This window comes from Cricetulus griseus, assembly GCF_003668045.3.
Source record: "Cricetulus griseus strain 17A/GY chromosome 1 unlocalized genomic scaffold, alternate assembly CriGri-PICRH-1.0 chr1_0, whole genome shotgun sequence".
NCBI lineage: Eukaryota > Metazoa > Chordata > Mammalia > Rodentia > Cricetidae > Cricetulus > Cricetulus griseus.
In genome coordinates, this window is record NW_023276806.1 from 234,907,185 (window position 1) to 235,051,363 (window position 144,179).

Below are 144,179 nucleotides of genomic sequence, written 5' to 3' on the forward strand. Positions count from 1 at the left end.
TCTGCAGTACGTAAACAGAGCCAGCTTGAAACACAAAGACCAGGTGACATCTCTTAGCCCTTTCTATTATTAACTGTCTCTGAAAAACTACTAATTCTTCACTGCCTCATTTTTAGACTAAATTATTTTGTCAGATATTTAATATTTTAAGGCAACTCTTAGAGTAACAGGTTTGTGTTGCCGTCTTTTTCAAAATCCTGATAAGATAACCAGAACCTTAATGGCTCCCCAAAGCTAGATCATTTTCTTACAGGGAAGCAGGAAAAAGAATTCACTTCTTGGGGCAATAGCACTCCTCCTTAAAAGATGAAATTCCCAAGGATTGACTGAACCAACACTCCCCACCTCCTGCCCACCACCTCCTGATACTCTGTGCTTCCTCTGCCAAGTCTCCAGCCTTTTTACCCCTTCCTTCAACCCTACATAGCTAATCACAGAGAACTGTGATCACAATAACTGACCGAAAGGGAGAAAGAATGTAAGTAGCTCAAGAACCTGTGCTGCCTTATGCTAATGAAGTAGTAGTTAGGGCATCTTGAAAACAGCTAATAAGCAAGGCTATTTGAACAATAATTTATAGTGAAAGTGTACCAATTATTTAACTGCCACAACATAAATATGAATAGCAAAACTACACATTTGCTAGTGCAATAAAAATATAAAAAGTCCACAATTAGCACAAGGTACACACTGGAATCCTTTCCCAGTATAAGTATAGAAATATACAGACAGGTGGAGGGAGGGGGAGGGATGAGGGGGACAGGGAAAGATTTTGAGATTTTCGGTTTGGTTCTGTGCAAAGTTCTGAAAAAAACATTTGAACAAAATTATCATCCTCTCAAGCTAAACAAAAGGTGATTTTACAGGGTATAAACTCCTGGGAAGTGTCATGGAACACTAAATTTGTGTAGTATTTTATTGTAATGACACCACATTACTATCCACAGTTAAAAATCGGCTGCATTGCCTAGACTAACACCGTTTCAGTTTACTCTGCCTGATTAGTCCTGACAGGGAGCCTGCCTTGCCTCCGATGTCAACCACACAAACTGAGAAGGACTCAGAGACTGTCCGGTTACTGTGATAAAATACCATGACCAAAAGCAGTCTATGAAAGAGTTTATTCCAGCTTATGGTACCAGAGGTATAAGAGTCCCTCGTGGCATGAGGGAAGGGCATAGCAGCAAGCACTGGGCATTGGGGCAAGGGTAGAAAGCTGGGAGGTCACATCTTTAATTGCAAACATGAAGCAAAGAGAGAACTGGGAAAAGCTACCGTCACTCAAAGCCTGCCTCTCAGGACATACTTCCAACAGCCAAGTCTGCAGCACTTCCCTAAATGTCATCAATGACTGGAGGCCAGGTGTTTAAACACTTGAGCCTGCAGAATGTGGAAGGGTCCCTTCTCATTCAAACCAGTCCAGAGCTGCTGCATGTCACAATAGGGGTTTCAAGTGAAGAAGGGAAAAAGTGACCAACATTAAAGGCAAAGAGTAAGTAGATGCAAGAAGAATTTTTTTCTGAATAGAATTTTAGAAATTAAAATGCAACCTTGCAGCTCAAGTTCCAAAGAACTGTAAGATATAACTTCAAAATTATATGCATACAATAGTAATAAAATAACTTAAATTTATACAAAGATTACTGTAAGGCACTACACAGGCTTTGAAGGGAGAAAAGCAATCAGTAATCCCACCCAGCTGTGATGTCTGCAAAACACAATGAAGACCAAGATTGACACAAGATATCCTCAAAGGTGCAAAGTGCCACCTTGTGTCAGGGAAGTAACCAGCAGCTGTCTAATTGGACTTAAGACCCAATCACTGGGAGGGAGTTCATGCCTGGCACTGTAAACCTAGCCAACTGCCTGAGGCTAGTGAGACCATGGAATCCAGAGGTAAAACTACTACTGCACTTTCCTAAACCAGTAAAGTTTTTTAACTGCATTCTAACCACTAATCCTTACACTCATTATATAAATGTAGCTGTCACTTCTTATCAACAAAAGCTTCTTTTTGCAGCATATAGAGACCATGATAGCAAGGCACATTTGGTCATTAATACAGAGGACGACTGACTAGGGGGTGCCCATCCCCAGTTGATACATCTACAATGTAACTCCTATACATAAGGCTCATGGAGCATCTCTAATAAGGGGATGGGGAGATGCTAAGAACCAGAAGACCAGGATGCCTGCTGTGAGGTTGTGTCTTCTATATAGAACAGTGAAGCTGCAATCATGACCTCTCAAGAACACAGAAGCCTAAACAAGATCTGAACAATGACAACATCAGTTCACATGCCAGCATGGATGGGGAAATCACACTAGACCCTCACCCCTATATGAGAGCTGATACCAAGGTATCAACCCCCAAAGCACACACACACACACACACACACACACACACACACACACACACACAACCAACACAAAATAGAGCCAATAGGTTGTGTGTGTGTGTGTGTGTGTGTGTGTGTGTGTGTGTGTGTGCAGTTAAAGAAGAAAAAAAGTAGGGAAAATATATGAAAGTAGAAGGAAGGCTGGAAGATAGAGGAAAGAGAACAGTGGGTGGGAGGGGAATAAAATATGATAATAAGGGGTTGAAGATGATCAAATATTATATACATGCATGAGATGTCATAATAAACCCATTAGACTGTATCATTAATAAATACTAGTAAAATTTTAAAAACATTAGCCATCACATTTAAAAAAGTAAACTATTGCTGTGATGGTAATACTGAACATCTATTGGAGAAACTATTCAGATGGTTCAGAGAACTTGTCTCTTCAAAGCAACAATAAATGAGTCCAAGTTTTCCTCAAGCTTTAGACAGTGAAGGAAAAAAATGCATTCACTTGGGCAGAGACTGCAGCAACCTGTGCCAGATCTGAGTGAACATTCCCAAGGGTAAAGTCACAATGAGGTGTATCTCTAATGGCAATCTGAAAGCAATTATAGTCACAGAAGGTATCCAAGCAACCCCTGTCCCCACCCCAGATATCAATACTAGAGATAAAAAATGTGGATACCCCATGATAAGTTCCTCGTTATCACTAGCAAATCCTGCCACTTCATCCAATCTTTCTTCTTACAACTGTTTATTCTTGATCACACCTAAGCACAAGAATCCACAGTTTTTTCTGGGTCCTTGGTTATGTCTCTATGTCACAGACAACTTTGGTTACACAACTTTTTAATTTTTTTTTTTTAATCTGACTCTTTAAATGAACATGTCAGCCATGAACCTAGTGGTGAGTGAAGGAAAAAAATTCCTTTATCATCTGCACATTTATTACAATATTTTGGTTTAATTTCTCAAGCTCTCAAGCTTAGTAATTGAGTTAGCATCCTAATTCTCTCCTGGTCTGAACTGACTCTGTCTTGACTTTCTCTAAATCTCTCTCTGTGTGTGTCTCTCTGTCTCTCTGTCTGTCTCTGTCTGTCTCTGTCTCTGTCTCTCTCTCTCTCTGTCTCTCTCTCTCTCTCTCTCTCTCTCTCACACACACACACACACACACAGAGAGAGAGAGAGAGAGAGAGAGAGAGAGAGAGAGATCTTTTATTCTCACTTGCACAGTTTTCTAAAGTAGAGTTCTTTAGTAGAGAGCATGATGACACAACATTCTGTAAGTGGGTGTGTCATATAGCACTTTTGTTCCACTCTTTTCTGGCATTATTTTATGCCATGGCCCACACTTTGAAGTCAGAGGACAACTTTGAGGAGTCAGTGGTCAAGCACTGGTTTTGTTTGGGAGAGCAAACTCAGGGTTTCAGGCACAGTAAGGCTTCTCCCATTGAGCCACCCTCATGGCCCCTCGTAATGATGAATCTTGATTGTCAGAAGTAACTATGAGATTAGTGAATCCCACGCATCTACGAGGACATTTCCAGAAATGATTGGCATGTGGGACAACAATGAGGGGATATGAAGGATTAAGAATCCACCCTGAATGTGAGCAACACCAACAGACTGAGTTCCTGAAGAGACCAAAATTAGGAAAGGGAAAAGCCAGCAGGGCAAGCAAGTTCCACCCTTTCTAAACAAGTGTGTTTGTTCTTGCCATCATCACCTGTGCACTTCTGAAGTCTTAGGCTCTGGTTTCTTCAGCCTTTTGTTACCGACTTAACCAACCATTACCAAGCCTTCAGCTTCACAATGGGTTGCATTACCCGTTTTTCTTGGTCTTCAACTTCCGGCTTCTTGAACTGAGCAGCTACTAGGTCCTATAGGTTTCCAGTGTACAGACAACTATGCGGGACTATTTGTTTCTTTTTTTAATATTTATTTATTTGTTTGTTTATTTATTTTACATCCCTCTTCTCCTCCCAGCCCCTTCCCTCAACCTCACCTCTACCCCCTCCCATCCATTCCTTCTCCTTTTCTATTCAGAAAAGGGCAGCCTCCCATGGATATCAACAAAGCATGCCATATCAAATTGCAGTAGGACTAAACACCTCACCTTGTATTAAGGCTGGGCAAGGCAACCCAATGTGAGGAATAAGGTCCCAAAAGCCAGAGAAAGAGTCAGAGTGTACAACCCCTGCTCCCATTGTTAGGAGTCCCATAAGAAGACCAAGTTATACAACTGTCACATATGTGCAGAGGGCCTAGGTCAATCCCATGCAGGCTCTGTGAGCTCCAATGAGTCCAGGTTAGTTGATTCTGTGGTTTTCTTGTAGTGTCCTTGACCCCTCTAGCTCCTACAATCCTTTCTCCCTCTCTTCAGCAGGATTTCCCAAGTTCTGCCTAATGTTTGACTGTGAATCTCTGCATCTGCTTCCACCAGTTGCTAGATGAAGACTCTGATGACTATTGGGCTAAGGATCAATCTATTGGGCTATTCCCCACTTTCTCTTCTATCAGGTTCAGTGTGTCTGGTTTTATGTTGAGGTCTTAGATCCACTTACTCGTTGAGTTTTGTGCAGGGTGAAGATAAGGATCTATTTGCATTCTTCTACATGCAGGCATCCAGTTATACCAGCACCATTTGTTGAAGAGACTTTCTTTTTCCATTGTGTAGTTTTCACTTCTTTTTCAAAAATCAGGTGTCCATGGATATGTAGATTTACTTCATGGTCTTTGATTTGATTCCATTGACCCACCTGTCTGTTTTTATGCCAATACTATGTGTTTTTTTTTTTTTTTATTACTATAGCCCTGTAGTACAGCTTGAAGTCAGGGGTGGAGATATCTCCAGCAGTTCTTTTGTTGTACAGGATTGTTTTAGCTATCCTTGGTTTTTCATTTTTCCATATGAAGTTGAGTATTGCTTTTTCAAGGTCAGTAAAGAATTGTGTTGGGGCCAGGAGGTGATGGTACACACCTTTAATCCCAGCACTCTGGAAGCAGATGCAGGCAGATCTCTGTGAGTTTGAGACCAGCCTGGTCTACAAGAGCTAGTTCCAGGACAGCCTCCAAAGCCACAGAGAAACCCTGCCTCAACACTCCCTCACAAAAGAGAATTGTGTTGGGATTTTAATAGGGATTGCATTAAATCTGTAGATTGATTTTGGTAAGATAATCATTTTTACTATGTTAATCCTTCTGATCCATGAGCATGGGAGAACTTTCCATCTTTGGATATCTTCTTCAATTTCTTTCTTCAAAGACTTGAAGTTCTTATCATACAGGTCTTTCACTTGCTTGATTAGAGTTATACCAAAGTACTTTATCTTATTTGTAGATATTTTGAAGGGTGTTGTTTCCCTGATTTCTCTCAGCCCATTTATCTTTTGCATACAAGAGGGCTACTGATTTTTTTAGGTTAAGATTGTATTCAGTAACTTCACTAAAGGTGTTTATCAATGTAGGAGTTACCTGGTAGAATTTTGGGTCTTGCTTATATATACTATCATATCATCTGCAAATAATGATACTTTGACTTCTTCCTTTCCAATTTGTATCCTATTGATCTCTTTTAGTTGTCTTATTGATCTATCTAGAATTTCAAGTACTATATTGAATATATATGAAGAGAATGGACAACCTTGTCTTGTTCCTGACGTTAGTGGAATTGCTTTGTTTCTCTCCCCTTAATTTGATGTTGGTCTATCAGCTTGGTTGTATTACTTTTATTATATTTAGGAATGCCCCTCATGTCCATGGTCTCTCTAAGACTATTATCATAAAGGGGTGTTAAATTTTGCTAAGGACTTTTTCAGCATCTAATGAGATGAACATGTGGGGTTTTTTTCTTTCAGTTTATTTATATGGTAGATTTTATTTAAAGATTTTCATATGGTGAACTATCACTGTGTCTCTGGAATGAAGCTAACTTGATCATGGTGGATGATCTTTTTGATGTTTTCTTGGATTTGTTTTTTGAGTGCTTTATTGAGTAATTTTGCATTTACATTCATGAGAGAAATTAGTCTGTAATTCTCTTTTTTTGTTGAGTCTTGCTATGGTTTGGGTATCAGGGTGACTGTGACCTCATAAAATGAATTTGGCAATGTCCCCTCTGTTTCTATTTTGTGGAATAATTTGAGGAGTATTGGTATTAGCTCTTCTCTGAAGGTCGGGTAAAATTCTGCACTGAAACCATCTGCCCCTCCCTTTTTATTTTGATTAGGAGACTTCTAATGAGAGTTTCTGTTTCTGTAGCAGTCAGCCATGTTTTGCTGTAGCCATCTTGACCCACGGCAGATATCCATATCAGCACCATGCTATCTAAACACAAATTGATTCACACAATCTTGGGTTCCTTACACCTCACAAATATGCCTATTTTTCAGATATTAGTTTTGCTCAATCTGCTTGTGTATACCTTTCAATAAATAACCAATTAGAAATTGTTCTTGTTTGTTCAATTGATCTGCCATTTTATTGCAGAGTCTGGCCCTCTTAGAATAGGTATGCTTGTAAAGAAAAAATATATTAGCAGGAGTTAGGGCGTAACTCAATAACATAATGCATATCTAGCATGTTTAAGTACTAGGTTGAATTCCCAGCACTATACAAAAATGTCACCAGGACCTGGTGTGGTGGGGCATGCCTTTAATTCCAGCACTCAGGCGGTAGAGGCAGGCAGATCTCAGTGAGTTCAAGGCCAGCCTGGTCTACAAAGCAAGTTCCAGGAAAGCCAGAGCTATTACACAGAGAAACAGTCTCTCAAAAACCACCACCATAAAAAAAAAAGTCACCGGGGATTAGAGAATTCAACCACCATTGTCTGGTCAACACACAACTGTACATAACGCTGACCAAACAGTAAATAAAGGACCAGTACCTATGATGAACATCTATCTTTCTTTTCCTAAGGCTAATGGATAGCTGTCATATTTTTTAAAAAATGCATTTGAGCTTTAGAGTTCCATTTGTGCTAACTTTGTAATTCTGGAGATGATAAATCTTACAATGGAAATAGCTACTGGTGATGTAAAAATAAACTCATGTGCTAGGGAAGTAGCTCAACTGGGAGAGTATTTGCCTGGCATGCAGAAAGTCCTGGGATTGATAACTGGCACTACATAAACTGGTGGTGATGCATACTTATCTTCCTATCTCTTGGGAAGTAAAACAAAAAGGATCAGGAACTCATGGTCATCCTTAGCTGCATAGCTAGTTCAAAACTAGCCTGAGCTACTTAAGACCTTATCTCCAAAATAATATATATATATATATATATATATATATATATATATATATATATATATTATGCTGCTTAGTTCTTTTGTCAACTTGAAACAAATTAGTTCCACCTGTTAAAATGGAACCTCAATTGAGACAATTCATTCATCAAATTGGACAATAATAAAACATCTTACAAATGAATGGGTTAATGTAGTTATCAGATAAATTAGTTGGCTATCAGTAGGCTGGGACCCATAAAGGGATTTGTATTCTTGGCAAAGGGGTGAGCTTGTTTCCCTTCCCTTCTCTCTCCACACACATCTTTTTCTATTTTCTGCCATGGAATAACAGCAAGAAAGATATAACAGACTCCAGTGACATCCTGGTGGAAGCAATGTGACCATCCCTGGGAACTGCACATAACTATTTTGCTAATGAAGCTCCTTATTGCAAGGCCCTTTGAAGAATCCCATCCACCTGGAAGGACCTAGGGTAGTAATGCTGCAGACCCCTGCGCTGATTCTAGGGAGTTCATGGGCTTCGGGCCTCTCTAACTTTCTCTATACTTATGCTTATGGTAATTCTTACTGTTGTCTTGTCGTTGTGATTGCAGCTGAGCTTACTGGGAACAAACATTGATAACTTTATAAACGTTTCAACAAAGAAATTAAGCCTCTGTGCAGTCCATCACAGAAACCGTTTTCTCCAGTTGCTCCTGGCTGCCTTTGCAAGTCATCCTGAGTAAGCAGAAGGAACTCACTAAGGTTAATGATTCTTTCTTATTTAACTATCTGAGAGAGAGAGAGAGAGAGAGAGAGAGAGAGAGAGAGAGAGAGAGAGAGAACTATATTCCAAAGAACTTAAGAACTTAGGAGACTGTTTCCTGAAAGATGACATTAAGAACTCACAGGGACACATAAGGGAAAGATAAAGGGCATGAAAGGTCAGACATCTCTCTGGTGTCAGGACATGAATGGTTAGATATTTATTTCAGTTAAAACTCCAAGTTCCCTTGGAAGTAAAAACACACATAGAAACTTCCAGGAAGAATAGAAACTTGGTCCTCACTCCAAAAAAAAAAAAAAGAGTTAGTTACTATTTTGAGAATTTATAAAGAATAGGATTACAACTGTTGTCAACATAAAAATGATATACAGATTATTTAGAAATTGACTTAGAACTAAAAATAATATCCTAGGTATGGCACCATACACTCAGCTGATTACAGAAACAGGAAAGTATCACATTTTTAAGGACTAATCTTAGGGCTTGAATCTCTCTCTCTCTCTCTCTCTCTCTCTCTCTCTCTCTCTCTCTCTCTCTCTCTCTCTGTAACCGAATGTTTGCCACTGGCTAGGGCACAGTATGAATAAAATGTGCCTGGCTAGATACAATCATTTCACTTGCAATATAAAAATTAATGATATGGGGCAAAGGTCAATGACATCAAGGGAGTGGGGAAGAGGAAAAGAAACTAAAATGGGTAAATATTAATGATTCCTGGAAAGTGATTAAAGAAAAATATATTGAAACTGCTCATGCTTGAATGCAATGAAATTTGTATAAATAAAAACAGTTTAAGTTATTCGACACCATCTGTTTGAAAGACAACCAGTGGTCAGACTCTTCTTTTTTCACTGACTTCACACCTCTGTCCTGAGGCTCAGAACCCTACTGGAGCTGGACTCCAGCAATATCTCAAGCAGAACCCAAAGCTAAATATATTCTGTTGTTTCAGAATATATATTTAGTGTCTATGGTAGTCTGCGATACCAACACAAAATGGAGTAAGATATATACTAAATTGGTCACTTACAATTTATTAAATAATTTACGAGTAATTACCAATTTTATTATAATGAAATTATTTTTTTCTATGAGGCAATCAAATAATTAGTTGAACAAACCAGAATGGTCAATTTTGAACCATGGCCATTAACATCTCACTTAAAATGTAGGATTCTGACAATTTATGCTCACGCTTCATTAAGTGTTAGCAATTTATTTTCATACTCCACAAGCCCTTATTATTTAGTAGTAACTTTCCTCTGATATTTAATGTATGTTTAGCCCTATTGCCACAAAGCCAGTCTACTTATATTGATTATATTTAAGTAATTATATTTATATTACACGTGCGTGCGTGCGTGTGTGTGTGTGTGTGTGTGTGTGTGTGTGTGTGTGTGTGTGTGTGTGTGTGTGTGTTTTGTAAAGTCACTTATATGCCCTGAAGAGGACAATTCTCCTGTCACCTTGTAGGACCTGGGGTTTGTGCTCAAGTCATCAAGCCTACACACTGACACTTCTACCTAATGAGGCGCCTTCAAGCCCAGATTCAAGTAACTCATCTTAAAAATTGGTTCCTTGACATTGTACCCAAAACTAAAATGGGCTGCTTGTATCTTCATGTAGTGATTATCAAAATTGCTCACATTTCCTTAAAAGATGATCCCCTGTGTTATCCATAGTATCCTCAGTTAACGAATAGGCTGGAGCCACAAGTGGCTGAAGTTGGGAAACAAACAGACACCATTCATTCAAGTCATCAGCTTTATGAGCTTGAAATAGTGGTACCCTACTGGAAGTCCATTAGGATCCAAATAATTTCAAGTCTGATTTATTGCTAACTAAATCATTGACTGTTACTTAACTTCCTAATTTCATTTCTTGTATAAATATAAAATTACCAGCTGCATCTGCACCTCGATTGCCAAGCTAATGAATTAGATTGGGTGCTTCACATCAAACTGTGGGAACAAGAAGACACATGAAACAAGTTTATTGTGACAGTAAAGTTGCCCCCAAATGGTTTGCAAATACTAATGTTCATTTTTTAAAATCTATTTTCATACATGGAGTAAAGTTTTCTATTTTTCAAGTATCCATCTTAATAAGTTAAACACCTGAAGGGGAGTGTAAGAGGTCATCAGAGTCCCATCCCAAGCTGATGACTGTAAATAGATTCCCTGGCTCAGTTCCATCTCTGACCATACAAGCTCCCCTCACTAAAGAATGGCAATGAGACTTTAAAAAAAGAAAGAAAGAAAGAAAGAAAGAAAGAAAGAAAGAAAGAAAGAAATCACTGCTCTAGAAGCAATAAAACATAGGATTTGAATGATAGAGAGAAATCACCTGGGAGGTATTATTTTCCTTTGGTCAGAATCTTGGGACCACATGGGGAGTTGTAAAAGGAGTCTATCAGAACACATGGATAGAGAATAGAAGAAACATATGGTGAATACATGAGAAGCAGTCTGTCTCTTGCTATGGAATAATCCTTTTGTACACTATGCAGACATGTTGCTCTCATTGTTAATAAAAGCTGATTGGCCAGTAGCTAGGCAGGATTTGGGGGCCAGAGAGAATGTCGGAAAGAAGAAGGGAAGGGTCAGAGGAGTCACCAGTGAGACATGGGGAAGAAACAGGAGGTGCAAGATGAAAGAGAGGTAACACCATGTGGTAGAATGTAGATTAATATAAATGGGTTAATTTAAGTTGTAGGTGCTAGTTAGTAATAAGCCTGAGCTATCAGCTGAGACTTATAATTAATATTGAGTCTTCTTGTTTGTTATTTGAGAACTGGCAGGCAGGAAAAAGGCCACCTACAGTCTATCAGATAATTACTGTCATTTTATGCATGCAGATAAATAGAAGATCAATTAGAAACTTATTATTCTGATAGGAAAAAAGGTTTTCAACAGTTGATAATAGTCATCTGTCTTATATCAGTACTATGGAGAGAGAGGGAGATCAACAAGCTAGGCCACTAGTGGTACCAAGGTAAATGATGCCAGACTGTACACTTGAGAGCTTTCAAAATTCTCACATCATTAGAGATGAATACTGAAGAAATAATACCTATTGACCAAGAAAGATGTAAGCCCCTGACTCAGCAGGATGTGATGAGCACCCCCACCCCACCTTGCCTGACCTTGCCCTAATTACTGAGAAGAAACTTCCAGATACCTTCCATGTGGTAAGGAACCAATCAGAAGTTAGCTAGCAGGCTTTGGACGTGCTTTACTGATAATAGGGGAATGCAGTAGGTAGCAACAGCTTTTAGATGTTCTCCAGGCACTGCAACCTTTCTGCAGTTGCAGCTGACCAGTCAATTCAGTACAGGTTCCCCCATCCCAGAGTTGTGCCAATCCTGAGACTGTTACTATGCAACTAGCAGAACCCCCAGGCACGCCCTTTGCTCTACCCCTAATATATGTCCTGACCCACTGCTGCTTAGGGTCCCTCCTACTCCACACACTGTGTTGGACAGACAGAGGATCCTAGTTAACTCGTAATTAAAAAGACTCTTTGCTTTTGCATAATATCTGGTCTCTTGGTGGTTTGGGGGGTTCAGAATTTTGGTACAACAGAATCACTCAGGACAAGGCCCTGTCTGTAGGCTATACAATAAGAAGAATACTAGAGCCATGACTACAGGTCTCAAAGTGGGTAATATACCATCAATTTCCAGCGTCATCTCCTTATATGGCATTTAAAAAATATTCTTGCACTATACTGACTTTAAAACTCAAAACTTCTTTACCAAGCAGTAACATCCAGTGCCCAGTAATACTCAGAGTAAATAGATGAAGGATTTCTTAAAAAAAAAAAAAAAAAAAAAGAATTTGACCTATAATAGGATGTCGTTTTTTAAAGGGGACTCCCACACAGCAGGGGCTCCCTTCCAGACCCCAGATTAGCCACAAACCACACACAAACCCCTCTTTTCCCAGAGAGACCCTTTATTTAGCAGGGATGAAAAAGTTAAAGTATCTGCTTTCTGACTCAGGCAGAATAACAACAGCAAATGACCTTGCAGGTGTCATTCTTAAGAAGAGAAAAAAGGGAGGTCTGTCTGGGTTAGAATGGGCTAGGGTGTGGTTGTAACAGAGATAGAGGACCAGGGAGAAAGGGAAGGGGACAAAGGAAAGAGGGAGGGATATTTGACCCAGGGGGACAAAGGACTACCCCTGGATAGAGAGGAGACAGACATGACACATAGGCAAATGTTGGTTTATAAAGGTAAAGGGGGAAACCATGTGTTAAGATTAGGTGTTTAATTTTAATTGGGCATGTTAATTAGGCAAACCAAAGGGGACCTTGGTAGTTTGGGGCCCAAATTCTGAAACCCCAAAATCACCAAGAGACCCACTCTGATGCAAAAGCAGAGAGTCTTTTATTGTTGTTTAACAAGCTAACCCCATTAGGTTAGGACCTTTGTCTGTACATCATGGCAGATGGACCCCAAGAAACCATGAGGGGGACTATATTGGGTAGAGCAAGGGGAGTGTCTAGGAGTATGAAACAGTCTCAGAACTGGTGTGATTCCGTGCTTGGGAGACCCATCCTGTGTTGATTGGTCAACTGATTGTTATGGCCTAAAGGCCCTCCCAGGGTGGTTGCTATGCTCTGCACGTCACTGTTGTGCACTTGTACCGTAACGCACACCCACCGTAAAGCACAGCCCTGCCAGTTAACTTCTGATTGGTTCCTTGCCACAAGAAGGGTATCTGACCTCTAGATTTAGGAATGCAATCTTTTTTTTTTTTTTTTTTTTTTTTTAAGCAAGGCAGAAGGAATGGGCAAGACTTGCCAGAGCCACATGCTCAAATGGCTAGTTTCCCTTCAGTCTTCATGGTACAAAAGTCTCTTTCAATCTCAAGAAAACAAATCAAAACATAAACAGCTGGAGAGGGCAGCAGGGGAGTCAAGGAGTTAGACACAGGTATGTCTCACTTTAAGAATGTGATGAGGAAAGGAAGTGAATAAAGATTGTTGGAATGAGTAGATCAAGAGAAACATATAGATATTTGAGTGTAAGAGGTAATTATAGCATGTTTGGAGTGAAATGCTGGTATGAAGGAGTCAAAAGTCTTAAATTAAGTATAACCAGTGAAGGAAGACCTGTAAGTTGGAGGGAGCTTAAAGGTCTTCTTCCTTTTATTAACTTCTTCCACTTGGTAAGAGCCAATAGCTGCCACTACCACTTGAATGGTGGGTGGATGTGGGTTCAATTATCAAATTCAGTTGCTACTAGTTCTTTTTATTTTTTTATTTATTTTGACACAGTCTTGTCTCGTTATTTAGCCCAGACTAGCCTGGAGTTCACTATGTAGCCTAGCCTAACCTTGAACTCACAATTCTCAGGCCACTACCTCCAAAGTGTTAGATTTTGGGTGAGTACCCAGCTAGCTGTTGATTCTCTTGCAAAACAACTTAATTTCAACTCCCAGCCTCCCTCCCACTGGGCTATGGTGAAAACCTTCCCAGAGCCTTTCCCTGCTCAGTCCAGACTTGTGCACTGGTTCTAGGGTCTCGTGACATGACATGACATCAGGCCTTCTGGTCATCTGTCACTATCTGATTTACCCATTATCTGTAATCTTGGCACTACCACACCTTCAGCTGTGGCAGTCTTTGCTGCCTTCACATCTTCTTTGGATGGGGAAATCTACTGTGAGCCTGCCTGATGTCCCCTTGCCAGAGGCTCTCAGTGCCATCCTGCTGTGAGGCTTGGTAGAGTTTCTGAAACTACTGCTAACCAGCCTTTGCTCTCAGCAGCCTGAGTCACTCCCTCTCCTCTCCTTCATCCTGGGGAAGTTTCCTTGTACTCTCAAAGACCATTTGTCCCTACATGTTATTTCAAGGCACTTCTTTAGATTCCAACCCATTCTTTCCCTGCTTCTTCCATGTCCTCTAAATTCTCCAAAGGCTTGAGGATTTGGAGACAGAAAAGAACAGTTCCTTTCTGTCTCCAAATTGTTTGAATGATTCCAGGACAGGTAGCATGGAGATAAACATAGAAATAAAACAGAAGATATTCAGGAGGGAACATACACACACACACACACACACACACACACACACACACACACACACACACACACACACACAGCATGTATACTACCTTTTACTTTCATAATCTTCATAGAATTCCACATTAGAGATAGTATTATCTGTGCTGTGAGACCACTGATGGTGACTGGGTGTTGAAGTTATTGCCCAAGTTTGTACAAAGAGTGTGTAATAATGCTAAAAGTTCACAGTTTGAAATATTCTCAGTTTAAAAAAGCTTTTCAAGGATTGTGGAGATGGTTCAGCAGGTAAAGCTATTGCTGTATGAGCATGAGGACATGAGTTCAGATCCCCAATACTAAATTAAAACCAAGTATGGCTGCACATATCTTCAGCCACAGTGCTCGGTGGAGAATGGTGGTAGGTAGATCCCCAGTGCTCACTATCCAGCCAGACTAGAGACTTTCTCCCACAGAAACAGCAGAGAAAGACACCCAGTGTTGATCTCTGGTTTCTCTGCATGTGTGCATGAGCAAGTACTTCAAATGCATGTGTCTGCACATGCATATATACAGATGATACACAAACTGATGAACCAGTCTGCCTCCATCTTAGGCTTGAAAGCCATCTTATAGAAAAGACAAATTAGGTTCATTTCTGTTTGTGATTAAATCTGTTTCTCAAAGACAGCAATCATGCCTTTGTTTCAGGAGGTCATTAAGATGAACTTGTGCTTATGTCCTGCTCCTGTAACCCTTACTGTTTTGCCCACTAAATCCCCCATTTGGAAATCCCTACCCCTGAGCTATACAAACCTTTATAGTCAGACTTTCTTTAGAACACCAACTCCCATACAATGACATGGAGACTAAAAGCTTGACTTTTGTTTAGGCTTGTTCCCAACTAGTTTTTAAAACTTAAATTAACCCATTTGTATTAATCCACATTCTGCCATGTGGTTCATTACTTCTCCTCAGTACAGTCCTCCTTTCTCTGTGTCTGGCTGATGAATCCCCCACCTCTAAGATCCCCCCCCCAGTTCCTCTCTCTGTCCGTGGAAGTCCCGCCTATTCTCTGCTGCATAGATATTGGCCATTCAAGTCTTTATTAAACCAATCAGAAGGTGCCTTGGCAGAGACACCTTATCACAGTATATAAAAAGATTATCACACAACAAACCTTGTCTTCCTCATGCCTAAGGCTGATATATTGAACCCTACTTTTAGGGAGAAACAGCCCATATACATGAATAAAAAAATCTTGCTTTAATTATAATTGCTTAATTAATTTATTTGGCCATGATTATTTGGGTCAGTGGTCTTTCTTCTCAAATCTTTGGGATTAATCTTCACATTCAAGGGCTCACACACGCACAGGAGTGCATCTTCACATGCCTAGGCTCATACATACACCATACATACACAAACTCTGGTACACAAATCCACTCAAATAATCATTGTACTAATTTCTGCCTAACAGTGGCGTTTCTGATAGTGTAATAATATAGGTCTTTACAAAGACTGAATGAGATAAGAAGATAATTTAATAAGATGTCATCTTTCACTTTGCTAATGAAGACCTTAAAGGCACAAATTAGCTTTGCTTTCTGGAGAAATATATTTAAAAGGATTTCTTTTTCTTTTTTTGACAGTGTTTTACTACATAATCCATTGAATTTACAATCATTCTCCCTGCCTCCTCTTGAGTGCTTGGATTATAGTTCTGTCATACCAGGCCAGGCCTGAAATGAACTTTGGTATAGATATACTATTGTGCAACTTCTTAAATCACTGCCTTAATTTTAGACTTTGGTGACAGATTTAATAGTTAAATCTCTCTTCATATGCCTCTTGTAAGATAACTGATAGTAAATATTAATTCATATTTTCACTTATAAGCAGAGTTGGACAGTGGCTTAGGTCTACAGGGAGCTCAGGACAGCAGATCCTGACCAGAAGAAAACAAAAATCTGACATAGAAGAAAAGGGTCACTGAACACTACTGCCCGCTAATGTGGTGTTTATCTGAAGACACCAGCACACACTCCCTTTTGTCCCTAATTTTAGAGTCTCTCTCAACTTGACTATTGATTGATAGTGTACTATTATAGAATCAGATACTTAACCCAGGTAAAGGCAAGAAAAGAGTAACAAGACATTATCGTAATGACCTTCAAGGAAAGAAATTTATAGTATGTTTTATTCTTTTTAGCCAGTGATTCCAGCTAGACATCCTCATGTAAGCAATAGAAACAACAAGAAACCTACATACAAACCATACTACTTTTACAAAAGTTTACTCAATGTGGATCATAGGCATTGTGGTGGTTTAAATGAGAATGTCCCCCATAAGCTCATATATTTTCATACTTAGTCCTCAGTTCATGAACTGTTTAGGAAGAATTAATAGGTGTAGCCTTGTCGGAGGAAATGTGTCACTGGGGGTGGGCTTTGAGGTTTGAAAAGCCCATGCCAGGCCCGTCTCTCTCTCTCTCTCTCTCTCTCTCTCTCTCTCTCTCTCTCTCTCTCTCTCTCTCTCCTGCCTATGGATCAGGCTGTAGGTCTCAGCTATTGCTTGAGAAGTATGCCATGACAATGGGAATCCTCTGAAAACTGCAAGCAATCTCCCAATTAAACAGTTACCTCAGTCACAGTGTCTCCTCACATCAGTAGGGCACTACCTAAGACAGGCATAAATGTAAAACACAAAGCTGTAGAACTCCTAGAAGACAATGTAAAAGAAACAGTGACAGCATTAGGATTGGCAATGGCTTTAGGCATGGAAAGAATCCACGAGAGAAGGACTCATTAAACTTAATTGAGCAACTAGAGAGATAGTTCAGCATTTAAGAGCATAGCTACAAGCCAGGCGGTGGTGGTGCACGCCTTTAGTCCCAGCACTAGGGAGGCAGAGGCAGGCAGATCTCTCTGAGTTTGAGACCAGCCTGTTCTACAAAAGCTAGTTCCAGGACAGGCGCCAAAGCCACAGAGAAACCCTGGCTCAAAGGAAAAAAAAAGACCAGAAAAAAAAAGAGCATTATATCATAATCTCAGAAAATTAAAAATAATATTCTTTTAAAAAGTATACTGACTACTCCAGAGGACAGTTCCTATTCCCAGCATCCACATGGTGACTTACAACTATCTTTAACTCCAGTTCCAGGGGACATGACACCTTCTTTTGGCTTCCATGGGCATAGCAGACAAAACACCAATACAGATCAGATAAAAATAAATACATCTTTTAAAAAATTAAATTAATGGAGTTAATTTTTAACAAATTAATTACCTTGTACAGATACCATGACAAGTATGAAAAGACAAACCACTGGGGAAAATGTTCACAAAAGACAAGTTTATTGCAGGATTCTTACTCAAATGATCCAAAGACTTTGCAAAATTCAATAATATGAAGGCAAACAACCCAATTGAAAAACAAGATAATGATCTTTATAGGATATAAAACAATGCATATCATATGTAATTTTTCTTAAGAGAAATGCAATTAACCAACAATGAGATATTCTTTTTATAAATTTCTTTTCCATGAATTTATTTTGTCTGTATGTATAAGCATGGGCACATACTCAGTGGACTATGTGTGGAAGTCACGGTATAACCTGGGAGGCTTGACAGCAAGTACCTTTCCCCACTGTGTTAATCACTGTCCTATGGCAGTGCAGAGATACCATGTCCCAGGCAACTACTATAAGAGAAAGCATTTAATTTGAGTACTTGCTTACAGTAAAATGGATTTAGTCCATTATCACGTTGACTTCCACTGACCTATGCAGATCTGTCTTCGAGACCTGGGATTTAAGGACTTTAAAAAATGGTCTGCCTACAGTCTAGTGCTGTAGACAACTTTATTTTAGTTTCAGTGTACTTTTATATACGAATGAAACAGAAAACAATGATCCAAGGAAGGTTGTTTGAGTTCAGAGAAACACGATCAGAAAAACATGTAAATAAACACCAATAAGCACGTACTAAATATTATACTTCCTCAGAATTTTCTCAGGACAGACCAATTTAAATACAATTGTCTGACACATACTATGGATTTTATGCGGAAAGCTTGACAGCAGGCAGAAGGCTATATCCCAATCCAGGGTACACTGAGGACAGCACTCAGCATCTCCTTTCACTAGATTAGGTTCTATATCTATGCTGTGACATCCAACAGAACAAATATATCTTAGAAATTGAATGCAAATATTTGTCATGGAAGGCACAAAATCACATCCATCCAAGAACAATCCAGGAAACAATGCACCTGAGGTAAAAAGGTCCTCTGCCTTTTTCCCTGAAGCCTCTCCCACAATGCCTAAGGCATTGTTCATAATGCATCATTTTTTTTGACATATCCCAGCAATCTTCATGGTGGGGAACATGGCAGTACTCGAGGAAGGTGCCAGAGCAGAAGCTGAGAGTTATATATTGATCCATAGACGGGGGGGGGGGGGGGGGGGCAGAGGAAGAGAGGGAGGGTTTGGCATAGGCTTTTGAAACCTCAAAGCCCACCCCCAGTGACAAACTTACTTTAATAAGGCCACACCTCTAAATCCTTCTAAACCCTTCACATAGTGTCACTCCCTGGCAACTAAACATTCAAATTTATGAGCCTATAGGGGCCATTGTTATTCAAACCACCACATCCCACTTCCTGGCTCCCATAAGTTTGTTGCCAGATCATAATGCAAAAAGGCATTCAGTTCAACTTCAAAAGTCTCAACACTGTTTAAAAAGCTCAAAGTCTCCACAGCAGTGGTGCACTCCTTTCATCCCAGCACTGGCAGGTCACAGAGCGAGTTCCAGGATAATCAGGACTATACAAAGAAACCTTGTCTCAAAAAAAAAAAAAAAAAAAAAAAAAGGAAAAGAAAAAGTTCAAAGTCTCTTCTGAGACTCAAGACACTCTTTTAACTGTAACCCTCTGTAAATTAAAAATCAATAAGCAGATCACATATTTCCAACATAAGTTGACATGGAATAAGAGCAATTTTTCTTGCCCACAGCAATGAGATATGTTGACACATGCACTAGAGTAGCTAAAATAAGGGACAATGACAATATACAGTGCTGGATGAAATATGGATCAGCAGAAACTCTCACTCATTATTAGTGGGAATGCAGAATGGCACAGCTACTTTAGGAAGTCACTTGGCAGTAGCTCCATAGACAAAGCATACTCTTTTGAAACAATCTAACAACCATGCTCTTTGGCTTTGACCTAAGAGAGCTGAAAACTTGTTATCTACAGAACAACATCCATGTGGTCATTTTTTAAAAAGATTTTATTTATTTATTATGTATACAACATTCTGCTTCCATGTATATCTGCACACCAGAAGAGGGCACCATATCTCATAACGGATGGTTGTGAGCCACCAAGTGGTTGCTGGGAATTGAACTCAGGACCTCTGGAAGAGCAGTCAGTGCTCTTAACCTCTGAGCCATCTCTCCAGCCCCCCATTGTGGCCATTTTTAAAAGTTTTATTCAAATCATCAAAATGGGAAAGCCATCAATATGTTCTTTAGTAGGTTAATGGTTAAATAAATCATAATGCATCCAGACAATGAAATGCTGTTCAGTGCTAAACAGAAATGAACACTAACACTTTTGTCAGAACCACAGTAAAAATGAGTGTGTGTGTGAATATGTGAGTGTATAACTAGACATATAAACTCTGTCTTAAGAAACCAAAAAACCAAAAGACAGTTTGTCTTGAATAAGATACTATATTGCAAACTGTCTTGTTTAACAGGTTTACAAAGTAATTACAGTTTCCATAGAAACAAAATGAAATTCTTCATTTAATGCAATCCCAGAGGTCTCCGTAGACCTGCAAAATATGCCATGAACTGTCAAAACACTGCTTCAGCTGACACACAGAAGGTTGCATTTGTTGCTCTGTGGAGCTGTCGTCATGTGACACAAATCTCTGGAAATTTACATTAAGATTCTGCCTTCTACATAGAAAATGCATCTTCGTTAATTTTAATTCACATCTTCACCATGCGGCTCTGTAGATCAGCAACCCAAAGAGTAAAAAACATGTCTCTTATTTTTGCACTCCATGGACCCCTTTGAGTGCGGGAGATTTTCACTTGTAGAGTTCACTTCCATGATCTCTTCACAGCTGACTTAACATTTTGTTAGACCCCCCAGAAAGCTCAGGCCTCCAGGATCTCAGCCCAGGACCTCGGCCACCACAATCACCATATGGTGTCAAAAGCTTGATGCAAACTGCACCTGCACGAGGCTTTATTGTTGAACGAGCTAACCCCATGTTAGCTCAGGTCTTTCATCCACCCACCATGGCGGATGGCTAGGAACGACAGCTCGAAGCAGCTGCATAGAGATCTTGTAGGGCAGTGTAAGGGGAAGGTCTAGCGGTACGCACAGGCTCAGGATTGGTGTGGCTCCAGGCTTGGAAGGCTTGTCCTGTGTTGATTGGTCAACTGGTTGTTATGGCCCATAGGCCCTCCCAGGGTGGTTGCTATGCTCTGCACACCATTGCTGTGCACTGTCAGTAAACACACCCAGAACCGTAAAGCAAAGCGCCACCAGCTAACTTCTGATTGGTTCCTTGACATGAGGCAGGCATCTGACCTCTTAGTGACCAAGGCAAGGTCATGGCAAGCACGTGTTCAGCTGTTATGGCTGCCGACAGGGGCAGGCATTTGACCTTAGTGACTAAGACAAGGTCAGACAAGCAAGAGTTCGGCTGTTATGGCTGCCAAAATTGGGAGCTGGTCCATTCAATTTCATAGAGATAATATGTTACCTCATGCTGTACTCGTTTTATACAGTCTTCTTTTGTTGAAAAGAGGCAAGCTACCTCTTGAAATTTTAAGTGTACCACTGCCAGAAAGCTCTTGGATTCATCATTGTAAATCATGATAAAGATAATGATTGACACTTGTTACTGAGACGATGCGGAAAAAGAAAGAAACACAGAGGGGTAACTTTCAGTTCTAGACCCACTCTGGTGCGGGGCCATGTTGCCCATTTGCATATGTGTCTCCATTCTCCATTTGGGGGTGGTCTTGTGTTCATGGTGTCCTCCATGCCCTCTGCCTCTTAAACTCTTTCCACCTCCTCTACAGAAGTTTCCTCAGCCCTGAGGGTAGGTATTTAATGTAGGCATCCATTTTAGGGGACTGAGTGTTCCAAGATCTCTCTCTCTCTCACTTTCTGTATAAGGTCCAGAGAAGAGGAGGGAGATGTGATGATCTACAGTTAGCCTACATGCTTTCCTTTCCGTAGTAGCCAGTGGGTCCCCAGGGAATACCTGCAGAGGATTTGTGGGCTGGGATAAGGTTATGAATTGGGGGATTAAAAGTGGGAGGGGAGGTCTTTGTGAACTAATGGAGATGGGGGCTGGGAGGGAGCCCAGGCAGCAGCAGGTGGTCAGCTATAGAGGTGGGGGTTTAAGTAGGGGATTGCATTTGTGGGGCTAGGGGTGGGGTGAGGGGTCAGGGTTGAAGATTTTCAGTTATCCTGCCTCCTCCCTGGCTGGAGTCATGGAGAAAGATTTATGCTAGTGGTGTCCTAGAACGCATCTGTGTGCCGTGCAAGGAGTTTCCATAGCACTATTATGGGCACCAACTTCTTTGGAAGAAGAACCTATGTAAGAGGTCTTTTTAGTCATCAATCTTGGACCCTGTGAGATCACAATTATAATTTCATAGAGCATATTTGGAAGAAGTCAATGTATTCTGGCAATGTGCTTTGGGCCCATGAGCTTGTTAGAGAAAATATGTAGTGACTGTGTAGGGTTGATGACAGTTGTGAATCTTTTTCCTTCAGGCCATCTGCTTTCATTTATGTTCATTTTTTTCAGCTGTTATTCATTCATGAAGGTTTATTGGTAGCATATATATATATATATATATATATATATATATGTATATATATGTGTGTGTGTGTGTGTGTGTGTTCAAGCAGTTGAATTGGTAAATATTCATACAATTAATAATATGTTTGATTGTCAGAAAACAATAAAACAGAATCCATTGTATACATGTACACATGCATGTATTTGTGTATACATAAAACTGTTACAGCAATCCTTTTTTCTTTTAAATATGGTCTTTCTGCTTTTTGTTTGCACTGAACTCATTTTGACTAAAAATGCTATGATTTCTGAAGTAATTAGCTGCTTTTTTTCTACTATCATTTATGTTCTGATGGTTTGTAATAAAGATGCTCTTTATCCTGGATCATTAGATACATTCACTCATATGTAAATCATTATTGTTATGTTAAAGCAAATAATGTTATTATATTAAGTAGAATTCAAAATTCACGAGATTTTTAAAACAAAGCCCTTGGCTCACTTCAGATTTCATCTTTAGAATTCTGGGAACACGTTTTAACTTCTTAAATGTTTTCCTCCATTGGTTCATTCTAAAACAGAACAAAAGAGGAGGAAGACAAAAAGGAAGCAATGAAAATTGAACTTCATTAAGATGAAAAGCTTTTGATCTTTAAAAAAATGTCATTAAACAAAATGAAAAGGGACTAGAGATGTAGCTGTACAGTAGAATACTTGACTTACCATATGCAAGGGCTGAATTTGATCCAAGAAAAGAGAGAAAGAAGACAGAGAAACAGGAAGAGAGAGAGAGGGAGAGAGAGGAAGGAAGGAAGGAAGAGAAAGAAAGGAAGGGGGAGGGAGGAAGGTAGGAGGAGAAAGGGAAACCAGAAAGCAGAGAAATATTCATAGTAAAAATGTCAGACCATAGATTTCTCTTAAGAACACACAAGAATTGGGAGGATAACTCAATCTGCAAACCATTCAGTGTGAAGCACAAAGGCCTGAATTTAACCCACAGAACCCACATTCAAAAAAAAAAAAAGTCTTGTGTAGTCGTAAAATCTTGCAATCCTAGTTATCGCTGGGCATTAACTGGGAGACAATTGCATTCGAGCCTAACCTAGCTTAATAGTGCATTCCAAGCTAGTCCTGAGAAACCACATTAATGACCTCTACATTATTGTTCACACGTGTCCTCACATATATGCAAATATACAAACTAGCACACACACACACACACACACTAATCTAATAGCATGACAAATGAACTTTAAATTGTATCCTTAGTTATTCATTTGGGTGGGGGGAGGGCCTCAATGCCCATGTAGAGGTTTGAGGAGTTGGTTCTTTCCTTCCACTCTTCTGATCCCAAGGACTGAACTCAGGTCATCAGGCTTGGTGACAGACACCTTTACCCACTGACTTCTCTAGCCAGCACAAACAAATCAGCTTTAAAATGAGCCAAAGATCTGACACACACTTCACAAAAGAATATAAATTCACTGATAACAATTGAGAATAGATACTCAGACAAAAATAGGCTCAGAATCGGTAGTCACCAGATAAATATAAATTAGGATTTCATGAAATATCACTGCCATACCAGTAATTACCTAAAACTAAAAACATAATCCTGTGTCAAATGTTGGTGAATGTTATGGACTGAATGTATCTCTCCAATAGTCATGTGCTGACACTTGACACTTCATTACCAATGTAATAGCACTGAAAGGCTAGGCCTTTAGGAAGCAATTAGGTGAGTGGGATTAATGACTTCTTATTAAGTCATTAATAAATGAGGCTGAAGGGAGCATCCCCATCCCTTTAGCCATTCTGCCAAATGACAAATACTGTAGGAAAGGCCATCTGGCAAACAGTGCATGAAACTTGACACTTCAGTGACTAGACACTAAAATGGTTGGAGGCTCCACGTTGGGTTTTGCAGCCTCGAGAACTAAAAGAAATGAACTATTACTTATTAGTTAATATGCTATCATGTGCTAGCATTCCAGATACACTAAAGAGAATGCACTACCTAGAAGAAGGATGACTGGATCCAAAAATCCTGAAGTGTAGATGAGGCTTTAGAATCAGGTGATGTGTAAAGACTGAATTTGGAGGTACCTGTTTCTGGAAAAGCTAGAGTGATGTGAACAGTTTATCAATGGTGACTCTGGTGAGGGCTCAAAACAGAGCTAGAATTACAGGTATGAGCCTAGCATCCAACATTTAGCAACTATAATGAAACATTACAGATATGAACTAAAAGTATCAGAAACAGGAAAGAAAGCCATCCTTGTTCAAAGTGTCAAAGAATTTGGCCAAGGGAGGGCAAGATGGCTCAGTAAACGCAAAAGCACTTGCTGAAGTTGAACAGCTGAGTTAGTCCTTGGACCTTGGGGGATGGAGAGATGGCTCAATGCTTAAGAGCAATGGCTGGTCTTCCAGAGGCTTTGAGTTCAATTCCCAACCAACCACATGGTAGCTCACAACCATCTGTAATGAGATTTGGCACCCTCTTCTGGCATGCAGGTAGAACAGTGTATACATAATAAATAAAATCCTTGGACCTCAAAGTTGAGAACTGACTCCTAAAGGTTGTCCTCTGAATGCCACACAAGTGCCACGGCAAGCATATTCCCCACCCTCACCCCACCCCACTAACCAACTAAATAATCTAAAGAGACAAAGTACTTGGCAGACTTGAATCTTTGAGCCAAAGTTGACTGCAGAATTTAAGAATGATAAACTCAGTTGCTTGCTCAAGGAATCTTTAGGCAGTGTGGAGCTTATAGAATAAGCTTTCCACATTATTTTCTGTGATGTTTTATAAAGAAAGACAGTAATTAAAAACTTCACTTATAATCAAAAGAGATGAAGAACTTAAAGTTTTGAATGAGGCCTGAACTGAATCTTCATGGGTAAATGACCCAGGGGAAACAGTCATCTGGAATGCAAAATTAAATCAGTGACCAGAAAGGAAATTTTGATGGTTGAAGAGCTGTAGATACTAACCAGTGAATCAAATTGCTCTTGTATCAAATAGACCCAGGCTTTCGCAAAATGCTAGGTGTGGAACAGAAGGCAGGACATTGTATTTTGTATCTGATCCTGCTCATTTGGTTTGCATTAGTTTGTTCAGAGGTATAGTCTCAAGTACCCAAAGCTTTTCTCACCATCACACCTTTGGTGTTGGATTCAGACATTTCTAAAAAGTGAAAAATCTGTTAATTATAGGACTATTAACTCCTGCCTCAGATGTGACACTCTTCCTATGGGCTTCTTGTTCAAGATACCTGAACTCCAAAGACTCACCGAAGTATGTGCTGCATTCTGTTTCTACATCCATTAGATCTTGCAAGGATTATTTAACAACTTCCAGTTTGCACATTCAAAACTACTGTGTCATTTTTTTTAAATAAGGGAATTATAATTAGAGATTGCTATGGGCTCTTTGCATTAAAGGCAGTATGAATGTGTCTAAGAGTTAACATTGGCATTGAAGACACGATGCCCAAGTGTACAGTATAAAGGATTCAAATGGTTAGATTAAACCCAATTCCTTCACTGATTAGCTGTATCATAGTTAGCAAATTATGACACCTCTTTTAGACTTAGAACAATGCAGATATATTCATAGTGACACACCTTCTAAGAAGTTGAATATACTTTCCTACCTTCTAGACCTGAAAGGTCTTGTGCTTGTTTTTCCATCAGAAAGCTCTAAAGAATAGACAAGGCTAGCTCCAAATCTTTTCCCCAAACAGTCTGACGTTTTCATTCCAGAGAATCTGGAACTCAGAGACTGCATATGATTGAGCCTGGAAGTTTATTTACTGAAAGTATTTAAAAAAAAAAGGTAGGGGGGACCAGGTGGGTGCCATTCAGTGGACCTGCCAACATATGCCACTAAGCCAACAGACAACTTACAACAGTTAGTGAAGAAGTTTGTGGGAGGATGGGGAGGGGGATGGTAAATGAACAAAAGGCCATGGAATGATGGACCTGAGAGGCAGACTGATAGACAGAGAGAGAATAGGCAAGAAAAGAGGATAAAGACAAGAGACAAAATGGGCAAGAGGCAGAGCTGTGTGTGTTCGACACTGTTAAGGGGTGTGCATGGCCACAGGTAATTACTTAACTACTTCAGCAGCAGAGGCAGGCTGCTGCCACGGACAGGACTAACATTTCCCATTCTATTGCTGTGAAGAGACACCATGACCAAGGCAACTTCTATGAAATAAAGCACTTAATTGGGGGCTTGTTTAGAGTTTCAAAGGTTTAGGTTATTATATCAAGGTGAGGAGCATGGGCAGATGGCATGGCAGGAACTGCACTAAAGGAATAGTAGGGGGGGGGACCGGGCCTGGCATGGGCTTTTGAAACCTCAAAACCCACACCCCTGTAACACACTTCCTTGTACAAGGCCATATACACCCACTCCTAATTCTATCAAGGAGTTCTACTCCCTAGCAACTAAGCATTCAAGCATATGACCTTTGGGGGATCATTCACATTCAATCCACCACACCTGGCTTGCTAGGCTGAAGAATGAAAAGCTCTATGAAGACAGGAATACTGGAGAGTGAGGTTTATAGACCAGTCACCTCACTGAATAACCAGATGATCCCAAGTGCATCCAGGGAGATCACCTAAACCTCTGCTAGATCAAGAACCAGGCAACTAAGCCCCATCCAAATCCACACTGATGAGACAGATGGATGGATACTTCTAGCAACTAATTTTGGAATTAGCCTATCAACTGAAAGGATAATTGATGCTTTTCAATGACCTCATACCTCCTTAGGAAAATGAGGTAACAAGAGTGTCTGACTGACAGGATGGTGAGATTTACTGTGAATCACTGGGCCTGGTCAGAGTAATTGCCAAACATGGTAGTGGTGACTATTGTCATCATGCATAAAATTGATCTTACACAAGGACTTTTCAGAAGTGTGCAATGTCACAGGACCAGTGAACTATTTGAAAGATTTCCCATTCTGAGAACTGTCTGCACCGTAACTGCTTTGCTGACTCCCACTACACAGTCTGCAATCCACCTGCTTTCAGAGGATCACTGCTAGATTGCTAGTGAACAGAGGAGGACACCATGGCTCTTCTGCCTACTCAACTACCAGTTGAGTGTTTACAGTGTTCAATCAGATTAAGTGAGAATTTTATCTGGTATGCTAACAATTTGTATGAAACAGCTATAAGAGGGGGAGGGAGGAGAACATGTAAATGAAATCATTAAGAAAACAGATATACCAAGAGGAACACATAACACAACTGTGGAAAAATTCTTGTTGGTTAGTTTTCTTTTGTTTTTAAATATTTTTTTCAATTGAAAATATTTTTTCATATAGTATGTCCTGATTATGATTTCCACATCCCCACCTATCTTTAGTTCTTCCCTACTTCCCTCCCATACAAATCCACACCCTTTCTCTCTCTGTTGCTCATTAAAATATAAATAAGCTTTTAAAAAGTAATAACAAGAATAAGATAAAATAAAAACAAACCAGAATAGGACAAAACAGGAAAATAATAGTCAAAGAAAAAGCACAAGAGGGGCTGGAGAGATGGCTCAGCAGTTAAGGGCAACTGATTGCTCTTCCAGAATACCACCTGGGTTCAAATCCCAGCACCCACATGCAGCTCAACACTGTAAATTCAAGATCTGACACTTTCACACAGATGTACTTGCAGGCAAAACACAAATGCATATAAAATAAAAGTAAATAAATATTTTTACAAAAGCGCAAGAAAGACTTAGATACAGACACAGAGACACATTTGCACACATAGAAAACCTATAAAAACAAATTAGAAACCATAGTACATGAGCAAAAACTCTGTAAAGAAAAAAATGCCCAGACAAAACACTGTGAGACAAATAAAACAACAATAACAAACCCTCCAAAAGCACCATTGAGTTTGGTCTGTGTTGGCCACCTAATGCTGGGCCTATCCATTAGTGTGGTTTGTATATCCACTCGCAGTCTGATGGAGAAAACAATTTTTTCCTTTGAAAGCAGTTATAACTTGGAGCTAGCGTCTGAGTTAGGGATGGAGCATCCCTATCAGAACCAGGAGCCCAAATGGCTTAGACCTGTGCAGGCTCTGTACTTGCTGCTACAGTCTCTGTGAATTCCTATGTGGATAAGTACTGTTGGGTCTAGAAGGCACATATTGGTGTCTTTAATCCCCATTGGCTCTTAGAATCTTTTTGCCTTTTCTGCCTTGAGCTTTGAGGGGAGGGCTATGATGGAGACATCCCATTTAGGGTTGAGTGTTCCAAGATCTCTCACTCTTTGTACACTGTCCTGTTGTGGATCTCCGTATTTGTTCCCATTTACTGCAAGAAGAAGGTGCTCTGATGGAGGCTGTGTGAGATATTGATTTATGAATATAGCAGAGTGCCATTAGGAGTCATTTTATCACTGTATCCCTTTAACAGAACATTAGATTTGGGTTTTCCCCTAGTTTGATGGCCTAGTTATTCTCAGGTTCTTGTTCACCTGACAGTGTTGGTGGACATGGGCTCCATCTCATAGATCAGGCCTTGATTCAAATCAGATAGTAGTTGTTTAGTCCTACAGCTTTTGTTAGTTTCTACACTAACTCGAACTTTCAGCTATGTTCTACCACACATTACTGCAAAAGCATATGCAAGCCAACCTGGGAGGTTGCAGCAAGAGGACTTCAAAGTTATTCCTCACTATGTGGGGAGTTCAAAGCCATCCTGGGCTACCTGAGAGCCTGGCACAAAACAGTGATGCTCACTTAAATGGAAGATTTAAAATGTATTCTAGTGAATGTTTGCTTTATGTTCCCAAACGTTAAAATGTAAAGTATATTTCTAAAAATAAACTCTAAAGGATACACTTCTAAACTTATAAATCCTGATGAGATGCTGACCCTTTTAATGCTCTTTTCATTTCTTTTGTATAATTTTCAGAATTTTTACAAGTCTGTCTAAGCCCTGCAGTATCTGCTGTGCTGACAAGTGTTAATGTAGTTCCCATCTTTCCCCAAAAGGACTATAAAAAGCAAGGCTTTTGGATTTAAGGCATAGATATAAATACTAAGCCCAGGTGTTTTTAAATTACCTCCACAATCCCAAATGATGCTGTCTATGGTGCACAGTTCTGGCCAAATGTCATAAACTGTAGTATATGCTTGTACCAAGTAAAGTTACATCTAGGATAAATACATAAAATAAAACCAAGCTTGCTGACATATTTATTTTCAGGATAGTACTGTCATGTGAACTTTATAATCATATGTGAAAATCCAGCTGTGGAAAGGTATGCACACTAGATAAATAACCACTGGGCATCTGCCAGGCCACAGAGTCAGATTGCATATAGTAATGAAAAAATATCAAAAACGGTGTTTGAGTAATTCTTTCTTTTAAGTTAAAATTTCCAATTAACTACACATACTGTTTGCCACCATCAACAAATATAAAAATTCTTTTTATACCTAAGGGAATAAAAAATTATAATTTTTTTCCTGAAAATACTCCCTAAAAGTGATTTCTGGCTTCTATAAGTCTTGTCTTATCTAAAATGGTTCTGTAAATATAAATGTCTGCTCTTCCAGTGTAGTCAGTTTTCCGATTTTGGTTAATCCTAAAGAAGAGTTCTGTCCTGTGCAAGAAATTTTGGCTGAACACCCTGGTGGATTGTTCTGTCTTAGGGTTTCTATTGCTGTGAAGAGACACCATGACTATGGGAACTCTTATAATGGCAATCATTTAACTGGGGCTGGCTTACAGTTTCAGAGATTTAGTCCATTATTGTCATGGTGGGGCATGGCAATGTGCAAGCAGACATGGTACGGAAAAGGACCTAAGAGTTCTACATTTTGATCCAGAGGCAAGAGAAGGAAGACTGTGTGCCACACTGGGAGTAGTTTGTACATATGAGACTTCAAAGCCTGCCCCCACAGTGACACATTTCCTCTGACACAGGCCACACATATTCTAATAAGGCCACACCTCCTAAGAATGCCACTCCATATGGGCCAAGCATTCAAACCCACACCTATTGAAACCACCACAGTTTCTATTAATAAACAGACAAGAATGTCTTCATGTGTTCTAGACTACTATTCCAGAAAGGTAACAGGTTCAGTTCTAGGAGCAAAATACATTGTCTAAGTCATGATTAAATGGATATGTTCAAATTTGAAGATATTTTCCCTTTACCCAAAGGCATGCTGTGACTCTAGGCCTATGTATAGAACAAACACGTGGAACAAAACTACTCTGCACATGCTTTGCTGGAGACTTTGCCAAACCAAATGTGAATCTTTGAGGTACAACCAATTCAGAAAGATATTTTCATCATAAATATTTTAGTAAAATTAAATTTTATTTGAGGAAAATATGTTAGCTTTTTGAGGAGTCAATAAATACAATGAAAGAAACCAAGGCCTATTACATAAAGCCTACGGAAATATATCAGTTATAGTTGATTCCATTATAGAATGTCCATAGACATTGCTTACACAATGAGCATATATTGTCATTTGTTTTCCTTTTTTCCACTAGCACTATCTCTCGTACTCCATTTAAAAGATAGCCCAACTTAGAATATGGAATCAACCAAAATTTAAACTCTTAAGTACAAAGAACTTAATTTATATTCTTTGTATTGCCCTAGCCTATGTGAACACTATGCCTTCAGCATACCAAACCAACAAAAGACTCCTGTTTTCCCTGCTCACCTCTGTCACTATTGAATTGTTCTTAATTCTTACCTCCTTGGGTAGTTTGTATTCACAACAGCACTAGTGTTTGAACTCAACTAGAGGTAAGAAAGTAGGGAAGGACTAACTATTTTAGAACTTTTAGATTTGTATTCTTATTTTTCTATCAAACTGTTTGATTTTTAGTTATTAAAATAATGAATTGAATGGAGTAGAGCCTCTAGTCTAAGAAAGCATGTATCTCTCCATTCGTCATAACCATCACAATGATAATAAAGAAATATGAAATCTCTCTTAATCACATTGGCACTTTGGCTGTATATGAACATAAGAATAACAGTAACTGCGCTCAGTAAGCTGGGAGTACATATGTGCAACAATAAGAATTACAGAAGAAGTCATGAATTTGAATGGGAGTGAAGGAAGACACAGGAGGAGTTGGAGGGAGTAGAAGGAGGAATGAAAATGATATACAGTATTCATGTATGAAACTACCAAAACTAAAAGATTTAAAAAATAAAGGTCTTTTGCATGACTCTTCAAGGAAATGTGAAAGCTATAAACTCACAAGGAGAATAGAAGGGATTATCAGTAGACATTTTTTTTTTGATGCAAAAGCAATGAGTCTTTTATTACAGTTGTTTAATGAGCTAACCCCATTAGCTCGAGCCTTTCATCCATCTACCAAGGTGGATGGCTGGGAAAAGACCCCTAGAAACCACAGGACAGAGATCTTATAGGGCAGCTTAAGGGGAGTGTCTAGGGGTATGCACAGGCTCAGGATTGGTGTGCCTCCAGTCTTGGAGGACCTGCCTTGTGTTGATTGGTCAACTGGTTGTTGTGGCCTATAGGACCACCCAGGGTGGTTGCTATTACTTCTCTGCTGTGCACTTGTCCATAAAGCACACCCAGAGCCATAAAGCATAGCCCTGCTAGCTAACTTCTGATTGGTTCCTTGCCATGAGGCAGGCATCTGACCTCCTAGTGACCAAGGCAAGGTCAGGCAAGCAGGTGTTAGGCTGTTATAGCTGCCAAAATGGGGAGGTAGTCCCTTCATTCCTCCCCTTCTCGAAGTACCCATGAGAGGACTCAATCTTGAGTCCTGCTTGTTAGGGGCTCAAAGGGGTGTTAACAGGCACTGCCATTAGCTGACCGATTTTTCTGAGGTAGTAGTGACTCTTGAGGCTTTTTTTTTTTTTCCCCCGAGACAGGGTTTCTCTGTGGCTTGGGAGGCTGTCCTGGAACTGGCTCTTGTAGACCAGGCTGGTCTCGAAATCACAGAGATCCAACTCCCTCTGCCTCCCAAGTGCTGGGATTAAAGGCATGTGCTACCATCGCCCGGCATCAGTAGACATTTTAATACATTTCTGGAGAAGGAAATTAGGCTAGAATTTCCTATGTTGCAGGAAAGGGGAGCCACTAGGTTAACAGGCACACATGGAAAGAGTTGGGTTCCAGAGGGAGTTGGTGTTCCAGTCAGAATTCTGGAGTAACTAAGACATCAGAGTACAAGAGGGGAAAAGCATAAAGTCTGATGAATGAAGAGTAAACAGAGAAGAAGCAAAACCAAGGCCATAATGAGATGGATAACTTCCCTTGGAAAAGAAGAAAGCACACAAAGAGACATGAAACTGTGTTAGGTGCTGAATGTAAAATGTTTCTTACAGGCTCATGTGTGAACACTTGTTCCCAGCTGGTGGCACTGTTTTGGGATTTTATCTATTGGGATAGTATGTATTTTATGTATATGTAAATTATCCCATATATTAACATATATGTATATACATGCATTGGGATAATATGTATTTTAATCATAAATACATATTATCAAATACTCACTGGCAAAATGTTTATTTTGGTAGTTTTTATATTAATGAACTTTATGAGCCTTTGAATACACAAAAAGGAAATGAATTAAAACATTATGGTTTTATCCCAAGCACAAAAATAATATTATATCTATAATGGAACTTTCAGTTTTAATAAGCACACAATCCACACAAATACAATAGAAAAACGTGTAAAATTTAAGACACCCTAAAAGATTAATGAGTTCATTTCTGGATAAAATGGTCCACCTGTATAGCAAGAAGTATTCTTATCTAAAATATTTAGATTTATTAGAGGCTGTAGTAATTCATCCAAAATGAATGCTGAAAATTTAACAGGGCAGTTCAGGAGTCTAATTTTACCATAAATCTATTTTGAACAAGCCTGGTGGTAACCTAGAGTGTTGACATATATTCATTAGCATTTTTTCCCTAAACAGTTTTTATCCTTTTTCTAAAGAAGAAAGCAGGAGGAGACATGGATGTCCTCCTGAACTTTTCTCCTTTGGTTTGTGAAAAACATAATACCTGAAGTTCCCATGAGTCAAGTACAATCTATAAAGTGTAAAGATATTAGGCTACAAGCAAATGTCACTGCTGAACCACCAAATGCACTTTAACACAGACCATTACTTTTGTTCCTGTGAAGACATTCCAGCCAGTTTAAAAGCATGCGTCTCCTCTAGCTTTTACAACTTAAAATCTGCAAAACTGCATTAAAAGCAGAAGTGCTAACAATTTTCTCACTATTCTTTTTTGTTTGTTTTTTCAAGACGAGGTTTCTCTGTGTAACAAACAGCTCTGGCTATTTTGGAACTCACTGTAGACCCGGTTGGCCTCAAACTCACTGAGATTCAACTGCCTCAGCCTCCCCAGTGCTGGGATAACAGGTGTGTGCCAACACCGCCCACCTTCTGGCAATTCTTATGAGTAACTCTTGTTGCATGAGGTATGGTCTCAGATTTTTGCAATCTCTTAACTGTGACTTTTCTGTACTTAGCCTGATTCACCATCATAATAAAATGGAAAATTAAAATTGCCATGACTGTGAATTTTCTAAATATAAATGCTAATGCCCTGACATGCAGCTTTCTATGTAACTGTATACTAAGCTGTTTAAATCCATATTGTTAAGTGTCATAGAACCTTAAACATTACGAGCAATTGATACAATTCTATTTTTTTAAAATATGTTTTCATTATATAACCCATGCTGGCCTCTTACATCAACATCTTTCCATCTTAGCCTCTAGTGCACTGGGATTACAGGTGTAATCCACAGCCTGCTAGAAGTCGATTAATTTTTATAGAGAAGGTAATTAGTTTGAGTTGTACAATCTCTCTTATATATGTCAAGTATTTTGCTTACAAGATCATACTCATCCAATAGTATTACCTTGCTATTGGAAAATAAATGTGTTTGTTTCCTAGAAATCACACAGAAATTTCTATGTATGTCACACCCATTGACAGTCCTCACAAATGTATTTAGTTACACACTTCAGAAGTTCACAGTAAAGCCTAGCTTTGGTCAGGCTTCACCCGGCACTTCAAATACATGTTCTATTATTACTTCCATGTGGCAGATTTTCCCTCAAGTACAAATTATTATCAAATCCAGACTTGCATCCTTACATTACACTGTACAGAGAGTCTCTTCTGGCAGCTGCTATGAAAAGGGAAAGGAAAAAACAAAAAACAAACAAACAAAAAAAACAAAAAAACCTCTCTCCTAGAAGGCCAGCAAACATTCCTTTCCTACAGCTATTTTTTTCCTCTTTCAATCAGTACCGAAGAAGAAGAAAAGGAGGAGAAGGAGGAGGAGGAGGAGGAGGAGGAGGAGGAGGAGGAGGAGGAGGAGGAGGAGCTGTAAGGGGAATAAGTATATACCTGAGTTAGTTATTGACTACTAGAAAACTGAGCAAAATGTCCCAAAGGTAGGAAGTATGAGCTGGTTAGCAAATGATTTTCTACATTTTCCATCACAGTCATATAAATTTGTCTATATTAACTATCATTTTAGTTCCCCACTTGTCAGAGAGAACAACCAAAATTTAAAAATCTATTTTACACCTTTATTTCCATGGCCAGGATGAACAGTGTGGGGGGAGGGGATGTCTGGATTTGAAGATCAGTCCCAGACTAGACAATGGGGAAAATAGGGTTGAGTCTATGAGAGACCTGAAATGGATAGTTCAAGTGCTAAGAAGATAGCTATATTTGATTCCTTTGGGGGAACCCTGAAATACTCCCAGAAGATTATGATTTAACCCATGCAGAAATGAAGATGAAAGTGTTGTATTACATTCCTATCAATCACATAAAAACAAGTCTATCCAAATAAATGTATTTAATTTCCTAGAGTTAGAATGTGGAGATACCTTGTCTTGGTGGACCCACTAGAAGACTGGTCTCTTCAAAGATGGCTTTCCACCAGACATTGTCAACACTCCGTGGTGACTGTCATTCAGGCAGGATGGCCAAAGCCTGTTTCAGCCAGCCAATAGTCCTTTGATTCCAGCCCCTTAGGAGTTCTCTTTTCTTACTCCTGTCTCCAATTGTAATTGCTTTTTCTTTTTCTTCCTTGTTTTCAGACAGGGTCTCTCAAGTACAGGCTGGCCTTGAACTCAGTATTTGGTGGAGGATGCTCTTGAATTCCTCATACCTTCCAAATACTGTGATTACAGGTGTGCACTACCTGTAATCATCCCTACATGTCCATTTCACTGTAACTTATTTTCCTGTGTACCCATGCTCAACGTAAACGGAGGCTGCACTTTCATTTCCCGACAGCCCAGTCCCGAATAATCACACAGAACCTTAATATTAGCTACAAACTGTTTGGCTCAGGCTTATTGCTAACTAGCTCCTACTTTTAAATTAAACCATTTCAACTAATCTGTGTTTTGCCACGTGGACCTGGCTTTACCAGTCTGCTGGCATCTTGCTCACATCTCTCTTATCCCGCCCTCCTTCTTCACTGTCTTTTCAGTTTGGCTTTCCCACCTAGCATTATTCCGCCTTGCTATAGGCCAAAGCAGCTTCTTTATTAACCAATGGGAATAAGACATATTCACAGCATACAGAAGGGTAATCCCATAGCGCTCAACTTCTGTCCTTTTCTCTTTTCCCTTCTAAAATGTCTCCAGATTAATTTTTATTCAGTGACTCTCTGGACGAAGTCTTTTCTTGTAAACTCTTTAAATGAACACACCAGAATACAGCTTCCTAGTTTCATTTCTCCACAACAGTTTGTGTGTATCTTTGGCAGTTTCATGTAATGCTGAATGAATACAATAACTATTTCACTGTTCAGTGTCAGTGGGAGAATGATAAGCTGCAGTGTGGCACTATTGGTTATCAGTATTATCTAACTGCATCGTTGCTAGACTTTGCAATAATTTGCAAAATGGTTACATTGGCTGAACTCTAGTTAGAATTTAAGAATGTTATCAGCAATAACCTTAACAATACTGTCTGATCTTCTCAATTTTATAAATCTAAAGAGTATTTCATCAGAGTGTGTTTTCAGATGCAATTGCTCATTAAGCATTTTTTTTTTGAGCAGGTCTATTGTCACATTGCTTTCATATTAAATCCCACTTTCCTTACTTATAGACATTCTTTGTATATTATGAATACCTTTTGTTGGCTATTTACATTTTCCAAGGTCTTCATCTCTGGATAATTACCTCACATATTCCCTAAAGTATTCTCAAAATGTGCTTCAGTGGCTAAAATTTCATGGGACATTTAAAAAGTAAGATTTACAAATATAAAATGAGATATCAATGGGGGATCACTGGGAACAAAAGTTCAGAGCTTTGGGGGGCTTCTGAAACTTTTAAAAGATCAAAGACTTCCAATGATTTCTAGTGTTTTCAAATTGTCTATGCTGCTTAGTTTAGAAATCAGTTATGAGTCACTTTCAAGTGAAAGAATCCAAAGTCAAAGAGAGAGAGCTACTTACTCCAGGTCCTGCCTCCACCTTCATAAAGAAAACGGAATATTCTGGTGTGGCAGGAGAGGGTGATTGTGACTCCAACCTTGGAAGCCTATTCATCGTCCTATGACAAGGCTACTCTAGATGTTATACTTCACAGATGCAAAGTAAAAACCAAGCCCTCTGAATGTGGGTGCCAGCTAGGAGGCCAAGACAATCTATGAGACCTCTAACAGTGGAGCCAGTTTTTAACCCTAAAGCACATATGGACTTTGGGAGCCCATTCCCTATGAAGGGATTCTATTGAAGCCCAGATATAGCAAGGAGGGCCTAGGCCCTCCCCCAAATGATATGACAGGTCCCTGGTGGAGGGCCTCACTATCCCAGGGGAGGAGTTGGGGGATGGGTTGGGTGGGTTGGTGGGGAACATGGGAGGGCAAGGGAATGGGGAGGATGGATATGTAAATATAAGCAGTAATTAGAGAATTTAAATTAAAATATGGGGAAAAAAAAAGAAACAGAGGCAATCTTGGGGGATGATCTCTAGATAACCATCAGCCTGTATTTGCAAGGCCACCCTGTGTGAACAAGCAATTCTCTTAGAAATTATGAATCAGGAATTAGAGTGGCTTTTTAAAATATCAAATTCATTTTTCTTCTGCCATTCAGTCAATTTTCATTGTGAATTCTTTTGTTAATGTGCGGACGAAGCTCTTACCTTTGAATGGCATTTCTAGAAAGGTAACAGAGGTGACTAGACACTGGTTTTATGGACTCCCCTGCAGTTTAAACTGAGTTTTAATAATGATCAATAATTATTCCAGTTTACTTTAAACCACTTTTTTTCATAAATATGCCAGCAGTGATAACTCAAAACTTTGACAGACTGGTAGGAGGTCAGTGGCCCACTGAATTCTCAGTATGTGTTAGGCTTGGTTTGAAGCAGAGAAAGACAGCTTCAAAGACAGCGAGGCAATAGCAGGAAGCGTTGACTGGGGATGGGAAAGCAGCACTCTACTGTGCTAAACTGTCCTGGTAAACTCAAGGGAAGAGTTGGAAGGTTAAGGAGCTTGTGAGAAAAGGAACTGAATAATTCAGGGCCTCCAGGTTTCAACACTAAATTAGCCAAAGAACTAAAATCTAATGATTTAATAAGTTGATTGCACAGCAGACTGCATACATACTGAACTCAACTACTGAGACTACAAAATATTTAGCTTTCTCATCATCGGTTCTCCCAGATGTTTTCTTCTTTGCCTTTTCTTTTTTCTTTCTTTCTTTCTTTTTTTTTTTTGTGTTGTGTGTGTGTGTGTGTGTGTGTGTGTGTGTGTGTGTGTGTGTGTGTGTGTGTTGTACCCAGATATATGTATCTGTACCACGTGTATGTCTGGTATCCTTGAAAGTCAAAATCAAGTGAGATACCCTGGAACTGGAGTTATGGACAGTTGTGAGCCACCATGTGGGGCTGGGAATTGAACCCAGTCCTCTCCAAGAATAGAAAGCATTCTTAACTGCTGAGCCCCTGCCTTTTTTAGTACTTTCCATAATATAAAATTCAAATAGTTTATGCATTTGGATTGTTTGTTGCATAAATCCTCTGTCTTAAAGGTCAATATTAAATTGATTTTTATTACTGAGCTGAGTTTGGTAGCACACACTTGTAGGCTCATAAAATTGGGTGTCTGAAGCAGTTAGATCAGTACTGCCGAGTTGCAGAGTAATCTGTGCAGCACAGAGAAATCTCATCAAATATAAATAAGCAAACACATGCTGTGTGGAGCATGGGGGTCATCACCTAGGATTCTAGCTACTAGGGATCGTAAAGCCAGAGAATCACAAGTTCAAAGACAGCCTTACTATCTCACCAGGACCTTAGTTCAACAATGCAAATAAGAGAGCTTGGATAACAGCTTATCAATAGACACCTATCTAATTTGTGAGGAGCTGGATTCAAACCCAAGTACTGCAAAAATAGAGGAAAGAGAAATTTCACTTTAGTAGTTTAGGGAAGTAAAAAGGTATGTATAGTAATTGTTCCTACAAGTATTCCTAAAAATCATGACAAATATTCCCAATAAAAATCAATTTGAATGCTCTCAACATGGTGGCTGCAGTAGGCCCTAAATGATTTTTAGCCATCTGCTGCTAACAAGAAACCTGTAATTTTCAGCAGAAAAGCTCAAGTAACACAACAATTAAGTTCTAATTTTGTAGTTTACCCCCTCCATTGTACTCAGTCTGCATTAAGCCTCGGAAAAAATGAAAGATGATCAGGGGTCATTAAAATGGAGAAATTAAAGCTGTAATGTTGCTTGAGCTAGAAGTGTTTTGTGTGTAAAACTGACAAGGTCCTTTTAGGCTTCAATGCCTCCCCAGGTGCTGATCAATTACAGAAAGCACTCTGTATAGAACGGCATAAAAGAGCCTTTAAGTTTTATAAGGAATGTATTCCCTGTTAAAGCTTCCCATTAAAGCACCCGACAGAGCTACCTTCATCAGGCTACTCTTCAACCCTGGCTAGTACCGTCCACATTCCTTACAGTATTGCTGCCTGCGCTCACCTACTCCCACACATGGTTGTTTCCTGGGCTCTCAGCTTAAGAACAAATGCACAAATGCTCACAGGACAGAACAAGCTACTGAAACTTTCATTGGTAATACATAATTTTAAGGGATAGTAATTAATAATAAAAAATCACTATCAAATTCCCTGAGAGAAAGCATTTTTCTAATTTATTTTTTTACTTTATGTGCATTGGTGTTTTACCTGCATGTATGTCTATAAGATGATGTCAGATCCTGTGGAATTAGAGTTACAGACAATTGTGACCTGCCATGTGGGTGCTGGGAACTGAATCCAGGTACTCCGGAAAAGCAGCAGTGATCTTAATTGCTGAGCCATCTGTCTAGCCTGAGAAAGCAATTTCTATATGAGAATAACTAGGTAATATCTTCAATAATTTCAATGAGTCATACTTTTATTTTTCTAGAAGTTGTTTTCAAAATAAGTCTCTTGGTAAATGTAAGTATACAACACTACTATAAGTTCATTTTTATTACAGTTGTTAAAAAAAAGCCTAAGAAAATTTATATCCAGATTTCTAGTATCTATGATAAAATTTTCATTTTCAATATCTATTATTTCATACATAAATTAGATTAGAAACATCCCCCATAGCCAGGCATGGTGGTGCATGCCTTTAATCCCAGAATTTGGGAAGCATAGGCTGAATGATACCTGTGAGTTCGAAGCCAGTGTGTTCTACAGAGTGAGTTCCAGGACAGCTAGGGCTACACAGAGAGACTCTGTCAAAAAAAAAAAAAAAAAAAAAAAAAAAAAAAAAAAAAAAAAAAAAAACAACCAAACAACCCCCCCCCCCAAAATGAAAAATTTGAGTTTTGAGATCTACTAAAAGTAGAGGGGTGTGATAAGCACAAGGTGCTGTGTGTTCACAGTGGTGCTCATATTGGAGTGTGCAATATCATTTACAAAAGTGTGTTCTTTTGATTTTTTATAAATGTACTTACAATGGACAAAAAGAAAGCCAAAAAGATTCATTAATTCTAGAAATTCTTTTGAAATGCTACTAAATTCAAGGTTATATGCTTCTATATGCTAACATAAAGTATTATAGTTTTAAAGAGCAAACACTAAATATTTATTAATATACTAAAAGCTGCTTGCTCGTTATTGCTAACAAATTAATAGTTTACTCAACAGTAAAGTCAAATTGTGTGTATAATGAGGTGACTAACATAAAATATAAAACAGAAAGATAGCTTTCCATGATTCTATCACCTAGAATTATAATCACATTTTCATTTACAAAGTTAGAATATTTACATAGTAACTTTCTACATGATCTTAATTTAATTTCAATTTAACTTTAAGACTTTTTCTCTCCATTATTAGAAAGTGAAAACCTCCTTCACCGTGTATTACATGGATGGCCGCCGTCTGTGTCTGTGCTGATGGTCTTACGTATTCAGCACACTTCCCTCAGAGAACACACTAAAGAATCAGGCCCTCAGAGTTTCCATGTTAATAAAGAAGAATTCATGCATTCAGCACACTTCCCACAGGGAGCACACTAGAGAACCAGGCTCTCAGCGTTCCCATGTTAATAAAGAAGACGCTGCAGCATTTGTTAGTTCTCAGTGACCATTTTAACTGTGAATTACAGTCTATTCACCAGCACAGATTGCAGGGCTGTACATATGAGAGCCTCCTGGGTACAATATGCAAGCCGTAGTTGGAATGTCTCCAGTAGGATGTAGACCATGGTCCTCTAACCCATACTTTTGAAAAAGTACTACTTAGTGCACTGCCAGGAAATGCCAACGCAAAAATACAGAGATGCTGTAATGCCCTCACTCTGTAACAGTAATATACTGAAACAGAGATTTACCAAGAAATCTGAAAGAGAAAATTAGTACAATTACAGCTTACAATATTAAAAAGTATTTATTTAGGAATGAAAGAAACTCACATACCAAATTGAATTCAAATTCTTAATAAAATATTATAGTATATTAAAATTATACAAGGAGTTCTTAAATATAGCATATGTAAGTAGCCAAAGTCCTAGAGATGTTCATGCAAAAACTCTACAGTTAGGGATTTGAGCATTTCAGTAGCTCTGCAGTCTCTTCAAACCTGAAATGAAACAAATCACATGTCAGCAAAGTACAGAGCTCATAGTGGAGATCAGGACTGAAGCTGTCATATACATGCTTCTGAGCCTAACATGAACTTGACTCTAGTGTAATTACTATTAATACATGTAAATACAAGACAGCAAACATAAATTAGCCAATTCTTGTAGCATGAGTTATTTTAGAATTTTTCAAATGTCAAAGAACTTTGTACTTTTTTACAGTAGTGGGGGGTATAATATTCTGATACCATTTCATCATATATTTCCTTTAAACTACTCTTTGTTAAAACTAGATGCAATGTTATTTGTCTCCAGTAAAAGCAACATTGTTAGTCATATGCAGCAATAGCTCATTGGAAACGCTGGCAAGCCTAACATAATATTGCGAATGCCTCCCAACTACCCATCTACATACACATAATGTTTTGGTAAATCAATTATCAGACATAGAGAAATCTGAATTAATTAACAACCAAAGCATCTCTGCCCTTTGTAACCCATGATTAATTCTGTAAACAGTGCTTTACACCATTTGCTGGAAACAAAACAGTGACTCATCTCACACACACTACTGGAAGGAGATTTATTATCCACTGGAGTCTTGAAGGAAATTCCACACCTGACTGAGACTTTCAAGGTCTGAAAAACATATGTACATTCCATGTATACTACACTCCAGTACAATTCCCTACAGAGAAAAGATTTCAGTTGCCCCTTTCTATTACTTACATTTTTTTCATCCTTTCCATTTTCTGGATTGTTGTTTCCTTTAATTTAAAAAGCAACAAATTTAGGCGATTTCTCAAAGTAAACAACCCTCAAAGATGGACCATGAATACAGAAAACACTCTGAAACACTGCACAAGGTGACTAGTCAACACACAGAACCTGCAGAGAGGAAACTTAAGATTTCACCATTTTTCTTGCCAAAAGTATATACTACACAGCTAATACTAAAAATGATACTTGTTTCTTCTCTACCTTAGGAATCATCTAAGCAGTTGGTGGCTTCTCTTACCTCTGAAAAATCTTTCAAGCCACAGTAATGAACAATGGAGCCCCTGGGCATTGAGTCCGATGATATTGTACTATAGCCAGAAGTACTGGCTGGTGTCCCCACACTATATTTTTTATCTGCAAAGAAATTACATTTTAGGATATCTTTCTATTACACAGTAGAGTCAAATAGCTACAATTTTATTTACAAATAAATTAATAAGACAGTTATTGGCATAGGTAAAATGAGTTTTTAATACTTTTTAAACATATGGAGACAGATACTAAAAATTCTCTAATAAAAGTTTCAAAATACTTTTGGGCTCTGTGGTGTATGCTTGTAATCACATGTATTTGGGAAGCTGCAAAGAATCATGGGTTCATGGCTGACCTAGGCAATATTACAAAACCCTGTCTCAAAACTAAAAAAAAAAAAATCCTCCAAAAACAGTTTACCTTAATCATACTAGAAATCACTTTGAATAAATAGGAATGTTAGTAATTTAAACCATAAACTACTTGGGGCTAGCAGTAAAGAGCACTTGACAGTTCTTCCAGAGGTCTTGAGTTCAATTCCCAGCAACTACATGGTGGCTCACAACCATCTGTAGTAGGATCTGATTCCTTCTTTTGGTGTGCTTGAAGACAGAGCACTCATATACATAAAGAAAACATGTCTAAATAAATCTTAAAAAATAAACTGTAAGCTACTGACTTATGTGCTCCTTTCTTAGGATGGAGACATGTACAATAACTAATACTGGTGGACTTGTCATGATGCGTTGATACAGCAATGTTGAAATACTTCACAACTGCTTCACCATGGCTTTGTAGCTAGTGGCAGTTATTACTAATCCTTCTTTTAAAGTCAAGAGGATCCCATCTTGAGTTAACACATAGGAAAAAAATTACAAAAACAAAATCTAGTTTCTTCTTTAAATAATAACAATAAAAACCCTTATGTCAGATATCCTGCTATCAGTGTGACAAAATAATGGCACATTCCTCATTAACTCCATCAGTTATTTAACAGCACAGACATGACATACGTCTATCAAGTCAATCCTACGTATTATGCCCTATTAAGAATAAATTTGCCTACAAAAACAAAGCTAAAAAGAAACTGACAACCACTTAAAATGGTTTTCAGTGTAAGCATTTGCTGTCTTCCTTCACAGATGCAAAGTATTAATACCCAAGGATTACAAAAATGCCTTTTATCTGATAGATCCTCATCTTCCTTGACTAATTTGTCATCTGCTCCAGCGGCTGCTTTTCTCTGTAGAATAGTTTTCTCAGCTTATTCACCTGAATATACTAAATAAACTTATAATCAGCCTGAATAAAATTATCAGCTTAATCCAAGCTTAACACGATCTAACTGATTTGTTTTAGTGTCCCAATCCAAAATTCTAAGATAGAAGTGTAATTCGACTTGACACCCTTGGGGACTGCTATTTACTGGGTTAGATGTCTACTTGTGATCTAGTTAGCTGAGACTACAGCTCTGAAGACTAGCTGGACACAGGTGCTTTCAGCAGGACCTGTGGGAAATTTGCAACGTTAAGGAATAATTCGAAACTCAGCAGAAAATGTAACTTCCATGTCTCTAAATATTGTATTATTTTCTTCTGCTTGAGATGTTCTCTGAAGGTTCCTAATACTTTTTATGCTGTCCTAAAAGGAGAAAGGGGACAAGCATGCAGAGCTGGGAAGATAGTTAAAGTAATGGCTCTTTTCACCCTGAATCTTGGGACTTGAGTTTTGAGGCACATAGCTGCTTCATGTGAAAGAAAGTTAGCATTAGGCAAGCTAGGAGACTTTCAGAGAGACATGCCACCAGGGACTCCAGAGGTTACCGAGTGCAGTACATACAGAATGCCAGCCATATTTAACAGCCAGATCAGCTAAGTGAATATTATGGCTCATGACAGTTTTTATTACTTTCCTGAGCTCTAAATAAAATCACAAGATTTTACTAGTTTAAATATGATAGTTTCTTAGCTATGCTGTAGAAGACTAAGAAAAGAATTGGTAAGTGAGTTCAGGTTGGAAAGAAAAGGAACAGCAGTGAGCCCTGACACCAAGCCCCTGAAGTTGGAGTTAGGGGAGAATAAGTGGGATGGATTCCTTGTGACACAAGGAAGGCTACTAAAGTAGACACCAGATATTTTAGCCAGCTGTCTTCATAGGACCACCACTCTGCCACTGCCAATTCTGAAGGATGTTATATTTTATAGTAAGAGAACAAATTGGCCTCTGTGGTCTTTGAAAGTTTGCAAGCCAGTGCTTACAAATCAAGGCCTAAGTTGTGGAGATCTTTCTTAAGTATTTCATACATAGTAAGTTATATTCAAAAGTGAGTTCATTATTATTATTTTTTTAACAATTTTTCTTCTCACTTTGCATTCTCCCTCCTATTATAGAGTAATAACTACCTGGAACCCAGTGTAAGGTTGGCCTTATCCTTTCCTCGCTCCTTCACTGCTTCTAGTTTATCAACAACCACAGTCCACTCCTGATCCCCCTGCCTATTCCCCAGGAGATTATATGCTCCTTATCTTCATGACTAATGTCCTAGTAAAATCCCTCATTATTGTTCTGAAAAAAACAATCACTTGGCCACTGCTGTTCCATCTGCTTTAGTTTCTTCCGGCTGATCACCACTCGGCTTTTATGAGAATCTTTCTGAAATGCAAATCTGAAAATACTAGCTACAATCTTTCCATGACTGCAGGGTAAACTCCATGACCTGGTCTTTCCACTCTTCTGCTTCCACTCCCTTCATGTACACATGCACACTGGAAGAAAGTGTACTCTGGGGTACTACACTTGGACTAGCCACATTGCTCTCTTCTGAGGATAAATGTACACAACAAAGTAAAGCAAAGCAATCCAAAGCCAACCTTGACAGTTGCTGGCCTGTCTGGCAATTAACACTTAAGTTACTAGATCCACTAATAAAAATTATTCAATAGACAACAAACTCATGTCAAGTCATGAAATACAGAAAAAGTAAAACCACTGTCATGTCTGAAGCAACTAAACAAGGACAGTGTACAGCCACTAAACTGATGGGACACGGAGCTCACTCATTGACTACTTCTCTTCCGCTGGAAATTTCAGTTCCTTTCGTTCTTGTCATGAATCATCACATTACTTCTGCTCCTAAGAACATATAAACAAGCAAGCTTCTCACTTTCTTAAACTGTCTTCACTATCACTTCACTCATCCCAAGACACAGATGTCTTATAGCTCCCAAAAAATCAATATATTTTTGATAAAGGGGAAAACAAATTTGGAGCTTCACAAAATTCCTTCCTTATTGAACATAATTCTAAGATCAGAATAATAACAATACATTTGTATTGTTCTCTGCATCCAATGAAACTGAATCACCTGAGTTTCCATTCACAAGGTATAGTGTGTAAGGTTTTGTAAACTCAACTCTGTACATAGGTCAAATTATAACTTCTATGAAACCGGTATTCATGTTAATCATAATTTTAAAATTATTTTGGATAAAAGTTTATATTATTCTGAATCCTAGCATAGCGGCTTAATTTTTTGGCTATGCACATAAGGTAGGTATTGGAAAAGGCAAAACCAAACTTGGAAAAGGCAGTGTTCTATAAAAGCAGGCTAAATGTTCTTTCAGTAAAGCAAATATTTGAACTCTAACATACACACCTACTGGAGACAGAAGTTGCAGATATAATTTTTTTTCTGCTAGATAGATCACAGGACAAAATTTATGCTCTTAAGAATTTGGTAAATTTTGATATTCGTTAAATCTATGAATGACAAATGGAAAAGTTAATGTTACCTAATATGAAATCTGCAGTCTATGATCAATTTAATAATTTAAAAAGCATCTCAGTTAATCTAATGACTGAATAAACTATCCTCTGTGCAAGGATAGCAGTGCGTGCACTAATTTTGTAGTGTTGAGGAAAACTATCAGAATGAGTTGTCTGGATTCAACTTTGTCCACCATACAGTAATTGTGTGGCCACTGGCATAGTCACCTATGATTTTCAATGAAACTCATTTTCCTCATCTGGAACATTCAGATATGGATAATAATAGTATTTATCTTACAAGGTTGTATTTGGAATTAAATGAGTTAATACCACAGTGAGAATAATGCTAAACTGCATATTGTGAAATGTAAATTATTACATATATAGCAGCTGAAAAGATCTAATGATGTTAAATATCTATAGTACTAAGATTTAATCTCATGGATTGTCAATTGCAGAAGTCATTTTTTTACAAACTTAACTTAATCATAATGAGATAAAATGTAAGACGTTGCTTTTTCTAAATTATAAGACTTAAAGAAGAAAAGCTTTTGCTGAAACCAGAGATCCCTATGCTCAGAAACATGGAAAATATCACTAGAAGGTTGTGACATGAAAAGGGTCACCCAGGTTCTACACGATTCTCATTTTATTACTGTCAGTGATAAATGAAAAGATAAAGCCCTTTACAGATTTCTGAGAAATGTACTTTCTCCAGTCATAGATCTTATTTATGCACAAGAAAGTTACTACTTGGGGCTGGAGAGATGGCTCAGAGGTTAAGAGCACTGGCTGTTCTTCCAGAGGTCCTGAGTTCAATTCCCAGCAACCACATGGTGGCTCACAACCATCTGTTATGAGATCTGGTGCCCTCTTCTGGTGTGCAGACATATATGGAAGCAGAATGTTGTGTACCTAATAAATAAAATCTTAAAAAAAAAAATGTTACTACTTAGGATTAAACTTCTAACTTTTAGAGGTCTGCTTTTCTCTGTGTTATTCTGGAATGATTAAAATGTGAAAATCCCCCAAAGTCTGCAAGCTATGCTCTGAATGACATATACTCTAGTTTTATAAGCAATTCTTAGCAATCTGTGGTTCACTACTTCCTTTGTTCTAAGAGATCTGTAATTTTGGTAAGAAAAATGTTTAGTAAAAAATGAGGATATGGCTCCAGTCAAGTGCTTGCTAAATTTGATTTCCAGAGCCATGTTAAAAAAAAAAAAATTCAGATGCAGTAGTTTGCACCTACATTTGCACAAATAGGGTGCTAGAGACAAGAGGATCCTGGGAGTTTGATGGCTAGCAAGCAAGCCAAGTCAGTGAGCTCCAGATTCAGTGAGAGACTACGTCAAAGAATAATGTGGAAAGTGACTGAGAAAGAAGACTGATGTGGACCTCTGGCTTACACACACACACACACACACACAAACACACACACACACACACACACACACACACACACACACACACACACACACACGAGAATGCTAAAAATGCCAAATGCCCATAAAAGCTACTGTTCTGAAAATGTTTGCAAGCCAACAGTACTAATTCAACTTAAGAACTTACCAAAGGTTATAATATCTGTGCCACTAACAGAGTCATAGTCTTCACTTGCTGCATTAAGCTCTACACATTCATTCTGGAATGTACAGATAAATATTTAGAATAAAATGAAAGGTAATTCATTTTATGCTGCTTACCATAGAATATAAGCAAAGCACAGAGAATGTTTAGTTTTAATACATTTATTTACCAATACGATATGATTATTCTTATGCATAAGAAACAACCATTTAAGTGTGAAAGCAGACAGTAACCTTGAATCTACAACTCCTTTCTCTAAAAATGAAGACAGACTAGAAGCTGAAACGCTAAGAAATAATACAGTTTCTCAGACTACATACGGCAATGGTACATGTGGTGGTCTGGAAAAGAATAGCCTCCATAGACTCAAGTATTTAGTCAATAGGGAGGGGTACCAATTGAGAAGGATTAGGAGGTATGGCCCCGGTAAAATAGGTGTAGCCATGCTGGAGGAAGTATGTCAGTGGGGGTGGGCTTTGAGGATTCCAAAGCTTTGTCAGGCCCAGTTTCTCTCTTTCCACCTCTACTGGCCTATGGTTCAGGATGTAGCTCCCAGCTACTGCTCCAGTTCCTGCCATTGTCCCTGCCATGATGATTATGGACTAAGCCTAGACACTGTAAGCAAGCCCCCTAAATGCTTTCCTTTATAAGACTTGCCTTGATCATGATGTCTCTTCACAGCAATAGAACAGTGACTAAGACAGTAAATTTAGTGTTTCTAAGAAATTTACTTTATGATTGAAGTTAAGTGTAAAGAAGAGAAAGTTTCAATTTTAACTCTTTTATAATTTTTCCCGTAAACAGAAGCCCTTTGTCCTATTAAGATACATGAAAATAATTTAAGTTTTTCAAAACATTCTTACCTCATTCTAAGTATTTCAAGTACTATTAATCATAAAAGCTCAACTTACAGGGTTTACAAATTATCTTATTTGATAGAAAAAAAAATGGTTACAAGAAGTGTAAGAAAATTGTTAGGCTTAAGCAGACTTCATTCTAACCAAACATTTCCTATTTCTAAGGAGCCTCACATGTAGTGTTTCCAAAAGAATGTACAGATGTTACTAAGATGAGCATTTACTACACATGAGGCAAGCTTAACATATCCATACCTTTTTAGACAAAAGCATCTCTGTTTCAAGAAGAGTGACTCGACTTAGGAGATTATTCCAGGCCTTCTCATCCACCATCACTTTTCCTTTTGTTGTAGCTTCCAGACACTCAAGCCTTCTCTCTACCCAAGCCAGCTTCTTAAGCTTTTCTTGGCATTCAGCAAGTGCCATCTGAAGTGCAATAATCTCAGGATTATCACATACTTCCTAAAACGACAAACAAGATTCTAGATGATATGAAATGACATTCTTTTGAAAAAGTATCAAGTACCTCCATTTCCTTTGAGCTGTTTTGTAGCTAAGGAAGGAACACAGTATGAGGGCAAGGAGTTTCCGTGTAGATAGCAGTGTGCTAGAAGTCCAGGCACACAGCAGTGGGCTTTGCCATGAGGCTGTCAGTTGTGGCTTTGATGACTTCATTTTCACAGCAGCTACCTATGAATTGACCTGTATGATGCTTTTAGACTAGGTAGTACAATTCAACTATCATTAGCTAGTTTCTTAGACAAATATACTACAAATCCAAGAGGAAATAAGCAAATGACAATGTACTGATTACCTAGCGTGTCATACAGCAAGAAGTAGGCCTGTAAATAATACTTTCATAAATCCAAAATATATAAAAATCACAAGCCATGAGCATTTTAGCAGAAACAGTAGAGATTATATACATAATGGTATTTGTGTCACCAAGGAGCAACAGAAATGATAGGACAGGTACCATACAAAAGGCTAGGCAGGGGGTTTATTGCAAATACAAAGCCACTCTGGACTACATAAAGTCAGCCAAGGCTACACAGTAAGATCACACCCCTTGAGAAAAATACAGCGAAGACTCACCAAAGAGAAAACGGGAATAAAATACAAGTTTTTCTATTTACCAACAGAGGAAACAGTGGTAGAAAACTCCACCATGCAAATTGGCACATCTCCTGTACTAGACTGTAATTTCTCTGGTGTATACCAACTCTTATTTCTCTTTGCTTTACTTCTAACTCAGGAGGAAAACTCCAAACAGATCTGACAACTGGAATCTACTGATTCACATTTAGTAAGATTGATTGTCTCTTAAGTAATAACATAGATGTCATAATTTAAGAGTTCAGAAATATTGCAACTTTCAAACACTGACATAATCACAGATACCAAAGAAGTCTGTCAAAGAGGTTCTCAGCCCTTACTTTCAGCTCAGCCTTGACTTCAGAGGCCTGTTCATCAGCAATCATCACTTCAGAACACTTCCCTTCTAAATCATCACACTCTGCACTCACTTCTGTTGAACATACTGTCCCTTCAGGAATGTCAATGTTATCTTCAGTATACAGGTGACGGATCACCACAGCTTTCTTCTGTATAGAGACAAGCATGGAAGAACTACTTTAATGGTTTTACTGCACAATTATGAATACTCACAATAATTCCATATATGTTTAAAAACATTTAAACTACCACATATAATGTATCACAACATAACATGCTAATATTTATGTGCTTTGTATGTGTTGGTGAAATTGTGGTTCAGCTTTTTAATATCATTCTTATGTCTTAAACACTAAAATATATTTTAAAGTTATCTAGGTTTGATTCAATATGCTAGAGAAAAGCGGTTACAGTAGAGACGAAAGAGGATTAGCAAAGATTTGATTAATTGTTGAAACAGGAAGATCTGTGCTTTTGTAAACGTTTGAAAGGTTACAGGATAGAAAGAAAGTTAAAAACAAAGAAAAAAAAGTATTGGGTGTGGTAGCACACAATCCCAGCATTCAGTAAACCCAGGTGGGATTATAAGGTGCAGGCCAGCCTGAGCTATATAATGAGGCTCTCTCAACAAACAATAAAGTTGCAACATAATTTACAAGTTAAATAATCTACTAGCTGTGTGAGGACACACTATAATTTTTTCTATTGAACAAATCACAATATATATAATTACCCTCAGCCAAAAGTCCAAAATACTGAAAAGGGGGAAGGAATAACAAGGACCTCACTAACCCTTTACCTACTGTCTTTCTGCCTATGTATTGTTTGTATAGACACTGAAAAATCCTAACATGAGATAAAGAAGTCATAAACTGCATCTCTACAAGAGGAGGCAACAGGAAGAAGACAATTTGCTTTAGCACTGACTCAACTTCTCTGTCAGTAAAGAAGCATATTTGTAAATTCTATCAGCTTTGTAGCAGTTATTCATGTTCTTGGTACTAAGGCTCTGCTAGTCATGTATTTTCGATTAGGGAATAAATAATTCCATGTATTTTACTTTATCCAGAAACAATTTACATCTTTATCTAATTACACATTGATTATTCATCTGTAATCTGGCCTCTCATCCAGAAGGAAAATAGCTGAAAGTATATTTATTATGAAAATGGCATTTTCGCTTAAGGCTCTCCTTGGATATAGAAAAATTCCATCTCTAAATGTACTGGATTCATTTAGCCACAGATGCTTAAAGCAGACAAAGGCAGAGACAAGCTATATCTAGTAATAAAGAATGCTCAAAAACCAGATTATTAGATAATCTATATTTTTGGTTATCAGTGCAGCTAGATGAATCATAACCACTCTTGTTACCAATGGGTTATTACTACATATGCACCCCTTTTTATGGATGACCAGGAATGTAATTAAGAGTATATGTTGAGGGGCTAGAGAGATGGCTCAGGTTAAGAACACCTGAGACACAGGTTTGATTTCCAGCACCTACATAGAGGCTTACAACCACCCAAGACTCTAATTCCAAGGGATAAGGCACTGTCTTCTGTTCTCGTATGGTACACATACACATTAAGATTAAAAGAAAAAAAAAAAAACACGCACGCATGCATAGATATAAAATTTGTAAAAAGTAAATGTCAGTGCATCCATAATATAACCTTACTAAATTTTACCTGGGAAATAAAAAGAATTCAAAATTAGAAATATAAAGTCTATTTGATTTTTCATTTTTCACACCTCTGCTGAGACGATTTGAGGGTAGGGAAGGGAAGGGGGGTGAGAAGAGAGGGCAGTGGTGGGTAAATACGATCAAAGTACTTATGTAAAGAAATAAGACAAACTAATATGTACTAATGAAATGCCTTGTATGTTGTGGTATCACTACAATGTTTCCCCAAATGCCAGTTAGAGAAATGAATCTTCGGATAGGTCTCTTTTCCTGCCTATTTCACACCTTCCCTGAAGTCAGAAACCTGCCAGTGATGTCAATGCCAATGGCCTCTGCAGGGGGGTTCTCACTGCTTGAACAAGGCTCTGGTTTTTCAGAGATGTTCTTCTTTCTTTGGCAAGATGAAGTCTAAGAGAGGAGAGCAATTAGACAAAATAATACATTTTACAGACAGTTCGATGTACATTTAAATTCCATTACCTCAATACTCACTTTTGATAATAGCAAATTGAAAGTGATGAAACATGCTTTTGCCTATTTGTTTATTGTAAACTAAAGGGGACTGGTATGGCGGTGCTCTAATGTCATACTTAGAACTATAAGGAAGGAGCGCAGAAGCCAGCATCAGTTACACAGAAAGTTAGAGTTCAGTCTGGGCTACATAGTTAAAAACAAACAAGAAAATACAACAAAAACTTTTAAAAGTGACAAAAATACATTATCTCTGAACAGTTAATTTATTTCCCAGTCACGGATGTATAAGACTAATGTCAGAGCAATGATGATCCTTGAGAGGGTTATACTAAACGCTACCTGTGGATAGCACAGCAACTATGGCATCGAATTCGTAGGCTGTGTGAACAACGGGACTTAGCACTAACGTTGGTGCTTATGGCCTTATCCAGGTGCAGATTGTGGGACATCCTGGTATTGCAGTGACTTGTACTCTGCAGGAAGCTAGCTGTGAAATACAAATGTCCTGTAGAGGAGATCCTGAGATCTAAAAGTTTTGAGGGAGGACTCCTCAGCATCTCTGTGGTTTTACACATTCACATCCTTCAAATTCCATCTTGGTACTAAACAACCCATGTTTGGATCAAACTAACCCTAGTTGGTAGAAATGCCCTTGACATTCCCAGAAAATTCCACAATTATGCATTAACATAAGAATTGCCTTCAGTGCCTGAAAGGCTCTCATGCCTAAGCGTCTGGGGTTTCACCTACCAAACTTAGCTGTGCACTCCCTTCCCTGAAGAAAGCACTATTTGCTTTTGTTTTGATCAATCTGTTACTAGGCTTAAATTTCTTCTAAGTCTGTCCTTGAACTCTTTCTCTAATCATTAGAGTCTAATGAGACAAAGAACTTCTGGGCCCAGCAAGTCCAGTGACAACTGCATTTTTAAACAATTTGCTGTTTATTCAAATATGGAGTATTTAGCATATATTAGCACTGAAATCTATTCAAAAAAATCACCTTGTCCGAGCCAATCAATTCCTTGTGCTTTTTCATCACACAATTTAATATATCACAGACAATTTGAATTTTCCATTCAGCAAATCCAGACTGCATAAATTGCTTTTTTGTCAAAACTGGTTTATAATCAAATTGATCACGAAGAAGCTGTGAAAAAATAAAGGTAGTATTCGTTTAATTCCAAGTTATATAGACACCTCTTTGGGAGGTAACAGGTCTCTTTGAGAGCAAGCCATTAAGTAAAGGTACTAAAATTACAGAACTGTGTTGAGTAATGCCCACGTATGAGATACAGGTTGATAGGGATATACCCTAGGCAGGGGCAGAAGGGAAGAGAGGGAGAGAACTAGAGAGAGGGGGAGAGGGAGAAAGGGAGAGAACAACAGGAGAACCAGAGCTACACAGTGAGACCTTGTCTGGAAAAAAGAAAACACACACACACACACACACACACACACACACACACACACACACACACACACACACACCACAGTACTTGACCAAAATAAATGGCAAATGTTAAGGTTTTTAAAAATCAAAGTCAACTGAGATCAAGGTCAGTCTCCATTCAGGTGTCTAGATGCTACTGCAGATAAAAGACCTGGTTTCTTTCTCAAGGAACAAACTACAGAAGTTTCAGTTTGTATCTCACAAGCTAATTAATGCAGAAGCCTGTGGATTATGTTCTCTCTTGCTTCCTCCAGTACATAAACTTTTGCTAAAATTTCATAGGAAGCAGTCAAATTATAGCCAGTGACAAACATGTACCAATTGCCATAATTAACAGAAAATACTGATAAAACAAAGAAAAATCGCAACTTAATTTCAGTAGAGACATTTTAACAAGATAAACAGCCATGAAAATACTGTCAACTAAATGTACAGTAATGAATGACAGCATGATAGTGGCCCTAGATTATAATGAAACTTCCTTCTATTGCCTAGTATTTTATCTATATTGTTTGCATGTTTAAAAACACAAGTATTTATATTGCACTGTAATTTACTCTATATACAGAACAGAAACATGTTACAAGTTTGTAGTCCAGGAGCAATAGGCTATGCATATACACAACATCTAGTTCTGTACAAGGACACTCTGATATTTGCCCAATGGCAAAACTGCCCATCACTGTTAAGTAAACATGCAACTGTATTTTGATAATTATTACTAAAGTATTAATTTTAAAAATCATCCAATAGTTTCTCAAGTAATTACCATTTCATAAACTCAAAATACCTTATAGACGGTATCTGTGAAGCGCACATCATTCTTTGCTAAGAGCTCTATATTGGATTCCATCAGAAGTTCTGATACATAAGGGGAGTATGAGGTAAGAGAGTAGCTAATGATGGGCAAAGATGCTGCTGTGTCCCCCTTCATCAAACTGTCAGGGAAAAAGACTTCATTAGCACAGTTCCGAAAGCTGGGTTATTAAGGACAATTGGCAATATTGTCAATAATTTAGTTATTTTTATAGATACAATAATGAAGCAATGTATGATTCTCCAGATTGTATATCCCACTCTAAACCACCCTGATCCGAAGATGTAACAGTACTGTTCATTTTCATGTGTCCAAAACCTCACTATAGCTGTATAGTCTATCTCCTACAGTTCTTATTAGTTTTTTAAAGTTTATTCTTACTTGATGCATTTTATTTCTCTTATTAATAAAAAGTATCACCCTAAAGTTCCTAAGAATATTTTATATTTTTGTAACATTTGTACACTAACATGAACTCTAAGTTACAAATGAAGAACACAATGGAAAGAGCTTATGCTGTGATCCACCTTCTGCTTCCACACGAGAACTGTACTGTCTTAGCTTGTGTTCATATCGAGGAGGGTATCCTGCACTTTGTCTATCTTTCTTTACAACTTATTAGTTAAATGCTGATTTTCATGAAGCCATCTTCTGTCTGATCCATATTGATTCCTCAGTATTTGCTGCCTCATGCTGTCTGTTTCTAAATGTCTACTTATTAACTGGTGTAAAACGCCTTACTGATTCTTGTACAAAACAGTAAATGAATTATTTTTTCAATTAGCCAGCTCTACTGGTTAACTAAAGTTATACTGTCCTTACATATAAACAGCAAGTTGTCCACAGAATTCAAAATGTGTGCATAAACCTCCCCATCTCAACACCAAAGTTTTTAAAAGATCTTTTTATATTTGTGTGTGTGCCAAAGATGTGCACATGCCCACAGCACAGACAGAAGGAAGGCACCTGATATGAGTTATGAGAATTAAACTGTATATACATCAGTCTAGATACTGTCTCCATATAAATGTAAGCTCACTGGAGTATAATGGATTCTATTAATTATTTAACCTGCTATTCTCTCATTCCACAGAATAGTATTATTTTTAATATAACAAATATGATCACAGATGTTACCATTTCTTGCAAATTTATTTCTTTGTGTATTCAATGTACAGAAGATAGATTTTATACATTTACACCATGTGTTCTTTTAGTATAGAAGATTCCAATTACTGAGACATCGAATGGTAACCCCCATGCTTCAAAATACTTTTTTTTTGGTATTTTCGAGACAGGGTTTCTCTGTATTGTTTTGGAGTTGTCCTGGAACTCACTCTGAAACTCTGTAGACCAGGTTGGCCTGGAACTCACACAGATCCGACTGTCTCTGCCTCCCGAGTGCTGGGATTAAAGGCATGTGACACCAAAGCCCAGCTAAATGTCTTATTAAAAGGCTCAGCGGTTAAAAGTATGTGAGGCTCTTCCGGGAAGAGTCTGATTCTCAGCACATTAGCACATACACCTGGTGCACGTATGGAGGACAGAGGAGCTGGATCTCTAGTTTCAGGCTTGGCAGCCAGTTCCTTTACCAACTTGCTAGCCCAAGAGAGAATTTAAAAAGGGTCCATAAAGTCTTTATGTTCATTTAGGAACCCCATTGTGTCACACACTATCTCAACTTTTGGCAAAAAAACAAAAGCAACCCCCCCCAAAAAAAACACAAATAAGTTTCAAATACCAAATGTATGATAGCTTACCCAGCATAATCTATATCATTAGGGTAATTTAGCCAACGAAGCACTTGTTCTAGTTTACGCAAACTTCTTTTTAAGTCACCTGTTGCCATTATTGAATATTAGATTCAGCTCCAACTCTTAAATATTCTTGCAACTTCTCGTCTAGAAATGAAATGATGAAGTACTGGTTAGCTGCATGCTTTGAGAAGCTATTCTGCTTTACTCTGTATGTACCTCCTCCCAGGCCCAGCACATTTATGTCACACTACTATTGCTTCTCAGAACTGAGCACACTGGTGGCAGCTTAAGTGCTTACTGAACTACTGCTTCTCAGAACTGAGCACACTGGTGGCAGCTTAAGTGCTTACTGAACAGCACTGACTATAAAACCCTAAATGTAAACTCAGTGTCAACCCAACACTACCCTCTAATTTTTCTCATGCAAAAAAAAAAATGAGCTTTCCTTATTTTATATTCATTCAATGTGTTTCATCTAGCACTCTCCCAAATATTTTACCTTGACTGATGATGGAATATAATAGTTACTTTCATGCTGTGACCAAATACCTAGCAGAAGGACAATCGGTGGAAAAGTGGCTCCTTGGTTCAATGCTTGAGGGGATATGGACCCTAGTAATATGGAAACCATGGTGCTGTACAGGCAGTTCCAAGGAGGTAGGAGTGTGTGCCTCCTAGCTCATATTAATTCAGACTAGAGGACAGGGTAGCATGGAAGTGTGACCAGGCTACCATCTCAAGGCATCTTCACTTCCCAGTATCCCTAGCTAGGTTCCACCTATCAAAGATTCCATAACTTGTCAAATTAGCACCCCAAACTGGAGATCAAGTGATCCATCATATCAGCCTACAGAGGATACTTTACATCCAAATCATAGCTGGTACCATTAGGAAAAACTGAAATAATCTTCATCATTGGTTACCTTGAATGTTTATAAAAGCTATATAACCAATAAAAATCGAGGACAAAATTTAGCTCAGATTTAGTTATTATCCCCAGGGCTTGGATTTCATGTTGTTGCCAATCAGATGATTGTCTTAAAAAACAAAACAAACCCATAGTTTACCAATATCTTACTTAAGAAAATTATAAAAGTACCTTGAGAAATAAATTCTCTGAGAATGAAGCTCCTTTAAAATGAAATCACTGACATTAAAAACAAAAAACAATTCAAGAATTAGATGAAATATACTTTATGTGATTTTGCTCACAGTCTACATTTTAGCAACTATCCAACATATAAATGACTCCTTCAGACATCTCTGTATCTACATACATAAAGGGAGGTAAATAAACCTAGCAATTTCCAAATTTCTAAGCCTGGGCCACCTCCCATTTTCCGTAGCCATTTCCCTAGATTTGGGCACCTTATCTTCTCCTGTTTCAGTCTGCTCTTCATTAACACAATGAAAACCAAGATGCTGAACATTTGTACTCTTCATTGGCATTTTGGTCACCATTTTTGAAACACTAAATTACATTGATTAAACATTAACATATTTAGGCAATGAGGATTTTAGGGAGAAAAAAAAGTAAGTGATCCTAGAATAAAATTATACAAAATATAGTTCAAAACTATAAGCCTTACTTCACAGCTTTCCAGATGCCAGGGCTAGACAGACATACAGAAATGTTAAGACAGACTTCCCAAATCAACCTTTATCACCTAGAAAAGGGGATGTGTGAACTACTCCCGAGATTTAAGATTCCAAGTCTGATCTTATTTTAGGTTTCAGACCCATCTGACTCAACACAATTCTTTCCTTTCATTCATATCCCATTTTTCCGGGACATGTGATTTTTATCTAATACTTTTTCCTTGTAGAAACACATTGACCTTTACATTATGTCTACCTCTGGTAGTGATATTTCTGGCAATAAAGTATGGCCCCAGAACACATCCTCTTCACCACCAGCAGAATAAATATTTTCAAGAGTAAGATTCAAGTACAGCTTGGATCTGTAGGTGGAGGAGAAAAATGATATGACAGGAAAGAAAAACATGAAGACATTAAAAAAGATCATAGAAAAATGTTTTCAAGGAAGGATTTCCCAGTTTTTTTAAAAAATAAGTAAGCACTAAAATTAAGATTATTAATTGAAGCTGATCAAATATTGATACATGATTCACACTTCATCTTAGTCAAAAGGCCAAGAAGCAAATTTCTACAAATTTCTGAGATGAAAAAAAAATGCTACTGAAAAATAAAACTGATTTACATTTTCACTTTATATTATGTATCATAGCACATTAAGTAAATAAAGTATGCAGATTCGATCACTAAGGTCCCAATAGTCTACCCAGCTTTCTGAAGAGTTCTGAGCAAATCAAATCTGCCAACTGAATTTCTGAAAAAGGTTGTGGGAAAGGCACAACATGGATTTGGTGGGCAGTGGGAATTGAACCCAGGGCCTTGGAATAACACCTAATGGCTCTACTACCGAGCTAGATGCCCAGGCCAGCAGTTTAAGCTTTTTCGTTTTAAACTCAGCTCAGTCTCATAGTTGTTGCAGGTCTTTAAACATATAAGCTATCACTGGACTCAAAAATCATTTTGTTCAGTATGAAGTAACTAGACTTTAATAAAAACGGTGGATAACTAAGATTTTTGAGATCTAGCGCAATGTATCTAAAAACCAAAGTTTTAGATAGAGGAATACAGATCTGTAGAAATTAAAGGTACAAAGCCCCCCAGTAATAGATACTAGTAAAATGTTGTTGTAAGAGAAAAGTTCTGACGAGGGATAAAAAAAGGGAGTTAGCTAGAGCAAACGGCAGCAATGATGGCTCAATGGGACCGCTGCGTTTGTGTATGAAACTGTTTTTTAAAAATGCTTGCAAGTAATTCTGTAAAATAGTCTAGTGCAGTCATGAGTCCAGAATAAATGTTAAGATTAGTTTTCTTCATAGAGAGAAAAAAAAAAATCTGTAGTCCTCAAAGTAGATGGAGAATTCTTTAAATTCATGAAAACGAAAGCAAAGAGAACACGAAGTACTTTTACTCTTCTAGCCAGTCTAGATGTATCCTGGGCTGAAAAGACAAAGGAGACCCCAGAGTGCCTTTAACCTCCCAGTATTAAGTCGCAAACCAGTTCTAAGAGGTGGACTATGATTCCTCCTACTTGGTTGCCTCCCAAAGCATCTACCAGCTGGGTACATAAGCAAGTGCCATATAGGATCTCCCTCTTGCCCCTAGACTTAGAAGGATGAGACAGCAGACCTGATCATAGGCCTACAACTCAGGAACCCGGGGGAGTGAGTGCAGCAGCATTCAGGAGACCTCTGTCCCAGCCAGAGCAGCACAGCCTGTCCGCAGACTCCGGCTCACCCAGCAGCCGCCAAGCCGAAGAGAAGGGTTCCCAAGGCGACCGCACCAACACGGAAGGAGACGGGAGCATAAGTAGCTCGAGAAAGTGGCGGGAACCAGGTGTCCGGCCCCAGAGCCCTAGCGCCCGCGCTCCAGGGCTCCTCTCGCGCCGACCGTTTGGATTTGGAACCGTGGGTACCAGCGCGCCGCGAAAAGTGGCTACACACGGGCTGCCCCTCACTCTCAGATTCCGCGGTGCAGATTCCATACTCCGCCCGAGCGGCTTCCTCGGGAGACTCAATTCCCATGAGAACCTCATCAATTATACAACTGACGCTGAGTGTCATGTTTCAGATTAGCGTAACTCGGATGGGAACGGTCGTTCAGAAGGGGAAGCGGGAAAGAAAGACCGTACGGCGAATCGGACACGACGAAAACGAAGTCCTTATTCTTTAAGGGGCCCCGCTCCCCGACGTCACTTCCGGCAACAATAGGAAACGTCAAAAACCTTGCCCTGCCTGCCACTCCGGCTCCTGCAGACGGAGGTGCTCTGAATTCCCGGGAGGCTGGGGCTGGGGCTGGTGCTGGTGCTGGTGCCCTCGCAGCCGCCGTGCTCTCCAGCGTGAACACGCGCGGTCTGGACGGGCCTCTCCATGGCTTGGGCGTCGGTTCCCGGCTGAGCCATTTTCTTTGCGGCTGACGGCCCCCGCCCAGAGGCAGAGTCGTCGCGGCGGCGGCGGGGATCGCAGGTCGTTCAGGTACTAGCGTCGGCCCGGATGCCTCCAAAGCCTGGTCTCTCCCGCCTGCGCTCTTTCACTTTTATGCTCGGAAATGAAAAACGAGGGGTGCTTGCCACTTGGCAGCACCGGGGGGTAGGCGATAGTTTAGGACCAATGGCACGCCGAGACGCTTTGAGTGACAGCGGCGCTGGCTTATGAACACTGCGTGTCGCCGTCAGGAGGCGGGCGTAGGTCTCGGGGTTTCTAGGCCAGGGGTATAGAGGTCAACTTGGGACTTGCAGGAGCGACGCGATGCTGTCCTCCAAGAATGCGGGCAAACGGTGAAGGTTACTTACCTCAGGTTGCTTTCATGGTGGTGGCTGTGTTATTAGGCGCCCAGGCACGCTTTGACATTTTTTTGTTTCCTTTTTACGACATCCCAATAAATACGAATCCAAATATGTACAGTTTAGGATCACTGCTGTTTGCTAGTTGCCACAGTCCCCCAATTTGAGAATAAATTTGGTTAAACTCTTGTCTTTTGTTTTCCTACACGTTCCACGTGATATATACTTAATACATATTGCTCGACAGACAAAAAACAAAAACAAAACAAGCAAACCCATGATCCATTTGCACTTCCTGTTCGATATATTTTAAGCTTGCGTTCTGTAATGGCTTATTAATAATTGTGGCTAAATGGTTTACATGCCAGACGTTTATTTTTACGAACCCCCACCCCTGCTGCTCTCGTCAAAGCATTGCCTATATTACTGCAATTGAATACACTTTGTTTTTCCGTTTCAGCATTTGCGCTCCCTTTACCCTTTTATTTTGAGACAGGGTCTCCTATGTACTCCAGGCTGGTGTAGAATTCTCTGTGTAGCCCCGACTGTCCCTAGCTAGCAATCCTTCCAACTTGGCCTCCCAAGGCTGAGACTATGGATGTGTAACAGCCCACTAACCCCTCTTTCGTTTCATGTTTGTACTAAGAGAGAAACTTCCTATTACCTTTGTGAAAATGGTTTGCAAAATAAGAGTTTCAGAATGAAGAATAAATAAATTTATTGTTTTCAGGTTAATTCAGAAATGTCCATGTTCATAAAGTCTGTCTAAATGGACAGTTATCTGAGTTACTTTATTAGTTATGTATTGCTGGTTAACAATTATCCCCAAATTTAAAACAGTTTAAAATAACAAACATGTTTTATCTTGGTTTCTTTGAGTCAAGAATTAGGGCAACATTTAACAGAGAAGTTCAGGTTGTTTCTTGAAGTATAAGTTAAGCTGTAGTTGGGAGTTGTGATGTTATTGACAAGCTCTGTGAGGTGGAGTAAGGATCTACTTCCAAGGGCATGCACATGGTTGCTGGTTGGCCTAGATTCTCTGCCAATTGGGTTACCTCATGAAAGAATGGCAGTTGATTTCCCCTACCACAGGCAATCCAGGAAAGAGCTTCCAAACTGAAGGAAGATACCTGTAATTTATAAGCTAACCTTTGAAGTGATACACTATCACGGCTGCCATATTGTGTTTGTTAGGAGACTTACCTCCAATCCACATTAGAGAGGCTGAGGATAGCACAGCCCCAAAGCTCAAAAGGCAAGATCTCTGGAGGCCCGTTTTAGAGGCACCTGGCGCAGATACTGTGGCTGATAACTTTTAGCAGTTAAAGTATTTAATAGGTAAGAATAACTGAGCCAAAAAAAGTCTGATTGTGAAGTAATATGTAAACCTGTACTAGCATCAACCCTTCCTGAAAAAATAGTTTTAAATCTGTTTTATATTAATTATCCTTAAGAGTATTATTTAATATTTTCTGAAGAATAGAGTTCCTGAAAGAAATCTATGTGTTTTTAAGGTCTATCACAGCTGGAGATTGTGTATTTTTTTTTAAACTATTACCCTTTCATATAGCCGGGATTGGGTTAAAATGAACATAGCTTTTTGAAAAGGAAAGCAGTTAAGAAAAGGCTAGGGGTGGATGTAGATAAAATGCAGGTCACTGGGAAATTTGTGTTAAACCCATATGATCAAATAGGGGTGGGAGAAGTGTGTTTTGGAAATGCATTTTGAAGTACTTAAAAAGCATTTGATGACATTTGTGAGTGGTAGTGGGTATCAGAATGAGCTATACCCCATGTTGCTGCTTATATCAGCCCCAAAGTGCTTTTTAGAGACCTCTCCTCAAATAAAGCCTAAAGATTTTTAACTATACTGGAAAAAAAAAAACCCAAAACTACAACAAAAACCACCTCGGGATGAAGCAAGGTTTAAGAAAAAATTTAATACAGATTTAGTAGTTGATTGAAAGAGAGAGGCGGCTTAAGAAAAAGGGTACACACCCAAGTATGGTCTCGGGTTTTTGAAGACAGAATTGTATTCTAGTGTCCTAACAATGACAATACATAAAATTTTGATGGTCTTTAAAGTTATATTATTTAAGGGTTTTACAAAAGTAAATAAAACTCTTTTGAGTATACTTATTTTTATGTAGGTAACATTCCTTTACTACTTAAGATAAATTGGTTTATGGTGTTTTGTATAGGTTTGAGTATAATCTGATAAAAACATAGGTTGAAGAAAAAGTCAAAGTTCACAAGAAAGTCAAAACATGTTTTGATTGTAAGCGAGATTCCTAATCTTGTCCGATTGTCTTTGAGTCTCAGCAGTACAGATAGGCATCTCTCTTCCCTTCCCCACCAGTTACTGCCCTGCATCAGCAGGCGCCATCTTCTACCTGCACACTTCCCTGCCCTCCCCCAGTACAGCTGTTAGCTATAAACCATAAAAGCTTATTGGGAGCAAAGGGTTCTGGCTTCAGGGTTTGTTATGACACTGTTTGTGCTAAAACCCAATAATCTCTGCTTCTTCCCAGGTTTGAAAGATACTATAAATCCTCATTTATTTGTAAACTATTATCCAGATTCATAGGCATAAAACAAATAGATGCAGTTCAAGTTTGGGCAACAAATTTAAAAAATGTAATTCTAGAATTAGGCATTTACACATTCAAAAATAAATCACATAAGATTATTTAAAGATTTGAATGAAGTCTTTAACAAGTAAACTAAACTTAGCCTTTATCTGACCATACAGCTTAGCTGTTTGTAGCTGTTATGGGGGTGGAGAAACAAGAAGTGGGAAGCTTGGACGCTAAATATACACCAACATCTCCACCATCTTTTTATTTAATATAAATAAACATTAAATAAAGTTTAAGTAATATAACTTTAAAGACCATTCAATTTAAGTATTTTTCCTCTTTGTTTTTAATGCAGTAGTGATTTTTTTTCTATTTTTCAGTTGCAGCAAAACAATGTACATAAAATAAAACTTCTACTTCTCCATAATTCCTTACCTCTCATAAAGTCAACAGTTTATACCACCAGCCACCTGATCCCTGTGCCTTTCCCCAGCTCCTGGTAATCCCAGTCTACATTCTGTGATTTTATGTAAGCAGTGTCATGTAGATTATTTTTATGTAGTATTGAAGCTTATACAGTATATTAAGTTTTCCAATTCATGAGTATGACTGTATATTTATTTGCCTTCAACTCCTATCAGCAATGTTTGTACCTTTTATTGTAGAAATCTGGTTAAATTAATTCCTAAATATTGTATTCTTGTAGGTGAAATTGTTTTCTTAATTTCTTTTTCTGATTGTTCATTAGTATATAGAAGCACTATTCATTTTTTTCTGTTGACCTAGCATCCTACCTTTTTGCTGAAGTCATTTGTTAATTCTAAGGGTTTTGTTTTGTTTTTGACACAAAAACACAGCTCTCACTTCAAGGAGAATAAATGATAGTTTATTCTGGAGCCACATGACTCCAAAGTCTGATAACATAGATTCAGGTTATCCCAACACCATGTTTCAGCATGTGTTGGTTTTGTGACATTTTTATGGCTACAGAGCAATAGAAAGTCTAGATTAAGGCACTTTTCAACTACAAGATAAAACACTAGGAATGTGAGTTATAATAATCAAGGAAATCTCTACCACAGATTTCAGATATTGTCTGATACATGCTTAGCTTTTTGTTTGTGCAACCTGTTGTTCTCTTAAGTTAATACATTCTAAAAGGTTTCATGTGACAGTCACAAGGATATTAGGTCAGATACAAGTTGGCAGTGGATGGCTATTAGAGGGTTAAAAGTAGTACAAGATAATTTGATTCTGGATATGCTACAGTTCAACTCTCCATAATCACAAAATTCCAACCAATCTGTCTTGTAAAGGAGTCTTTAATATGGATGTGACTCCTTTTGTGAATTTCAATTTAGTTTTTTTTTTTTTTCTTGTGGTTTTGCAGAATCTTTAGTGTTTTCTGCTTGGAAGGTCATATCTGCAAACAGAGATAATGTTCTTGTGTCTTACTTGGATATCTTATATTTCTTTACTAATTGCAAGAATCCCTGGAAGCAAAGAAATGCAATGTATAACTGAAAGAGATTTGGGGTATCAAGCTCAGAACCCTTCTTTTACACCTGAGGAAATTGAGACTTCAAAATTTAAGAGACTTGTCCAGTTTTCACAACGTGTTAAGGAAGGAGCCTAGCTCAAATCAACTTATTTCTTACCACCCCCACCACACACACACTTCAGGTTACTCTCAGTATTTTGCTTTAATACTTAAGGTGATGCACATTGAGGAGGTGGGCTGGAATGTGCCATCGTGGGTGCTGATGCAGTCATCCTGGGTAAATGGTAACTCTTTAAAAGGAGAACTAATTTATTTAAAATTGGTATCCATGAGCAATATGATACATTAACTGTGTTTACAAGTTAAAACATAACAGCATGTTTAGGTCAAAGCAGACTGAAGAAATTAAATAAGCCTAAATGTCTCAGGTTTGTGGTTATGTTTGCATAGCGTGTCTTTATTTTCTTACATTTTTTTTTGTTTAAATGTTATTTTGCTAGCACTTGTAGGAAGAAATTAAAGAGGTGGGGGTGGGGCGAACCTTAGAAAACAAGGCAATATTGTAAATCTTTTTGAATGAAAACAACCCACAAATGGTATGCCTTTTAGTAAGGAAAACGGCTCTTGCTGGGCCAGATCTCTACATTTAAGGAGTGGGGCTTTTATGTCTTTAATGTGCCTTGTGACCTCTTAATACTTAACAGTTTCCCCTTTCTCTTTAGACAGCCCACCTTGTGGACTTGCCTTCTTTCATTTCTCTGACATTGTGGACTCAAAATTTTAGGAGTGTGGTTAGTTATCAGGTGTTTTTAGATCTTTTTTCACCAGTCCATTCTAAACAACTATGGTGGTCTGTTCTTTTGGATGTCCAGACATAAATTATAGCCTGCCAATCTGATTCTGAATGCCATGCAGAAAGTATTTTCTCCCAGTCTCACCCATATTGTTCTGCCATTAATAACACTTCACACCATCTGAAGATTTTAAAACCTAAAATAACCAAACATCAGTTGTTACAGTCTGTTTGAGAAAAGCTTTTTGTAAGATATGTGCATTTCCTTTCTTTAAAATTTAATCAAATTTGTATTTGAAACATAACTGTTTGTAAATATATTTGTACTTTATCTGAAATAAGATTTATTTTTTACAAATTTCATTTCCACTCTCAGATGTGAAAAATAGTGAGAAAAATCTAGCATCTTACAATGAGTATTTAAATGCAACTTTTCATGTTTTGTCAGTCGTCTGATAGGTATTACTTAGCACAGAAAGAACTTTATGGAATCACTTTGGCTGTGGAAAAATAAATAATTAGAATGTGAGTCTGAGAGAGACTTCTATTCCTGCTGCCACTGTGTAGATTTTAACTGAAAGATGAACCATTCTTCATTTAGGTATGCTGGCTAGTTTCATCTCAATACAAGCTAGAGTTATCTGAAAGGAGGGAGCCTCAACTAAGAAAATGCCTCCATAAGATCCAGCTGTAGGGCATTTTCTTAATTAGTGATTGATGTGGGAGGATCCAGCCTATTGTGGATGGTGCTGTCACTGAGCTGGTGGCCCTGGGTTCTAGGAGAAGCAGACTGAGCAAACCATGACAAGCAAGCCAATGAGCAGCACTTGTAGAAGTAAAAGCCAAATAAATCTTTTCCTTCCCAAGTTGCTTTTGGTCATGGTGTTTGATCACAGCAATAGTAACCCTAACTAGGACGTTAAGGTTTCCTCCACAGCATGTGCCACCTGAATGCTAAGCTCAGTGAAATTTCACAAAGGCTTTAGTGCAGCTACCTTTCCTTATGCTTATACTTTTTTTTCTTTAATACAGGGTTTCTCTGTGTAGCCCTTGCTGTCCCGTAACTCACTGTGTAGACTAGGCTAGCCTCTAACTAAGAGATCTGCCTGCCTCTGCCTCCTGAGTGCTGGGATTAAAGGCTTGCACCACCACCACCCAGATTATGAAGGAATGTTTTGATTAAAACTGTTAAGTGTTTAACAGACAGGCTTTATACTAGATATCTAAGATCCACTAATAAAATAATTTTTATTTTGTTCTTCAGAGAAATAGTCTATTATTTTGAAAAGTACAGAAATATATATTTCTCTACACACACACACACACACACACACACACGGTGAGTGAAAAGTGATAGCCAAAAATACTACCTTTTAAAGAAATGCAGCCATTTACTGGAAATAAATTGTATAGAAAACTGTTATTGTAATTAATATCATTGTTGCTAAATGCTCTGTAATATTTTTTAGGTTTGAAAATCCCTTTACAAAAGATACTTTTTAAATGAAAACTACCATTTATTTATTTATTCTCTGAGATTTATTTTATGTGTATGGTGTTTTGCCTGCTTGTGTATCTATGCGTTATGTGTATGCAGTGCCCAGAGGCCAGAAGAGAGGGCAACAGTTCCCCTGGAAATGGAGTTTCACACCATTGTTAGCTGCCATGTGGGTGCTGGGAATATGACCTGGGTCCTCTGGAAGTGTAGTCTGTGCTCTTAATTGCCAAGCCATTTTCTTCTATGAGAAAAATACATCCAAATGTCATGTCTGACCAGTGTGGTTGGCTTTTAGGTTTTCACACTAACACTTTAAAATTCATATTATTTGTGATGTGAGTGTGTTAGAACTACTTAGACATTTTCTGTTAGATGACAAATATGTCTTCATGGTACTTCCAAAAGGACACTCTTGACTTACTGAGTCTTCATATCTATTATTGGCGTTTTGTTTTTTGTGTTTTTGGGTTTTTTTTTTTAGAAAACATACCAGTACTAATGGAAACTTTCCTGTAACTTCAGTGCTAGAACATCTGATGCCCACTTTGGCCTCCTCTGGTTACCCACGAACATGTGGCACACGAGCATTAGACACACACACACACACACACACACACACACACACACACACACACACACACACGAGGAATATTATTTTAAAAGATGTTTGTAGAACCTAAATGTCAAAAAGGTCTTTGTCACACTGAATTACTACAAAATAATTTTCCCTGTTTGCCACTTAGTTTTTAGGTATGGTGTATTAGCCTAGGCAGTTAGTTTTATCTTACATTTTCTAATTATATTTTCTTAGCAAGAGTTAATGTAATTTCTCTAAATCTCATAGACTCTAAATACAATTTAGAAGTAGGATTATAATTTCTTAGGTAATTAAATCCAAAATAATCAGATAGGTCTACTCTGGGATGAAAGAACAAAGTAGAAATTGTCATTTAAAAAGGATGGAAGGGATAACAACTTTCTGTTGTGGCATAGTAACCGAATCTTATGTGCTGTCAGTCCCATGGAATTACGAAGTATTATTTTACCAGGGAGGAAAATGAGAATCAAAGATTATAAACTAATCAAAGTTGGTGTGGGAGATTGATCAAGATGTTTTGTTTTTTCACTTCAAAGACTGTGTACTTTCCTCAGGACAGTGTAAAGAGCTGCAGTTGGCAGCAACAGCATTGGTAATGAACAGAGACAGGTCATTGGTAATGACCAGAGATGAAACCTGGTGTGTCTCAACGTCAGCAGTTGTTTGCTGATTTGGGATAACAGCTTTGCACTCATATACACCCAAGTCTGATTCCTACATCACTTTGCCAGTCTTGTGATCATAGCCCTATTTAATACTTCTACTGATGTTGGTGAGAATTAAGGTGTAATGATAAATAAAAGTTTTGAGTGGTTTTTCACAGAGTACTAAATAAACAATTTATAGCACTGAAACAATATTATTAGTTAATGTTTATATTAAGTATTCATAAATGTTCCAGGTATAATACTGTAAAAAAAAAAAAAAAAAAGGAAGGGAACAAGAGCAAAGAGTATGTGAACTAAATCTCTGTATCCTAAAAAGACTTAAGGGTTACTTTTCCTATTTTATTTAGAAGTTTATCTCGGCTCTTAAAAAAATTATTCTTGTGGTCAAAGACAGCAATTAAAGAGCACTTGCTTCCCTTTAAAGGAACAGAAATCAGGTCCCAGAACCCATTACTGGGCAGGGGAACTGACATTCTCTTCTGGACTCTTGGACACCTACACAAACATTGTATGCACACACATTGTACACACACACACACACACACACATTAATTAATTAATTCTTCTCAAAATGTCAATAATAATTCTGATTTACTGTTTAATTTTCTTTTCTAGAGAGTCCCTCTGCTACTTCTCTATCAATTTCATTCAAAATTCATTGATAATTGTACCTTGAATTAATTTTTCTCTGAAGGTTATGTGATGACATTTAGCTTTATTTGTGATTATAATGTTGAAAATAGCATTCTCTTCTATTTATATTTTCATTGGTCACTTATGTAGATTTGTAGGTTGTTTTAAAATGTTAATAGAATATAATCCATTATTATTGTTCTTACCTAATAACCAAATTGTCCAAAGTTTTTCCACTAGGCACACTATCAAGTTAATTCCAAGGTTCCCTTTACAAACTATCATAATTACTTTTGTTTTAATTTGCCTTTTACTAACTCAGTCCATGTTTAAGAAATTTTGCCTTAAGAATTCTTACTAGGAACCAGGCGGTGGTGGTGCACGCCTTTAGTCCCAGCGCTCGGGAGGCAGTGGCAGGAGAATCTCTGTGAGTTCAAGGCCAGCCTGGTCTACAAGCGCTAGTTCCAGGACAGCCTCCAAAGCCACAGAGAAACCCTGTCTCCGGGGAAAAAAAAAAAAGAATTCTTACTAGGCCAGGCATTTAATCCCAGCACCCAGGCTGAGGCAGATGGTTCCCTGAGATCTAGGCCAGCCTGGTCTACCCCATGAGTTGCAGGACAGCCAGGGATAAGCAGAGAAACCAAGTCTTGAAAACAAAACAAAGTTTATTGCTAGCTTTTAAGGGAATATCAAGTGGCCTGGAAATGTGAAAACTGAGAGAAAGGTGAACCCTTTTCACTATAACTCTATATTCTGAAAGTGCTGTAGGCAGCTCCCCAGAACATTCAATATGTAGGGTAGAAATTTACAATGTTAAAATTAGAGTCGTAATTGATAACTTTGGGCTGGGGAAGTGGCTCAGCTGTACAAGCATGAAAGCTAAGTTTGGGTCCTTAGCACTCATGCGCAAAGCCTGGGCAGGGGGTGGTCCCTGAAGCTACTAGACCAATCAGTATTGCCCCAAATCCATGAGCTATTTCTTTATCAATAACTAAAGGTGGAGAGCAAGTGACGACTTCAGGCCTCCATATGCACATGCACACACACTGTAAAAGCAAACACAAATACACAAATCAAAAACTGTTAACTTCTACTGAAGAGTCATTGAATAAAAAAAAAATAGGATGTGTGTATGTTTTAATAATACTTTAATGATGGAACATTAAAGATTGTTGAGGAAATCAAACATTGACTTAAGATGTATGGACCCTGGTAGGGCTGCTGGTCTTACTCAGGGTGCTTTGTTTGATAGCCATTATGCATAAAAAGACATGGTTTTTATTCTGTGTATGTGTTGTATGCCTGTATGGGATTTCCCACACCTGTGTTCAGGAGCTCACAAAGGACAGAATATCAAATCCCACCAATCTGGAGTTACAGGCAGCTGAGGGCTGTCCAGTGTCCTCTGCAAGACAAGTCTGTGTTCTTAACTGCTGAATCGTATCTCCAGCCCCCAAAGAAGAATCTTTTTTAACCTTATTGTGCAAGTAAAGAAACAGTGACCCAGAGAAGTTAACACCTTGTTTTCATTCCACATCTCCCCCTGAACGTTCCCTCTTTCGCTTATGTTTTTTGCATCTTCCACCTTTTGTGGCTTCTTTAGGACATATAAGTTTGATTCCCTTTCTGCAATATTCTAAACTAATCTCATTCAATTTTAAATAATATTTTAAATAATTCTTTACATTTTTTCATACATCTATACAATGTATTTTGGTTGTAGCCATCCATCAAGAACTCACTTCAGCTCTCCCTCGTTCCTGTCACCTACATACACACAACTTCATGTCTTCCTTGATACTAAAAAGAGGGAAAAACCTCTTGAGTCCAGTTAGTGCTGCCCATGAGTGTGGGGCTGCCCTCTGGGGCTTGAGTAACCTACCAGTGGCCATGTCTCCAAAGGAGTGTAACTCTTCCTCTGTTGCAAAAAATGTCTTGAAATACTCTGGGTTGTTTGTTTGTTTGTTTGTTTTTTACTTTGTGTGTACATTTGCATGAGGATGGTAGTGTGTGTGGCCTTGCTTTTGCCACTACACATATCTGGAGATGAGAAGACAACTTATGAGAGTCGTTTCTCTTCTGCCCCTTGGGTCCTGGGGATCCAACATGGGTCATTAGTCTTTACAGCAAATGCCTTTATTAACTAAGCCATTTCATGTGCTGTTCATTTCTAAAGGAGGCTTTAGCTAATTAAGCTTATGGATTGTAAGGAAATAGTTTTCAAAAGTTTCCTTTGTTTTCAAATTCATGTTAAAACTGAGTTTATGTGAAAATGTGTATTTTATCCTAAAAATTCTGAATAAGTGATGAAGGAATATTTTGCTTGAAAAGTGGCTCATGAAAGAAATTATTTGTATTAAATACTCTTTCTGACTTAGTCTTTCTCAGTAAGTTTATTTGCTCAGGAAAAACTGCTTGTTTTGAAAGCAGTATCAAATAAGTTTAGGCTAGTCATTTTCCAAATATTTGTGTATGGGGAGTCAAGGATATTTAACAGCTGCTCTGGCAGGTGACATGTGGGGGTGGGGGTGAGGGAAACTGGAACCCACCTTTTTACATCTTTTCCCAGGTGCCTTGAACACATCCACAGAGCTATTTGGAGACGAGCTGAAAAATTACTCTAAATTACAATTTTATTTGTGAGCACCAATAAAACCAAATAGTTGGTTATTGCTGAGAAATTTATCCTGCAGTTCTAGGTGTCTAATTTATAAGGTTTTTGAATTAGACTTCAGGGCCTATGTTACATTTTATTACATTCTACAGCCTAAGTGTAGAATGGCAGGAATTAAGGGGAAAGCCTGCATCACAGCTGCTATTCATCTGGGAGTTTGGCTAAAAGGGACTAGCTTGGTGGAGCCTGGGTTGTGATAAAAAACAATGTCTGGAGGCTGTTTAACTGAAGTCCTGTGCTCTGATCAGAGCTGAATTTAATACTGGCCCATAAGTTCACATAATTATAATTTCTAAGTGTCTTCAGGACATCAGAAACTTAACTCCCACCACATGAGAAATGATTATGTCACCTGTGGATCTTAAACATCCTTAGCAAGCAAGCTGGGATAGAGTTGATGAGCAGACCAGGTAGCTAAATTTCTCTACCAAGTGCTACACCCCAATTACCCCAGCACATCTTTATAACATCCTATAGCTTTCACTGGGCTTTAATGAGAAATTACAGTTCTGATAAACAAATGTCTTGTCAAGATTTGTTATACCACTGGGAAAGATGGTTTATATTTTCATGTCACCTTTATTATCTCCTGGCCTTCTCAGGCTTGCAGATGGGTCAAGGACTCTGGAGAGTGGCCAGAAACCAGCATCTCCAACAGGAAGCCTACAGTGAGCCAGGCTACCTCAGCAGAGAGCAGAGCAGGAGAGTGACTTCAAGCAACATTTCTCACTCCAGCCACCGGAAACAAGCCCAGGGAGGCATTGATCTGTATCACCTTCTGAAAGCAAGGAAGTCTAAAGAGCAGGAAGGGTTCATTAACTTGGAAATGCTGCCTCCTGAGCTTAGCTTCACCATCTTGTCCTACCTAAATGCAACTGACCTCTGCTTAGCGTCATGTGTTTGGCAAGACCTTGCTAATGATGAACTTCTCTGGCAAGGGTAAGTGCAACCCACCAACATTTAACTCAGATCCCTGACTTCTTTAATGTTCTTTATATAGCATGCATGTATTGTAAAATAATTTCCGTTCATATGAGTGTATATAGTAATAGTTATCTTCTCAGTCAATTTTGATATTGCCAAAAAGACAGTAGAGAAGACATTGTGATGATGACTACAGAAAGAAGGAAGTTAATAATCAAAATGTGTCAGTTATTACACATCAGGCATTGCTTCTCAGTTATTTGAGAAGCATACCCATTCTGAGTAAGAATTTATAGTTCAAAGTGTGTAGGCTTTTTATCTTGGTGAAGTTTGTGTTTCCCAGAGGAATACTGTCTGAAGACTAGACATGCTTAAAGATCAGTAAAAACAACGTTTTTGTTGTTTCAAAGTGAGCATGTGTGCTTTTGTATTTCTGTTTAACAGTGTTTGCTATCATCAACATTTCAATTGTGACAACTTCACCTATATTTTTTTCTAAACCTATTTTTATCACTGAAGCAGGTGAACAGACAGTTTGTTCCATGGACATTTTAATAGCTGTTGCACCAGTTTCAACTTAAACTACAAATCCACGAGCTTTTGTAGAATAGAATCTATTTTATAAAATACAATTTATTCCTAAATAGCCTCCCACTCTAGTGAAAGATCATAGAAACCACACCCAGCTGAGTCTATATTTAAGCTTAAAAGAATATTCGTTTCTAAACTTAGTGGAATTAGGTCTCAATGTGTTTTTCATCAGATTTTAAAGACATTTAAAATATATTGAAATTTAGTATTTCCTTTGTCTCCAGAGTAATACACTAGATTTAGTGCTCTGATGTTTCTGGGACTCTGAGACACTACACTAAACACTTTAGTTTTCAAATACTAACTAGTGCCTCCGTATGAATTGGAAACAACAATCCTAATGAAAAGGGTGCATTGTGCAATATAGTTCTTATCCAAGGTTGAATAAAAATTTTATCAGCTTCATGTCTTTGTGTTAGTAAAGCATCATGGATTTGAAACAGTATCTTAAGCATGATCAGCATCATAGTACTTGGTGTGTATAGTTGTGGAATTATGCTGTGTTTAATTTATTGTTAATGTTTGCTTTTTTGAAAAAGCAAGTGAAGTCTCCATGACCAACATTTAGTGTTACTTCACAACAGTTGACATGGCTTATTTAATAGATCCCACGTGGCTTCTTACCATTGTGCGCTCTGAGTAAGACTTTTATCTAAATGTTGCCACATGAATATTAGCTGGATTTCTTTTGAGGACCTTCTTGTTTCTTTTTCTTGTATGCTGCACCAACTGTTGTATAATAATTTGTTTACACTGTGTGAAGATGTGTCTCTGCCCAGGATACCTTCTGATTGGCTTAATAGCGAGGTGAATGACCAATAGCTAGGCAGGAGAGAATAAGTGGGATTTCCAGGGAGAGAGAGGAACTCTAAAAAGAAAAGAGGTGGTGGGTAGACACCAGGGAGATGTGGAACAAATCGGATGTACAGAGTGGGAGAGAGTTAAAAGGCACTTGGCAGAATACAGATTAATAGAAAAAGGTTAATTTGAGTTTAGCCTAGGCTAAAGGCCAAACTTTAATAATTACTAAGTCTCAGTGTCATTATTTGTGGGCTATCAGTCGCACAATGGAAATTCCAACTACAGCCAACATCAGAGAATTGTTGACAGGATTGAGCAAACCAAAACAATTAAAACCCATTTTAGTTATCTCTAAGTGATTGTCATCTATCATTGATCTTATTTTTGATTGCTTGTGTTTAACTTCAGATAGTCTTAATAAATATGATTAATCATTGTAACTGAAATTCTTAAGTGCTACCAAAATTGCTTATGGTATGGCACCTGTCTTATTCTAGTAAACCAGATATAAGGTGTCCCATCATAAGGACAGACCTTATGTGACAAAAACATGTTTTTCCATTGGGATATAACAAGTAACAATCACCAGTTGTAGTGAACAGCTGAAGTAAACTCTCTACTATTCACTGCCCCTGGGAGAGTCATGAAAGCACATTCCAAGAACAGTTACACATTTTTGAAGAAATTGAAGTCACAAAACTTTATTTCTTGCAGTTTTCTCACAAGCACCCAGAATTCCCTTTGCATGACTCCATTGTTGGATTACGTTCTAACAGCTGCAGAATCTAATTCATTGTCATCTAATTTCAGAATGTTACTATGTGAATGGATGTTTGTCCTAGGAACTATAACCAGTTTGGTCTTATTTTCTCTTATTTTTATAGGTTGTGTAAATCCACTTGGGGTCACTGTTCTATATACAATAAGAACCCACCTTTAGGATTTTCTTTTAGAAAACTGTATATGCAGCTAGATGAAGGAAGCCTCACTTTTAATGCCAACCCAGAGGAGGTAAGTAGAGAACAGGGTTATTTGCTTCAGGTCAACTTTATGATTTTGCTGCAACCTTCTAATATTATATATAAACTTGCCGGTAAAATTAAAAGTAATTGAACATGCCTTTCCAGTCTCTGAAAAGCCAAGTTTTTGGTTACTGTTACATGGCATAATCAGTTTTATTTGCCTGATCATATTTTAATCTGTCTACCTGCTAACAGTGTCTGGTAACATGTGTACAGTACTCTACTGGTCTGAGATACATATTACCAGGAAGTATAAAATTTTGTTAATGAGAACATACATATAATATATTCATCAAATTTATGTCTGCAGAATTATCTTTCCATTTGCTGTATTTAGTACTGATGCACTTTTATTAGAGATAATCCGAGAAAACATCATTCTAATGTACTGTATCAAGATGTTGAATTTTGATGACTTTAGCTAACAAGATGGCTTAGTAGGTAAAGGAGCTAGCCATGCAAGTCTGGCAGCCTGAATTAAATGCCTAGAACTCATGTAAAGGTGAAAGGAGGAAACACCCTACAAAGTTGCCTTCTAACTGACACACTTGTATCATGGAACAAACACATTCATGTGCACAAATATAGTAACAAATTTTAATTAAAAAAATAATTTCAAGTTACCTAAAACCTCCTTGATTCTGCTTAAAAAACAATGTTTACTTCTTTCATAATATGTAAGAATGACAGAAATGTGAAGAGAAAATTATCCCTCACCTTTTCCTATTCTTATTTTAATGTATTTTGAAAAAATTAAGAGTTTCAGAAATGCTTACACATCTCCTGGACTTGCCTCCAAATCCAAATGGAAATGAAATGACCTTGGAAGTTACTTACTACTTCTGGTGCGTTGTTTTCTATGGAAACATTAACTAGAATTATATAATTTAATATTATTTTAAGGTTTTTTCACTAGTCATAAAGTTACCAAGGACTGTTTAAATTGGGAGCTAGAGAAATGGCTCAACAGTTAAGAATAGCATTGGCTGCTCTTCCACAGGTCTTGTTCAAGTCCCAAAACTACACAGTGGCTCACAACCATCTGTAATGGGATCTGATGCCCTTTTCTGCCATACAGGCATACATGCTAGTAGAGCACTCATATACATAAAATACATATATAAATAAATCTTTTTTAAGAAGCGGGGGAGGGGCTTCTTTAAGTCATGTAGCCAAGTAGTTCCTAAAATGATATTAATTTTGTTATAAATAGGAAAGTGTTTCTCCATTTTTAATTTTAAGCTTAAATCTAAATATTGCTCTTATAACTGTGAATGAAATAACCCAATGACAGCACATTTTTAAATAAATTCATTTTCAGTTACTATGTATACTTTTTGTTAAATTTTTCTTGTACACATATAAAAGTAAATTTCATTGTTAAACAGATACTTTACCATTTAGTCTTATCCTTACCAGTATAACAAATTATATGTTATAAACCTGCTATAATATTGACATTGAGATACCCATTCTCTCTCTTTCTTTTTTTAACCAATGTTTTAAAGAAGTAGTTATAATGCTTTTTATTATTGCAGTAGTTGGTTTGTGTTTTTTATTTGTTTTTTGTTTTTGTTTTGTTTTTTGAGACAGTGGCTTGTCTTGAATTTACTGTGTAGCTCAAGCTGGCCTTGAACTTCTGATCCTCCTGCTTTAGCTTCCTGAGTGCCACCATGCCCCCCAAAAAAACCCCCATGATATTCTTATTGAAAATGGAATAACTTATTAAAAGCTAATGTTTCAACTCTACATTTAGAGCCATTATAATGTAAGAATCCACTTTTAAACTCTAATGAACAATAAGGACTTATCATAAATTACAGTGTATCACTTATCCCTTTATGGTAATTTTCCAATGTCTTTTATCATAGAATATAGTTGCTTTTTACATCTTCTGTGTAAACAGATAACAGTATAACAATATGAGCATGTCACCTTTCAGGTCTTGAACAGTGGCAAATGTGCGTTGTATGGAGATCTCACGATAGTTATTCAGAGACTGGAGTAGTTTCAGAGCCTTTCGCATTTTCGTTATACTTGGGCTTTTACTAGTAGCTGATTAAAACAGCTCATATGTGAGCTTTCTGATGTTTTGCTTGGTCTACTTGCCCAATTGTGTGGTGATTGCTGGAGAAGAACTGAGGGCAACTAGGGTAGTGTGTTGCTCCAGGTGTGTAAGAATCAGGAGAGACAGCTTTTGTATGCCCCCATCTTTATGATACTCAGTTTATGAATTCTCACTGGTCTGTCATGAACTATACTGATGCTGAATCAAAGTATCATCTTGATTTTGTATGACGTGCAAATGTGTAACTTGGGAAGTGTAGGTTGTACAAAGTGAGAAAAGTGAGATATCATTGCTGGTACTGACTATGGTAAGTAGTTGTTTCTTGCTAAATGTCTTGTGATTTTATAATTGATTATGAAGTCATGCTTTCTATGAAAAGAAAGAAAAAAATACTGTGACCTCACACATCAAGATATTGACTAGATAGTTTTACATGTCTAAATTGGAAAAAATTAGAAACAAAAGTATATTTCTATGTTTGCAGCTGTGTACATTATAACAGAGTTCTTGTTAGTAACTTGTAGAACGTTTTGAGGGACTGCAAAAGAAAAGTAATATTCAAGTCCTTTTTTAATGTGATGAGGATTTTAAATTTTTGATTCAAATATTTGCTAAGCAAGGGAATTGAAATTATCAAAATTAGATTTTTTAGATTGTCAGTTTACTTTTCCATCCTAGCTTCCATTGTTATTGAGAGTTGGCTGTATTTCTTTTTTTCACTCACTGGCATGATTTAAAATAGCCTAGAGTGTTCTTGAATAAATTAATTCACTATTCTGAAAGGGCCGAGTGGCACTGCCAGGAGACACAGAGTTGAGCTACTTGGAGTGTCTGTGTTCCAGACTCTAGTCTATGCTTTTGTGAATATCAGTACTTTAGTAGGTATTACCTATAGAAAAATAAAATTCTGTGTTTACTGGGATACACTTTGGTATAAATAGACCACTCCCCAAAAAGGCATTTAAATACTGAAAGCCATTTAATGTGATCAGAAAAACAGGGGAAAACATTTTGATGATTATATTCTAGTTTTCATTATAAATACAAAATCAGTTTGTTACAAAATAACATCTATAGAATCAAAGTCACATACAAGAACGTTAACAGAAAGTTATTCTCATGTAGAACTTGGCAATATATGAGTGTAATTAGCCAGATCATGGGAATGGGTCTTGTACAGATTTCTGAATGCTAGAATCAGAATACTTTTTGGAGATTTATTTTTCCCCCACTCACTGGAGCACTGTCATCAGACATATTTGTCTGGGTTCATCTAAGTGAACAATAAATTATTGTTGATAATATAAGTGGTGTTTTTCATAGCTGCCTGAGATAATGTGATATAATTGTTGAGTATTATATAAAAAAGTGTACTTTTCCATGAATTTTAGTTTTGTACTTAAGATTTTTCATAGCAAACATCATTAAAATATAAAAATAAGAATACTTACAGCCACAGGGAGCAAGATCCTCCAAAGGACACCGTTCATGTCACGGATATGGGTAACCAAACTCCATAGCAACTGCTGGCAGTGGCTCATGGGGTGGGGGAGAACATCTGCACAATTTTGGTACGATTATCTAGCACGCTGTTGTTATCTGCATGACATTGTGATCTCAGCTGTATGTAATGTCTTGATCTTGTGCATGAGCTTGTGTACTGGTGGCAATGACCACATTCTAGTAAAGGAATGTGCTGAGTACTATCTGTTTACATTAAGTTGTTCTTTCCCTGCATGTACAAGTTCACTGTGTCAATTCTATTCTGCTAGGGGTGTTGTGATAAAGTAATTCTACTTACCATCCAGTATTTCTTAGGATCTATCTTGTTGTAGTACATTTTCTGGTCGTAGAGTCTTAAAACTGGCAGTAAACATAGTGCTTTTATTTCTGTATGATTAAATAGTCTTTGTAATGCCATGCAGTCAGATTTTTTAAAGTATGCTTCAGCTATATAAGCATATCTCTCCTATTTTATAGAGAAATACCTAATTGCATACACTTTTATGCATTTTACTAAATAGATCTTGAATAAATAAAATCTATTATGAAAAATATTTTGTTTGATGTACTTTAAATGGAAGTGAATAAATATATATGTATACTTTATTGTTAATACAACATATTCTTTTTGCTGTTAAACCAGAAAATGTATAAATTCTCCCATTATAGGAAAATTTTTAAGAGTGCTTTTTAAAAGGCTCACTTTACCTTTAGAGCCTTTTATGTATAGCATAAAAATGGTTATTATCTACTTCATAGCATACTAATAAGTGGTGAAAATAACTTTCACCCCTAAGGATAGAGAGCCCCAATTGGTTTCATCAGAACATACAGATAAACATTCTCAGTTGCATAGTAAGGAAAGTGTTCTCCAGTCTAGTAAATTTGAATAAGATAGGTTTCTGGTTAGTTGGCTGTTTATGAATGATATAGCTTTGTAAAGTATGCTGCACATTGTGAATATTCAACAGATAAATGTAGTGTCTACCATTATCCAAGTTTATTTGCTACAATAGTATTTGGTTTTGTTAAAGGAACATTCCAAGGGACACACTTAGAAATACATTTATAAATGCAAGAATGGTTGAGATGTCATACTATTCATTTAGAGTTGCCTAATATGACCTCTCTGCTAAAACTCTGTTGATTTATAATCGCTTGTTTTAAAATTTAACCTACAGTCTTTATAATACAGGAATCTATATACCTGTAATTATTTGTTTTCTTTTCCATTGTCTGATAGTACTTCTTATTTAAAAACAACAGTTTTGTTGTGACTTGACAGACTGCAGTAATTTTACGTTTTGTATTTTAGTTTCCTTAACAAATTTACCTAATGTTACAAAAGAAAATGAACTTCTAGAGTAATATTCAATATTACTGTAGACTGATACAAATGTCCCAGTAAAGTAATTTGGTACTAATCAACTATTTGTAACTAAGTCTTTGATATCTCATTCTCTGTATGAGCTCTATAAAATCTGAGAATCTCCTATATTTCCAGTGAAGACTTTACAGGTCATATAGGTGTTTTCTCATTCTGGAAAAATGCACTACCCTTTGAGATTATAACCATAGATCCACAGAGCTAGAATACTTTACTCATTTTTTTTCTACAGAAAATTGTCTCAGTAATAACTATATGTTGTAGAAAGTTGAAAATAAGGAAGAAAGATGAATGCACCTTGAACAATAATCTTTTACAGCTAGAGACAAACTTGAATTTCTAATTCCTGGCTAGGATATAAATTGAAGCTTACCTTGGAATGATTGAGTTGTTGCCACCTGAAAGTGTGTGTCTCAGTCAGTGCCTCATTCTATGAACTGCTGCCTGTAGTGTGTATCCAATAGAATGCTTTGGCTTCAGGGAACAGAGCACTTAAGTTGGCAGTGTCTTAATAATATATATATATATATCTTTAAGGTATCTTGAGGGGGATGTTTCTTAATGATACAGTGATTTCATCTTTGAGAGTTTCTTGACCTTTGACTGGGAGGGCTGCCACATCTCCTAACATCACTTATTTAATCAATCAATCAATCAATCAATCAACCTATCTATCTATAATAGATTCTTCCCTCATCTATTACATGCCAACCACAGTTTCCCCTCCTTCCACTCCACCCATCTCCTCCTCACATCCCCTCTCACCCAGATCCATTTCCTCTCTGTTTCCTGTTCAGAAAAGAGCAGGCTTCCAAGAGACAAAAACCAAACAGGACAAAATAAGATACAATAAGAGAAGACAAAAGCCCTCATAGTGAGGCTAGACAAGGCAACCCAATAGGAGGAAGAGTCCCAAGAACAGGCAAAAGACTCAGAGACATACCCACTTCCACGCTTAGGAATCCCACAAAAACACCAAGCAAACAGCTATAAGATACACAAAGTACCTGGTGCAGGCCCACTCAGAACCCGTGCTTGTAACTTCAGTCTCTGTTAGCCTTGCTTAGTTGATTTAGTCAGCCATGCTCTCCTGGTGTTCTCCATCACCTCTGAGTCATATAATCTTTCCTGTCCTTCTGGTTTCCCCAAGTTCTGAGGGGAGGAACCCAATGGAGACCTCCAATTTAGAGTCTTTCTGCATAATGTCTGACTGTGGATCTCTACCTGCTCCTATTTGCTTCTGGAGGAAGCCTCTCTGATGACACCTGGACAAGACACCAGTTTATGCATATGATTTTTCTTTCTTCTTTTGCTTCTTCTTTCTCCTCCCTCCCTCCCTCCCTCCTTTCCCTCCCTCCCTCCTTTCCCTCCCTCCCTTCCTTCCTTTCTGTGTTTTAGACCAGTTATGTTTGGTTCTACCCTAGATCTTTGGCTATTCAGTCTCCTGTTCCTGGCTATCCAGGAAGTGTAGGCCGTATGTCTGAAGTCAAACCAGACATTGATTGGCCACTCCCACAAGTTCTGTGCCACCATTGCCATAGCACAGCTTGCATGACTTGACATGTTCTAACCCATTAGCAGATTAAAAGTATTAACTTGACCAGGAAAAGCTAGTTGAGTTGTATTTGGGTGCAGGATTCTCTAATTTTCAACTAGCTCCTTTTATTCCAATTAAATTCTCACAAGCAAATATGAAGAGTAATCTGTTGTCTTGCTAATTAGCAATGTTTTAAAATAATGTCCACTGAGGGTTACCTAGCAAACTCTTATAGGTTTGGGTAATAATGATGATAACAATACACACAGACTCTTTGAGCTAACAGCAATAGGGAACTTGATTGCAGTCATTTGAAGAGCTACCTTTGATTTTAAAAGTTATTAGCCTTACAGATGGTATCTCAGACTCAATTCTTTCTTCCCAGTATTCTGTTCTCAATGTGTTGCTAAGAGTCCTCACAACTGGAAGATGGCTGGAGGTGGTCATGTCATTACATGCATAACACAATCAGCGAGTGCATTTGTTAGAACCACATCATATGGATGCCAAGAGAGCCAAGGATAGAAATCCATATGATCATCTTAGAATAATCTGTTTTCAACTCTAAAGGCTATGAGTGTAGCCTGTCATTTAGCTGGCAGATGTGGTCTCTCTAATGAGGAGTCAAAGCCATAGGATTATGTAATAGGCCAACTTTAGATATATATTTTTAACTTATTTTTTACTATCATGTTAGAAACTACAATCCACCTCAGTTATACCTCTGCCCTCCTTTGTCTTTACTGTGCAACAATAACCCTCTGTTCACCCAGTGGTAGGAGGATTTGAAATGGCACGAAAGATGCTACCTGTTCAAATTGTGCTTCAGATGCCAGTATTCCTCCTTTCAGTAAAAGGCCTCTGACTCAGCAGACACGAGAACTAAAGGATTGAGATTCAGACCTTTGTAAGTGGTTGCTCATTAAAGGTGTGTTAGGGTTGCTTTCCCAAAGTCCGAGTCCCTCATTTTCCTGCATCTGCATCCTAGCAGAGTCTAGGCTTACAGGCTTAAACCAACCATGCAATCCTTTCTGTTTCTTTCTCTGTTGCCCCAGAAGTGTTTATGTAGTTTAGTCCTGTTAACTAAAAACATAAGAAGTATACCGAAGGATTTGTAACACAAAGTGAAATTAGTAGACAGTGTGTTGGTGGACAGTACATATGAGCAGGATACTTTCTTCATTTGAATTATGTTTTTGTTATCAACTTAGATAAATATACTTAGAAATCTTATATTATATTAGATATTTTAAATACTTTTCAAAAAATATCTTCTCCATAACTTCTTTTAATATACTTTCTCTGCTAGGTTTTCTCACTTAATATACTATAGTTTCAGATACATGATCACTTTCCAGATTTAATATGGAAGATAGTTAGTTGCCTTTTTTGCCTGTCTTTAGCAATTGATGCTTAAACATGGCTGCTGTTTTGGAAATATAAATGACATCTTCCCCTCTGCTTTTGGATGTCTTCAACTATAAGCTTCCAGCAGCTTAATCATGACTTTCAAAGTATGTGACTAGCATCATTATAACATTAACTTTATTTTCATAAATATTCCACAGTGTATACACTGTGTAAGTATTAGATTATTTAATGTTTTCTTCTCTCACCATAAACTTTTTAGGGATGCCTTCATTAGAATCAGAATCCTAAGGCTGAAACATTCTAGGCCATGGTCATTCCTGTACCACGATCTGCTGCTGCTGCTGCTGATTTGGAGCAGAGCTCTAGCCTCTAAGAAGTAAATGTGTGGCATTTCCATGTATCCTGAGGGAGGGTGGTACTAAGCATCTATACCTTGTAGGAGTCATGTCACTTTGATTTGAAGTAAATAACTTCTGTGCTGATTCCTCCTCCATAGAATAGGTAGTTAGAATACTAGTGGCATTATGATGATTACATGAAATAAAGCAAATTAAATGGTTAGTGCTTCTAACTGCTCACCTGTTATGTCTAGTTATGTGTTCCCCAGATGCAGCTTCAATAACTTATGATTTGAAGAACAGATGCTGCTCTGGACCTTGAAGTTCCTCTCGAACCTTTAGATGCTAGTAAATAATTCTTCACAGCCTGTGAAGTGGTACTTCATAAAGTGTGCATCAGTCAGGTCAAGATCCTCAGACTTTGGTGAGAGTTTTTTGCCTTTAGTGTATGACATGTATACACAAGAACATGTTGTTTTGATGAATGTATTCCTCTACTTCTCTACTCGTAAGGCTTTTAAAAATGTTGATTATTTCCAAAAATGCTTCAGAGCTCCTAAATACATTTCAAATGTCCATGTGTTTAGGGACATTCAAATGTCTAGGGATTATGATGAAACTATAATTTTGTTTTCAGAGTTGGATGTATGTATACACATGGCAAATATTTGTATATGACTTTTATAAAGCAAGAAGTTTAAATCAGCTAATAGTCATGTGCAAACATCACTTTCTCCTTAGTTTGGAATATTACTAATCACACCTTAGCTAATAAAACTTCCTCTCCATACTTTCTTTTCCCAGCCTAGTAAGGTGGAAATAGAAAGGGCTTTTCTCAGAGTTTTACCTCAGCTAAGAGCAGCTGTTTCAGAACAATTTCAGTGATGACTCTACATTTAATTGTTGGTAGTAGTTCATGATTTGAGAAGAACCATCATATCACTCAGTCATTTTAATGATGCACCTTAGTCACAGGCTATTCAGAGGCATTTAGTAACTCACAGATATGCCTCGTTTCTGTTTCAAGCTATTTAAATTAATTAATAGGGATTTTAGTTATTTAAAACTTAAATAATGAAGTTCATATTATTTGTGTAATGTCATTGCTTTCTTTGTTTTGAAAAACAGGCAGAAAAACCTTTCCTGTATCTACTCTACATTTCCCTGCATTTGTATTTGCATTTTCATTTACCTACCTTTTACATGAGACTTTCCGTTGACACATTCTAGCCACAAGGATTTTCAGATACATATGGTCAGTACTCAGCCATTTCTCAGAATCCTTCATTTTTATAAACCACAAAGTCCTTGGAAGCCAAGATCCTGCCAGTTTAAGTAGTATCCATAAAGTGGTTTCTTCTGAATCCCACAGTTGAGCCAGAGTAAGCTGGTTTTTCCACCCTTTGGACAAAATGTGGTGTTAGGATAAGATTTGTTTCAGTTACCACAGTAAGGGGATTAGTCATAGGGCATTGCCACCATCCACAACTGTTGCTTCTCCACAGTATGGACAATGTGTGGCCTCTGCTCTTAGGAAGAAGTGGTGACATCTCCCATTCTTAGTGCACCCTTTCTTCTTAGATCTATGTAGGATAGAACCTTCCAGTAAATAACTTCATTTTGGGTATATCAGTAATAGGAAAGCTTACTACTCTTAAGGGAAAAAAGTCTTTCTTCAGAGGGTTCTGGTCCCTGGTCACTCTTTGTGAGGAAAAGATTTTTGGTAACAGACAGGTGTAAGTGTGTTTGTACATTCCCTGTGTCTGTAACACCACTGAAAAGGCATGGGGAAATACGTTAAAGTGGTGCCTTCTGAGATGGCCCATTTTGGTTGCTCTGGGACAGCGAACACTTGAGTGTGGCCTGCTCAGGGCTGTCTGCAGGTGCTCTCATCTATTACTGTCTGGAAAGTATAACTTTTAAAGCCAATTGTACCTGTTAAGCTTTATATTATCCTTACTATTGTAGCTCATTCAAATTTTCCATTTTGCCATGATTAACATAAGTGAAAATGTATGTGTCAGTTCTCATGAAAGAAAAATTAGAAATCTAGGTGGAACTAATTTGTGTTATAAACATTTTTTTTGCTAAAATCTAAGTATTACTAAAGCCTTCAAAATAATCAACCAATATGGACTTATTTTTACTTTTTGCTTTTTTTTTTTTTTTTTTTTTTTTTTTTGGTTTTTCCATACAGAGTTTCTTTGTGTAACAGCCCTAGCTGTCCTGGAACTCTCTTTGGTACTAAGATTATAGGCTCTGTATGCATCCTTCTTTAAAATCTCAGTCACTTAGATTCTGAGACAGTCTTCTGTCATCTTCCTTACCTCTGACATTTCTTGTTCAAAGTCTTCAATCTTTATCCACTCATTTTGTTTTTCAAAGTCTTCAATCTTTATCCGCTCATTTTGTTTTTAACTCCTATCATGTTTATAGGTTTTATTTTTAATGTACTTTTAGTAACTCTTTGAGGATTTTATGAATGCATGTCATGCATCACACCCCCCTCCTCCTCTAACTTCCCTACATCTTCCTCTATTTCCTCCCAACATTGTGTTCTTTTTCATTTTTACTTATTTTGTTTGTTTATGTGTATTGGTGTTTTGCCTGCATGTATGTTTGTGCATCACATGTGCCGAGAGGCCAGAAGAGACCACTAAATCCCCTGTTCCTGAAGTTAGAGAGTTGTAACCCATCATGTGATTGTTGGGAGTCCAATACCAGTCCACTGGAAGAGCAGCTAGACTTCTTAAAGGCTGTGCTATGTCTCCAGCCTTGTCCTTTTATTTTATGTTTTTAATTTAATTAAAATATAATTTCATCAATAACCCCTTACCTCTCCTATGCCTCCCCTTACTCCCTCTCAGATTCTGGGCTCTTTTCTCTTTCATTACTACTGTTACATATATCTTTATCGCCTCATTTATTTCCACTCTATCTTGTTAGTAGTTAATTGCCTCTTAAATCTTTCTAGTAATCCATCATTATTTCAACCCCTCCCCCCATGTGTGTCCCTCATCCTTTGCCTACCCTCATTCTCTCCCTTTGCCCTCTCTCATCTTGGAATCAAGCCTGGGGTCCTGCATATGCATACAATGAGCAAGTACTGTAGCATTGAGCTCTCCCTAGGTCTTAACAACCTCATTTGTTGGTTTTGAGGCAGATTCTCACATACTCCATATTGGCCTTGAACTCCTAATCTTCCTGTCTCCACTTCCTGAATTCCAGGATTACAAACATGTACTGCCACTCCTAATTTTTGCTTGCTTGTTTGTTTTTATGTGGTACTGGGGATGAAGTCTTATGTATGCTAGACAAGTGCTCTTGAAACCAACTGAGCCATATCTCCAGCCTGTCTCGTGTTTTGCTGTTACTGTTTATAGTCATTTCCCTCTTTATCAAGCCAGAAAAATTGGTTATCTTTCACTTTTCATTACATGGTGGGCTGGTGTCCAGCATATTTATCAAGTACATTCATCTCTTAACTTTGGTATTTTACTCTATTACTTCCTAGTTCTGCCATTTTCTACATGCGCAAACTTGAATATCTGCCATTTTCTACATGCGCAAACTTGAACAACTACGTAATTTATATTCCATTATTTTTTTATACTATAGTCATCTCCACAGGTTACACATTGTAAGATTCCCTGAAACGTCCTGTGTATGGATAGTAGTGAAACTATCTGTGTATGTATACCTTGTTTTTTTCTAGGTATATGTAACTATGATAAACCTTAACTTATCAGTGAGGAATAGTAAGATACAATATTAATAGAAAGCTCATAACAATATATTATAATATTTTTATGTGTTTTTCAATATAATTTATGGAACATCCACCTTTTCTTTTAAAGGATTCACCTTATGGTTTCCCTTTGCTAGCAAAGGGGACTTTTTAAAGTAAAACACAGTTCAGTTGAATACAAGTACTGTAACACAGGACAACCGATCTCATAACCAGCATGGAACTTGTATCATTTACAACAGGGACACAACTCAGGTGAGGTGGGCCTGGGAAGCTTGTGACCTCACACTATTCAATATGATGATTAATTTAAAACTAAAGAAGTTTTAGGAAATATTTCTGGAATTCCATATGTGAGATATATATTTTTAACAAGGTTGGCTGAATAGCAGGTCAGTCAGAAAGCAGAACCACAATAAGAAAGCATTGTTACATTGCAAATTCAAGTTGTAGACCATTGCCTCACTTTGTGATGTAACCTTCAGAGGTTTTCACATAAATGTGGCTAGAACATACAAATGAAAATTAAAGTGTTATAAATTCAAGTTGAGACTTTCCCCCAAAGACTTAATACTTCCCTCTTTCTTGAAAACAGCCCAACTTTGTATAGTATGTTGCTTTTGCACTCATGATACAATATAAACTAAGATGATCTTCTTCAGTGTTTCCCTCATTCAAGGCTATTGAGATCTTTCCACTTCTTGAAATCTCATCCAAGTGTCCTAGCTTCTAGTAATTATTTCTCACATTGAACTGATAAAATGCTTATTTCATGTGTTCATACCATCGTGTACCATTTGTCTCGTGGATGTATTTTAGTTATTTATCTGTCTCTTCTTTGGGTAAAATACTTTGTCTTACACTACTCAGTTTCTAATCCTGCATACCATACCTGTGTAAAGCTTTTAAGATTGATTCGTACAGAGAGACACGTAAATATGCATGCACATGGATCTGTCATAGAAACTAGCCTCTGGGTATTCATTATATCTAACTACAAAGTTTAAATGGCTATTTTCTTAAAAGTCTCTAAATCTTTGGGGCTGATTAGATGTCTCGGTGAGTCAAGGTGCCTATACCCATTAATGGCCTTCTAGAGCCTCCTTTAGGGGTGAATCCTTGAGAGAATTATTTTTATGAAACAAATATTAATAGGTTTATAAGCCAGGTGGTGGCGGTGTGCACCTATAATCTCAGCACCTAGGAGGCAAAGGAAGGTGGATCTCTGAGATCAAGGCCAGCCCGGTCTACAAAGGGAGTTCCAGGACAGCCAGGGCTACCCCAAGAAGCCCTTTCTCTAACCTTCCCCTGGCCCCTACAAAAAATGAAGAAAGAAAGAATTACGCTTTTAGTATAAACATTATGAGTTTGTCTTTTTCTGAAGAATATTAGGCATAATATCTGTTTTCGTATACAAATTTCATTTACCCCCACAGTAACTTTCTTTAGAAAACCTTTTAAGGAACATCTGCTTTGGCCAATAACCCAACTTCTGAGCTTATCTTAGATGCCTTAGAGCAGCTCACTACAGGATGGAACACCATTGTGGTCTATTGCATTTACCTAACAAATCCCTTTTAGAATTCTGCATAAGTGAAAACTAGCAACTACACCCTGATCACAACATAAGTCATTCTAAAAGTTGAACAGAATAGAATTTGCATTAGAAATTAAAATTTAAACAAACAATGGGATTAAATAAGTAAATGTGGAATTAAAGTAGTAAGTTTGAAACTCAAGTATATTTTGGGAAGGGAAAAAGGAAGAATCAAGCAGATGACAGGCTGAGCGGCCAAGCTATAGTTGTAAGCCTGCAGTTTTTTACCTGCAGCTACTTTGAACTGATCCTCTGCTTGCTGGCGATACCTCCTATGCTCCAGAGAAGGCTCAGGTCAAACTGGCACCTGTCTCCTTTCCTCATAAAAACAATAAAGTTGGCTTATTTCAGGTCATTTCCCCAGTTTTCAGGATTGTGTTTAAAACTGCATCTGTCCTTACTTCTTTGCAATCAAGTAATTTAGAGAACTTAAGTTAGATTAGATATGTAAGTATTCAAAATAAATGTTCTGTAAAAAGGAAGTGACCAACAGCGTATTATTATTAAATATATTTTATGATACTTAATGATCCAAATACCAAGGTTACTGTGTAACTAAGTAGCATCAAACGATGTTAAAATGGCACCATCCTGTATCTGGAGAAGCATAATTTTATTTGTGTGTTATTTTAACAGGGAGATTAGAATTAATTTATATCTTCTAAATGGTAATTTTGATATGAGTAACGTATTGTAATATATAATAAACATTCCTTTTTCTTTAAATCACTTCAGTTAAAATTAAATACCAGAATAATTCTCAGATAGTTTTATCATTTGGTAACCAAACATGACTCATTTTTTGCTAGATAGATCAATTAAACATACAGTCAACTCTCAATCATTCAGACTAATGGAGGAAAGGATGGAACAAGCATTAAAATTTGTCTAGTCCCTATCTCCTCAAGCACTGCAAAGACAGCCTCACTCCAAAAAAAAAAAAAAAAAAGGGTTCCCAGCTTAACTTTGTACATCATGTAGCCTTTGTTTCCAAGGAGTCAGTGCAATATGCTTAAACTGACAGGAAAGCTTCATGCTACCATAGTCTGCTCTTCTTTGTGTGCATTTTATAGTTGCTGCCTTAGCTTTGCTTTTATAGTATACAGTACACATGAAAAGTTGATAATGTTGCTGTTAAGATTCTGATGGCTCATAAAATCAGCTTTATATAAAACGCCTTATCGTTGAATTGCAATCTGTAGATAATTATTGCCTTTCAAAAGCATTACCTCATGGTACCAAATTGCTTTTTAAAAAACTTAGTGTAAAATTTCAATGAGAAAGTTTTTATCTTCGAGAGTCTTTCATAAAAATTATTCCAACTTTAAAATTCTAATGTGTGCAATATTTCTGAGTGAAGAGATGCTGAAGGAATTTATGTGTGAAAACATGTTGCATGTACATTATATGTCATTTTCTCTGCCAATTAGCTACACACATTATACTAGTATCCAGACACATGGATTCATGGTAATACATGTATCTGGAGAACTACAAGTTGAAATAAACACACCTGCCTTTTATTTCAATAGCTGCACATTCAAATGACACTGACATTTATTTGAATGTGACCTTCATACATGTGAGAGAACATTGCTTTCAGCATTTGGGTTTTTTGTTGTTGACGTTTCTGTTGTTGTTGATTTTTAAGTGAAAGGTAGATACAAATGTGAGGGCAATGCTTCTCTGGACAACTCTGCATGCAGAGAAAAGGAAATTCAAAGATAAAATCTGTCAAGTACACCTGAATGTTTTTGTCTTATGTGCTTTCTCTTGGTGGTATTTTAACTAGATACGTATTAAATGGAGTGATGCTGAAAGCCAAAGTAGTAAAACCATGAGACAACCTGGAGTTCAGCCTTCTTCCCTGTAACTTAAATAATGTGATTCTCTTTATTTCCAGAACAAAGTTGTTAGTGTTTCATTTGGAGACTCTAATTGTGTGTTTTGTATTGTTTTGTTTTCAAAAGGCTATTTCCTTAAAATGTATACCACAGTATACATCTGAGCTTTAAAAAAAATCATGCTTTCTCTTAGAAAAGGGAAGTATCTGTTGCAAAGCTCATTTTATATGCCATGTCATGGCTTGTCCACATCCCTTCCTAAATTAGTCCATATTTTTTATGCTTATTTTTACTTGTCATGAGCCAGAAAATAGGATCTCTTCATGAATCTTAACTTTGAATTTCCTACTTTTCATTGCATGCATATTATCAACTATTCATACTAGTTTTTAGCTCAGGCTCAGTTTGTATTTTGCATGTTAAAGCTATAAACATTATAGTAATGCTAGAAAGAACCTATGGCTATGGTTCTGCAATTGCCTAATTACTGAAATTAATAAATCAAGGCTGAATTTGCTTATGTAGACTTGTCTTTCTGCCTTAGGGAGTGAGCTACTTTATGTCCAAGGGTATCCTAGATGATTCGCCAAAGGAGATAGCAAAATTTATCTTCTGTACAAGAACACTAAATTGGAAAAAACTGAGAATCTACCTTGATGAAAGGTAAAGCAAAAATTAAATTTTCAACAGAAATGAGTTAAGTAATGTTTTTGCTAACTTTTATTTTAAAAGCTATAGTACATAGAATAATCTAGTTGCAAAATTAAGTAAAAACATAAAAAAAGATTACTATATCTTATAATTGATTTGACCTTTTCTTTCTCATGCTAATAAAAACTTGCCATAATGAAGGTAACAAATGACCACGTGTGGCCTGACATAATGCTTATAAACAGCTATAATAACAGCACTCAGGAGCTGAGGCAGAAGGATTTCACATCTGTGGCCAGCCAGTACCATAGCGTGAGACACTATTTCAGAAGCATGAATAGATGCAGAATCATAGATAGCCCTGCATCCCTGGCATTGCAAAATAAATTGAAGCATCTTGCAGCCATGACTTTTCTTAGTGGGTAGCCATGAGCTAAGTGTTTAGGTAACCAGAAGTTCTAAGTCCTGAAACTGCCCATTTAAAAATCTGTTGTAAAGACAAATTGTAAACTTCAAAACCTAGAAACTCTTAAGGTATGCATATAGTTACATAATGTTTGCACAGATAATTATGCACATGCTTAAAAATTCTGAAAAGGTGAAGCTGAAGAGATGCCTCACAGTCAAGAGCACTTGGTCCTCTTGCAGAGGATCCTAGTAAGGTTGCCAGCATCCACATGATGGCTCACAATCGTTTGTAACTCCAGTTCCAGGTTATTTGTCCTCTTCTGGCTCCAGTGGACACTGTATGGACATGGTGCACAGACAGGCCTGCAGACTAAACACCCATACATTTAAAAAAAGTCTAAAAAGATGACATTTAGTATTTAGTATTTCAATCATGCAGGTAGAGTTATGGACCATATGGCATTCTCATCTGGTGGTTATTCACTTGTGCCCTTATTAATTGCAGACATAACAATATTGAGAGAGCATCTACATCAGCATACTAGTCATTGAAAGAAGTCTCCTATACAAGGTGTTGTCCTTAACTGCTTTGTCTTTAAATGCTAGGGACCTAGAGACTGGTGCTTCTTCTGTAGATCTTTCTGTAAATATTTAGCTTTGCTGACCTTGTGCTCTCTGTTGCATTTGCTTATAACTTTGCCATTTGTGTTGTGCAAGTAGACATAGGCCACTATAAACAAAGCAGTATGGCCCTATTCCATTAAATCTTTTTACAAATACAAGCAGTGGGCCATAGTGTGCCTACTGGCTGTATTTGCATAACCCTGCCATGAGCAACTAGTCAAAATGAAAGCTATGATCATATAATCAAGTTTGAGTTTGTTAGCAGTTAAAGAATGTTGTTGCAAAGAGTCACTATATATTTAATGCTATAGGTTAAAATATATAGCATACATACATATGTTTATATAATGCATGATATTTATATAATTATAAACACTTAAATATATATCCATAGAATTATTATACCCATATATTGGGATGGTGAGCAGCCACTAAAAAGAATGAAGTGAATATTTCTAAAGACAAAACTGTGCACAATAAATTGTGTATCAGAAAGGAAGAGTGGATTATAATGCATGTGTAGTCTATGTGGGTGATTTTGAAGTCTACATTAATATCTCTTACCTCTGAAAATGTGTCTTTGTACAATACAGGCAGATTCCTTCTAATTTAAAGGGCATGGTCTCTAGTGCTGTTTGGACTGAGATCAAAAGGCACTTAGAAAGAAGCAGCTTTTCTTGGTTTCTCTGGCAGGGAGACTATTTGTGTGTAACCCAGACTGACCTTGAACTCATGATCCTCCCGCCTCAGCTTCATGAGTGCCACCACATCACAACAGCTGAACAGCACTTTTAATACCTCAATTTCATTTTATAAGAAGAATAATGTATTTCACTTTATCTTGTTTTAGCCTATTCATGAAGGAATTCGAAACAGTATAACTTTGTAAATAATCATATTTAATTACTTTAAAGGGTTAGGATAATATATACCTTATAGGGCTGACTGATATAGTAATCAATAATGAAATACTTTTATACAAAAATGGAAAATTATGATTTTTCAGTTGTTTTAGAAATATTAATTACAGCTGCACCTTTTTTTTCTCTTTCTGTAGGAGAGATGTCTTGGATGACCTTGTAACCTTGCATAATTTTAGGAATCAGTTCTTGCCAAATGCATTGAGAGAATTTTTTCGTCACATTCATGCTCCGGAAGAACGTGGGGAGTACCTTGAAACTCTCATAACAAAGTTCTCACATAGGTTCTGTGCTTGTAATCCTGACCTAATGCGAGAACTTGGCCTTAGTCCTGGTAAGAATATCTCTGTGTGTACACATGTGTGTACAGACATGCGTTTTACATTATCTTCCCAACTCCTACCACCTGCAGGAAAAATAATCATGACAGGAGGCCTTGTTTTTAACTTTGGGAAAAACACTTCCACAAATTGTAAATATTTGTTTACCTGTTGCCTCAGTGATGGCATGGATGGAGTACTCAAAAAGACATGTACTTCCCTTTGCACATAAAAAGTACACAGCTTTATGAAGACAGAATAACCATGTAAATTCTTTCAAGTTATTCTTACCTGTTATTTTTACCAGCCGATGTACATTTTTTGAAGCATTTAATAAACTGTACAATAGATACCAATATTTTCCCACTAAACTTTGTTTTACTGTAACTAGTGTTCACTATGCATGTACACATATGTGGGCAAGTTCTCACATTTCATGTGTGTACTTTCATTTTATAGATTTACTTGTATTTTTGTGTTTAAAAATGTGCTCATTAAACAATGATTGCAAAACAAAACATAGCTGTCATGTGAAATGTGCTGAACATGTTTCATAAGACATGTTTAACATAGCTTTCTTAAGACTTCAGGATTCTAAAATATAAACAGTATAGTACTGTGAATATCATGACAGTTGCTCCTGTTGTGATATTAAGCACCAAGTATTGCCCTGTGTTTATATGAAAAAAGAAACTACTCTGTTGCCTGTGCTTTCCCTAAAGATTGATTTTTGAAGTTCATAATTTAAAGTACATCTCTCAACTGGGAATAGTAATTTAACAATCTTAAAAATTCTTTACATTCTGCTTTTAGTGCCAAGATAATACATTTCATGTCCATAAAAATGCTTTCAAATTAAATTAGGTTTATAAAAAGCATTTTTTGTAAATATGTCTTGATTTTTTTTTTGAACAGGAAAGATAAGCTGGTGGTGGAATTTAGTTTAATTGCAGTTGAATGTAGATGTCCCATTTGAAAATGAAAATAAAGCAAATTCTGAAATGTTAAGTCTGGAATGTGTTTTTACTATAAACTCCTAAAGAATCCTGAAGTTCCTTTGAAGTAGAGAGAGTACCCATTTCATTATTAATCAGACTGGGTGAGTTACTTCAGTTTGCCTGATCTTAGGTAGTTTCCCAGGACAGAGCTTGGAAGAAAAGCCTAGACTCCCAGGGTGGGTTGGCTGCCCTGTGTGATTTGTGATCTGAACTTTTGTCTCCTTAGCACCAGTGGATATTTTGATCAAACTAATAATTGATGTTTCCTTTCCCTCCCAGATGCTGTCTATGTCCTGTGCTACTCTTTGATTCTACTTTCCATTGACCTCACTAGTCCTCATGTGAAGAATAAAATGTCAAAAAGAGAATTTATTCGAAATACCCGCCGCGCTGCTCAGAACATTAGTGAAGATTTTGTAGGACACCTTTATGACAACATCTACCTTATTGGCCACGTGGCTGCATAAAAGCACAACTGTTGGGACTTCAACTTTTTACTCCAGACTAAAGCTATCCACAAAAGGACTTAGCAGAAATGGGGTTGCATCAATGCTGGTCTCTCCAGCCTCTGTATACAGTCAAGCTTGAGTACACAGCCTCTTTTGGTTTCACTGTTTTTTAGTTTAGAAATTTCAGAACTAACTAACTAATTTTGATGAACTTTTCTTAATTTTGCTCATCATGTTTGCACAAAACAGCCACTGTATAACACAGCTATAGAGAATGTTAAACTGACATATACTCTAAGATGGAGTGTTTGTGCATTAGATTTGTCTGAAAACTATCCATTTCCATCCTTTAAAAAAATACCATGTAATGTATGCATATTTAACTAAAGAGATTTATAATCATAATTATTTTATTGTAAAGATTTTAACTAAAGGTTTTCCTTTTCTCTTGAACCGAGTTTGGAAATTTATTTGACTCTGATCTAAGTGTATTGTTGGCTTTGTCAAAGTTGGATCTGGCCCCAGAAACCAATACCAGCTTCCCATTTCTTTGAACTTTGAAAAGAGTGTTGATTTGTTACTATTTTAATATACTATGCAAAACTGGCCTTATTTGTATAACATATATCATTTGATTCATTTTTAAAACTTCTGGGTTAATAAAGTTTCGATACATCCTTCAAACGTTTAGAATATTAAAAGTGTCAGAATTTAAAAGTCACTCTTCATTAGAACTTGGGGAAGGTTTTACTTCCTTGTTTCTGAAATACTTGGTCTTAACTATTTTCCTACTCTCGATCTATCTTCAAAGTTAATTAATAAAGGGTATTATGCTGTGAATCACATTATACAGTCTTTACTTTTCAAATATGTTTCAAGGGCTTTCCATGTGCTGTGTACTATCCTGGGTTACAGATGCCTAGATATGAGTTCTGCATCCACATGCTTCTGTCAGAAGAGGAAACCTGGATTTTTGTTTTCTAGTTAGTTGTATTTTTTGGTGAATGATGCATTGACCTCTCTCTCTCTACCTCCCCCTCTTATAGATGTCTCTCTTACCATCTGCTGTCTTCCTTCCTTTCTTTTGTCCTCTTTTCTCAATTTGACTGTCTTTTTTAAAGCCTTATTTCCCTAATATTTTATTTTTGATTTTCACACTCTGCCTCCTTTATTTCAATATAATTTTCTTATGGAAATATTCAAACAGAAAATTGAAACATTTTGCAGAGAAAGCCTGCATACCCCACCCAGATTCTACAATTCTAGTTTCACTCTGTTCACCTCATCATGTATTTTTCCATCCCTCCATCTATCAACTTAATGATTTTAAACATATCAGATTAGCTTCAAAATATATACTCTTTGTTGTTAAACACTCACTTTTATATTTCACTGACTAGAAGTATGCATTTTTAACCTTTTTTCACTTTGAGGTAAGAGTTACATTGAAGGAATGTGAAAGTATTAAGTGACTCTTTACAAATGCTGGCCATGTACAAGTTAAATTGATGTGTCAGTTATATGGAGTGTCTTAGCTATAGTTAATATTATACCTCTTCCTGTGACAGATTCTCTACCCACAATCTTTGTGTTGTTGTGTCCCGCGTGATCGTCTCGCCAGCAAGAACGACACAGGACACTCGGATCCTTCTGCAGTAAAGCTTTAATGTGTCTTGAGAGAGAGAGCATAAGCTTACAGAGCGGAGACCCCGAGCCAAGAATCCCGTCCCCTAATAAAGGCTCATAAGCTCTGAGCAGTGCGTGTACAGCTGGGATAGGTGGATGACTCATCACCCTATATGACACCATGGAATAGGCGAGGCTAGGCAAGTGGAAAAACACTGGGCACATGCATACCAATGCTGTTTACTTGATCCGGCAGCGGATGTCAGCGCCATCTTGTAATGGCGAATGTGAGTGCGGCTCCTCACATTGTTGTAATAAAATTCACAGTCTTTTATTTTTAACAAGCATCTTTACTTAAAATGAGGTAAGAAAAATACTCTTTTGTGTTTACTGATAATATAAATTTAAATACTCTTATTATTTTGTGAAGATCCAAACTTTTTTTAACAGTGTTTTTCTTCTCAAGATGAGAACATCTATTGTAGTTGGGGTCAATTAACTATCATAGTTTTATTTGATTTTTTTGTTGTTGTTGTTGCTTTATTTTATTGAAAATAGATTCCTCTTTCGTATGATGCATCCTGACCACAGTCCTCTCAGCCTCCTGTCTCCCCTATATCCACTGCCCCCTTTTGAGCAGGCCTTCAAAAGATGACAGCCAAACAGCACAAAACAAGGTACAGTAAGTCAAGGCAAAAGCCCTGGAAAAGGTAACCCACAAGGAAGAAAAGAGTCTCAAGAGCAGGCGAAAGAGTCAGAGAGGGAGCCCATGCTCTACACTGTCTAGGTGGCCAGGACTGGAGACTGGATAGCCCAGAGACCTAGGTAGACCCAAACATGACTGGTTTTTAAAAATCAATGAAATGACTCCCAATGATATTCTGCTGTACTCATAGATGAGTGCCTTCCTTGTCCAATCTTTATCAGAGAGGCTTACTCCAGCATCAGTAGGAAGCAAGTTCCAAAACCCACAACCAGACATCATGCAGAGAGAGAGTAAATTTGAAGTCTCCATCAGGTCCCTCCCTTCAGAGCCAAAGCTGTTGCAGACACCAGGAGAACATGGCCCATTTAATCAACTAAGCCTACCTCAACTCACATGGGCTCACAGAGACTAAAATGGCAAACATGGGGCCTGCATGTGTCTACAACAGTTCCTCTGCATATATGTTATGGCTGTTAGCTAGGTGTTTTGTGGAACTCACACTTTTTCCTTAAAGATTTGTTTATTAATTTATTTATTTGTGGTATCCTGCCTGCATATATGCCTGCATGCCAGAAGAGGGCACCAGAGCTCATTACAGATGGTTGTGAGCCACCATGTGATTGCTAGGAATTGAACTCAGGACCTCTGGAAAAGCAGCCAGTGCTCTTAACCTCTGAGCCATATCTCCAGCCCAGGACTCATACTTTTATTTGAAAATACCTTGCTTTTTGAAGAAACTTTTGCTGAACATTCAATTCTGCTTTAACATCTTTCCCCTTTATGTCCCTCCCCCTTTGGGGGAATGATTTATTTTTGTCTTATGGTTCAGGGATGATAGTTTAGCATTGCAAGGAAGGCACGACAACTGGGACCAGTGTGGCCCAAGCTTTCAGAGGGGCTGGAACATACAGCATGCCCTCTTTACATTTCTGCAGATCAGAAAGCAAATCTCTGCAGAAGCAAGATTAGACTATAACATAAAAAAATGCTCCTAAGAATTCATTTCTGTCAGCCAGCCCCATTCCTTAAAAGTTCCACAGACTTGCAAAACAGCACCATCATCTGGGGACCATGTATTCCAGCAAATGAGCCAGGTGGGGACATTCAACAAACTGATATCCCTTTTGACCCCATAAAATGCTTCTAAAGTCCAAACATCAGTCTCTTCTAGACTTAAAGCAACCTATTTAATGATGGGCTTCTGGAAAATAAGTGGCAAACCACAAAGTGTTACATGTTTCAAATATGCAGTGCCATACAGAATCCCATTACAAAAGAGAGGAGTGTGGACAAAGCAAGAAAAGACTGGGACAAAGCAATGTCAAAACCCCACAGGAAAGAAAAAACAAACAAACAAACAAACAAACAAAAAAAAACTCCTTTGTCGGGGACCTAGAGCTCAATGATTTCATCATTTAGGCTCCAACAGACTTGTATAATCTTACTCCCCAGCTCTGCCACCTGCAGTACACACGACCTCCTTCTTAGAACAGCTACACACTCAGTCCTTTCAACTGTCCTTTGAAGACATCATTTTTCTGACATTTCCAGTTTCTGGAGCTCTCTATTGTAAGTTGCTGATAGATTTCAGCTTCATGCTTCATTCAGGAAACTCACTGCTACACTTTGCCTGGCCACAACAACTTTCTAGTACCTTGGCATAAGCCTCAGTGTTCCTGTAACTCCTGCCAACATTAATGTCAATAGTGACACCGAATCAATTGCCAGCTCAAGATATACCCTGGACCATTTGGAGCACAGGTGATGTAGTTTCTGTGTGCCATTCTGCCTGAAACTGGGAACTCACTTCTCCGTGCATCCCAGTTCTAGCATGTACCCTGGAGGTTCTCACTTACCTAGGCACTCTCAAGGTTTTCTATTTTTACAACCCAGGGATTTGACAGGTGATGTGCAGAATCTTCCTCTCAAGGACCATTCAGATTGTCATAGTGTGGTGACAATCACCATGTGCAGTTCCCAAAGTTTCTCTTTAATGAACCTAATTTCTTTAACCACTGAGGCCAACTTTTCCTTAGCCACTGTGTCCTCAATTTGGAACTCATTAATTCTTTTCTTGCTCAAATGTACATTTCCCACGTTTTCTGTTGTCTTTCACTGCAAATGTATTAAGAGCAGAGATCTATAACCATACCACAACCTAAATGTTGTGCTATCTTCAATTTTGCTCTGCCTAAAAACATAAGCCCACTATTTTAAGATCCATTCTCACCTATTTTAAAGACACAGAATTTGCCAGCTGCTTTTGCAGATTACCCCATGGATGGCTTGTGTTCCTGATTCTGTTGCCCGGAGAAACCCTATATACCCAGAATTTGCTGTGTGTGCTTTTGTCTGTCTGTATACTCTGGTCTTCCTCATTTCCCATAGAATAATGACCCATAAGCTCTAATTATTGCACTTTGGGGCTTCTCTAGTCTGTAGTTCCTAACTTTTCCACATTACTTCCACAAACCAACTCCACACTGAGGATCCATGTGGTTATATTTATACAACATCAGCTGCAGTTCTTGTCATCTATAAATACTTGTTACTTTCCTTGTTGCTGAACAAAACAACTCTGTATGTGTGTTCATGTGCATGCCTTGTCATGGTGTAGAGATCTGAGGTCCTGTGACCTCCCAACACACAAATAGGTAAAAACATTTAACAAAAATAATGGTGGGAGTCTAGAGAGATGGCTCCACAGTGAAGAGTACTGGCTGCTCTTCTGGAGGACCCAGGTTCAATTTCCAGCACCCACATAAAATGAAAAATTAAAATCGAGAAACAGAATTTTAAATTTTAGTAGAAACAGGAGCTAGGAAAAGAAAACCACAACTTACAAAGACTAGAGAAAATGGTATTGCAAGGGCTATGGAAGAAAAATGTCCAGAAGGGTACTGAGGGCTGGGGGTATAGCTCACTGAAGGAGAATTTCCTTTACTTGAGAGGCCATGGGTTTGATCTCCAGCACCTTCAATCCAAAGGAATATCTGAGCTTGACACTTACTGCATAATCTACACTTAAGTTATTCCATCCCTTTTCAGGATTCTTGTCTCTCCACCTGGGGCTGAATTCTATGAGGCTAGGAAGTCACAGTACTGCTAATGGATTTTATATTGTCACTAACCAATTATTCCCTCACCCAATATGTAATCTGACCTCTACTGAAACCCACAAGAGTGCTTCTTAGCCTGTCTACAGTTTCCTTCCCCCAATAAGGGGTTTGTTGTCTCAAGCCTACAATGAACCATATCAAGTGGGCAAATTCTTATATACAGTCAGCAATCATGTTGTCTATGATACAAGTCATATTTGGAAAGAAAAGGAAATGAAAGAAGAGAAGACAGAAAGCAGGGAAATGAAGAAAAATGATATAGAAGGAAATGATGAGAAATAAGAAAGGAAGAGAATGAGGCAAAGGAAAAGAGAAAGGAGGAGAGACAAAGAGGAGGAGGAAAGTGTTTAAAATATTTTTAGTCTCCTCCAAATTTGTCAGCCAAAGCTCTTTCCTGAGTGCACTCTCTTCAATTAGCACTATGGTACTTGTTGTTCTTGTTAGCTACCAAATAAAGCATTTCATTAGGACATGTTTGTACATATCTATCAATTTACTTTGTTTTTATTTGTCCCATAGTGACCTTTCCAAGTTAGCTCATACTGACCCCCTTTGACCTCTCAAATAGTTTAAAATGTCTATTTTCACATCACATGTATTCCATTACTCTCCTTTCCCCCACTTCCTTTATCTCTTCCTCCCCTCTCATAGTCCATTTTCTATGTTTGTATCTTACACACACACGTACATAATACACACACACACACACACACACACACACACACACACACACACACACACACACACACACACCATACACCACACAATACACACATAATACACCATACACCACGAACACACACAGCACACATATGCACACACTTTTTCCTTCCTGTTGCTGTGGTAAATACTCTGAAAAAAAAAAAAAAAGCAACCCAAGAAAGAAAGGGTTTATTCAGTTCACAGTTCAAGGGCACAATGCACCATAATGGAGATCATGGCTGAAGGAGCTTGAAGCAAATTACACTGTGTCCATCACCAGGAAGAAGGGGAAAGTGATGGATGCTTGCGATTATCTTACTTTCTCCTTTCTATACGTTCTAGGATTCTACCCACAGAATGGTGTCACCCACCATTGGTGGATCTTCTCACCCCAATACCCTAACCCATTGGCCAGTTTCCCTGGTGATTAAAGAGTGTATGGAGTTCCCAATTAAGATTAAGTATAACAATGTTCAACCTCTAAGTCTCCTAATTTCAGGTAACTGGATGAATCACTGCTGCTCTAATTTATAAAATAAAAACATTTTCTACTTTCACTTATTTTTAGTTTCTTGCGTGTATGGTGTTTTGATTGTGTGCATGTCTGTGTACCATGTGCATTCAGTACCACAGGAGAGCAGAAGAGGGCAGTAAATATGGGACTGGAGCCACATTTGTGAGCCACTATGTTGGTGCTAGGAATTGAACTCAAGTCCTCTGTAGGAGCAGGCAGTACTCTTAATAGCCGAACCGCCTCCCTAGCTCCCTCCTTTTATTGCTTTTAACTTCAGAAATTGAAGTCATTGATCTTCTTACTTACTCCTCTTAATTGTTCTTTTAAATGTGTGGTAGTGTTATGATTACCATTGACTATGATGTTCACAAGTGCAAGCTTATTCACAAGTCTTAGTATTTAAAATAGTAATCTATTTTAATTGAAATCTGCTTTCCAACTTCTAAATACCACCATTAATTCCACAGTACAGAGTTCAAGGCAAACATCCATACAAGTTTCTGTTCTTTACAGAAAGCCTTTCTCAGGAAATATTGTCAAACACAGAAAAGCAAGCACACACTGAATTCATTCATTGTTTTTAAAAAAAAGAGGAAAAGCTGGAAGCATCTGCAATGTTCTAATCTTGGGTCAGTTCTAACAGATATTTACCTAGGCATCAGACACTCTGCAAGGTACTAATTGGGTAGACCCAAATACATTCTCTGATGTTTATTAATAACACGTGAAACTACTTATGATAGATATTTAAAGATATGAAAATATACAAGCATGTGTATACATATACACATACCTTAAAACTATCATTTGAAACAAAACAAAAGTTAGGGAAAATAGATGGTAAAAAAAACATACCAACATAAGTTATGAGGATTTTTTTTCTTCTTTTTAAAATGCTTAAGGATAAAATTTTAGGCAAAAACAAAATGAACTCACTGAACTATTAAGAAAATAAAGTTAAACACTATTTCTAATTTACTGGAACAGTCTACCCTCAGACTGTTTTCAAGTATTTTTATTCAAAGTTTGTGATCTCTTTTAGAACATTTAGCTGTTCAGCTAAATCGAGTTTCAGACAAATGTTTTGTTTTCAAGTGTAGAAAAGTAGATGGTTTTATTTTATTTTTGTCTAATTTAATTAAAGGCTAACAAGAGAGATATACCAAATCTATACTGAGGAAATTTTTGTTTGTTAAGGTTGGGGGGGTGGGGAGTCTTTCTTCTTGCTAAGGCAGGACAGGATGGTTGGCTTTAATTTAAAATGATGAATGAGATTTTGTCAGGCTCCTTGACTTTCCCTCCACTGCAGTTTGTCAGGGCAACAACCTGGGAAACTGGGACGCCACTCTGTCGCCCACAACCACTCTCCAGGAAAGAAATTAACTAGAGGAACTAGTGCCAGGTACAAGTCAGTGGCACTGTCTCTATAGTATTGACACTTTAAAAGTCGACATCAGAAATGTGTATGTTTGGGGACACAAATCTAAGATATTGTTTCCAGTCTCTTTGCAAGCAGTTAATCACTTATTAGAATGTCAAGGTTTTTGACAGTTTACAAAGGAAAGTATTTGAAGACAAACCCTTACTAAATGTCCTCCCTCCCCTCTAATGCATTTTAAAAATTAAAATAAACAAAGAATTTAGGCTCTCAGGTTACCTTCTGTTTCCTTTTTCTTTCTTTCTTTTTTTTTTTTTTGAGTCAAGCCACAAATCATTTCTCACTTTTTAAAGCAGTTTATAGAGATGCATGACCTGATATATAGTTGAGATTTTAAGTGAACCAGTGTGATTAAAATTTGACTTAATATACCATTTTTATTCATGAATTTATGCTCAATATGAATTGCATAATCACTAACACCAAAGTGCTGAATATGATTATTTAGTAAAAGCAAGGTAATTTTTCTTTGTATTGAAATTATAAACATGCTTTTATAAAATTACTGTCTTGTACTTAATTTAAACATATGTACTAATATCAATAATAATGAATACCACATATCAATACTCAGCCCATTATCAATACTAAATCACAATAACATCATACAAATTGTTACTTGCAGTAGTTATCAACACCTATAAAGTACCAATGCTTATGATTTTGTTTTAAAATCTGTCCAAAAGGTTACACTCAAAAGAAATTTCTTACAACAAAGACATCATATAGAAGATCTTGAGGAGGGGATAAATGCCTAAGGATTATTTCTAAAGAAATTTAACATGACGTACATTTGCCAAATTTTATTAAAACATATGAAATGAAGAAATACCTTGATGCTGAATAATTTTAGGCTATCTGTTCACTGCATAGAGAAGGCTTCTGCCACAGTCAGATTTGCAGTGAATATGCATTGGTGTGGCCTAGACAAGCTTGTCAAGGCTGCCCAGTTTTACTCAGACAATGGAGAAGTAAAATGACATATTTGTGTGTGGTATTAACAGTATTATCAGTCACCCATCACATTGCCTTGTGGTGAGTTTCTTTCAAAGCCACATAAAGCTCTCAAATAGTTGATTGTATTTCAAAGATGTTCAAAACTCATAAACTCGTATACACGACCGAGTTTATAGAATTCAGAACTATCCATTATTCATGAAAATAACCCACAAAATCCAATTGTGTTCACAAAGAGATCATGATTACTTGTTTTACTTTTCTTTGGAGATTTTTCTTCTTCACAGAAAAACTGAAACACTGTGTATTTCTCTTTTACATTTAATTATGTTAGAACAAGGTGAACATGTATGGTTTTCTAGGATGTCTATCAACAGAGGATTCGGTAACAAGCTAGGGGTATTTCTAGAATTTTGAGTGGAACCAAGCTCTCACTAGATTAGGTAAAAATCCAATGCCTTGCAACTGCTGTCCCATGGGAGAATTTATTACCATGATGGATTTGTGCTGACTTTGGGTCTGGTTTTCCACCTCAGAAATGTGGTTTTGTCAACACATCTCAAGCAAATGTATTTTTCATGACATTGACTCTAAACCCAGAAAAAAAAAGAAAATGCTTCAGTGTCACCTACTCTCAGTAAAGTCTGTCTCTTTACCAGTCGGCATATAAAGCAGATTGGTGTTCACGGAATCATCACAAGGGAATCCACCCTAATGAAATGCTTTAAATCTTATGTCAGGCACAATAGCCAAATGCATTTTTAAGGAAAGATAATTTTACACATATAAAAATTTGATACCTAAACTCACTTTCTTCTGGGTATTACCAGAATTTGCTTCTGTGTTTTCCCCATAAATGAACTTTGGCTTGTAAGTAAAAATTTTAACATGACCATACTTAACTGTGGATTCCATGAAGCAGCAGGTTAAAGAGAAGAAATTTGTATTGTTGTTGCATGAAAAGTTCACAGACAAGAAAGAGCAGGGAGATAAAAGCAGTAGAAATGAAACAGCTGAAATCTGAGTGGAGACAGAAGTTATGGAGACTAAGAACAACATTCAAGAAGGTAAGTTCAAATTTTGTCAAATTTTGAATTTCCAACTGCATTGGTATCGCTTATATTTTTCCTATTTTAGTGTCTTGCCCTTTTCTTACTCATTTTAGTGTCCTGTGACTCAGAGCTTGTCTAGGACTTTTGCTAATGACCTCAATGTACTTCAGCATTAATCTAGCCAATCGTATTCTGTATAAGGCTTAAATCTTTCTGATTCAGTCTGTTTTCCTCACTTTTTAAAAGCAAAGACTCATGCCTCACATATTCATTTTCTACAACCTATAGTCAAGGTTAACATAGCTCCTAGTGCCTGTAACAGGGCAATAAATGTAAGCTATTATTGTACATTAAATTTTAAACTTAAATTTTCAAGCAGATAAAGACAGCCTATGTGGCTGGAGAGACACTCAAAGGTTAAGAGTGCAGAGGACCCTAGTGTGGTTCCCAGTACCCACATCTGCTGGCTCATACCACTTATAACTCCAGTTAGATGGGGATCCTATGCCTCGTGACTCAGCTGTCTCAAAACAATAGGTAAGAATATTTGATTTTAGTTAAAATAATACACTGTAGCTGATTTTATACTCAAAATACTCAAAAGCAATCATACTAGCCCAAATTAATGATCCTGATGACTATGACATTAGCAAGCACAATTCCACTCCAAGTTCAACCTCAGCCTCAGCCCTGACCATCTCAGAGACTGTGGAAATGCTTCAGAGTTGCATGTCATCTCCTAGTGTGTTCCGTTACTCTTGATTTCTTCACCAGGGTGCTGCCACCTAGCACATATAGTCACAAACATAAAGAAGCCAAATTGGTGTTCTAGCACCCTGGATACTGAAGCAAGGGATATATAGGGAGCTTGAAGCCAGCCTGGGCTACAGAGATCAGATTTTACAATAACAGGTATTGGGCCTGGAGAGACGGCTCAGAGGCTAAGAGCATTGCTGTTCTTCCAGAGGACCAGGGTTCAATACCCAGCACCCACATGGCAGCTCACAACTGTCTGTAACTCCAGTTTCAGGGGATCCAACACCTACTCTCAGACATGCAGGTAAGGCATCAATGCCATAAAAATAATAAAAAATAATAATGGGTACTATTACCTATATCACTATACAACAAGGAAACTTCTCAGTATGGGCTTAGCCTCAGTCCTTGACTACTTCTAGACATAACATCCACTGACTCTTTCTGCCTCTGAGCCTTTGCCTATGTTTCTCCCCAAAGTTTCTCTGTATACAAACCAGCCAGATATCTCTAGGTGCCTAGCATCTGTATACAAACAAGCCAGACATTCTAAGTACCTAGCATCTGTATACAAACCAGCCAGACATCTCTAGGTACCTAGCATCTGTATACAAACCAGCCAGCCAGCTCTAGGTACCTAGCATCACCTGTATACAAACCAGTCAGACAGCTCTAGGTACTTAATATCAGTAATTTGTAGCACAGACTCACAATCAGCCTAAGACCACCGAAGTGGGTCTTAGCCTCTTTGCCAGGCATCTGCCTTGTAACTGGGGGACTGGTGGGTTTATTGTCTAAACCAGGACACTTTGGAAAGTGTTAAAATGCTATACCAGATGGTACTTCAGCATAACAGGCATAAACTAAGGATGTATGGTCATGATACTCATGACGGTAATACAATGTGATAAATGCAATAATAAAAGTTTAAACACTTTGAGGCAGAGGCATGTTGGATGCAATGCACACAGGGTTCAAAATTTGTTTTCAATCAAAAACATCTTTAAATTGTTTTTCAGTTGGAATCAATGATCAAAAAAAATTCCTATGATTCTGGGACCGTTTGTATCATGCATGCCTTGTAGCTCAGCCCCGGCTTGAAACAGAAACTCACTTTCTGGAAATGTGTTTCATCAGTAGTTCCCTATAGAAAAAAAAAAAACAAAAACAAAAAAACAAAACTGCTATATGGGTTTCAAAAATCTTGTACTTAATTTACAATGATATTGAAATAAGAATTGTAGGTTACATGGTGGTTGTTCTTTCATTCTACTTATTTGGCTAATAGCTTTTATTTCATAACTCACTTAGCATTTGTGAAATTTTCTGAAGACAGCTGTATTTTTTTTCTGTAAAGGACAAAGACTTTCTGAAGATGGAAACTTATTTTTTCATAAGTAAATGCACATCTCAGGGTTGGAGTTGGAAAATTGTGATTTATTGTAATTTCAATTAAAATGGCTATCCTGAGAATAAGAAATAAAATGTATGCACAGAAATGAAAGAGATTTTATGTTTAAAATGACACACAGTACAATTTCAAGTTTTTGTTCAGAAAAATATTTATTTGAATTATATTTCAGTGGTTGCCACATTTCATAAGAAGCTATATGGATGGAGATTCTGCAAAAAGATAACTCAAATAATTGATTATAATAACTAGAGCTGGGTTATATGATGATGCTAGAATTACAGGCAAATCCAAAGAGGTTGAGTAGAAGCAGGGAGACAGGGAGTGTGAAGCTTGATTTGTGTTAAATAGCAAGATTCTAGGGAGGAAGGAGGAGGAGGAAGAGGAGGAGGCGAGGGAGAGGAAATGTAGCCCAGTGACAGAGTGCTTGCCTAGCATGTGTCAGATGTATGAGGCCCTGAGTTTGGTCCCCAATATCAAAGCCAAAAGATAAAATCCATTTATGTTCTTAGAAAAGGACCCCAGTCACCTGGAGATAATGTCTTCAAATACAGCAGTATTACTCATCTTTAACATCCCCCTTTTAGATTTAAAGAACACTTATCTAAAAACAAGAACGTAGACCTCACATGGTCAATGCAGAGGGAACCCCAGACTCTGCATTTAAATGATTGCAAATATTTCTGCATCATCTTGTACAAACTATGTATCAAAGAAGAGGAAGTGATTTTCTTTCTTTCATTTTTAACCTCTGTGATAGATGTAATTTCATTTGGGAAAAATATCTCAGTTCTGTTCCAAAACAGAAGACTGGATAGATGAAGCAATTTAATTCTGCAGTGGAAGGGCTTGAGACCTAGCTGATGTGTACGCGATTATGCGAGTGTTTCTATCGGTGCCTGTGTTTAGTACTTGTCCCCATGGATATTGTTCCAAAACGTTAGTTTGGATACTAACCTCCAAGATTAACAGACCAAAGTATTTTTATGTATGTTTGTGTAAATCTGAATAAAACTGAGCCAAGGCTAGGTTGGCTCTGTGTGAATTCAGATGATTAGACCCTTGCTGTATTCTGTACATCTGGAGTACAAAGCAATGTGAGGAAGAAAAGACGAATTACTTAGCATAAGCTTAGGGTGCTTGCAGGCAGTACTCTGAACAGATGCAGCTGGCTTGCTTCCTCCTGAACAGACCAGTGACTAGCAGGGGATGATTTGGAAAATTGAGAACTTGCTGTGCTGTGTTTGTTAGTTCTTAACCCTATTGCTAAAGAAGAGACACTTGCAACAAAGTACACTAGACATTTTTACTTAAGCGACTCTGCACCAAATTTCGCTGTACAGAACACTATCAGTATTGTGCACTCTGCCACCTTGTGGCTATTTTAAGAATTGTAGATTTTCTTCCCCCAAGTATTTGTTTCCTTGATATTGTAAAGGTTGCCCTAATTCTAACTACAGCAGGTCTTTTGTTGTTTTGTTCATTGTTGCTCCCAGAATAATGACAAACTGCTAGGAGTCAGGATGTCGACTGGAGATATAAGTCATTTAAAGATTGTTCTAGTGGGCAATGTAATTGGAATTACAGTCTCAAAGTTATGTCGACAAAAATGTGTTTTATAAAACTAAAAGGGGATTTATGAATTGTTTTGAAAGTAAAAGTAAATGGTGAGTCTACATTGGCATATTAGTATTTATGGTATATACCTTATTAGGAGTAGGAAGTGTCCTTATGTCTTCATAAATACAGATAATATAGGTAACTTAACTTCCAGTCTCAGGGTTCTGGGATTACAGGCATAAACCCCATGCTAGCTTTAACCTTTTTTAAAAAAAAAGAAAATATTTGCATATGGAATAATATGTTTTTATTCTTTTCATCTTATGAAAGCCATAGAAAATCAAAATGATGGTGTATTCATATAATCCCAGGATTCAGGAAACTGGTACTGAGGCAGGAGGTTCACAGGTTAGAGGCCAGTCTGAAAGACATAGTGAGTTCTGGAAAAGCCTGGATACACAGAGAAACTGTCTCAAAACAAGAACAAACAAGCTAAATCATCATTACACTTTTAAATAGAGTTATTCTTAGCACATTTCTTTATTTTTGAGACTTAATTTTGAATGTGAACTTTGAAAAAGAAATCATGTGATTAAATTTTAAAGCCTAATATATTTAGACTGAAAAATTACTGAGTATTCTATCTCAAAGTTCTATTAAGGAAGAATTCCCATTCTGGAATCAGCAAAACATGCACACACATAGGATATGACAGCAGATATGACTGAAGGAGCTTACCCATCTTGCTTTCAAGTCAACTTAGAATTAGACTGGTAATGCTATATCATAGTAACATGTTAAGATGCAAACCATTTTCATTAGCTAAAAAGAGTGTGCTTTTTTTTTTTTTAATTATATTTGCATGGGTGCAGTTCATGTGGAGGCCAGAAGAGGGCTGCATTAGATTCCCTTGGAGCTGGAGTTGCAGGCAGTTGTGAGGTGCTGACAAGGGTGCTGAGGACTGAAGTGGGTAGTAGGATCCTCTATAAGAGCAGCAATCCTCTTACCACTGTGCCATCTCTCCAGCGCTTGTAGTCTTTATAGAAAACTCATTTGTGATTCAAATTACTAATATCCTCCGCAGAGCTCATTGTCTTGAACAAATGCAAATACAATTTCAAATAAATATTAACTTCTCAGTAGAAAGCAAGACTTTATTTTGGTAAAGTGAATAGAAAATGTAACCAGGCATGTAGAGCTAAGCTGTAAGTGCTAGCAGTGTATGAGTTATGGGGAATGAAGAAGTCAAAAACAATTTAAACTTGGAAGAAAAACAAAAGATATGGCTTTGAGGGTGGGGAGTAGAATAGGGATGTCACCTTGTGAAAATGTGCTTGTCCAGCATAGATAAGACTCTAGATTCAATTTGAGAGATGGAAGGAGGGAGGGAGGATGGGAGAGAGAGAGGGAGGGAGGGAAGAAGAGAGGGATGATGGGAGAGAGAGAGGGAGAGAAGGAAGGAGAGCACACAAGAGTATGAGTTTCAGGTATGACTCTAAAGCTGATCTTAAGTTTTCAGTTCTCCTACCTCAGCCTTCCAGGAGTTAGGATTATGAGCCTTCTGGGCCTAAAGTTCATTGTTAAGAAAAATTAAACTTTGGAAGATATTTGAAGATGGAAGTTACATGCGATTGCATTCAGAGTCAACGTTTGCTACTCTAAAATAAAAGGAGGTTCACCTAACATTTCCATAAGTAGTCTGCTTCCATACCTATATCTTGGTGATTGAGTATAGAATTAATATGCACATACAAAATAGCTTATGTGAGGTAATTTCTTTTCTCAACTGGATTACTAGGTCAAGGTCCACAGCATTTATTTGAACCAGCTACAGATCTCATTTTCATAAGGATCCCTGGAGGCTATAGTCATATATGGTTATTTCAGCCTTCACAAACACAATACAGTACAGAAACCAGTACAGACAACACAGAACACTGACAGTTTCAGTTCCTCTCACAATGACAAGACTCTTTCAGGTAAGAGATTAAAACATTGCTTTCCTTTCATAAGGCTGGTGACCATTTTAATGAAAATATTGTTCCTGTCACACCAGGGATCAGAAGTGTGTGGGGGAGATGTCTTCACTCTCCAAACTGTCATTCCAAAGATTTCTTGGATAGGAACAATGCTAGCACCAACTCTATGATTCCACTATTAATATTACTATAAAGGAGCACACATTATATGGGTTGTCTAATCAAAACTTTCTATGAATATTTTTCAAAATATCATAGTTCAAGTCTTGCTGTTCTACCTCAATAGTGTATTAATGCTTATATTTGTTTCATCACAGGACTAAATGCTGGTTCATTCACGCATGTCACAGTGGCAATGTATGTTAAGTTAAAACTAGATAAGAATGTCAAAATTAATTTTTCTTGCTTAGTATGCATAACTTATGTGGAAAAATGTTAAGAATCATCCAAATATTCACACATGAAAATTATAAAAGTAAGCAAATGGCAATCCAACAAATAAAATATCTAAAGCTTCAGAAAGATTTTCAAACAGCTAATTTCTTTACATTTTAAGTTTCAGTATTTGCTGCTTAAACACACAAAAAAGTCTCTTACTAGCAGCATTTACAAGAAAAAAAGACCAGTAATATTACTTGTTACCATTTTGCTACAAAATGGAAATTTTGTAAATGAATTATATTGCATGAGTTGCAATATGTGTAACAGTTTCCTATGGCAAAACGAGGAATGTATTTATAATTTACCAGGAAGGTTATGGTCATCTTTTTGGAATGTTTAGTGATTTCTGCAAATGTGGATTTTTTTTTTTAAGTTAATGCACTCATGCTTGAGAATGACAAAGGAAATGTTGTTTAGCACAGAGTTATCTATTCCTTCCTGGTTAGACTGGAGTGAGTCTTTACATTAGGAAATGAATTCTTTGAATTCCTGAAATATAATTTTATTTGTAATGTTTTGTTCATGCATCAGAGGGTTCAAAACATTTTGTTTCAAAATTAGAGTGTGTTCAAAAGTCATTTGAGGTCTTTTTTTTTCTCAATAAAGTGATATTGAATACCCAAAGATCACTGGTATAGAAAAAAAATGTAAAGTGACTAAGAAAACTAATTATTATAAGCAATTTTTAAATTATAACCAACATAATAAAACTTTTTAGACTTTGGATATGATTATTTAAAGTGGCATGAGTGTTTACTTTCCTTGTTTTCCCCTTTAAATTAATAGTGTTCTGACATGTGGCATAAGCCATAGCCGATGGCGAATATTTAAAGCATAGTGCCAGAAATCCTGAATAGTAAGAATGACCCAGGCACACTCGGATTATTATTTATGAGGAAGGAGGGTGTTCCTCTAACTTTTCTTGCTCAAACCTCTGATGTATTTCCTCTTTCGAATCTCTGCTTAAGCTAACCCTGGGGGTGGGGCGAGAAGTGTCTTATTCACCTGCCTCTTGGGACCACTCCATCTTCAAGGTGAGGTCTGAGGTGATATTAAAACAAGACGGCCTGCTGAGGCATCGAAGCCAGGCTAAATTCCTCCGAGATTCCAGGACCTTATCTCTGCCCTAAATGCCCCCCTATCCGTCTTTATCTCAGACTGTCTACAGAGCCTTGGTACTCAGGGTCTATTGCTTTTCTCCTGCATCTCAGGACCAGAACATCTGCATTAGGTCTCAAGGCCTGCAGTTTAGGCCAGCAATTCGGACTTGGGAAGGAATATTGATGACATGTAGGAAGCTATGTGACTTGTAATGAGGGCAGGCATCCTGCTCTGACTCCAAGGAAAGCCTTTCCCAAACACTGACATAGGCCTCTTGAAATGTCTAAGCTTGCATTTTTGTTTGAAAATAGAAAACAAACAACAAAAAAACAGTTAATTTTTAAAATGATGCATTGAGGAACTGACCTGAAAGTACCTGAAAACATCAAATTAGTTTCCACCCACTCTACTAGAGGCTTGGTGGCAGAAAGCCGCAGAATTGGAGTGATTACTGGGAGCCTTTGGGAACGGTGACAGGGGATGGGAGGAATGCACGTCACACCTGACTGCTTTAAAAAACAAAACGGTTTGCTGATGAACCGAATTAGTATTCCTTCTTCCTTGAGGGCGCGGTTTGACTTTTTGCTTTTTACAAATGCTCAGACAGATGCTACAGCCGCTGTCTGAGTTCTACAGGACATTTCACCTTAAAACAAATGATTAGGAATAATTCTCCGCCTAGGCGAAGGACTCTTCCCTCTCCCATTGCTGAGGCTATTCCTGCTCAACACCAGGGTGGGTCATTCCTACTTCAAGCTGTTTGCACCGGAGCTCTGTCCCCGCCTGCAACGCAGCGGCGTTGTGCACTAGAATCCTGCAAATGTCCCTAGGAGCCTGCGGGCCTAGTGGAAGTGGACCTGGTTACAGTGGACCTTGGGTGTGGGTGGGTTCAACGGAGCACAAAGACCCGAGATCCCTGAGGCCTGGAGCTGGAGAGCGCAGGAAAGGGCAGACCGGTCCTCTGGTCTGAGAGTTAAGTCCCAGCGCTGTTCGCCACAGTCCGACAAACCAGATGTGTAGCTCACTTGTGTCACACGAGCGAGTCTCCATCAGCGATGATAGTGGATTCAGTGTCCGAAGCTAGTCAGAGCCACCCCACCATAAGCTGGTAAACTGCGGAGGCTCCTGGAGTGAAACTTCCCAACCCTGAATCTTTACTACGAATATTTCCGCAGACCCGTGTATACACCTTTAACAGACAAGCAAAGGGCGGGGCTCAGGTAACCTTCTATGTCTGCTAGTGACGACTTGATTATTGTCCTACAATCAAAGAATTCAGGAGCTTATTAACAGAAATAGTTAGGTATCTCGGGAAAGCTGACTCCCTCCAGGTTAAAATGACATATTCAAGGTTACACAAAGTTGTGTCTAATCCTAAATATACTTTAGCTATCATCTCTCCCTCCCTGGTCTCTTCCAACCTCCTGCCTGGGAAAAGGCCTTATGTTTTGGAGACATCAAGCAAGATCTGAATAGACCATGAAGGATTTACTTTTTACCGTCAGTGCCATTTTCCAATACAGATTTCAATATGATAGTTTCCACTGTTGGCTCTACTTCACAAAGTCAGAGAGGTGGGGTCTCAGAGGCCAACAGATACTGCACGGTGGGCTACTTTACCCGACTGATTCTTTGAGAAGCATTCTGTGGTTAGCGAGGATTAGCTAAACTAAGAGAGATTCTGGAACTTTGAAGCAATGGTCAGGCCATGACTTTCACTTCCCTGAAACTACAGGCAAAGAAACTCACCTTGGTCCAACAATCTTTCCCTTGAGGAAGTCAGAGTTTGATGTTACTATGATTAATTTTTTAGTTGTTTTATGATAGGAAACAAAAACCCCACTCCTCTTCATCTTTTGAGCAAATACAAATTCCAGTCATTTCATATTATTTTGGTGCCTGTACTTGTGTGTACCCACATGTCTGTGTGTATGTGTGTACACGAGTGTGTGAATCAAGAATAGAAAGTTTGTAGTTTACATACAATTTAGTTTTGCAAGGCTGCACCTTGTAAGTTCTACCCCCACCAATCTTATCCCATTCTAACTCTTTTCTTTCCTTCCCTCCCTTTTCCCCTCCCCCACCTCTTCCCCTCTCCCCTCTTCCCTGCCCGTTCTGAACAGAAATGAGAGAGAAACCTTAACCTTCAACTGTCAACTATTTTCCAAACACCAGCTAATGTTCCCCAGGACTGGCAGCAACGTGACCTTTCTGTTTTCAGATGTGTTTTTCAACATGTAATGGTTTGTTTGTTATGTCTCTCAGTGTGGGATAAGGGAAGGTGGAGGCTGGGCTAAGAATTTGGAGGCCGCTTTTTGTTCCCTCTTTGCAATACCCAAAGCAGTTTTGATTTTATTTTCAATAAGATTGTGGGTATTAATATTAGTATTCCCAAAGGAATTCAAGAACCGGAGTGATTATTTCAATACAAACATCTCCCCAAGTATGATTATTATTAACGGATTAAAAGGTTTTTTTTTTTTTTTTTTTTAAATCTGTTGCAGGAGGAGGACTTTCTGGAGGGATGTTGGCAACCCCTTTATCTTGATTTCTGAGCTGTTCTATGTGAATTGTTATGTTTTATAATTTATTATCTTTTCACCTATGAAGCATGTCCCCTTATGGCATGTTCTGTTTAAAAAGGTTTGAAAAGTTGAGAACTAACCCCCCTTATGTAACACTATCTTATAAAACTGCCATTCCTAAACATTTAAAAACAATATATTACTTACATTGCACTAATAAAGTTACCAATAATTTCTAAGAGGTTCTGAATTCGACTGAAAGTATACTCAATTAGCTGATTAAGGACCAATAGAAATAGTCTTCAGTGTTTCTGACATAGTAAGTAAAATGTTAGCTTTGCAAGGAGAGTTTAAAACGCGTTCCAAGAAATAACTGACTAAACAAAAAAGCTATTTGTTAATATATGTATATATTTTATATATGTATATATTATTTTTATATTTTAAAAAGTATTTAATTGTTTGAGATTAACTCCTCTTAAAAACTTTCTATCTGAATGAAAACTTTAAAAAAAAAAGGTCTCAGCTGCATGTCTGCCATCAGAAAGATGTTGGTTTTAAACTTCTTTTCCTCCATAAAATCTTATTGGGCTGCTTTCATGGTTTCTAAGGATTTCGCCAAGAACCTGAAGACTAAATTGCTCTCCTCATTTAATCCACAGCTTTTATTGCACGAGCCTTGCTAATGGCCCCACCGCGGCCTTTCAATCCTTTGCCCATTCTCTCATCCTCTCCTACCAACTCACCACCACGATATGTCTACCCCCATGCAGCTTTGAGAAATCGTGACTCCCAGCCTAGGAAATCATTTCCCGTTCTCTGCCTCTCCCTCTCTCTAATGGACACTTTATCACACGGGAACAATCGCTAAGTCCGCGCGGCCCACATGGAGGCTTCCTTGCTCCTTCTCTTCACAGGACCTTCCGCGATTTTATGATCCGTTGCTGTGGTTGGAATGTTTATAGATAATAAACAACTAATCCATTTCTGGCCTAATGAATTGCCCCACCCGCGTACCGGTTTAACGCCCTAACTAGCTCCAGGATCAAGCTGAGCCATAGGCAGGGGGTGGGGTGCCTAGCTACCCCGGTTCACTGCGGCTTAAAATCAAAGCCTGGAGTCCTCAGTTGGCAGACTCCTCTTTCCCTTACTGCCCTCCCCCATCCTCATTGGCTCTGCCTCACCCCCTATTCCTGCCACGGGCATTCACCATGAAGTCTCAAAACGTGAAGGGGCGGTTCCTTAAACTTGGTTGCGCTGCCCTGCTGAAGCTAGCCGCTGCAGTATTTTCCAGTTTGGTCCAAGCACCTTCTCCAGAACACTTGCCTAGGTGGTTAGAACGAGAGAGAGAGAGAGAGAGAGAGGAGAGAGAGAGAGAGAGAGAGAGAGAGAGAGAGAGAGAGAGAGAGAGAGAGAGAGAGAGAGAGAGAGAGAGAGAGAGAGATCCCAGTCTCTTTGCTGGGGCGAGTTTTGCAGTGCCTCCAAGGCTGCAAATGAGGAGCGCTAGGCCAGGAAGTAGCATTGGTGGGTGGTGTGAATTGCACCGTCTATTTCACGCTTAGAAGCCTGTCTGAAATAAAGGGGAAAACGTATTTCAAATTCTGAAGACACCGGGAAAACGCGGGGGATTTGCCAAAAAGCATTCCAAGAACAGAATAAGCCAACGCCTTGGAGAGATGCTTTTATATACATTTATGGCAGTTGCACATGGCCTCTGTCAGTAGCCGAGCCAGAGGGTGTGATGACAGTGACTGGGGCCCGACAAAGGGCTTTGGAAACCCAACACCAGAGTCTCCCACTGTGCTGCGTAGCGCCAAATCCACTGTCAAGTCTGTGGGCCTCCAGGGAAGTTCAATGTGCGACCCTGGAGCTTCCGTTTCCTTAGTACCCGGGGTGCTGAGTGGAATTGAATGGAAGCTGCCGGGTCTAAAGAGGATCAATGGTCCTGCTGCAGCCACCTCCAAATCCGCTTAACAGTTGTTTTTCGAGTCTCAGGAGAGACCTCTACTTAGACTGTAGTTTGAAAGTTCCGCAGATTTTCCTTTATTGATTTGACACTGGGAAAGTAATGTTTGTTCCACCTCCCAACTGAACCCCGTGTCTCAGGGTCGATCCCTTTTCTCCTTAGAGGCACTCTGCAACCTTGAACCCCCATCCACAATAAAGGACTCCGCTTTATTGTGAGGAATAGTTGAAAATGTTGGGACACTGTTTATTTTCATAATTGGTGGACATTTCCCCCCAAAACTGTGGATGGAGAGCATTTTAAATTTGTTCATTTCTTTCTTTCGCTAGTAAACGCCTTTTTCCATTGTGTAGCGAGATTTTGACATCCCATCATTCCCTTTACTAGTCCGTTTTTAGTGCTTCCTGTTTGAGACACTGGGGACACGATTGTTGAAACACACACACACACACACACACACAAACGCGCGCGCACGCAGCATGCTCGCACCTTCTACAGATGCTGGCTTAGGTAAGTGGATCAGGTTTATTTAGATCAGGACTCATTTGGGGCTAGCATTGAGAGGATGTGACTTTTAAGAGAAGTGTTCATTAGACACAACACTGGCCAACTCTCGGAATCTTTTCTCACCTCAGAGCTTCATGTGTGTAGTTTAGATTCTTCCACCCCACCCCCATGCACAAACACGCCAGCTTTTCCATAAGGCCACTAACGTGCTTAATAACAGGTGACGACAATACCTTCACTCCTTTTCCTTCCCAGGGCCCATTTCCTCCCATCTGCAGGATCTGGAGGCCTAAAGGAGGGTGCCTCTTGCCCCTAGCAAAGAGTGCTGCCCGTCAATCAAGGCCTCTCCCATTTATTTTTTTCTTTTTTTTTCTTTTTTTGGTTTAGCTTTGGAGCCTATCCTGGCACTCGCTCTGGAGACCAGGCTGGCCTCGGACTCACAGAGATCCGACTGCCTCTGCCTCCCGAGTGCTGGGATTAAAGGTGTGCACCACCAGCGCCCAGCTCAACATTTTTTTAAAAAAGTCAGTGTCCTCTGAGCAATCTTCATTCTTCTGAGTCTTCACTGTTACCAAGCAAAACTCGAGACAACAAAACAAAACAAAACACATATGTCCCTCCCTGAGGGAGTGGGTTTTCCTTCTATAAACCCGGAATCGGTCGGGACTCTTCCTATCTGGGATCCTCCCACTCTGATCTGAGGATGTTGGATTAGCTTGGGCAGGAATTGGAGCTTCCTGAAGGGTGGCCAGGGCTGTCTGAGGTTCTCCAGGACTTAGCTGATTTTTGCTGAAAGGGTTTTCACTCTCTCACCTGGAAGTCCCTTCACAGAGGAGGTTGTTGCTTGAGCCCCTGGGATAGGAGGACCTTGCAGATCTGTGGATGCATCCTAGTCACCTCCCATAGCATTGGTGCCTTCTGAAAAAGGAGCTGGAGCTGTGTTCTCAGCCGCAGTGGTATCTTGGATATCACTCACCTTGGTCTGATGGCAGACAGATATCACAACTGAAAAAAAAAAACGGAAATTGCACGTCAAAGCACTTGACCAACCATAGAGGATTTAATGGCAATACTATGTACCCAATGAAAGTTTCATGCACAAGTGACCATTGCTAAGAAAATGATAGCCTGAGTTCTAGTTTATCCCATGTTAGTTCCCACTCTTATCACAAGCTGGCATATGCTGAAGTTGTAGTTACACATTTTTGCTGTTTTCTTTGTCCTGTGTATAAGTTTAGCTGTCAGCAAGTTGGCCCTTAGAGTTAACACTTAATTCAGAAATGTGCCATCACGGTGTGAGAGCAGAGGTAAGCTGGAAGACCATTCTCTCCAGAACAGGCTCAAGGGTGAAAGAACTGGTACCTAAGGATGAGTCATTAATAACTCAGTCTTGATTCTCACTTCAATACAATGCAAAAGGTGACTCCTCAGACTTTGTCTTCATGTGAAAAATTACAGAAGTGAAATAAATATCTGATCGTATCTCAATGTGGGGGAAATATACTTACAGAGTTATGGTATTATATTTTGAGCACCCTCCATGTAACTTTCCATGGAAAAATCGAGACAATGAACTTCAAGATGTATGACGTATTTTGTGTCATTTGAGAAGTTTCATGGCCAAACTTAGAGAGTAACGAAAATGTCTAATGAAAAAGACAACTCCAGATGAATAAAATTTCCATGTTATTATGAGTAACGGTGATAATTTGAAATTGAAAACTTATCTTTACTTCAGTCATAAGTCTTGTGTTGCTTTAGAAGTATGAATAGCATTGAAGAGCTGTAGGGTAGATGAAGATAGTGCCCCCCAGCCTGGCCCAATCTATCCTCTCCCCTGCTAAGCATCTTTCCTTCTCTCCTCTTCACTTCTCTCTACGAGCCTGATTTTCCTATCACTGCCCTTTCTGTCTCCTTTTTAAATTCCCCTCTATATCTAACTCAGTGGCCCCAGAACACATTACAATTTCCTGAACTGATAACCCAGAAAACATGTTTCTTCTCTATTATTGTCATCCCCTGTCAGATCTTCCCAGGATTTCTCAAGACCCTACTAGCACTCAAAAGCAAGCAGATGTATTTATTCCCACAGAGGAACTCATAGGTGATTTAATGTACTCCCTGGTTCAACCTTATACAGTTGTGTTAAAATGGATATTTTTGTGTGTTTTTTAAATGGAAGACTAGAAGCTGAAACTTTGGGTTGTTTTTCTACAAAGAGATCTGTTTGGAAGGGAAAGAATAGAGATGCTTTAATGATGGCACTAGTTTATCTATGTGGTGAATTGGCTCTATTCTGCCTATTCTACATTCTACAGTAAGTGAATTCAGTTGTTCTCTAAAATGATACGGAAATGCCCCCGCCCTCCCAATGTCATAATGTGGTCTTGCTGCATAATTGAAACTGGCCTCAAACTCAAGACCCTTCTACCTCAGCACTTAAAAATGAGACCATCAGCTAGCTTCCAGTGTCCCAATCTTCTCTTCCTCTGGGCTCTTAGGAGCACAACTTGAAAACTATTATTTTACATGAAATCATTATGCCAAATATTAACCTTACTGGATACACAAGAAAGAACTCATTGGAGGTATAAAGAAGCTGCATAGTTACAAGGATCTTTAAGGACCTTGAATGCAAACAATGACATGTATGAGATGCAGAGACTTAATACATCTCACGGGTAATTCATAAGTATAGTTATAAACAATGATTCCTGAGAAAAGCTCACTTTTATGTGTTCCTTACACTAAGGTCTAGCTGTATCACCATCTGCACTGAAGAATGTACACTAGAAAAATCACAATGAGGGGTCTGGGAAGTGAGCCACAGGAATGTGAATGCCGTGTACGTTGTGGGGCTATTTCCCCCCTGTTATCCCCATTTGGAGCAGGTCAGCCTGCACTGATAACAGCTGCAGAAGCAATTGGAGACCTTATTCATAAAATCAAAGGCAGCATGCCAGATGGCCACCAACCAAAGGAACCCAGGCTGCAGAGGATTAGCAAAAGCTGGTGCAGCAGGGAGCAAACCCTCCGAGAATAAACATCTTTGTACTTCTGCTCCACCAAAAAGTCAGAATAAATACAGTGAGGGTTTAAGGGAGGAAGTTCATCAGCAGAGAAGAGTAACTCTTCTTTGTTTCTTGCTGATGGAACACCTTAGAAACAGTTTTCTTAGTTCAAAATTTGCTCTGTTCGACTTGCTCTGTTGCTTTTCTTGTCTCTTTTCGATCCCCATGCAGTCCAGAAATCCTAGGAGAAAGGGAATCTCTGCTACTGCAGTTACTTCCAGTGCACTGACAACTACCATCTCAGTCTCAGTTGCTAATAAACTCCAACAGGAGCTGCTCTTACAAAGACAGCATCATCATTTGGAGCTACTCACTTTCTAGCTATGTATCATGCCAACCAAGACAAAGGACTCCCAACCTATGTTGCCAAAGTCTGGCCATGTTACTGGAGTAATGTGTTTAACTGTTAGGTGACAGTTAATGTTTTGTTGGTAAATAATCTAACCATTATGACATCATATACCCAATCCATAAAAGCTGAAAATGGAAGTTACATTCATCAAATCAAAGTTATTAATTTATGTTATTCACTTGTATATAAATATTTTGACTGGAAAAATATTTATTTACTTCATATGCATGCACGTATGTGGGTGCCCAGGGCCCTTGGAGGCCAGAAGAGGGCATTAGATTCCCTGGGATTGGAGTTACAGATGATTGTGAGCTACCATGTGGCTGCTGAGATCGGAACCTTGGTCTACTGCAAGACTACTAAGTGCTCTAAACTGCTGAGCTATCTCTCAAGCCCCACATGAGAATATTTCATAATGCTGAATTTTACATTTATAAGATTCTGAGTGAATAAAGAGTAAACTTTTGAAAGTGATTTATGTGCATGTTTATTTAGAAGAAAACCGTCATCAAGAAAAACAACATAAACTGGAACGTCAACATGAGCTGCAATTCTGGTGGTTCAATGAGCTACTAAAATTCTAAACCTGAAATACCAGCATGTTCCAGAATCCTGAGAAAAAAATATTTTCGGGTTTTTAAAAAGTAATCTAAAACAATGTTTTCAAAAGCAGTTTTCTTCAAATGTGTTTATTTTCTAAGGAGAGCTGTGCCTTTGTAATTACTATTTGGATCTTGGGCATTAATTTAAACACAAAGTTAACAGTTTGAAAAAGGAGTCTTGATTCAAGGGACTTGTATGCAGGATGCATTCTGGTCCTCCTTTGCACAGCATGAAGTAAAAGGAAAACCTGGCACCTTTCAGGTTAGTTTGATGAAATCATAGCAGTCAGTTTGATAGGCAAACTCTCTTTAATAGATTCTGAGCAACTCTGACTTACCTAGTTGGATTCTCCATTAGCCAAATAAACAACTTGACACTGAACATTCACAGTACCATATACTACTTTAAAATAGAATGACTAAACACAATGCATTTTCTCAAAAGGGTTAACTGTTTAGTATTCTTTTTATATGAAGAAAATTATCTTGGGGACTTATCATTTCATAGTTTAATACACACGTTCAAAATAATCATAGGACTGTCAGACATTTAGCAAGCAGTGACAAGGTGGGTGGGCTGCCATGTCATTTCTAATATGTCCAACATGAAATGGAGATGGATGCAATTATGAGAAGAAACTCAATGCAAACATACTTTCAGTGAACTTGGAATGCTTCAGGAGTGTGTGATTTCAAAAATGAAACAGAATCATCCAATACAAATCAGTGACTTTGTTAATCCCTGTATCAGCATCTGTATCAGCACCAAAGGAAGCGGTAATGAGCTCTCGAATCTGGAACATATTAAAGTATCACGAAAGAACAATGCACATCTGCATATGTGGTTTGTCATGCCTTAATTTCCCTTTAATGGTTACACAGCGGAAGTGTTTGGAAAACCTGCTGTTTATTCATTTTATCCTTCTCACTTGGGGATGAAGGTAGCAGAGAGTCTATCTCAGCACTGAACAGTTTTTTTCCGAACTTGAAAGAATTGGACATTCCATCAACAAATGTTTCTGTGGCACTCTACAAAGGATACAAGCCATATGGCCTTTGTCAATGAGAAATAGTAAGTAAAATATTGAATAGCTATAGAGGAGAGAAATTTTTGATACAAAATACTGAGCAAACACGAAAGCACTAGCTGTTATTTGCTTCTAATGGAATGTCTCTGAAAAGATACATAAAAAGTTATGACACGTGGTTGTTTCTGGGAGTCACCTGGTTGGCTGACAGGACTGGCCAAGAGACTGGTGTTTTACATGCACTTTTTTACTCTTTGAGTTTTAACCTGAGCATGTCTTATAAAGCTAACTAAAACCAATAAAATGAAAATGAAATAATATAATTAAGTACATGGTTATATTTCAAAATGATGGTTCAAATAGATGTCATTATACCTTGGAATTCTTTGTGGGCCTTAAAGAATAAATAAAGAAGTGGAACTCTAGATTGACTATTAAGTTATGGATACTATTTAGCAGACTAAATTAGGGAGAATTCTAGGCAGAGCAACTGACATTAAAGCTAAAGACTGAGGAAGGAGAATGTAAGTTTGTGGGTATTAGAAAGGAAAAGGCCTGACTCCAGGTAATTTAGGAGGGATGCCTACAGATACCAGGATGCAGTTTATGGCATGCCTTGAATTCCAAGGTAAGGACTTTAGACTTTAGATAATACAAGCAGTGTATCTTGCACAAGGTTTTTAAATGGCTGGGATTGGTCTCTAAGATTGCCCAGGCAAAACAGGTATCATAACGTTTTAGAGTCTGCTTCAATGTTCTGGGCAAAAAGGCTGTAGTGAAGGAGGTCAGTTAGTTTGTAAATGGTGGAGGAGTGACTTTGGCAGAGAGAGTAAAAGGTGAGAATAATGAGTGTGCTGGAGGGTCCCCAGAGAGACAGGTCATCAGCAGCATTGAGTTCTTCAGTTTGTTGTAACACTGCTTCTTTCTGTGTAGCCCATGTTAGTCATAACCCATGCCTCCACCACCACATTAGACTATAAGTGGAGATATTTGAATGTCTGGGAGAGGGCAATTGGTTTTAAAAAGCACTATGAAAATTAGATAATCCAATGTGAGCTGGAATTTTGAGTGCCCAACATGAATGTGTATTGGGCACTGGGGTATGACCTGGAATAAGCCAAACTTCCTCCCACCATTTATTTAGTCGGTCTCTTATGAAGATAGACAAAACGAGGTAAATGGTAATGAATGGATTGTGTGCACAGAAGGAGAAATATGGATACACAGGAAATGTATAGAAATAGGAAGGAAAAGGAATCCACATCCAACTGGAGAAATGTGGTAATGACATATGACTTTTTTCCACACTATACTGTGTGTCCTTTTAGGCATATTAGAAGGAGCCACTGCAAGGACAAGAGCTGGTAACTGATGATGGAAACTCCCTCAGGAAGCAAGAAAAGGTGGAATTAATCACAGGTATGAAGACTTCCTTGTGAAGAAAGAGATGCAAAATTTTCAGGGCAAGCAGGAAAAACAAAACTACAGTGCGAGGTAACAGTTTTTATAGGATGGAATGCGGAAGCAGACCTGATCCTCTGCCTCCAGAGTGATATGGAGGCTTGAGGAGAATGTTGATACTGACTTCCTTGTGTTTCAGGGTTGCAGACTGCATCATCAGTCCCCATGCTCTAAGGCTCTGGGGCAAGCACAGTATTGGTACAACAGCACCTAGCATACTAGGCTAATTGCAGAATGCATAGAAAAGTCATCCCTGCCAGTTTCAAAATGCTCACAAAACAGAAACCTTTCAAATTATTAGGGCTGTAGAAAAGGTGTTTTATTTCTATTTTATGTCATAAGAAAATAAGACATTTGCAGTTGTATGCTAGCTTCCCTCATAACAGCTTACCTTTCTGTATGGAAAATAGCTGCAACCTCAAAGGGATAAATTAAAGCCAAAAGGAGATTTTTCACCTGGTTTGGGAATTTCTTTAGAGTCATGTGAAATAGTCATCAAATTTCAGTGGTCCCAGACTTCCTGAGAAAAGGACATGATTAGAAAAGGACACCCACTAGAAAGATGGCTGCTGCCCCACGTGTTTTAGGAGGGGAAGAACTAAGGACAGAGTAACTTGGGAACTGAGGGAAGGTTCAGATCCACAGGGGTGTACTTCCACCACCTTTTCCAACTTACAAGCAGCCCAAAGGGGAAAATGGCTTGGTGGTAGTAGACAAAATGGATGCATCTGTGGCTCAGTGCTCATGTCTGCTCTGGGGCAGGCATAAAAAGTAAGGTCAGGTGAGTGGTCAGGGTTACCTGAATTGCTGATGTCTTGTAGTCCCTGTCACAAAGCCACACTCTCCTGAACAGAGGGAGCCAAAGGAGAAAGTTCATCTTGCAACAGGCTTGGAGGATGAAGGGTACAAATCCCAAGTTGTTCAGATTATCACCAAGATTTATACTAGTGCATTTAACACATCTGATAGTTTAGAAAATACAGTTCAGAACCAAGTGTTCAGAAAAGGGACAGTCTCTACTGAGAGAATTCACTGTGGAAATCAAACTGCTCGCTGGAAACCTGGTGCTGATGCTGTTGGTCTGTTATAATTTGTGATGGGTGGTATAACCTAAAAGGCTAGATATTATGTTGCTGCATACCTAGCAGAAGCATTTCTTTATCAGTTAGCTCTGAATACACCTCCGTTTTATTTAATACTATTGCCTATCATTTCATATGATGTGATAAGTTGCAGTTAAGTACAAAGAGTGATTACAATTTAAAAATCTACATAATCTGGCTATTGCAACATTTTATACAGCATCAAAAAGTCAGACTGTCTTCATTATTATTTTTTTAATTAAATTGGTCTATTAGATAACCTAAACCTTTAAAGCCATATATCCCATTTTAATTAAAAAAATTCTGGTTGTGATCACTGAATAGAATTAAACTCCCATGTAAAATATGGGAAGAAAGGAGGTAAGACAAGGTCATATAGTGTTACCTGATAAAAGGAGACAGTAATATTTAAAATGAGGTAAGTGTTGCACCGATTTATGATGTATTTTATCTGCAAGAGAAACCATAGTTTATCGTAGTGTCATTCAGCTTGAATCATCAGTTGTATATCTTTGACGTTTGAATGTAACTGTTGAAAGGAAAAGGCTTTGAGAGATGTGAGCTAGGGGACAGATCAAAAGCTTAAAGCAATTTTGCTTCGCTAGTTCAAATATATTTTTATTGAAACATATTTTGTTGTCATGCATGCATAAATATTATATAGTATCAGTCAAGAAGGGGTGAGGGTTCCAGATTAGCTGGGTATTGTTAACATAAGAATTCAAATTTTCTTGCAAATTCTATAATCCCAAGTTTGCTTTCCAGTTTTTTTTTAAACGTCAAATTTTGCAGTAGCAATTCTTTGCCATAGGTCATGGTCACTGTAGACATTATTAAGCAATATATAAAGGACCATAAACCTTATAACAGGAAGAACTAATTGGAGTCTTAAGTAATGATAGTTTTAATATTCTGTATAAGCTGGTATACTCAGTCTATATTATGAATTTTTGTATTTAAATTTATGTTTTCTCCCTTTAGATTTACATTTTTGGTGCATTCAGTTGGGTGCCCTGAAAATATTTCTGAAACATGGCTGTGAACATTCAGCACCTACTCTCTGGGTTATTTGATTAAAATTTCTTATGCTTTGACACCATGTTAGTGTCTCCCTTTTCAGTAGTTTTAGAATATTGGAATAGACCAAAATCAGAGATTCTTAGTCATTGAGCAGGGTTTATAATTTCTAGTATTTTCTTTTACAAAAGTTGATTTTTGAATAGCCGTGAAAAAATAAAGCAATAGCCTGTTACAGAAAACAAAGTTGCAAGGTGTGAGGGTAAAAACTAACTATACTTCCTGTTGAAGACAGGCAGATAACTGATCCCCAAGGATTTAAACTATTTAATTAAGAAAAGATAGGTGAGATCAAAGAGAGCTAGTCTATACCTTGTGGATTCTTTGTTATAATTTTTAAGAGCTGTAGGTAAATATGATCAGAGTCCATTGGATTTTCTGTGTCTATTAACCATTCACAGTCGTAAGTATAAAAGTCTAAGACGTCTTCTTGCTCTTGTCATATTTGGTAATCCAAGCATGACGAGTGAATTGAAGTCCCAGGAGCAAGAAGAATCAGGGCTCATGTATTATGTCCCCAGATCTTCTCTTCAAAAAGCATGGCGATTTCATTAAAGTACAGATTTTTCATTGCTGGTTTTCACCATTCTATAAAGAAGAAGGACACTGATAATTCAGAGGATTTCTACACTCAATAAAGCAGCCTAGGGTTTTGAGTTGCTGCAGCAATTTATACAGGGAACTTCAAACCTCATACAGTCTCCCTATTACTTACAGAACAACAGCTTGAAGGAGTCCGGTCCCTGGTACATCGTATGCAGCTTTATTAGAATGATTACAAAAGAACTCGGTTCATAACTCACATCCTTTCGTAAAACAGCAACTGTAACCTAGCAAACATATCACAGATGTGCGTCTGCATGTCTCTCTGCCTTGCTGAAGCCTCAGATAAACTTTTAAAGGTTTGTTTAAGAAAATCATTAGTTAAGGGCCATTTCACATTAACATACATTCTTTCTTTTGTGTTTCCTTTTAAAGCTTGCTTAAATACTGTATTTTCATTAGGTCCATTGGAAAAAAAATATTATGTCCCTTTCTGTGTTTAATTTAGCCACTCCCCACTAAAGTCACATTTACTGCAGCCCATGGTAATAAAACAACTCTAGCCATTTTTACCATATTTTATACTTTGATATTTCAAAAGCTTTTCTCTCCCCCACCAAAAAAATCTCCTCTTCTCCCTTCAGTAAGATGAATGCCTTACTGAACAAAGGTTTAGAGACTAAAAGAATTATTTTGGTAAAGAATCAAGTCTCAGTATTTCTTATATCAGAGCAAAGAATTTTTATAATTCACGGAAGTATCCAATATGTGCATTTACTATTAATATATTATTTTATTATATATAATAAAATCAATGATATGGATAGCGTAAGTGAAAAAGCAAATACTAATACTAGGCTCTGTAAACAAAGTCAATTTATTAAGAGAAAATTTACTTATTCATAATATTCTTAAACTATCTTTAGGGACTGATGGTGCATTAGGTACTTTACATTTCAAATCTAAATAGTATTAACAAGTGTTTTGATCTCCTGTTCTTTTACTTTTTTAAGAAATTCAATCTAGTAATGTGTTGACACGGCTGCAATTCATGTTCTATTCATTTGCAATGTTGAATTAAAACATGACTAGTTTCAACTGATTAACACTATTTGTGGAATCAGTAACAATTTAGAACAAAACAACTTTGTTAGAATGATTCAAATTGTTCTGAGAAGAACCCATTTTTCAAAAATGTTAGCTTCTGTATTACAAAGAAAAAACAGAAATAAAAAAATGAAGGGCGTCTACACTGTGTTTTCAGCTTTGGGAAACAACAATATGTTTCTGTGTAAAAGTTTTTCTGTTAATTATAGTGGTTATGTGTTAAGTTCTGTCATAAACTATATCATAGTATAAACAATAATATAGCATCATATTTTATTAGGTATGTCAATGTTTTAATCTAATTAGATTATATATTCTTAGCATGGTAACATTTTATATAACCTGTATTTTGGACTCATAATTAACCATTTCCTAAAACACAGTACAATTTCAACTTGAGATGATCCAACTTTATTGTGCTTCCCAAGTTTCTCCTTTTGATCTAATTTCTCTGTTTTCTTGAAAAACAATCTTCTTGTGTTTCTCGTCACTCTGTTTACAGGCACTTGCTTTTCATATCCTTTAAAAGATTTTCCCAGTACTTTTTTCGTAGAGATCAACGGTGACTCATTTAGAGTTAGAGTCTGTATGGAGAGATGCTGTGTGGGTGAAGAAGGGATCATTATAAAGTTTTCCTAGTTAGTTCATCAAGTACCTTTTGGTGAAGCTCTCCAGACTTTTTGTAAGTCAATTCAAGAAGATAACATTTCCTTTTAAATTGTAAATTGCAAAGGATGAGGTAGGTGTAGTGACTTTAGTCAGTATATTTGTATTTCATGAACAGTTCATAATCTTTTGAAATAATTTTTTGTAAATTTCATTTGCAGTTATTTAACAGACATATCAATCAAATTATATGCAGCAATAGATTTATTTCTAAAGATTAATTAAAAACTTAAAATTCCATTAACAAAAGTGGTATCTCAGGTTAGGTTATTAGATGCCCTGTGGGGTAACCAAAACTTAAAAAGAATGTAACAATGTTATGAAATTTAACACAAATGATAAATCTTCAAAGACTGTTAAAAGTATTGTTTGCATTGAAGTAGCTAAGGGAAATATACTACATTACTATTCATACTCCAATGAAATGTCTTCCAAATACTTCTTTTAATTGATTAACATTATTTGTGGAATTAATGATTTAGAACAAAATGAATTTGTTAGAATGATTCATATAGTTCTTAATACAACACTTTGTATCAAATAAAAATATTTGAGTCACAACTGCAAAGAACACTGAAATAAACATTTTCAGCTGTCATCATTTAAAAAAATCAGAAAAATACTCTCATCTTCATCTATCTTTGTATTTCCATCCTTCCATCCACCTTACCATTGATCAAACTTCTATTACTTCATGACCTAACCATCTTGTGGAACTGATTCTATGATTTGCATTTTATTATAATAGTACTGCAGTTATGAAAATATTAAAATTATGTTATTTAACTTTTCAATAATACTATAGAATACTTACAATAACTAAATATGGTTCCAGTTAGCTTATTAAGTTACTAGTTAGTACATGGTGTTAAAATTAAACCTCCAGTTTAAATGGCACAAAAGAAACAGTTACTTGAAGTTATCCAATTGATTCACTATTGTGGGGCTTGTTTTCTTGTCCTGGATGCCCAAAGCATCATATTGATTGTGCTATTTTATTTTTAAGTGTATTTTTCTAATCACTAGATGTAGCTGTTTTACAAAGGGTAGGATTTTGTGCACTGAGATAAATCATGATGAAAATGCACTGTCAACTTTCAGTTTGTTACAAAGGGAGGCAACTGAAAAAATGCGTTATCATCTTTATTCCCATACATGCTCTTTCCCATCACTGAACACTAAGCCATTTTGCTGTTACATTGCTACAGCTCCATCACAAGATAGGACTGCAAAAATCTGCAATAGCTTTCACTGTGACTTGATGAATAGCAAGAGAGCTTAGTGGAAATGCTCAACTCCTCCATGATTAAAAAGCAAACCTTTAATGTAGTTTTTGTTTACCATGTCATAAGTGCAGTGTTGGAAGTTACTGCCAAGGAGTCATTGGAACAGGCATCAGTTCGACAATGTCAGCCCGCCAATGCTTTGAAAAGTGTTCAGTTCCTCTAGCCTTATGACTAAAATAATATCCAGTGGCTCCAGCCCCAAGCCTGGTTAATGCATCTGTCCAGAACACGTAATTACTCGGCCATAACATTCCCCCGGCCACCAGCCAACAAACCAATCAGCATTTCTTTCTAACTCACCAGAATTTTTGCTGTGTCAAACTGTTTGATCTCTAGGTAGTAAAATGCAAAAAATGGAAGGACACTGCTCTGGAAGGTTTTAATTTAGAAGAGTTTCTCATGGAAATTAAATTTGAAGAGAAACATGTTTTTGTTGTCATGACAGAAGTTGAAATTTTAATTTGGTATCCCTTGCATATTGTTTAGTTAGTTTGTTTTAACGCCACGGGCTCACATGTAATTCATTTTAGTGGGGAAATATTCTAAGAACAAAATAATAGTAATATATATCCAGTTATGATTTGTTTACAGAATATTAACAAATACAGCAACACACATGACACGTTATCCTTTCAGTTAACACAAACATACTGTGCATACATGTATTAATGTGCATGTGTATATATATTGTATTTCTTCTATCATTGTCTGAGAGCAATTAAGAGAATCTATGCATACACATGAGTGTATATAGAGTTGGCTTTTACACAACCTTGAATAATTGGAAGTTGGATCTTTGAAAGTATTCTAGATTAAATTACCTTATTTTGTTTTCTGTCTACAGACCCTTCTAAACTATTTTAAAATAAATTTTTGAATCATTTTTTATGAGATGAAGTTTCACTGAATATGTGAAGTTTGCAATTGTTGTAAGAACAAATACATGTCACCAGAGGAAATGAAGAAGAAGAACACTCCAGACAGAATAAAAAGCATGAAGGAAATATTAGGGTGAAATAAAATGGCAGGCATACCAGGGAAAACTGCTCCTCATGGACTGTAAAGGGCTCTTAGAGAATAATGTGAAATGCAGTTGACATGATAGTTGTTTCAAGTAATGGTATGCAAAATACAAACCTGAATATCTGGGAATACATGTTGTTAATTTACTGTCACGTGGAAATAAGGGTTTTTTTGTTTATATATATTTCCTCAACTTCTGTGAGGTTTAGATTACAATATACTTACTGGATCATATGTCTGATAGGAACAGAAAAATGATTAGAATTAATATGTTTCCATAAACAGTTGGTAACGCTCATATAGCATTACTTATTTATCAGGCACACACAGACCTGCAGAAAAATTGGGGCCTGGAGTGGAGATCAGACGATGACATAGCCAGGCATTGGTGGTGCATGCTTTTAATCCTAGCACTCAGGAGGCAGAGGCAGGCGGATCTCTGTGAATTGGAGGCCAGCCTGGTCTCCAGAGCAAGTGCCAGGATAGGCTCCAAAGCTACACAGAGAAACCCTGTCTCGAAAAACCAAAAAAAAAAAAAAAAAAAAAAGAAGATGACATAACAGAGCGAATTTTACCTGGTTACTGAACATTCACAAGAAGATGCATAATCTATATCCTTTTGAGATCACAGGGAGAATTATATCGTTATGGTTTTAAATCTGAAGTGTTCCATGTGCTCATGTGTTTGAATACTTGGTCCCCACAAGGTGGCATTGTTTGGAGTATTGTGGAATCTTTGGGGTATGAAGTGTGTCTTACAGAGGTAGGTCCCTGGACATGGACCTTCAAGGATTATAGGCCAGTTCTGCTTCCTCTATGAGCTCTACATTTTTTTCTGGCGCTGTGACGTGACTACTGCCTTAGGTTTCCACTCCATCCTCCATGTCTTTGCCATACTTGAACTGTGAGAATGGATCATTTCCCTTAGGTTACTTTCTCCCAATATTTGGCCACAGCACCATGACAAATAAACAATACATTTGTGTATCAATGTACCTACATAATTTTGACTATTTTCTGTATATACTGTATCATGTATATCTTTTCTATTGGCATCCAGACTTTCAGTTCCTGGACTATTCTTCATGTCCTGTTTCATTCCCTGGTGACAGTGGATACACATCTTATTTTACAGAGTTTTTTTGTCTTTCCCAGTAGAAATTCTTGAATTATTTACCAAGACATTGGATAAAAACAACACATACAGATTATCTCTAAGACACAATTGCCTTCTCTTTTTAGAGATTGGATTTTAAAAAAATATTTATTTTATGTATTTGAGTGTTTACTTGCATGTACATATAAGGCACCACATGTATGCTGGTACCTCACAGACCAGAAGGGGGTGTTAGATGCTTAGAAAGTGGATTTACAGAGAGTTCTGAGTAACCACATGAGTGTTGGGAACAGAACCTGGATCCTCTGCAAGACCAGTAAGAAGTCTTAACTACTGAGCCATTTCTCAAGTTCCCAATACTTGGATGTTTATAGTAGCAAAGGCAACTTGAACTCCACTAGTGTTAGCACAGTTAAAAGGAGTGGTTTTTGTGGAGTAAATGCAGAGTACTGAAGCCATTTGTTTAGTTGTAATCTGTATTTTGTGTCTTAGTATATCCTTAAAAGGTGAGTCTAGTTAGAAAAGAAAACATTTTGAAGACGAATGTAACACAATGATAAACGTATTTACGGAATCATATTCAGCTGGGTATGGTGCCATATGCCTTTAATCTCAGCATTTTGCAAGCAGAAGCAGGTGAAATCTCTGTGTTAGAAGCAAGCCTAGTCTAGAATGAGTTCCATGACAGCCAGGGCTACAGAGATAAACCCTGTCTTGAAAAAGGAGGAGGAGTAGAAGGAGGAGAAGAGAGAAGAAAATGGTTTTCAAGAGAAAGCATAGTACTAGTGAGTTAGTTTTACCTCCTGTTATTAATACACTCTCCACAGTGATTTCTGGGAATTTATACCAAATACAGAACTTTTCATTGTTGTTGACGAATTCATCTTTTAAGGAAGTCCCATAACCATCTATATAAATTTGAGGCTTGTATTGACTTAATACCTTCCTTCAAATAGGTAAGAAGAATCATATGAAATTAAAAATTCATTTTATCAATTTTACCCTAGATATTATTTGATCATTTAATGAAAGTTTTAACTTTATATTTATTTAAAACTTAAAGTCCCTAAACTCAGTATGTAATTGATCTTTTTAACAAGGACACTAGCCATGTTGACACATAATCACCCACTGGAGAACAGGTCTCCGAGGTGAAAGCAGCTGGTCATGACTATACATTTTCAGATCAAATGAATTCCAAGAATATTTCCTAACCTGTAATGTAAGTACAATTAATTTCGCATTTATGGGTGTTTGTTGAATATTATATCCTTTGATTTTTGTTTTTTCTTTTAAAATTACTGTTTATCATTTTATGAGTATATAGGTGCTTTCCCTGAATGTATGTCCGTGCAGCACGTGTGTACAGTACATGTGGAGGCCAGAAGAGGGCATTGGATCCCCTGGAGTCACATATGGCTGTGAAATGCCATCTCGGTATTGAGAATAGAACCCGTGTCCTCTGGAAGAGCAGCCAGTGCTCTTAACTACTGAGCAATTTCTCCAGTCCCTACATAATATCCTTTTAAGTCATGCTTGGAAATAAAACAAAGCATAAAACGAAGTCAATGTGATTCCTTTATTGAGACAAATTAATTAAAAAAAAAACTATGTGTATATGTATGTGTGTGGGTTTCTGCTGTCTGTGGAGGCCAAAAAAATGGTTTCAGGGCCCCTGGATCTGGAGTCACAGGAAGTTGTGAGATACTCAATATAGATGCTGGGAACAGAGCCCATATTCTCTGCAAGACAAGGATGCACTGCCAAACCATGTCTCCAGTACTCAAATTATTTGTCTAATTTGACAATACTTCAAAGGATTTATTTAAATGAATTGATGGGATAGAAAATCTGGGTAGATATCTGGACAAGCTAATGAACTATATTATTTGGGGGTGGGATTAGAAAGATATTTGAACAAAAAATTTCTTTTAGCCATTTACTGGTTTTCACCCTTCATCTGTTCATTGATTGTGATAAATAACCAGAATTAAATTTTTTTTTCAGTTCTAGGAATGGTATGTATAATTTTTTTTCCTATTTTATTTGCTGTTTGCTTTTTAAATAGACTTTTAAAATTTCAAAATATTTCATAGGCAGGATGTAAATATCCCTTGCACACTTATGACTGCAGTTTCAGTGCTGCACAATTATTTTAACATTTCTGCTGCTTATTCCCTTTGTCTCTGCATAGACCTGTTACAGACTATTCTTCCTTTAGAGCTATGGATGAGAATGTATTCACACCCACTGTTCACACCACAAAGAAAGCAGTGCTAAGCAAGGACATAATTTCTGAGATGGCTTGAAGACAGAATTTCCCCCATAGGCTCAAGTGTTTGAACACCTGGTGCCCAATACGTGGCTCTGCTTGAGAAGGTTATGGAACCTTTAGGAGGTGGAGCTTTCCTGGGGGAATTATGCCACCTGGGAGGGATTTGAGGGTGTATAGGTTGGACCCATTTTCTCTGCTACCTTCATGTAAGTGAAATATAATCATTCTACTTCCTGAGTATAGTGTTTTCCCAGCTATGATAGAATTTGTCTCCCAACCTTAAGCCAAATTAAACTCTTTCTTCCTTAAGTTGATTTTTTCTTTTTTTAAAATTTCTATTTAAATTAAAAACAATCTTAGTTTACATACCAATCTCAATTCCCTCTCCCTTCCATGCTCCCATTTCCCCCACACCCCCCCCCCCATCTCACTCCTCATCCACTCCTCAGGGAGGGTGAGGCCTCCTATGGGAGATCATCAAAATCTGTCCCATCATCTGGGACAGGAACTAGACCCTCCCCTATGGATCTAGGATGAGAGATTATCCCTCCATAGGGAATGGGTTCCCAAAGTCCATTCATGCACTAGGGATAAATACTGGTTCCACTGCCAGAGGCCCTATAGACTGCCCAGACCCCACAACTGACATCCATATTTATGGGGCTTGGCTCAATCTTATGCTGGCTCCCTAGCTGCCAGACTGGGGACTGTGAGAACCCACTGGATTTTTGTCAGGGTGCTTTTCGAAAAAAACAAATAAGTAACCATTACAGACACAATAAAGTGTCCTAAAAAGAATATTTGCCAGAGAGAAGTTACTGAAAAGTATACGCTTCTGTGATCTTAGAGTGGTAAGAAATAATATCAGGACTGATACTGAATACAGTAGATATGCAGGAGAAAACATGATGCATGATCATTTGTGAACTTTACCTATTAGCAATTTCAGTCCATCTCTGTGCAAAAACTGGATTAATAATAGTACCAACCAATTGAACCACTGGGTTTATATAAGAGATAACCCTTACAAGGACTTCTCACAGCATCTGGCATACAGTAAATTTTCACTAAATCATTGCTATTGTTTCCATCTTGAACTTCAATAAGATAATTGTCTTTGTCAAAATATCTTTTGTTAAACACAAGCCTTTAATCAATATTGCAGATGTGTTGACCAGGCCCATAAAGTTAGCACTATCACCATCATAAATACTCACCAATATTGCTGATATTAGTCTATCTTAGCCAATTCCCTAGAAACAGAGTTCCACAAGCATGTGTGCTAACAACATATTTTAAGGGGTGCAATCCAGAAATTCGTGCACAGGGGGAAAAGTGGGGGTAGAGGAAAGACAGGAGGGGTGTGTCTGTTACTGGGCAGAAAGCGTCATGATGAGCTCACAACTCATTTTCCCACAGTAACTCCAGTGCACATTAAAGAAACTACTGAGTTTCTGGATCTAGTGTTTTCAGGATTAGAAGAAGAAAGAACTTGTTAGCAGACAATCATTCAAAGTTGGCTCCCAGGACCTTAAGGCTTAAGGAGTGAACATGCATGGGCACCCATTAGTTGCCTTAAGATCTTGCTCCATAGTGACAAGTAAACCACAGGGCCAGAACAAGAGGTGCTTCCTGGGGAGGCTGGGCTGATACATTGGGACCACACTCATGAACAACATAAGAAAAACAGAACAACTGCTCTAGAAGCCCCCTTGTCTACAGAAGGGACACTTCCTTCTATAACATTCCCATGCCAGATAGCTTGGACCTGGGGAGGTGGACAAGTTCACACACACACACACACACACACAACACACACCACACACACACACACACACACACACACACAGAGAGAGAGAGAGAGAGAGAGAGAGAGAGAGAGAGAGAGAGAGAGAGAGAGAGAGAGAGAGACACTTCGAGGGTTATGAATGACAAGGGGCTAAGGGTTGAGGGAAAGAGGGTTCCTAGATTAAACAAACCGTGTCTCATTCCCTTGTAAACTAGCTGAATATCATGGGCACTCTGATTGGATTTTCTGTGGGCATTTCCATTACATGCTAAAATTGATCTTCAGGGTTGAAACCCCAGTTCATCTTCTAACAAGCAAATGAGCAAAATGAAAGATAATTAAACAAAACCATTTGGCTCAATCACACTATCACAGCACAGTAACAAAGCATATAACCTGTGGCAAAAGAACTTCATCCGTTATTGTTTTCCAAGGCTCTGCTAACACATCACTCATGATGAATAATATTTAGACAGAGGGAACTGTGGCTTCTGTGCAAGTTAGTATTTGACATATATTTTATCAAGGTGCCATGGTTTCTAGAAGCAAAGCAGAGCTACTCTTGAGTGTATCGTGTTACTGAAAAATAACTTCTTTATCTCAAAGAAAGTGTAAAATAATTTCAAGAAGATTTCAGATGTATTTTAATTAAGATGAATTGTGAGAGGGATGAAGAGGAGGAAAACATGATGGCCTAAAAGAGAATTCATACAGAATTCTGCTTCTGCCTATTACACAGGCTTCATTCAAATGTGTTTCATTCTATCACAATGAAGCAAGTTTGATCATAAGAGGGACAAATGAAATATCAATTTTAAGAATTAGAGAGCTGAAGGGCATTGGGAAGGGCAGATATTTTGGAGCAATTCTCTGTACTAGGCAAAAGCTGAATAATATCTGCTTTAAGGCACTGAGTAGCTAAAGCTGTAATGGGAAGATACTGATTCTGGAAGAGCCACACAAGTGACCCCAGCACCGTGACTACTCTTTCCCACTTTCTAAGTGTGGGTGCACAGGAGGTGAAGGGGTCCTTTATTCTGGACAAGGGTGAGCATGAGCAGCACTTCTGATTGAGAACAGGAACCCACCAAACGGATTGGTCGTCAAGCCTTCCTTCTTGGTTGACATGTTAAAGGATTAGGCAAACTTTCACATAGTAAAAGCAATGGGTAAGCCAAGCAAGTAATCAATGACAGCCCTTTCAAGGACTGCAGATCAGCATAAACCATCTCAGCATCTCACATTGGGCTCAGTCTTTCCTCACCTTGCTAACAATCCTAGAGAAAGTATGCCTGCAAACAACATTTAGATTTCAGTAGAGAGTGCACCTAGGGACTCATGCATGCAGGGCAAGAACTCGATTATAGAGCTATAGCCCTCTTTGTGTGTGCATGTGTGTGTGTGTGTGTGTGTGTGTGTGTGTGTGTGTGTGTGTGTGTGTGTGTGTGTGTATGTCATGGGACACTTGTCAAGACCAGATGACAATTCATGGGAAATCATTCTCTCCTTACACTATGTGGGTCCTAAGTATTAATGGTAGGTCATCAGTCTTGTTGACAAGGATGTTTACCCAGTGAGCCATCTTGCCTCTTTCCCCCATTCCATTTTTTACTTTTAAATTTGAAACAAACTCTAAGTCACCTGGGCAGGCCAAAGGATATATATATATATATATATATATATATATATATAATATATATATATATATCACTTGGGGGAACAATCAGACAGGTTTACAGTCTAAACAAGACAAAGCAAAAGTAACACCACAAAGTCATGTACATGGGAAAAGGAGTTGTAATGAGGAGGTGGGTGTAATAGGAGTCGGGGCAAGATTAGAGAGGGCTAGAAGGGAGTGACAGTAACCAGAATTTGTTCGTAGGTGTAACTAAGAATTTGGGTTCCCTGAGCTTAGAGTGCACACCATGCAAACCTTACTACACGCCTTCTTATTATCCTGCAGTGGTGAATCTGCAGGAACAGAGCAGTTGGACACTTTGCTGCTTCTTGCCAAGAGCACTTCTTGGAGTGTTTTGGCTTTGACCAGGGAGCCTGTGTCTTCAGTCAGCATCCATGCAAACTCTCAGATTAACGTCTCAGCTTGCACACATGCAAAATTCTCAGACCTCTCAGAGTTCTTGCCACTGTTCTCATTACCAGCTTCTTCTTTCCCAAGACATATGCCATTGGCTGAAATTTTGCACATTGGACCTTTATTATTTTCTTTATTGCTTCTCTTCTCTAATGGGGAATTTTCTCTCATTGTAGTTCTACTGACCACAGTGATGAATCCACAGTAAAAGGCTTACAAGAGTCTATTTATTTTGTAACAGTCTCATGATGTAGTAGCAGTTGACCTCCAGGTTGGGGATCCTGCTGCCTACGGAGTGCTGGGATTATGGACATGGGCACTGCACCTGACACCTGGTTCATATGTGTTTTGTGCAGATGAATATCCTGGTATTCATTTTCAGCACCCATGCAAGTGAAACTTTGTTAAATGAATGCTTCTCAACCTTTCTAATGTTGGAATCCTTTAATCCAGTTCTTCATGTTGTGACCCCCAACCATAAAATTTTGTTGCTACTTCATAGCTGTAATTTTGCTACTGTTGTGAATCATAACATGTATTTTTTCTAGATTTTGGAATTTAAATTAGAAACAATTTTATTTTAAAAATCAATCCCAGTTCCCTCTCCCTCCCATCCTTCCATGCCCCCCACCAACCCCAATTCCATGCTCCCTCTGCTCCCCAGGGAGGTGAGGCCTTCCATGGGGGAATCACCAAAGTCTGTCACATCATTTTTAGAAACAGAGGTTTGCCAAAAGAGTCACAACCTACAGACTGAGAACTGATGAGTTAAGTGGATTGGGATCCGGGCTCAAGGCAAATATCAGTAATATTAAGCGAACGAATATTATGTGGGTATGAGCAGCTATAGCAACATGAGTTCCTTTGTGTCCTCTCCTTGTAGATAACTCATCTGTGTAGCACTTGCCTTCAATTTTCTTTTTATTGTTTTAGAGAAACTAATTGAAGGACTAGTTGAAGGACTGTTACTTAAATGTGCTGTTGTTATCAGATGCTTTTGTGTAGGTTGGAGGACGACCTTAAGTGTCAGTTCTGATCCTTCCCCCTTATTTGGGGCAGGGTCTTTTTGAGTTGGTAGCTGTTCATGACAGGTCAGCTCACCCATTAGATGCTAGGGATTCTCCTGTCTCTTTCTTCCGAACTCACCATAGAAGTGTTGACTTTACAGCACATTATTGTCCTGGCTCTGAGGGTCTGCATATTTGACTTCAGTACTCATATTGCAAGGCAGACACTTCACCCATCGAGTCAGCTCCCCAGCCCCATGTCTTCCTTCACATATTTCCCCCCTGCATCCCACCAAATGACCATTTCCCCTTCTTTTGAAGCCATCTATAATTTTTATCCTCCTTACTTCTGCCTAATTCCTCTGTGTTATTTTGCTACTGAATTCGTGAGACAGGAGCTCTGTCCTAGATGCAGCCCTGCCTTAGGACTTCCTTCAACCATTTCCTATTTGACTTCCTCACTCACCACTATAGAAATTCTGCTGTAGTTATCAATCATCTTTGTTTATTACATGCAGAAGTTTCTTCTTAGATTGCTCCCGACTCAAATCATTTCTAATTATGTCAACTTCTACTTAACACTTACTGGTTATTTTATTGACCTTACTGGATGACTTAGGTTTTATTTTTTATCTTACATTGTTTATAATCTTTTTTCTTTTATTAAGCACTTGAAGTCGAGATAATTCTTCAGTAATTAAATAAATACTTAGGTGTTGTTTCTTGTGTTCTGTGCCTGGGTTACATTTTCTACTAGGATGTTCACACATCCTGATCTGCATGAATTTACATTCTAGTGAGGTGAGTTGAACATGTAAATCTCTCTAGCGGACTTTAAGGACAAGTTTGACTTACTCATATTGAAATTCACTGGATTCATGGACACTGCTTGTGAATACACATGAAATTGTATCATGAAGATATAGGCTAGTGAGCCAAATGGAAACTGAAAATTACCATGGATTTTTTGACTGGTCTGTGTGATTATCCAAATACGCTAGAAGAGTAGGAGACTTACTTTACATAAACAAAGATATAAATCTAATATCATAGACCCTCAGCACATTTTTCCCAGACACTCACCACACATGCAAGGAAATAAACCCTTCTACCAAAGTCTGAAGTGTGTCCAGGTTCTGTCTCTATGTCAAACACACCTATAATTGCTTGGTTTGGTTTCTCTTGGCCAGAGTGCTGTCTATGATAATTTGCATATGAGTGATCTTGGGCAGGCAGCTCTGTTTCAATTGGGAAATTCTGTGTCTTGAGGCAGTTGCTGTTATTCATGTAAGTTGAACATGAGAGTAATTCCACGATTGCTTTAGAAGCAGTATGGAGGAGTAATTTACCCAAGAGAATAATGCTTATTCTGGAAGTCATATTTCATTTGGATATGGAGTTTTTCGTTTGTTTGTTTCAGTAAAATAGAACATATTTCTTTATCACAAGCAGATAAATGACCTAACAATGCTTCCTTTTTCATCTTTGCATAGCTAATCATCCAGAACAAGTGAAAAAGAAAAAAAAATCAGGTAAATTCAGAATTTCTAAATCACCTGCCAAATTTTAATAAAAGATTAGCATTGCTGGGATAGTGTTTAAGCAGGTGTGCATTGCTAATTCTAATTCGCCTTCTCTTTTTTTCACGAAGGCATGTGCACCCTTCTCTACCAAAACTGGGACCCTGTTTCCACTACGAGCTCTTCATGGTTTTAGAGCAGCTTTGCCTCCCCTGTTTGCATGTTCAAGCCCACACCACTAGGATTACTTGCTTAACAGCATTTTACTGTCCCTGCTGGATTTCCTGACACATACTAGACGTTTTACTCTCTAAGACAAAAATTGAACTGTAAAAATGCATTTTTCCTGTAGAACCTCACAAATCTTTCTTTGGAGAGATTTTCACTCTTTCTTGCTGTCTGAAAGTCAAGGAAATCTCTAACATGCTGCGTCTTCCAGTGATCTAGCTCCTTCCAGGGACTTCTGGAAATCATTATCTTTGTACTTCAGAGATGAAAGCTTAGTTAAATATGTGAGAGACCAAGCAGATGTGGCAGAACACAGTATGCTGCACATTGTCTCATGTCACAGCCACACAGCTGATGAGCTTGTCTGGGACGGTGTCATTTAGAGAGGTTGGAAAATAGTTGTTTAGAGGAAGACAATTAGCATTACTATGATAACATGGCTCTCCATAAAGCCGAACATACATGGATTCAAAGGCTGCAAATCCATTTTTAGTGCATTTAGTTAAAATTTGAATGAAAAGCGAAACCAAGTAGGAAACAGATGATGTTTAGAAAATTCCCACTGATATCCTTAATTGTTTAAAAGCATGTGAAGAATTTTAACAATGAATATTCTGTAATGATAAATGTGCACATTTACCTCTTATCAAATTAATTTTTGATTGCTATGTTTTTTGTTACTTTTTTTTCCTTATTTGGGACAGTTTCACTATGTAAGCCATACTGGCTTTGAATTTGAGGTCCTATTCTTTCAGCCTCAAGGTGCTGGATTAATGTTTTCTACCACATTTGGCTGATATAATATTACTTTCTCATCCTTTCAATAAGTTTTTAAAATTATTTGATGAATTCTGTAATTCAGAATAGCAATAGTACTTTGTTCAAATAATTTTTTGCATAACATGTTACAAGATGAGTATGCTATATTTTTGAAAATATTTGCATAACAATAAAGAGAGCCATATATTCTTTTCATATCCATAACACACTCTGGTTCATAAATCACCAAACTATGGCTAGAGCAACCCTTTCTTTCCAAGGCTTCAAAGAAGCAGATAGAGCATCAAGTTTTCTGAGTTTTGACATTTTTCACCCTGACAGTGAGTCTCACTATGTTGTCCAGTCTGGCCTTGAACTCATGATATACTCACCTCTGCATCTTGAGTACCTGGAATTGCATATCTGTAATGCCACATCTGACTTAAAAAGTTGTTGACATTAGGATGAACAGTCCTGTATGATTTAGGAACTTGGTGGTCACTCCTTGAGGGAGTCAGAATTGATTAAAATGGCGAATCCAGACACTTGGAAGATGTCCACATTGGGTGTCTAGAAATTTGATGAGAGGATGACTAAGTTTCATTTTGATAGAAGACAGTTGTGGGAGACGTCCTGGAGTCATAGGAAGGACTGTGTTTAGTTACTTCTGGTAAAACACCACGATTAAAGTCAACTTAAGCAAGAGTTTGTTTTAGCTTATGGTTCCAGAGTGCTAACCATGCATGATGGTAGTGTTGTGCCCAAATTCTGAAATCCCCAAATCACCCAGAGGCCCATTTCAACGCAAAAGCAAAGAGTCTTTTATTGCTGTTGTTTAACAAGCTAACCCAATTAGCTCAGGCCCTTCATCTATCCACCTCAAGGATGGCTGGAGAAAACCCCCAAGAAACCACAAGGCAGGGATCTTATAGGGCAGAGTAAGAGGAGTTTCTAGGGGTATGCAACAGTCTCAGGACTGGTATGCTTCCATGCTTGGACGACCTGCCCTGTGCTGATTGGTCAACTGGTTGTTATGGCCCATAGGCCCTCCCAGGGCGGTTGCTATGCTCTGCACATCACTGTTGTGCACTTGTCCATAAAGCACACCCAGAGTCCTAAAGCACAGCCCCGCCAGCTAACTTCTGATGGGTTTCTTCCCAAGAGGAGGGCATCTGACCTCTTAGTGACCAGGAGGCCCAGCAAGGTCAGGTGAGCACATGTTAGCTTGTCATAGATGCTAAAACAGAGGGCTGGTCCCTTCAGTAGGGGAACGCATGGCAACAAGCAGCAGCCATGTTGCCAGGAACAGGAAGTGAGAGTTCACATCTTGAACCACATGCACTAAGCAGAGACAGCAAAGTAGAAGTTGAGTGAGCCCTTAACCTCTTAAAGTCTGTCCTTAGTCATATACTTCCTCCAGTAAGACCACACCTCCTAAACCTCCCCTGACAGGACCACCAACTGTGGACCAAATACTCAAGTGTCAGAGACTATGGAGACATTTCTCATTCAAACTACTGCTGCCTACCCTCCAATGAGGCCAGATACACGATCTCTGTCTTCAAAAGAGGGAGGGGAAGGAGGGAGAGAAGGAAAGAGAGAGGGAAGGAAAAGAAGAGGAAGGAAAAGGAGAGGAAGGGGAAATGTAGATGCATGGGAGGTATGCATATGAAAAAACAGGACTAGTACAAGTTTTGTTTCCAAATTTCATGTAATAATACATGTTTGTTACGATAAATCTTTCCACCAAAAGCCGCCAAGCCCCACTGCCACGTGTGTGCTTTATTTACACCAGCCTCCCACCCGAGTTAGGCCCAAATGAATACACAGAAACTTGTATTAAGTTCAATGCTGCTTTGCCAATGACTAGGACTCTCATCTGTTAGTTCAGTTTTAACTATCATAAACCTATATACTTTATAAGACTTATCTTATTGGATGCCTTATCGGCGTCCCTCCTTGCCGGTGGATCACATTGTGCCGCTGAAGCAGAAGCGGAAGGGAAAAGAGAGCCCTTCCTGTTTCTCCTTCACTTAAATATGAGTCTCCTTGCTATGTCACTTCCTGCCTGGATCAGCACTTCTCTGCTACATTTCCCAGAATCCTCTTTGACTCCTAGTCCTGTCTAACTTCCTGTCTCATTGGCCAAACAGTATTTTATTTAACAATCAATAAAATAAACATACACAGTACATTCCCTGTCACATATTCATATATATTAAGAACTGTTTGCATGCAATGCTCTTTACTATTGAGATTTCCTTTGTATTCTGTAATTGTTGTCAAGCAACCTTGAAAAGTTGGAGTAAATACCATGATTTCCACTCTCTGGATAAGATTCAGAGCCTGAAGAACCTTTCCTGAACCAAATGAATGTCAGGATTGGTGTCATATTGGGTCTATTAACCCTATTCTGATTGGTAGTATTCACATTAAAATAGGTATTCATATTTCTCATGCTTGGTGGTCAACAGGACACTTAGGAAAGTTTATGATTTGTTGGCTTTTTATTTGTAAGTGATTGATAATGTGTGTTTGGGTATTTTGTTTACATTTGAAACACAAGCTACAGGATTGTTATTTATGACAATCTTTAATTTCTAGATAAGTAAGTTTTGTATTCATTCTTTTCAAAACTTGGCAGGAAATGCTCTGTCCTGATCTACTTGGTCACAGCCAATAATCCTGGAAGACTCCCTCAGCTGGCACCTGCAATATGAAAATCACCTAGGCAGTCTTCAGGAAAAGCATGTTCTTCTTCATGTTCTTCTCATGTTCCTCTCCTGAGCTTATGTAAAACATCTTTACACAACAGAGCTCTTCATTCTCTTGTGATGCTCATCCGGATTTTATTGCCACTCACACATGTGTCAATACTTATTTATCACCTGGACAAAGTAGAGAGATTGTTATCAATGCAGTTTAAAGATTGCATAAAGCAACACTGTCTTTGCGATTACTGTCAACAGTTGTAAGAAAACCAATAATTTCCACCAAGACTGATAGTTTGGGGACATCAAAAGCAGTTTGGGAAGTATTGATTCATAAAATCAACTTTTAT

The 144,179-nt window shown here is 38.0% G+C and overlaps 2 protein-coding genes across 14 annotated transcripts; one reads left to right on the plus strand and one right to left on the minus strand.

The window, feature by feature from the left end:
* Positions 1–41,133: 41,133 nt before the first annotated feature.
* On the minus strand, positions 41,134–60,005 carry Cep44 (centrosomal protein 44). 12 transcript variants are annotated; one of them, XR_004771694.1, is made up of 12 exons: positions 59,455–60,005; positions 56,236–56,376; positions 54,449–54,596; positions 53,209–53,355; positions 52,020–52,142; positions 50,029–50,196; positions 48,848–49,054; positions 47,718–47,790; positions 42,364–42,479; positions 42,075–42,233; positions 41,965–41,984; positions 41,138–41,344 (listed from the first exon to the last, which is right to left on the minus strand). XR_004771694.1 is itself a non-coding variant. In XM_027394098.2 (12 exons), the coding sequence occupies exons 2-11, from the start codon at positions 56,322–56,324 to the stop codon at positions 41,978–41,980; spliced, it is 1,116 nt and encodes a 371-aa protein (XP_027249899.1). In that variant the 5' UTR covers positions 56,325–56,376; positions 59,455–60,005; the 3' UTR covers positions 41,186–41,344; positions 41,965–41,977. The 12 variants fall into 12 exon arrangements, 7 of the variants coding, with proteins under 7 accessions (XP_035306635.1, XP_027249899.1, XP_027249896.1 ...); XR_004771692.1 differs by having other exon boundaries at positions 41,186–41,344; positions 41,913–41,984; positions 42,075–42,112; XR_003480937.2 differs by having other exon boundaries at positions 41,186–41,344; positions 41,909–41,984; positions 42,075–42,112.
* An 82-nt stretch (positions 60,006–60,087) lies between these two features.
* On the plus strand, positions 60,088–95,497 carry Fbxo8 (F-box protein 8). Of its 2 annotated transcripts, XM_027394101.2 has the most exons (6): positions 60,088–60,299; positions 72,154–72,490; positions 74,752–74,878; positions 90,827–90,945; positions 93,023–93,219; positions 94,483–95,497. In XM_027394101.2, the coding sequence occupies exons 2-6, from the start codon at positions 72,162–72,164 to the stop codon at positions 94,668–94,670; spliced, it is 960 nt and encodes a 319-aa protein (XP_027249902.1). In that variant the 5' UTR covers positions 60,088–60,299; positions 72,154–72,161; the 3' UTR covers positions 94,671–95,497. The 2 variants fall into 2 exon arrangements, with proteins under 2 accessions (XP_027249902.1, XP_035306637.1); XM_035450746.1 differs by lacking the exons at positions 60,088–60,299; positions 72,154–72,490 and adding an exon at positions 83,348–83,517.
* Positions 95,498–144,179: the final 48,682 nt, after the last annotated feature.

Bases quoted from the DNA above. Each gene is read 5' to 3' on its own strand.
- Cep44 (XM_027394097.2), bottom strand. From the start codon at position 56,324: ATGGCAACAGGTGACTTAAAAAGAAGTTTGCGTAAACTAGAACAAGTG. The intron at 53,356-54,448 runs GTATTTTGAGTT...ATTTTTTCACAG, and splicing joins TCACAGATACCGTCTATAAG to CTTCTTCGTGATCAATTTGA. The intron at 42,480-47,717 runs GTAAGTTCTTAA...ATTTCTTTGCAG, and splicing joins CACAGATATTATAACCTTTG to ATAAAAAATATAGTGTGGGG.
- Fbxo8 (XM_027394101.2), top strand. From the start codon at position 72,162: ATGGGTCAAGGACTCTGGAGAGTGGCCAGAAACCAGCATCTCCAACAG. The intron at 72,491-74,751 runs GTAAGTGCAACC...TTATTTTTATAG, and splicing joins GATGAACTTCTCTGGCAAGG to GTTGTGTAAATCCACTTGGG. The intron at 93,220-94,482 runs GTAAGAATATCT...TTTCCCTCCCAG, and splicing joins AGAACTTGGCCTTAGTCCTG to ATGCTGTCTATGTCCTGTGC.